We start from the raw sequence: 101846 nt of genomic DNA on the forward strand, positions 1-101846 counted from the left end.
TCAAACTTATCATGCGAGGAAATAACATTTGACCTGTCTTGTTGGTGCTATTCTTTTTGCCTTTGCCTACCTGAACAAAATAGTTGTGATTTCTCCAAATTACAACCGTTTTTTTCTTATTAAGTATGATCCATATCATTAAGCGTGTTTCATTGTCCTCTTTTAAAACCGTTTCAAATACTGTCAAATCTTTTTTGAGTGAAAGTGATGTTTTAGTTTAACCCCAGCTAGCAATCAAAACCTTGTAGGGGAGAGAACTGAAAGGGAAGATTAAAATGCATGGATTGAGATTAAAACAGTTCAATACAATAACATAATACTAATATGCTACTAGTAATAAAAATACATAGAAAATGAAAATAAAACATAAAAATAAGTGATTCTTAAAGCAATTCCTCAGTAACTCCGTCCATCTCAAGTAGCCAGTCCAGGAAAGAGAGCACCCTGGTCCCAAACTGCTGATACTGAGGAAAGAGGAAAAAAAAAGGGCCAAATAGGCAGAAAGTCCCAGAGGCCAACTGCAAAATGGCAGAATTTCAAAAGAGCAAACTAAAGGAACTCCTGAATGGAACTCAACCAAAACAGACCTGAGCTGGAAGAGGTCTCCCTAGCCAGAAATCCACACTGTCATTAAATACACAGCATTATGCTAATGGCATGGAATATTCTCATTGATCAGCCTGGATGTCAGTCAAGGTCTGTTCCATCCATGCCCCCCTTTCCAGCTGCCTCACATCTGCAGATAGAAAGCCCAAAAAGACCTTGGTCTCACAGACAACAGCTAAGGTAACAGTTCTTACATTCTCTTCTTATCAACACAAAAACACTGGAAAGCTACATGACAAAGGATATTAATTCTGGCACAAGGTGCCATCTTGTTCTCAAATGAAATCCGAACAATGACCATGTTAGCTATGAAAAATAAGAGCTTCCAACTGCATGAAGAAAATGAACTCATTTTAAGTCAACCAGCACATTCCACCCCTTTATTGCATATCATTTATGTCATGCTTAGGTATTACTAATACACTCTAATTAATTACTACTACTATATACATATACACACACACATATACATATATACAAACAGATATCATTCCCTTAGTCCATGGGCCTTCCTTCTGAAATATTCATTGAATTCATTTAGTTCATGAGTTTGAGCTTCATTTTATCACAACAGTCTTCCAGCTCGGAAAAGATGGTGTATTTACTGCAGCTCATACCCACAGTTCACGAGTTAAAGATGTCAACTTCGAGGAAATTGCCAGGTGCCACTTGTTGAAGCCAGCTCTGGTTTCATCATCACTGCATTAATCTGAAAGACGCTTACTGAACACAGTTAGTATGGCCGACAGTATTATGTAGCAATTAACATTATGCAGTTCAATATTGAGCATTCTCACCCAGAATGAAATCTCTCCAAGATACACATCAGACTTCTCCATCTTTCATCATCATCCACCAGGTGCTCCCAGGTCCTTGAGCAAAAGCAATCACAGGAATGGGTTTGCCTTTGCCTGAGGCAGGAGTAACCCAGACTGCCTTCCCTAACATAGTTTTCACGTGTACTGCAGGGACTTCATCTCCTTTTACAGTATGTAGAAGTCACTTTGATAGAGAGGGCTCACAGTCTGACTAGTCTGGAATGTACATTCTCCAGAAACGTAGAACACCCAAGAAAGCTTGTGTCTCCTTTTTATTAGTTGGTGGAGACATAACTGCTGTTTTATTGATCTGACATTGGGATCTGACAACATTCATCTTGCCATTCCTAAAAAAATAGATCTGATTTCCTTGATTTCCTATAACAGCTTTTCAAACCGCTCTTCAGATTTTTCAGACAGTCTCTCCACAGCTGAAACACAGGTCTGTAAAGAGGTAGCGAGCTTGTTCTCTAAGTCCCAAAGTTGGTCAGCTACTTCGTTCACCTTCTGCGTACCTGTGCTTGTCCACCTCATTCCTGCCAAGGACGCAGCACATGACAGTGGTGTAGTCTAAATGAACTTCTGCCACATGGGTCATCTACAATTGATTTCACCTGGATCTGTTCAGTCCTGACTGCCTGAGCCAAAATAAACTATCTCCCACGGAGCTAATTCTCTCAGGCAGAGGGTACGTCTCTCCACAGTGTTCCACCTCCCTGGATGACATACAACATCATGCTTGAAGAGATACGTTGCCTTTGTGGCTGTCAGGAGTTACCTCCAGAGGCTACAGAATTCTTCCTCTTTTCAATCACCCTGTCAAGGGCCGCTTCCCTCAACAGAGATCCCAGCTGCTTCACTTCCTTACCCTCTAGTTCCAGACCACTGGCTCCATTATCTGATATATAGCATCGGAGCAGCCATGTTACAGTATTCTTGACTTCATGATGACTGAAATCTCTTGGCATATCTCACAGCTCATTTTGAGAAAAGGAATGAGTGGTTATCTCTTGCTCTGCCCCCCACCATGATGATAACACTCCCTCATCCTCATTTGCTATGTTAGTCTTTCTTGTGACTTTCTTTACAACGGTGACTGGTGCTGACACAGGCCGGTCATCTGCTTGACTTATTGCCAGTCTGGATAGTCACAGTGTGCACTGCAGGGGACTGAGTGGCTGAAATGGCTGTCACCAAAACTGGAGTAGCTGCAGTACCTGCTGTCAGGGTTGGAGTAGCAGCAGTGCCAGACGTGGGGGGCGGAGTGACTGAGGTGGCTGTGTGGGAGCTGCAGTAGCTGCATTGTGTGTCACTGAGGCTCAGGCAGATCCAACATCTGTCACAGGAGCCAGAGTAGCTGCAGTCCTAATTAGCCTTATTTCCTTAAATAATGTTATCGCCAGCAAGAACTGACACACATTCAGCAAACCTGGCAATACCAACAGGGTACAATCAAATCCCCAAGGATATTCTAAGTTCTCAAAAACACCAGTACTCCGTCCTAATGAAAAAGGAAGGGTGTGGTTAGATAGCTCTTCTATAGCCTGGCTCATCCAATGGAAAAAAACAGGTACAATTATCTTTAATTTCCACTGGAGGGCTCTCAAGGTACAACAATAATGAATATAAATTCACTATTGGCTTAAGTACAAGTAAGTATATCAGTGCTAAGCCACACAGTAAAACCATTACTGTAGACCAAATTCCAGCAGTGACAGACTGCACAAAAGTACCGGTAAAATATGCCCAGAACAAATACGGTACTGCAGAACAGTTCAGAGAGCATGATGACACAAGGCTTCACACAGAATTTTTAAACCAATATGATAAATGCATTCTGCTTTACCACTGCTAGATGATGCCCCAAGAACACAGATCTGTGATTCTCTCAACCCTTCAAGCTGGTACCTTGCCAAGAAAATTGAACTTGAGTCGTGCCAGTAAAAACACCAAACCTCAAAATTTTAGTCCCTCTTGCCCCACATTGGGAGCCAATGAAAAAAAAAAAAAAAGTGATACTCAATGCCTCATGAATTGCATCCACACTGAGCAGCCAGTTCAGGAAATAGAGTTCCCTGGTCCCAAACAGCTTATCCAGGGTAGAGAAAAAAGGGAAAAAGGCAGAAAGCAGAGAAAACTGCAAACAATGAGCTGCCTTATCCTTCTTTCTTCAGGAAGTTAATCTGAAAAATAACATTTTATGTTGGCATAAAAACCACAACACCAAAACAAAGCACAGGTTTTTATCATCAAGATTTTTGTACCTTTGGAAAAGGAGCAGTACAGAGGCTAAACTTTGTCCTCCCTGCTGGTACAAACTCAGTTTGTAATTGAAAATAATACTTTTGACAAGTGAGGCTGTTTAGAAGATTTAAGTGGTTTTAAATTAAAAGCACTTTAAAAAATAACCACTAAAAATTAAAAGAAAAAAGTTTTTATTTTCATAGAAAACTAAAGTTCTGGCCACATCTGCTTCTGCTTTTCCTGGGTTTACTCCTCAGCCTATTCTCAGATCCAGCCTTCACACCACACCCCTGGCAACTCCCTCTGAATTTCCAGGACATTCAGTTACTCCTCCTCTAAGAGCAAAGGAATCCAGACTATATTTCAGGGAAGAGAACTCGGAAGCAAAAGGGACTGTTAAGGTAAGCTGGGCTGTCGTTGGTGGTTTTTACAGTTAAAGGCTTTATAGACTGTGATTTCATTTAGATTTTTTAAAAAATTACCAAAACCCCTTATATTGAGAATTGGAATTTGAAATCAGACCTTCTGTAGCATCCCATGCCCGCAGGACCACATTCATCAAAACAAGCAGTGACCTTGGCAGTTTTTACTCAAGTGTTGTTAGGAGCTGTGATGGTTCCCAATGTCTGGTCCAGCTTCCTGTGGTACCTTTTCAAATACTGGTATGGCAGGAAGGTGCACAGCCCGGGCGCGGCGGCGGAGGGGCAGACACCGCCCCGGGCTGTGCCGGCAGCCGCGCCCAACGGACCCCACGGCAGCACCGGCCGCATCCCCGCACTCACCGGCCCCACGCAGTTGAGCACCAGCCGCGTCTGCCTCGCCATGGCGGCCAGCGAGGCCGCGTCGCCCACATCGCACAGCAGCACGCCGACCTCCGCCCCGAGCGCCGCCTTCCCTGCGCACCGGAGACCGCCGTCACCGACAGCGCCTGCCGCGCCGCACCCCTGCCCAGCCCGGGCCGAGCCGCCACCTCCCCGGCGCAGCCCCGGCTGCCAGGGACTCGTCCCGCCTCGGCCCTCTGCCCTTCCCCTCACACCCACCCGGGGGCCGCTCCGAGCGTACGGGGCCCAGACACTGGGACCGCGCGGGCCCTGCCACCTAACCATTCGTCATCGTCCTATTGCCAAACCCTACAAGTTACTTCCTCTCCCGTTTTAGCACAGCCTACTACATGCAAGCAAGTAAGGAAGTTAATGTACCTTAAGACAACAGTTCAGTGGCAGCTGATCTTTATAATAGCCCAGGAAAAAAAAGACAAAACTATGCCTTCAACTCTGAGAAACAACTACTCCTCTTTTATTTCACTATGGGCATCAAGGCTTTAAATGTAGGAACACCACAAAGTAATAGCGCCAATCCCCAACAGGCATGGGAAGTAACTAGTGGTTTCAGCTGCTAAGGCACTTGTTATCCAAGGCCTGCCTGCTTTTAGTAGTTGGGAAATGGGGCAAAGCAAGACAGCTGTGGTTAATTGTGAAGCAGGTGCCATAGTGGTTCCAGTAAGTAGTAACTGAAAAGTTAATGTAAGAGATTAAACAAAATTCTAGAACTAGTACGTAGTAAGTCACAGATTTAACATACTTGTTAATTAAAACAATACCCTTTATGGGTTTGCTCACTATAGCAAATAGTATTTTAACTTTTAACTCAGTTTTTCTTCTGTTTCTCTGTAAACAATACCACAGTGAAACTATTTTATGATTAGGCTTTTACAGCAAAATAAGTTTTATTGGCGTTAGACCCAGGGAAGGTTAGTTTATACAGTCATGTCCTGACTTCAGACTTCAGGCTTGCTAATAACAGAGAACTCCACACCACGTTTGTTGAGGCGATCAATCAGTTTTGTTTTGGAGAAGGCCGCTCCTGGAGAATATACACCGCCTCTGTATTGAAAATCAGAAGATCAAAACATTAGTGGTGACTGGCACCTTTTTTTTGAAGTCAAAGATGTGTTTTCCCACCCAAGAAAGAAAAAGCCACTTCATCCCACAGGAGAGCAAGCTGGTTATATTCATAGTTCCATTTCTGCATCCAGCAAACTCAACAGAAACCATTCCAGTAACTGAAACTACAGACACTGATGAAATAGATGCTGCAAAAGCATTAACAAAAACCTATCACTAGATCCTTTCAAATTGAAAGGCAGAGGAAGGATAAGTAGCTTTAAATCAGCTCATGGTGAAGTATCTCCTTTGCACAGCCATTTGGGTATCACAGAAATCCACAGGGTTATGAGTTCTGTCTTTTCAAAGAGAAAATACACACAGAGTAGCTTTAAGGGAGATGAAGCTGTTCTGCAGGTGAAAGTACTTACTGCTTAGGCAGACAAGCTGTATCCTCCAGAAGAGATACAGCTGCTTGAACCATTGCAATTGGTGTAGCAACATAGCCAGGTTCTGCCAAAAAAAAAAAAAAACCCAAACAAACAATGTACAGGGTGTTGAGATGCAAAATGTAATCTTGCTCTTACCTACAGCATGCTGAAGGATAATCTATTTGGCAATGAAACAGCCTTCCCCATCTAAGAACAGCTTTTTTACCTGGCAATCATCCCCAGTAACTGGTGAAGTCCCTAAGATCTAATCTGGACAAATACTGCTTCAAATACAGGCATATAAACTGACAACAACCACAAGCAATCACCTCTCAGTGACAGAGCGCTCTCTGTTACAGCAAGAGCTTTCCCCATCCCATGCTTAAATTCAGGCTTTTGCTGTGAGACTGGCACATTTGGCTACATCTCTAGTTACTTAAAGAAGCTATGCTTCATTAAGTCCTTCCTGAATATGCATTCTTACTGTCTCCAAACTTCACTTCAGCTGTCATCTCCCCTCAAAGGAATGATCTGAACGCAAGTATGTTATAGCTAGAAATCACAGAATGTCAGGGACTGGAAGGCACCTCGAAAGATCATCTAGTAGAAAGAATGAGAATTACAAGAATGCAAATGAATTAGCTACTTAAAAAAAAAAAAGTCATAATGAATGCTAGTATCCAAGGTAATACTCTATAAAGGCTGTTGACTTTGTCCATGTTGCAAGAACATCTTGAGGATGAAAATAGCCATGGAAGCATAAACCCATTTTAGAGCAGGGAATGTGAGGAAAAAGCAGTAGCTGCTACTAACATACATACCTGGACCCTTGACTTCGGTGCAGATCTTTACATTTGGTTTGCCGTTCTGGGGATCTTGGCCCTCACTGTAACCCTCGCCAAAAAAAGTCATTGTGAAAGAGGTTCCATCCATCTGTAGTGGCCAAGACAAGTGCGGTCACCAAAACAGTAACTCACATCACGCAAGCACAAGTAGTAAATATAAGTATTTATTGTGCCAAATACTATGATCCATATAAACATGAGTGTCATTATTTTGAGTATTGCTTACAAGGTGCAATCTCAAATTTTTAATCACTTCCACTTTCTTGGAACTGGTATTGTTTTAAAGCCCATCTCAGTGCCTCCAGTCCACCGCTTCCACTACTCAGTCTCCCCATGTCATCATCATTTGAGTGCAGTGAGCCAGTCATGCAAATATATCAGACCCAGCAACATGATCCATTTTTTTCTCCTATCTGTTCCACATACTTTGATGATTATTTAAATATTCAAAGCTATCTCAACAGGCACAGAAAATGCGCATTTAGGTATCATTTGAAACTAAGCAGTTGACCCTAGATTACTATTCTACCATCACCATAACAAATGAGTTCAATAATTGCGATGGAAAACAGTCGGTTACCTGTTTCTGGGTTGGTCCGTCCTTTGTGAAGTGTCCAGCAGAGAAAAATTCTGGGTACTACATAATAAGAAGGTAAAAGAAAAAAAAAAAGAAAAGACCAACAATAAACTACAGAGAAAAAAAAAAAATCCCCAAACACTTAATTCTTTTGAGTCTTGAACACTTACTTTTACCAGAAGTTTTCTTCCAAAGCTAAACTTCACAAGAAGAAGAAATAAAATGCCAGCAAACATCAGCTTGATAACAGAGCCAAGACCACCTATGTTCACATAAGCGCCGTACTGCACCTGAAGCAAACACATTTTCAGTTATACAATTTGCATTAAAGTTTTTGCATCAATTCATTTGTAAAAAGTAACCTACCCCCAAATTATGATGCAATTGTTTGATACTATAGAGAGCTGTTTAAATAGAGCCTTAAACAACTCTCCTAGTTCTAAACAACTCTTTGAATAATACTTCATTTTATAATTCATTATGAATAGACAATACAACTACAGAACGGCAAGGGAACGAGCATGGTAAACAAGAGCGGAAAACTTTAAAGAAAGATGTGCTTTGGTATCTGATTTCAGGCTTCTCTCCTCAGATCTTCTTTCCTCCTCTTTGTGTTTTAGTTGAGAAGAAACCAAGGCCTTGCTTTAAAATTCTGCAATAACACTGGCAAGCCTTTCTTATTAGTAGTTTCCAAGTGTATTTTTAGAGTGCTTTCTCAGCTTCATATCTCAACAACAGATGCGTGTCATTCTGCTCAGCTGTAACAGATTGTTAGTGCTGGTCTCCTCTCGGGAAACCATGGAAAAAAAATAAAAACTAAACATTTTTCTACCACCACTACTTCACATTGCCTTTACTCTCCACACCAGAGACCCAAGCATCGAAGAAATTCCAGATACAAATGAGCAGTGTATGAATTCTCTACCAGAATATTTACTACACTACACTGACGTGACTGTAGTTGCACAGACTACAATTATGATGCTTTTAGAAACTCTACTTATACAAAAAAAGAAAGCCTCAGAAACAGAATTAAACATACTTATCATTCCCCAGAATCACAGAACCTACCTCTCAAATATTTCTGTGACTCAAGGCTTCCATTCCCTACAAAACCATACCCAGGAATCAGACAGCATGAGAACCCTACAAGAGACTCCCGGAACAATGATGCGAGCAGCAGTAACCACGCTCATCAGGCAGAGTATCAAGTAGCATGAAACAGGCCCACGCACACAGAAGAACCTGGACCACATCAGAGCTTCCAAAGGGGACAAACAGAACAAGCCTCCTCTATAAAAGCAAAAGCACATCACAGTCCTTACTGTTTATCCAACTACAGAAACCCTGCTACACAGATCTGCACCAAGAACAGTTATTATACAAAGGAAAGATTCACTGATAATGGTAATACAGACAAAGTATACTAATAATAGTAACTTACAGGTGTTTCCTGCAACTCTGTGTGCAAATAACGCTGAGACCGTTTCACCACAGAAGCATCAGATCCCATGAATGGAATGCAGTACTCTTTGAATTCCTGATTGAAAAACACAAGTCCTCTGCAAATGGGAAAAAAAACAAAGTCAGAAAAAAAGGTTCAAATGTTCATGCAAACTGCAAGAAAGTGATCAGAATGGTCCTGCTAAGACTGGCTTTTTCTCAAGCATTTTTATGACGTTCTCTCTTTGCACTGAAAGCTAACCACTCCAAATTTATCACCCTCTCAACTCAAAATTCCACGCCCTCTAGCAAGGATGAGTTTGATAATCAGAAGAATATTCTCCTCACATTTTTTATTCTCTTCTTTTCATCACTTCTGAAAGCCAGCCTCAAAGTTTGCCATGTCACCACAAGTCTCTTAGAACAACTTTGAGAGCCAGTAAATGCAGGGAGACATTCTTTTTTCAATAAAAAATGAACAAATCGGTTAAGCAGAACACATGTACAATTCTACTAGATGAGCATCCATGCGTTCTTATTGTACTAAAGTCCTAAATGGATTTTTTTAGTATTTAATAATATGCTAACAAGCCATATAATAAATACTGGAACAGTTAGGAGATGCCATGTTTCACATCTTAGGCTTCTTATACCTTCTTTTAAGTTTTGCACCAACTACCGGAACAGGCGCATATCCTATCTTTTTTCGAAGCTTCCTCAGGTTGTCTTGATCCGCAAGGCCATAAACAGCTGACTTCCAGGTCCCATCATGTACACAAGTACCCTGTGACATACCATGACATGCAAGTTAATTCAGTAGCCAAAGCTTTCACATGTTATGTTAGTAACAGCCTTAAAATTACTACATGTATTAAATATTATTACAATTATTACATATATGTTACAATTACATTCATTAAAGTATATTGAAATGTGGTGGGTTGACCTTGGCTGGACACCACGTGCCCACCAAGCCTCTCTATCACTCACCTCCCTCCTCAGTATGACAGCGAGGGGGGAAAATAAGATGTAAAAAAACCCACAGGGGTCACGATAAAAGCAGTTTAATAAGATGAAAGTAAAGTCCGCAGGCGGAAGCAAAGGAAAACCACAGATATATTCTCTACTTTGCAAATGCAGGCAATGTCCAGCCACTTCCCAGGAAGCAGGACTTCAGTACATATAGTGGTTGCTCCAGAAGACAGAAGTCATGATAACAAATGCCCTCCACTCCTCCTCCTTCGTCTTAGCTTTTACTGCTGGGCAGCCATCATATGGTATCGAGTATCCCTTTGGTCATTTTGGATCAGCTGTCCTGGCTAACATCACCTCCCAGGATCCTGCCCACCCCCAGCATACTGGGTGAAGAGGGGGGGAACGTTGAAGAGGGGGGGAACGTTGAAGAGGGGGGGAACGTTGAAGAGGGGGGGAACGTTGAAGAGGGGGGGAACGTTGAAGAGGGGGGGAACGTTGAAGAGGGGGGGAACGTTGAAGAGGGGGGGAACGTTGAAGAGGGGGGGAACGTTGAAGAGGGGGGGAACGTTGAAGAGGGGGGGAACGTTGAAGAGACAGCCTTGATGCTGTGCAAGCACTGCTCAGCAATAGCCAAAACATCGGTGCGTTATCAACACCCTTCTAGCCACCAACACAAAGCACAACACTGTGAGGGCTACTATTAGGAAAATTAACTCCATCTCAGCCAGATCAAATACAGTCTGCACCCCTTATGCTACACAATTTGCATCATGCTCAGGTCCCACATAATTTAATACATATATATATATATATATGTGTATACACATACACATATATATATGTGTGTATCTATACACACATATGTATATGTGTGTGTGTGTGTATATATATATATCTTCTAACCATCCCATTGCATTTAATTCTCATTACTGAAATCCCTTCTTACCAACACTTACAACTTACATTACATACTTAAACCACCCTTATACCCACCATACAGATTCATGCATTCTCATTAACTATTATCCCCTGTCCTTTAACAGATATTACTCTCCCATTCCATGGGCTTCCTCCACTTCTCCAGACGTTCCTAAGAACAGCCTATGACTTGGACCCCATCTGTCAAGATAGGTGCTCAGGACTGGTAAAGAAGTATGTTGATTGTCGGCCACCAACACCAGCTTGGTTTGGGTCATCATTGCATTATTGTAATAATGACCTTAGAATTATTACATATATTACACATTATTACAATTATTATGTATATGTATAATGCTTACATGCATTGAAATATACTGAAACAACCCCCACCATAGAAAAAAGACCAACAGCCAAACACTAGGATTATTGCCAACACACTCTGCATCTGTTATAGTTTACTTGAGTAGGACTCCTTCCCACATCTCTCTAAAAGCTGATTTCTTGGAACAGCTTAACACAAAAACCCTTAGGTAGACACCCTATGGAACTGAACCTTACAAAAGGGCATTTGCTTGGGATACTTTTATTAGCTCCTGAAGAATAAAGTTCTTAGACTCATCATCGAAGAACTGCCAGCTTATTCTCTGGTCTGAAATAACATAACAGTTATCCTAATGGGCTACAGTGACGTTATCACAAATACCTCTGAGTTTCCAAGAAGGTGTAACCCAACTCACCTCAGGTCCAGATTTCACCTTCAGGAAACTTTCAACAGCAGTTAACGTACCTTTAAGGAAGGGGAAAACATTACTTGGCATATACAGTCATTAGTTCACAAAACCAGAGTACACTCTGGTATACTCAAATAGTAGCACACTGACATTACTGAAAAGGCAGAGCCACATCTTCATCTCAGAAGTACAACAAGCTAAGATTAAGTTCCACAGCTATTTTACCTAGCAAGGATCAAACTTGTAACATAAAGTACTTCAATAAAGGTCACTAATATTATCTTTACTAATTTTTTGTTTGTCTTATCTAGTTAACAAGATAATGTAAATAATCAAATTTAGAAAAAGGAAAATAATATTAAGAGCCATATTTAGTTTTCCTCCAAGTTTCAAAATAAAGGATGGTGTAGGCTGTGAAACCTGAGATGGACTTAAGGATTTTGGTAGACCTTTTCTAGTCACAAAACAAAACAAAACCAACCAAAAAATCCCCCACAAAACCAAAACCAAGCAAACAAAAAACCCCCAAAAAAATCAAACCCACAAAAAACCTGAAACACACAAGATATCCTAAAACATTTAATTTTAGCATATCTTGTGTTCTGCAGAGAATGGTTAGTTGTGATGAACAGCAAAACAAAACAACTCCTCCAAATTCTTTGTTTTGCTTTGCTCAGTTCCTTCTGAGATTGTAAAACTGTACTTGTATGGGCAAATTTCAACACAGCAAGCAACAGGATAGACAGGAGATGATACCATAAAGTAAAAACAGGAAGAGATAAAAAACATCTTCATTCAAATCTAGTATTGAGCATCAAATTATAACCCCATGAGCAATGAGGCTATAACCCCATTTCCATGCCACTCCTCCCCCTCCAATCAGATCCAGATTATTTTCTTAAACTGAGAGTTGATGACATGCTCCAATGTAAAGCAAGCCCAAAAATAGCCATTTTAATAGTACATAAAAGCAAAACATTTGGCTACTTTTATCAGCCCTTGCAGTTGAAAATCAGACCTCATGAATGAAGCATCCTCATTTGAGATTAGGATCAAGCATGATTTACACAGAATTAAATAATTTCAAATCTTTTCTCCAATAGTTACCTTTCAGTTACTACCTATCACCTCTTAAAGAAAAAGGCATTGTATGGAGCTTGTACAACTTACGAAACCAGATTATCTACTCATTTGCAATCCCTTTCCCGTCGCCTTCCTGTCCCCAGTGTCTCTGCCCCACAAGATTCTCACTCCACAAGAGGCAGTGTGCTGAGGTTTGCCTAAGGACATCCACAACACAGGCTGAGCGGCCTAGAGGTTCTGCTCTCTCAGTGAGTAGCATTACCTTGAATCCCTCCTCTATCTAATGACCAACTTTCTCCAATCTAATGGGAATCTAATTTACTTTTAAATTTTCATCTACCAGATTTGGTTGAAACTGGTCAGCTGGTAAAGGCAGGCAAAAGAGACACTGAAAGAGTTTCCACATAAGTGTTGCTTCTTTAGGAAACCAGACGAAAGCATCATCTACATTTCTTTTTCAGCATGAGGTCATGTTTATATAAGTCACCTTTCAACTTGTCTCTGGTGTAGAGTACTCCCATATCAGCTGGTATAGAGTCAAAGCCACAGCTTCCAATGATGTATACTCCCTTTTCCGCAGCTTTTTTGTTGTATTTCAGGTACATTCCTTCCAGAAACTAAAACAAAGTCAGAACAAATATTTTAAGCAGAACTCCATATTTGGCCATCAGCACTTCACTGTCATACTTTAAACCACTCAGAAGAATCTTTAGATGGATACATATTATTCCTGATTTATGCTATGAAAGCGTCAAACAAGTGCAATGAAATGTGATCTACCAAAATTCCTACACAGAATCACAACTGAGAATTGAAGCAGAACTCAAAAATCCTGGATTTCCAGAAAGAACCTGAGAGGCTCTTGTCTAAAAGTAAGAAAAATATACAACAAATATACATCAATGTACTTTAAAATAATTAATGCATATTGGAAGTGTAGATCAGGAGGCATAATTTGCCTTCATGTTCAAAAACATTAGCAGAAACATACTAAACAAATACTCCTTAAACAGATCCTTGATATAAAGGAGCATTTTTCTGCTGTCACCTACCTGGGGTTCTCCACTGATGTCAATGCAGCTTGCACCATTTTCAACACAAGCTTCTACCACAGGCTCTCCAAAGAATCTATACTATAGAAGGAAAGAACACCACACATAACAAAATAAAACCCACACAACACAACTCACCCAACGTGCTTTATCTAGCATATGTATCTACAATAGAATTAAATGCTTGATGGCTACTCCTTTTACTAAGTGAGGCAAAAATTTAACAGTTCTTGTATTTTTTCAGAGGGTGGGGAGAAGAAACAGCATAACAAATTTCATTGCTGGTAAATGAGTTTCCTGTGCAGATTACTCCACTGTATTTTTCTAAGATGAGATTGCCAAAGCCAATCTAATATAGCTAATCTCAATTTATGATTTCTGCACTCATATTACCAGCATATTCTCTACTTAAATACTCTTTAATTTCAAAGACGTTGTCATGACCCAACTTCCAGCTCTTGTACTTTGATCCCCTCTTGAACGCGCTGGAAATATTGACACTGAGAGGTTCAAAGAGACCAAGACTGAAACCAGCAGGTCTCCTGGCTTCTTTTCCAGCTCTGTCTTCAGAACGCCACTTAAAACACTTTAGCCCAACCCAAAACTCCTCCCCACTTCACAATGTTTGCTATGCTACCTTTGAAAGAAATAAAAAACCCCAACCCTCTACGAATTGCAGCACTCTGCAGACTCTGCTGAGAAATCTTCAGACAATTACGGTATACAACTGTACTTTGGTTTCCATTTCAAAGAGCTGCATTTCACGCGGACGGCTCCGGGAACTCCGGAGCCCCGCACTGGATCATCGGCAGCCGCCGCTGCTTTCCCTGACTCGAGGAGGCGGGCGCCCGGCCGCACGCAGCCCAGGAGCGGCTGCGGAGGGGCAGACACCGCCCCGGGCTGTGCCGGCAGCCGCGCCCAGCGGACCCCACGGCAGCACCGGCCGCATCCCCGCACTCACCGGCCCCACGCAGTTGAGCACCAGCCGCGTCTGCCTCGCCATGGCGGCCAGCGAGGCCGCGTCGCCCACATCGCACAGCAGCACGCCGACCTCCGCCCCGAGCGCCGCCTTCCCTGCGCACCGGAGACCGCCGTCACCGACAGCGCCTGCCGCGCCGCACCCCTGCCCAGCCCGGGCCGAGCCGCCACCTCCCCGGCGCAGCCCCGGCTGCCAGGGGCTCCTCCCGCCTCGGCCCTCTGCCCTTCCCCTCATATCCGCCCGGGGGCCGCTCCGAGCATACGGGGCCCGGACACCGGACACCGCGCGGGCCCCGCCATCCCCGCACGACAGCCCTGCGCCAGACGCCCCCAGCCGCGGCCCGTACCCAGGCTCTCGGCGGCCCGCTGCACCACCGCCTGCAGCTTCTCCCGGCTCCGCCCGGCCACGGCCCAGCGCAGGGCGCCGCGCAGCTCCCCGCTGCTCGCCGTCCGCGCCACCTCCTCTACCACGAACTGTCCGGTGAAGCCCGAGGCCCCGAACACCACCAGCTCGTAGGGCCGCTCGCCCGCCCCATCGCCGCCGGCCGCCATGGCGAGAGGAGCCGCCGCACCCGCGCAGCGCCAGGCAGCGGCCGCACCGCGCGGACACGCCCAGGACACGCCCCTCGCCCCCCCACAGGGGCGGAGCGCGAGGGCCGCTCGCGGGGCGGCCGTTACGGGTTCGGTGTCCTGGCGGTGTCAGGGGCCTGAGCCGCTCCCCGCGCCAACCGGCACCGGCGCCGCCGGGAGAAGTGACTTTGCTCTCGGTCCTGCAGTGAGGAGAGAGGGGGAGGAGCTCTCTGAGGGGAGTTTTAACTTACTGTCAACACATGAAAGTGTACCAGGGTTTGGGCAAGTGGTTTCAGACCCCAGCAGTTGAAGCAACGACCTGTGTAGGGAGAGGTCAACATCACTGACCCACAGCAGACATTGTCTCCTGCTGAGCACGGGTCATTACAGTGAGTTATTGACATAAGCGTTTCAGCACAGGTAATGTACGTGAACTGAGGACTCTTAGTAATCAAAAAGAAAACCTTAATGACCTAGAAGTAAAATGAAACACTCTCTTTCCCCTACAACCACAGCAAGTATTTATGTTTCGCTCAACAACAAAAGCAGAACAAGGGAACATCTGAAGTTCTTGTTGCAGTGGTGAGAAGCACTGACCCTGCAGAGCCCAAATGGTAAGGAGCACTCACAACTGCACAGCGCGCTGAGGTATTGTTGTGTTCTCTGTGCTTTTCATGGCCAGGCTGCCCACCTGGAGTCCAGAGGCTTGCAGCAAGTCACTTGCGAAGCAACCTCATGAATCCTGCGCGCTAACCATTTCTCCCAGGGAACGTCTGCCATATGTAAAACATTCGTGCTAGATGGCTGTGTAACCTGTTTTAAAAACCTCTAGTGACAGACACTTTCACACTGTTCCCCACGCCTTCTCTTCACCTCTTAAACATCAGCATCAACTCCTTGAGTAGCGCAGATGCAGTTGTTTGTAGGCCTACACTATCAGCTGTATCAGTGAAACAACTCAGCCTAACAAAAAACAAAGAGTCAGGGAGTGAAGGACAAAGCCTGGTTTTGTGTTCTTCTTTAACCCAGATCATCTTGTTGATCTGATTTACAGAGCAACCCTGCAAAACCAGTTTCTTGTCTTTGAGGTCACTGAACATCTCACTATTCGAGCTGGTCCCTTACTGCCTACCTGTCCTTCCTACACACTGGGATAATTTCCAGCTGTGCTCATAATACGGTTGAACTTCTCTGAGCTACTTTCCTCTTACACTCAATTTTTCTCTTCTGCCACCAATTCTCAAAGTAAAGTCTGCTTTCTTCAAGGCTTCTGTCTTTGGTCTTCCTTTCTCCCTTCTGCTTTGCACAAGCTTTGCAAAAACATTGCAACAATAAGCAATCAATTTTTTTTTCCCCCAAACTGAAGTTAACAAAAATAATTATTTCTTCCAACTAAGCATTAATATTTAAAATTGTTCAGTGACAGGAGATTGTAAGGAGTCTGGAAATTGCAGAGAGATTCTGACATCGCTTGCAGGGCAGGCTAGGATCCGCAGCCTTCTTTCTTCATCCCTTTCCTACAGAAGCTTCCCTCTCCCATACTATCTCCTTTTCACATCTAATCCTCTGTCACTCCCAGAAAACAAGGCAATTTATAAACCTGTGAATATGACTTAACCATTTATAAAGAGCCGGGACTGCACCAGCTTCCTTGGGCTGTATGTATTTGATAATACTTGCATTGTGGCTTGGCAAGCACAAACTTGTATGCAGTGCTGAGCACCCTGTCTCCTTTCAGTGCCTGAAACTTTACACCATATTGGGCAGACTCATCCTGTTTGTCAATCCACAACTCTCAAGATTTCATCTACTTGTTCAAGGTCAGCTATATTTCTTTAAAACACACCTGCTGGAGCAAGATAATTTATGTAAATGGCAGGTTACACAAGCAAGAAATCAGATGTTCAGAGCTGCAGAGGGACACCTGAAAACCAACTAGAGCAGCATCAAACATGAAGCAAACCTGTTTTGTTTTGTTTTGCTCACGTAGAATATTGTTATGGTAGCTCCAACTCATTTTTTTCTCAGGAGAGACCTGTGGTTGGCAAGTGGAAGTGTTCTGTTTTAGAAATCTCCAGTTTCATTCCAGCTCACTGGGTTAAAAAAGAACAAAAAGCAAAGTCTCCCAGCCAGTTTTCCTTCCTGCCTGTGAAACTAACAAGTAGAGGGGGAAGTTTCAAAATAGCAAATATCAAGGGAATGTCAAGGCTCTGATTTTAAATGGGAGGCTTACAGCGGTCTTGACTGAAGACAAAGGTTAACCTGTTTCCCTAGTTAGTGTTGCCAACACAGGATTGCAAAAATTATTCTGTGGGAAAGCAGTAGGAAGGTTTACAGTTTTTCCTTGTCCAATAGGAAGACAAGAAATGCAAGATCTGCTGCCAAGTGCAGTTCTGCAAAGGAGGTTCCCACTTGAATTAGCTTTAGAATCTCACAAGAAAAGATATTGCCATTTCTTTTAAAATCTTGCTTTTCAGATTTGAAGGTGCTTTTGTTTCTGTATTGTTTTGTTGTTGTTTTTGCTGTTGTTGTTTTTCCCATGTATATCTGCAGACAGATATTTAAAGACTTCAGTGCTTTAAATAAAGCCTCTTTTAGCCAGGCTGACTCAGTTTAAAATAACCTCAGTTCATAGAGGTCTCTGCCATTTTCTTTGGGACAGAGAAGCACATACACACACAAGTCATATCTTTTCAAATGCCTTAAATAAAAAGAAGTACGCCTCCCCTTGCTAGCTTCTCCTGTTCCTCCTGGAGCCTCTCCCAGGGTCCGAGGAGTTTGTGTAAGCATTTATAAGAGCACATGTATGTCCCATCATTTTGTAAAGTACATGTTCTGATAAAAATCCTTCTTATCAATATGTATATATTTCTTGGACACCAATATTTGTGGTAAAGTTTTTATATTCATTCATAACTTTAGGGTAACTTTTGTTTATTCAAGTGGAAATGCGGATGTTGTTCCATGACTACTTTTTAATTAGTGTAATAATATGGTAGCAGAAAGAGTGCAATATGACTTCAATTGCACAATGCTGTATGAAGGCAATTTTCTTAAATACAACTTGGTAATTGTCTTGTACCCTAAAGGATGAAATAAGATTACTGGCTTGCATCATTGCAAAAGTTACTACAGAACACCAGAAAAATAGAGCACAAGAGTAGGCAGAGGTGTTGGGAAATAAGGTTGATTAACAATGCATGGGTAATTCACTACGGGGTATGAAGAACTACGTGGGTTGGTATATAAGGGATTTAAAAAAAAAAAAAAGCCATCTATGTACCTGCTACAGTTGCCCAGTACTGTAAAATCATGAGAAAAAAAATCTTTCTGGAGCAAAGCCCCCAGTTCTTAGTGTTGTGCTGTATCTTATCATTAATTTATGCAGAATATTACTTTATGGTCAAGAGGCAATAGGCTGCAAAAAGCCACCCCATACAGAACTTCAGAATTTGTGATAAACCAGATCATTTAGACAGGGACAAAGAAGAGGAGCCTGAAATTTAAAACTGCAGAGAATCCAACAGAGAGTTGTTTGGCACATGTGGCAGTTCAGGAATGCTTTATTTATTTTAATTTTACTAAAAATTAAAATATAACCTAAACTTTTTGAAAAAAAAAAAAAGTCATAGAATCATTCAGGTTGGAAAAGACCCTTAAGATCATCAAGGCCAACTGGTAAACTGGCACTGCCAAGCCCACCACTAAACTATGTCCCTAAGAAACCTCATCTTTTCAACACCTCCAGGGACTGTGGCTCCACCACTTCCCTGGGCAGCCTGTTGCAATGCCTGACAACCCTCTCCACGAAGAAACGTTTCCTACTATCCGATCTAAACCTCCCCTGGCACACTGGAGGCTGCTTCATCTTGTCCTATCGCTTGCTACTAGGGAGAAGAGAACAACACCCTCCAAGCTACAACCTCCTTTCAGGTAGTTGTAGACAGCAATAAGGTCTCCCTTCCGCCTCCTTTTCTCCAGGCTAAACAGCCCCAGTTCCATCAGCCACTTCTCATCAGACTTGTGCTCCAGGCCCCTCACCAGCTTCGTCAGCACCTCAATATCTTTCTTGTAGTGAGAGGCCCAAAACTGAACACAGTATTCAAGGTAAGGCCTCACCAGTGCCAAGTACAAGGGGATGATCACTTCTCCAGTCCTGCTGGCCACACTGTTCCTAATATAAGCCAGGATGCTGTTGACCTTTTTGGCCACCTGGGCACACTGCTGGCTCATGTTCAGCCAGCTGTCAGTCAGCACCCCCAGATCCTTTTCCACCAGGCAGCTTCCCAGCCACGCTTCCCCAAGCCTGTAGCACTTCCTGGGGTTGTTGTGACCCAAGTGCAGGACCATCTTAATATATATGTATACATACATATATGTGATATGTATATTATATACATATATGTATTCAACCAAATAAAAATAAGAAATTAAGATTTATTTCCGCCTATTTCACTTACTTCTAAATTGGGAGGTTACAAAACAACACATGGCAGCCTATGGCACCTGCAGATCCCACATTTTTATTTTTTAATAAGCTGTATACACAATTCCATTCATACACAACTCTAACCAAGATCTTAAAAGAAGAAATGAAGTCACCATTGATCCGTGGAAGTATGGCAGAGTTCAGAGCCTTTGATTGCCTCTGGAGTTCAGGCTCTTTATTCAATATTTACTGCCACTGTCAGTTCTCACAATGAACTTGTAACACTTACAGGTATGAAAAGACTGATAAATGTACAGTTTCTTCAGTAGAGACCAAGCAAGAAAATGTAGGGGAATAGCATATTTTTCTGATGACACTAAGTATTAACTAGCATTGCATTAGAATGCTCTATAATAAAAGTGGCCGCACAGTAAATTAAGACATAAAGAGTTAAACAGCAGAGTGCTCTTGCTTGGTACTGCAGGGCTCTGCCCTCCCTCACAGCTCAGTAGTCATTTTGAGGACAACAATTAAAGATTTGGAACTTTCTCCCATAGTTTCAGATAAATTATTTAGAGGCAGCTAAGAATTTAAGAGTGAAAGAATTCAGAAAATGCAAACTAATCTGTGCTGAAGAAGTTAAAACCTGGAAGACAGCTATGCTAAAAGAAACAGGAATAAATATTTTGCCAGTGAATGGCAAATGTGGGAGATATTAGCAAAGCAGAAGCATCGAATTGCATAGAAGGAAAGAAAAATGTCTCTATTTGAAAGTCTCATTTTAGACATTGCATTCTGGTTCAGCCAATTCCCTACAATGAGCAGACTGCCAAATTACACACAGTTCCAAGAAAACAATCCAGGAAATAATGAATTATCCAGGTGTAGGAATGGAGACATCTTCCACGAAAAAAAAAAAAAGAAATTAAAGGTATGTATTTTTAAGCTAAAAATAGCTGCAGAGGTGTGATAACACTTTGCAAATATCTGAGGATGTAACTTGTAAGGATGGAGGGTGAAGGACTTGGAATACAAAAGTGGTGCAAACACAGCTGACGGAGTGACCATTGCAACCCATTCCTCACAGCAAGGGTGGTGTCAACAGGAGAATGAGACCAGTGGTTTGATGAGTGCCAATGGACAGGACATGTGAAACTGAGCGTGTAAGTAGGTGGAACAATGCACCAGAATGTTAGTGTGAGGAAGCCATACATTCCAGCAAGAGTAAGCGGATAGCTAGATAGATCGCCTGTTCTTGTCTGTCTGCAGTCTTTAGCATTAGACTGAATTGTAAAAGTATCTAGCCACGTTTCCCTCAATTATGTTGTGAATATGACAACAGTGTCTAATCGTTCTTAAAATATTCCTTGTATCTTATTTACACAAGGTCATTATAAAGGGAGAATATCTATGTGCCATAGTTAGCTAAAACTGTTTGCAGGCAAAACCATACATTTCCGCAATCTTACTCTCTGTACTCTGCTGACTTTAGTTACCTACAGAACTTCTTGGGGGCCAGCCAAGGCCTGACCCAGATGCCTCTGTTCAGTGCATTTGAATGCTCTGTCAGTTTTAATCAAAGTATCCACAAGTACTTTTCTTCTTTCAGCTGAACCACACAGGCATTACTGTTCTCAAAACCCTTAGCTGTCTTTGAACTGATAATATATTCTATCATGTGACCTCCAAAATATTTTCTTTTTCCCAACACTTTCTTGAACAGCTCCTGTGTGAGGCCATCTGTCCACTGCATCTGTTTCCTTTACAGTAAGGGTTAGGGAGGATGGTCCTTCACAAAACTCTGATCTTCATCCCAGAAAGTATGGCAGCTCAGTGCAAAACACAGCCCCCTCACATTCTGCAAGCAGAGCACATAGCTACTCCTTCTAACGCTATAGGAGTTCTAAAACCTTTGCACCATCACAACTTCCCTTGAAACCACCCTCTCTCACTTATGCTACATCCTCATTAACTGTCAGAGACTGAAGGGAAGGGACTTGCTGATAAGGGGAGAAGAAATGGTGCAGTGGTGGAGCTTTTCTCACTCTTGCTCCTGTGAAAGAAACTGGGAGAAGCGAGCACATCGTTTAGTTTTGTGCAGCTGTTCTTGCTCTGTGTGGATGTTTTGTGTCAGAGAATTATTTAGAATTTTGGGAGAGCAGAATGCCAAATATCCTGTGCTCTCAGCCACTATACCCTGCAGAGGTATATCTATGCTGCAATATGGGCGAGCAACAACACTTCAAAGCTACTGCTTCTATGTCTCCCATGTAGCTACTATTCAGTAGGCCCTAACTGAGCTTCTGGCAGGGTAGCTGCAATTGAATTTAGATCTGTCTGTAATATGGACAAAGGCAAGATGTCTTTCATCTTCCTCATAGGAAAGATCCTAACAGATCTCTAGGGTCTGTAATGTTGGAATGCGGCACATTTCCCAAAATCTGCAGCTCACAAATGTATCTCATCAAGGAGGTTTTCAGAGAATTGCCACAAAAATTATCAACTATATCCTTTTGTTCATTCTGTAGAAAGCAAAAGTTTAGCTTTCAGATCACTGTCTTCCCTCAGGACTGCATTTAGAGTTAAGAAGTCAGTACATGTAGCATTTACTGTGAGGATGGAAAGAATACAAACACAGAATATAATGCAGAGACAGCAAATTCACCTTATTTTATAGAGCTGACATGCTCAGCAGCATGCAGAGCCAGTAACTGAACTGAACTGAAACACTAAAGAACCAAGTGGTTCTACAACATGGGATATATCTGCAGTGCAGCACACTTTTCCATCTTTTTTGGCATAACTCGAACATCCCTCTTTGCAAGGCCCATTTAGAGAGCCCTGTATCAGTTTGTATCAGGACAGAACCTCATCTACCAACACAGAGACAATACTTTTCCACTTTTCTGAATTTCTGGAATGGCATCAAGGTATCTAACCTGGGCTGAGAATCAGTTATTTAAGGCTTTACTTTAGTAAATATGTGGCACACAGACTTTTTTACAAGTGTTTTTTGAATGAAAAATCAGCTTATGTGGCAGCAGTAGCAGATTCCAAGTCTGCTGTGCTGACTCTTGTCTGAATAAGACCAAAGACTTTCACGTGAACAGCGACTGTGTGGTGTAGGGAGGGCTGCCTGATGGCAGATAACTACCTGACCACAAGGGAAGCATATTTATGAAGGTCTTTACTCATTAATCATTTCCTGAACATTAGATAAACACTTTCATAACAGCAGTTACAGCCAGTCAACAGTCACTGCTGTATATAGCGCATTCATCTGCTTCTCTCAAAATGCCTCCAGCAGCAACCTAGGTGGCGCCTGAACCTGCCCTCGCAGCTCAGGATGGTGGAGCAAAGAAAAATAAGGGGAAAGAATAAGTTAAAGCACAGGGTATTGGTGAAACCTAATGTTCTTTAGGAAGGCGAGTGGGTTAGGTGGGGGGCACACGGTAGATGGGCAGAGGCAAAAGGTCTGAGTGAGGTGTGTTACTCAGGCAGGGAAATGGAGCACCTAAGGTAAATACACCAGCTTGTAGGCGCATGACATGGAGCAGAAGGATGTCAGCATGGGGATCTGAAGATCTATTGAAAGGAAAAGAATGCACTGAGAGGGCAGAGGCAGGCAGGAGTGGAAACAAACCTCTTCTGACCCATTTTTATGGTGTGGAAAAACGTGTTCTGGTAATATCTACCTATGCTGATGAACAAGTTGAAGTTTGAGACCCTCCTGCCCCAGTTCAGTATTGTTTTGCAAATTATCTGCAACAGAAGGTTCAGTGTACTTTTCATAATGCAGGTTATGTAGTTGCCCACACAGAAACTGTAAGTTTATCAATGCGAGTGATTTACAGAGAAAACACAGCGCAAATAGCAGGGTAAGGTATGGTAGCTGCTTGCTAGACTCAGAAACTGTGTCTGAGCTCCCTCTAGTGGGTTTTCTTGGTTCTTTACACTCAAAGGTCAGTACCAGTTATTATTACCATATACTTATTGATTAGCCAAATTGAAACCCAAAAACTTTAAAAACAAATAAACAGGCAAAAGATCTTTGTACCTGTCCTGTAACAGTTCATATCAGTTCTGATTCACAAAGCCACGTTCCTCTTTTCAGGAGTTTCCAGGAAAGTAAAGAAGAACAAATGAAGTTTTAATGGTGTTAGAGACAAACAGAAACTAGACTTTCACCAAAGCACTTGCAAATAAAAGCAGCAGGCTCTCATAACTTCCTACTACAGGTAACATAAATATTTTCTAAAACACAGAAGGGAGTGTGGTAGAGGGCTTTTGCTGTCATGAATGAAAAACAACTTTCAGAAATAAGGCTAGCATGTAGATCAGTTAACTTGATATCTGCTGGAATAAGCAAATAGGTGAGTCACTAACTTTTAAAAAAATTCAGACTGCTTAATTTTTTTACGTAACATGAACGTTGCCACTGAAAGCCTAAAAAGGAGACTGTACAATTCATTAAATGTCAGGATTTGGGGTCTTCCTTCAATAACATCCCCTTTTCAAACTTTAAAAAAATGTTTAAAATCGTTCAATTTTTTAAGCCATTAAAAAAATGCATTAAAAACAAAACCAAACCAAAACAACCAAACAAAACCCCCACCAAATAAAAAACCCCAAACAAACAAGAAACCAACCAACAAACAAAAACTTGTGGAACACACAGCTTTAGACATGTATGTTCATCCCGGTGGTGATTTGCTGTGAGGCTGTACACAGTTTACTTCGTCCATCTCTGTAGCATACGGGACACCACTGGTCTTGGTTGTAACCACTGATCTAGGCACTACTGCTACAGCAAGCTGTGGACGTCAGCATTACTGTTTCCTGACATTGCTGTTCTCTGGCTTGTTATCAATTCTGCTATGCTCATGCAACTGCATTTTGCTGCATTGTTTAGCCACAGACACAAATTGTCTGCTGTTCAAGTACTCGTCCTTTTTCAAGATTCCTGTGCCACCAAAAAAGTCCCTCTCACTTAGGTATTTGGGACTAACAATCTTTTACAGTCCTATCCCACTCTGGGTACAGCAGAGAAGTGGTTCCCTCACAGTTTCTGTCCTCACACTGCCCTGCCTGGACTTCATTTCAGAAGTTCTCTAATCCAGGTACACATTTAGGAGTGGGCATGACAGCAGCCATGAAGTTAATCAGAGCAGGGTGAGAAGTTGTTATCCTGTCAGTCAAGGATGAGCGAAAGCTGTAGAGGAAGTTAATTTACACAAATGAGGAAGAGAATTAAGAACTGCAGCTTTGCATTTAACATTACCGAGCAGCAATATTTCCCTGCCCACCACATCAGGCTCATCATAGGCTCATCAACAGGAGGTTTGTGCACTTGTTTTTACAAAAGGTCTCAGAAGGAAAGGAAGCACCCAAAGACTGTGGTAGTAGAAACCACTGCACTTTCTCTCCACCTCCCAGGTCAGTTCACCATTTGATCACAAACTAAGCTTTTGAACAGAACTTTTCAAAGCAGTTTCTCTATCTGATGCTACAAATTCAGCAGTAATTGAGGCTTCCAAGGAGTATAATAGCCCACTGACATGTGTGCTCAGTCACCAACTCAATACGCTGCTTACAACATGCAAAAGTTTCTAGGTTTGTTTTTTTTTAGCTGAAATGACCAATGCTGAATGCACTGCGATACACAACAAGAAATATAGTGTGTGGTATCAAAGGTACCATACAAGTAATTTGGAGCACCGTGGTCGGATTCCATATCAGAGGAATCATATAATGCTGAAACCATCTGGCCTGCGGCTATGAAAACACGAGGGGCATAAAACCAAGTTCAGGGCAGCATGCCAGGGCCTTGTTATAAAATGACACATCACTAAAACAAAGTGAGTGCTGATGTAGCACCACCAAAGGCTCTTTAATGGACCTGGAGACAAAGTGCCCTTAACATTTCATTATATACCTAACAGCAATAGCTGTTCCTGCAGAAGAAAGGTTATTTCTAATGATCGTTCTTTTATGTCTTATGATGGTTCCATATTGACGGTAAATATTAAGAGTTCTGTCTGTCCCTCTTGCCTTTTATTTTATACAACACTCTGGAATTTTACTTCTTATGAAAAATGAGCAATCTTCTTTACAGGAATAAATAACAAGATCCAGCAGGTGAAGTTGAAACTGAAACTAGGACATTTTAGATTAAATATAACTCATTAGTACTAAAGCATGTAAATCACCTGAATGCAGGCCATGGGTGCTCATCAGAATTACTGGTTAAAAAACCATGCTAAACCTGCATGTCTGGTTCAGAGCATGTTACAAATAGCCTGAAATGTACTCCCAAGCATTCATGAGATAAATTGATGATCACTGAAATTAGCTGGAGCAAAGAAATCACTAAGCATTGCTTAGATCTGAGGAACAGATTTGTGCTGTTGTCAGCTATTACAGCCACATGATGCGGGCTTATTTTCCTCTAATTAACCCTTCAGTCCTTTCCTGTGTGTGAAAGGTTCTATTTTTGAAGCAACAGTCTGGAAAGTACATGCTGCATAGAGGTCAGCATTTGCTTTGAAATAAAAATCTGGATGCTTGTTTGGTTTTGAGGTGTCTGCTTACCAGCATTCTCAGAGACTACAGATAACTTTCTTTTTGGAGTTCTCAACACTATCTGTTCTCAAAATAGCCCCCCCCACATGCCCCATTTTCTCGCTGTTGAAGGGGCAGTAGAGAAGAGGAAAGGAATGAAAGTGAAAATAATAATTTCTGCCAAAAATAAGACTGAAGGTGTACACACAACTAGACTAAACACAATGAGCAGGCACTATTCTACCTGGCCTCTTGCTTTAGCAAGATTGTCTCTAGCTTTTCCCTCTGTCTACCTCCAGGTCCTGGAATCCATCAAGCTGTACCCAGAGCTTACTCCCTCTGTCACCATCCTCTACTTGTGTCCTCTTCTAATTGCATCCTCTTTGCATTCTCTCTGGTGCATCTGCAAGTGCCATGTTTGCAGACAGAACATGGACCACATGACTTCACACAGTCACTCACATTTTGGTGATGAACAAAGAGGGAGAGGACATCTCCGCAGTTTAATGTGGTAACAAGAATTCATTTTGATTCTGCACAAATGTCTTTCAAAAACTGGAAGCACAAATTTTTGCTTGCAAATGACTAGAAAGTCCTCCTATGTGCATGGCATTTCTCTTCCTTAGATAACACCTGGAGGATCTCCCAAGGACTTTGGGGTTAGGGTTTGATGCCAAACATCTTAATAACTTCTTAATCTTTGCAATATCTGTTTTGCTGGCTGATTGATTTAACACTGTTTTATGAATACAAACAAGGAATATCTATGTACGCTGTAATGGACAATAAATACTGACTCTGAAATATTCAAATACAATGAATAGGTAGTAAAAACAATCAAAGAAATCTAGTGAAGATGAGTCTTTTTACATTTAACTTACAGTTAACTTACAGGAAATGCTAATATAAACACAATTCCCTATTGTTATTAGGGTCTTAAATAGTTAGATTGTTTTAATCTTCATGGCTATTATTGCCTGTCTCCAGCTCATCCCCTGAAACAAAAAACTAGAGCAGGAGGTAGTTAATTATCTGTCAAGCTTCAGTAGTGCATTTTTAAAGTGAAAGAAATTGTGAAGTCTTGAGATGTTCAATGAAAGCTAGTGCTTCTTTCTGAGTGGTGGTGGTGCTGTTCAAGGTGCAGCTCAGATGATGCACTGGTGTGTGCAGAGTCCTCTTGGAGCTGTGAGCAATGTGGGTCTGGGAAACCACTAGTCCTGGGCTGGTCTGCCCAGTGCCCATGGCACCACTATGAAACCAGGCTGGAGAAGTCTCAGCCTTGCTTCCTTTTTCTTCTGACATATCCAGGATCAGATAGACGCTTGGCTTGAGCTGCGTTTCCTTTGCACATCCTAGATATGCACATATGGTGTCCTCGAGTGCAGATCTCCCTGTATACGTTCAGTGATACTGCAGCTCGTAGCCTTTCCCCTGGACAGCTTTTGGAACAATATTTGTTTATCTATAGCCACAAGGGACAGAAGTTTTTATGTTAAAAAATTTGGACTCTAGGAAGAATGTACACCCATTAGTTGACACGACAGAAATAGTGTTGGACCTGAGGTAAAACATGAAGAGCTGGAAATAAAACACACACAGGAGGCCTTCAGTTCTGATTATCACTATCCTAGAAGCAACTAATTGCATAAAATACTTCAAATCTCAACTAAGATATTGTGTGATTGCTTAGCAGCAGATAAGGATTCTAGACTGCAAAAAGGATATCCCTAAACGACCTTTACAAATAAGACCCATGAGGAGTTTCTCATTCAAATCCAAAAGCTGCAATATTTTCAGTTTTATTCCCTCTCATTCCCCTGAGCCCTTTTGCTTTCTCCCAGGCTGAACTAACTTCACTATTAAATACAGCTGCCACTCTCCCACACTCACAAAGTTCCCTACGGCAGCCAAACAGAAAGGCAAAGGACTCTGGTGGGTATGGATGGCACAAAGTTCTCCACAGACTGTTTCTAAACACATGCTTAGAAGGGAAAACAGCAGAAACATTTATAGTGAACATGTTATTACAGACTTCATGGTTAATCACAGAGCAGCTCCAGGAATGTTGCTCTGCAGATCTTGCCACCCTAGAAGCCTCCTGGAGGCACTTTGGGAATTTGTCCAAGATTCCACCAAATTTCTGGCCAAACAGCAATACCTTGGACCTGTATCCAAATATCAAGCATATCTAAAAAAAAAAAAAAAAAAAAGAAAAAAAAAAGAAAGCTGAACTTACCTTAAGTCCACTGGTATCTATAACTAGTAACAATTTAGTTTTTCTCACACCAGAGATTTATGCTGGCTCAGCTATCCAGGAAATGAGTCACACATTGATGGAACTGGGGCAAATTCCCATTATAGGTTGAACCAAAAAAGTCATAGCCATCGCCCTTACAGCTGCAACCTCTTGTCCAAGGTCAGTTGGATCCAGCTCCTCCCCAAAACCTGTTAGGAGTTGGACAAATTGCCAAGAAGCTTTGAGAGAACTGATTGCTCCTCCTAGGATTGCCAAAGTGAGAGCAAACAAGCAAGAATCAGTCACCTAGAGGTGGTGGCAAGACAGGCAGGAAGCTAGCAAGAATCGCTTAGATAACCTGTTTATCTGTCTTCTTCCACTTTTTAAAAAGGACACTCATTCTGCGCAGTGTAGCAGAACCAATTACACAACATATGTTTCAGACCTCTAATTACAGTGGATGCTTCTGCCTCAATGTTGCTGGAGGGAAACATCCATGCAATGAAGCCGTGGTATCTGTAACAACAACAACATCATGTGCCATGCTGATCAAATACTAGTTCTTGGCTAAATTTTCATGTCCCCCTTCCTGGTGGCAATTACAACTTACAATTAAAAAAGAATCATCATTAAGGCTGTGTACAAACAAAATATGTTCATATGAAAGAAGGAATTCAATAAGCAAAATATTGTAACATTTATTAACAATCTATAGCATAACATTTATTAATAATCTATAGCATATATTTTCAAAAAAATTATTATTTTAAGGGCCAAAGGATGAAACTTCTGTGATAATGAATAATCTGATCTTTCATAACTGAAACTAGGTCAACAACAAATTAAATTACCCAGCCAGCATGAAAAAGATTAATTGCAGGAGAATTAAAAACTGCTATTAAAATAGATTTCCAGCCTATCTTGCTAATCCACCTGGAAGGAAAAAAACAGTAATACCAGAATGTCAGTGTCATGAAAAGGAATTACGCAGTGTCATGCTGCTTTCCAGTTTCTGAACCGCAGTGCTATAAGAATCAAGGAGATAAAATTTACACCAGGATAGAAAGATATAGAAACAACAGGGAAATTATAGCAGCTAGTTATGGAATTCTTTCAGTATGTCTTTTATTGAAAAAAAAATTAGATAGCTTGAAATTCATTAAGGTTGGTGAATATTTTGCTCCTCTTTTTCACTTATTTTTTTAATGGCAAGAGTGTCTCACAGCATTTTATCAGTTTAGGTATGTGTCAAATCTACTGTAAATTAAATTCCTCTACAAGGCTGCACTGCAATGGTGGGAGGGAAGTTAAGCACCCTTCTGCCTCAGCCACGTCCTGTCAAAGTGCGGGTCAGAAGTGCAGTGTCGGGGAGCACTACTGCTCTTGTGCTGGTATTTTCTGTAGGTAAGAACAACATACTTTGGGGGTGGAAGAAGGGGAAGCAAGGTCTGTCTGTGTACTCAGTGGCTCTGGTTTATGGAGATGTAGACGTATACTAGAAGTGAAGCATATACAGAAGCCTCATGATATCAGGACCTGTGCACCACCAAGTAGTATGACACCTCATGGGCTTTAAACACTAATTATAATAGTAATAAAATGCATACCTCCAAGCTTAATAACAAATCTGTACAATAATTTCTGTGCAAGAAGGTTGGGAGAATATTAAAGTCTGGCTTTGCTCTAGCTAGAGATAATGTTGCAAGGCTATCAAAAGGCTTCCCCCCATTTTGCTATGATTTTATTTTGGAAGAAAATAGTCAAATACTTTAAGTGTTCTGATTTTTATGGAGCTGCATACTTTAAACTAATGCAGTTCTGTTGCTGCTTCTCTGAAGAGCACTGTTTATTAAGATTATAAAGTCAATGCCTCAATCGCCCAAAATAAGGCTGCTTGTACTTTGTGATTTGGGTTTTTGGTACCTATGTATTACGATGTTGTCTTTAATTACATTAACATACCCTGTTGTCTCCAAGGATTCCTGTTTATGCAAGGAAGCTATTCAGTATTCTTTTTGCCTTCTTTACTCAATGGGTGGATTCAAGTCTTAGTTAGAATGCCTCCTCCGCATCAGGTTCTGCTTATGAAACTATTCACTTGAAGTGACCAGTTAGCACTAATTTAACTACAGTGCTCGGAGGCTTTCTTGTAAATATTGAGGTACTGCCTTAAAAAGACAGAAGTCTTCATCTCCACTGACAAGTTTCCATAATTTGAGAGAAGACTGCTCTACAATGCACATTAAACTAGTGCAAGCTGGGCCAAGTACAGATATCACGCATGGTACATTTGTTGGTTTAAAGATCATTTTGAAATTCAAATGTAGTTACACTGGAAATTTGCAGTGCACCTAAACAAAATTTGTCTTCCTGAGGAGGAATACTCAAAGTAAATAACTTCTCTTAATGATAATATGCAGTCCTGGTGACATTTCAGGCCTAGTCTATCAGTCACATACTTTAAAAAAGCAATGATTCTCACAGTAACAGAAGCAGCAGCAGCAGGAGCCCATGACTTTTTTTTTGTAGAATGAGATATTTGAGGTCAAGAGACAATGAGAAACAAGAAATAGCCTGAAGAAAGGACAATACAGTAACATCCCTTCCTCCTCTCTCCCTCCCCAATTTGAATAAATTGGCAGCAATGAGTATTTCATCACCACAAAAATCCCAGTCATATGACCTATTTTCATCTAATTACATCACCTACCCTCCCCCTACTAAAGGTGTTTTTTACCATTTATTCACACATGCTTTGGAAATGATGACACGTGCTGAAAAGCAGTACTTCTGAGATTTGCTGAGATAAGCACCTCAGCTCATGAAGATCTAACAACAAATTTTAATAAGGGATGATACAATTATTCATCTAATGTCCATATCTGGTTTTCCTGTGTGACATAGGGATAGGCAGCATTAAATGATGGCTTCTCTGCGTTTAGTACTCCCAGCACCAATTGAAAAGAATAGGACATGCATGAGTCTGAAAAATGAGTGCACCGAAATGCAATGATAGCACTGAAAATGGGTGTTGCCTGCTGTGACCACATTATTTTTCTATTTCAGTAGGAGGTTACAATGGCATCATTCTTCTCTGCCACCACCTGGGTACATATTTGGAAGCAAATGGGCAAAAGGACAAAAACCCACAAGGAATGCACTTATAAAAAGGGGGAAAAAACCCCACAGAACCAGCAGGCAATATGTCAAAATGTTTCTGCAGTTAGGAGCATTTTCCACAGCTAGTATCTATGACAGAAGGGTGCTTCTAGAGGTGACTGCACTAGGGAATTTCTAGGTTGTGTTTAGACCAGAGGCTGTACCTTAATTTGGCTCATTTTTTCCTTAATGTCAGTTTCCCCACATTGTTTCTGAGATTTCCAGTGAATAGTTTATGATGGACAATTTCTCAGTGAATCTGAAAATCAAAATCATTAAATAAATCTAAAACACTAAATCCCCACTAATCCTGTCACTACACTGAGTCACACAGTAGCAAAAAGCTTAATTGCTATAAATGCTAATACTATGGGGGACAGACTTTCAGATTCTCTCTCAAAGCTTCTAGTATGAACACTTTAAAAAGCAAGCTGGTCATATTTTCCAGACTGTTCCTGTTCCTGCACCCCCCACCAGGGACCCACTGGTAATGAGAAGACTGGTAAAATCTTCACTCCACTGCAGATACTATAAAGTGGGAAGGACTAACAAGCCTGTATACTGCAAATACCAGATACTGAAATCCATTAAGCAACTTGTTTTACCCCTCATTCCCATAGGGAAATGCTAAGATGCAAAAGCAGTTTATAGTTCTATAGGCAGCCTAAAATAGCTTTAAAATCTCACAGTATAGCCATCATGATGCTAAAAAAAAACCCCACAAAGAATAAAACCAGATGCAATTTCCTCACTTGATGGCACAGCACAAAAACTGGCAGGAATATTAAAGTGTACCTTACTATTTTTCAAAACTTCTTTCCTATAGCCCCTCTGAAATAGCTATCATATTAATAGAAAACTTGTTTCTTCCCTTTTTTTTTTTTTTCAGATGTAGGGTTCATTGCACGCACTTGTGAGAATGCAGGGTAACCATTTCAAAGTGTGACTAGCAAGCTGGTGATATTGCTTGAAATGTTTTACTTTGGAGATTAGCAGGACCACACTCACTGTAAGAAACATTAGCATGTGCATTGCCACATCCCCACAGGAACATCAAAGGAGAATTGTCCCCATTACATAGGCGGGGTACTGAAACACAGGAGAATCAAGTGATATACTTAAGACCTTATAGGAAACTTGTGGGAGACCAAACAATTCAATCAAACCCTCCCAAGTTCCAGTTTTATGTTCTTATCATTTAATTAACTCCCTCTCCCAACAACTTCAAACCATGTCACAGACTTTTTCAGCCACAGCCTTTTTTTTTTTTTTTCCTGGCCATATAAAAAAAATACTGAGCCAATTGGTTAAAAGGGATGTCATTCAGAGGCAGGAATGAAAGTTTGAGGAAAATAAAACAGAAAATAACATAAGGTCAGATCTGAAGAGCAAGTGGTGTGCTATTTAACAGTGTAGTTCAGCCAGAAAATAATAATAATTAAAAATATATATATATTAAAACCTACCCTGTCTCCATTCTAGTGTAACCTGTTAAACCATATTTGAATTCATGATTCTGATGCTATGTGCTCTGTGATGGTAAGTGCCACAGAGTGTAGTCTTTTCTCCTTAAGAAACTATTTGCAGTTTGCCCTTCTTGTTCATATCTGAATGATCCTGAAATCCTGAGGCAGTCTCAGCAGCCCTGCTTCCATTCCAAACTTTCTGCAAGTGTTTTTATGGTTTCCATGATGCCTTTGCTGGGGGATCCTAAAGCCTTTAGTCTTCATACTACATATTTCTACTTGAGGAAGATCAGCAGGTTTTGGGAGTGCTCAGAATAGTAATTAGTTTGAAATACTTGCGAAAGGGCCACAGGACGTACTGAGCAGTCTCTTCTATGCTGGACTGTACGCAGTACAATCTCAGGCCCAGTCCTGAAGGACGCTGCTTGATCTCCTGCCAGCAGAACATTTGACTCGCAGTCACGGATGCTGCCCTCTTACAGAGGGGGTTATGTGGCAAAGAGCATCTCCTCCAGGCTTGCACGGATATGGATTCCAGAGGCACCTATTGCCTCCCTCACCTCTAGCTGCAGGGAGTGTAGGAAAAGACAGGCTGTTTTGGGGTTTCACGACTGAAACTCTAGAGGTCTTTATAGACAACCCATGCTGTTCTGTTTGATCTTGAGAGACCTGCAGCTGCTGGTCATCTCAGTGATCAAAGCAGCAAAGGGAAGAACATCTGCCTCCTGGCTGATCTATACTGGGAAATCGTAGCTGTGACAGGTCCCAGTACCAAGACGAACAAAGTGCCGGACTGAGCTAACAGTGTGGGTGGGCTGTGCAAAGTTTGCTCTGCGTTGCAAAAGTCAGCCAGTTCACTGAGAATATTGTTTCATCATCCTACTGCTTAAGTCGATAGAGATGGTCCTTTTTAGTGGGGCTGTTTTATAATACATGAGTCAGTTATTGCTAACGGCCATCTATTTTGTCTTTGCAGGTAAACCACGGGCTATTACCCAGCAGCGAATTAGCTGAGAAAAGCAACGGCCTATTTATAGAAAAATATAAGAGGCAGTATTAAAATTAAAAAATTAAAATAATAATTAAAAAAATATTTACCATTGCTTAATTTTCCTCTTTGTCTTCAATTAAGGAAAATATTTCAATAATGCAAAAATTAAAGGAAAAGAAAAGTTATTAAAAGTATTTTGAGGGATGCCAAGAACATCTGAAATTATTTTCATCTTTCACACTTGCAGACAGTGATGACAACATCCACTTTGTGGTCAAAAGATTTCTGTGCCTCACAAGAACTTTGTTTCTGCTGGGAGGCAGAATCTAGTGACCACTGCTTCTTTCCACATCGTTTTGTTTCCTCACTCTTGGCACAGCAATAGGTATTGTGTGAAACCCAGCAGAGCTGCGAGATTGTGGCTTGATTATTTTAAACAGGATTCTCAATAGGGTCTGCTCTGCCGAGCATGGTTACTTTCCTAGTGGTTAACAGAGCATAAGTGGTAAGGGTTAGATGGCGAAACACAAAGTGACTAAAGACAGACTGAGTTTCATTTTCTGACGATAGGAGTTGCCATTATACAATGTGTTCCCATATGGTCTGTTGTTACAATTGGCTTTAATACCTGTAAATAGCAACCAGTTACCATTGGTATGATGATACCAAATACTAAAAATATGCTAAAATGGCATTTAGACTTAGTGCTGCATACTAGAAAGGAAATTCATCTCTTGAATCCATTTTACTACCTAAGATCACCACAAAATCTATGACAATCTAAAAATATCTTTAAAGAAAGTCTTCAAAGCTGCGTGAAGTCAAAGATAATGTGAACAACAGAGTACTCATTTATCTTCCTCAATCTGTGTTGTCTCAGTGGCAACTGGGACCAGACAAAAGATCAGAAGATAGGATTTATAAGCTTTGGTCCTGCTTTGCTTCTTACTGCTGTGTGATCTTTCACCTATCACTTAAATTCCTCCCAAGGAGTCCTACAAATAATTCAGCAATATTTTAACCATTAGTCCCTCTCCAACCTGATGCCGTTAAACTATTGTGCATTTTTTTTCCTGTTCCTATAAAATCTGATTGTGGAAAGGAAAAAAACATCACGGATAGATAACATTATCAGAAATATTTTTAATCCTTTACTAATAAAATATTTTTATAATCTTTGACCAAAGGTCTCTGTTACATTACTTCTGAAGCCCTTTTGCCTATAATATACTCAGTCCTTACTTTTAAGACGTTGTTTCCCCTTATTTCATTTACTAACTTGTACATAAAGCCTCAGATCTTTGAATAGTCACTAAGAAACCTCTGTATATATATATTTTTTTCCTTTGTAACTCTTTTCAGATATACTCTTGCTAATTAATGATGGTGGGCCTTTTTGGAGGAACATTGTCAGTTTCTATGATGATAGATAGGGATGTTTTGCCTCGCTGAAATTGACTGTATAGATCCTTAGCGATTCAAACCTTTCACTCCTTTCTTTTCTGCAAGTCCTTTCTATAGTGCAGCTAGTTCAGGAGAAGTAGCGTGGAAGTATTCTTGCCACTCTCATAGCCTCGGAGACCATCTACCAACTTCATTAGAAATTCTGGCAGGAAAGGCCAGAAGTATCAAGCTTTGCAAATATGAGGATTCTCAGCATCCCATATAAGTGGCAAGATTCATGTTATCTCTGGCAAAAAGCGTCAATTCCAGTTCCTGGAGAAGAAGAGAAGGAATTGGCTAATGCTGTCTCTAATAAAAAGATGTCAAAGAAAATTGATGAACGGTTCCTAAATTAAATTAAAAAAAAAAAAAGTACACCTTTTAGGTGTAAGGTTTATGTGGAAGTAACAATATCCTCATGTTGCTCAACTTCTAGTGCATATATGCTTCACCACCACTTCTGCTGCAACCATTACCTTCTCATGCAAGGCTGCCAGTTCAGAGGCACAGGATGAATGCCGAACAGCTGTGGGGCACGTCACAGGAAACACTGCACTGGCGCTGCTTCCATGCATTACAAACAGCAATTGTGGCATCTGGGTATGTTTTGGCAAAACTGTGAAAGCCAGTAAAGTTTTCTCATTGCACTACTCGGCACATAGCACTTGAAAAAAACCTATAGCTCTCACTCTGAAGTTGGTTTTTGGTAACAGCTTTAAAGTTGACCAGTCTATGAAAGCACAATAGTGGGGCTTAAACTCATTTTCAATGCCAAGCAATGAAATGGGACACAGTCATTAACAGTCATTTGCCAGAAGTGTTACAGGAAACTCCTCCAACAGCCTAACAAATGAGGGGTCTGTCTTGGCTAAAAGATGACACTTTGCCAGACAGTTTCTTGGCAAAAAGAAAAAAAGAGAGCTGACTGCTCTATTGTCATATGAAGCTGGATTCAAACTTGTTTTCAAGAAAGAGCAGCTCAACAATTTTAGATTAAGGGAGGACTTTGGTCTGGTATTGGACATGCCTTTGAAATTTTGGGTGTGTTTCAGTGTTTCAGTGCTGTCTCTTTTTTTTTTTTTAATTTTAGCCTGTTAGCCATTAAAAACAAACTAAGGATGAACGCAAGTGCAGAACCAGACCTTTGACTGAAATACAGATATCAGTTCTGTCACATCTTAGCTGTCACAGAGCAATTTGGTAAAATGACATGCATATACTCCCCATCATCATTCTCCTCAGGAGATGACCACAATTTCTGGGCATTAGTGACTGCAGTAAAGCCTAGACTCATTTAATGCCAAAAAATTGCCGTGACATTTTATTCAAAGTAATACAAATCACAAATGATATGTAAAAGAGCCTCAAAGAAGCAATATTGAAAAAAAATCATTGTTTAAAAAAGGAATTTACGGTTAAATACTTTAGGCTGCCTTAGGTAGTTATTTAGATGATTTCATTAAGACACATGGAAGTCACCATGTGATCCTTTAAACACCAGCTGTTGAAGAGCAGTACAAGAATCAGCCTAAGTTTTAAAATCACTGCTACACACTAAGGAATTCGTGAGACTCATCAATAGATTTAATGGAATAGTAGTAGTCATGGCTACTTCGGTTTTACCTGTGGCCTCATTACTGATTTTTAAATATTGGTATTGAATTTGAGAGTGTAAAGTGGAAGAAGAAAGGAAGAAGCACACAAGATTCCTGTTCTAATGGGAGAATGTGGGATCCCTATCAGGAAGGAAGATGCTGTGGACAATAAAGTAAGAAGAAAGATCAGAAGGACACTGCTAGAAAAGAGTGTTTAGCCTGGAGAACATATGGCTTTGGGGGACCTAGTAGCAGCCTTTCAGTAACCAGGAGGAGGTTACCAGGAAGCTCTTCACAGCTGTACACATCAGGAGGCTGAGACAACAAACTTAAGCAGAGGTTCAGACTGAGTACAAAGAAGAACTTTATCACCCCGAGGACAGCCAAGCAGTGGAATATGCCCAGGGAGGCTGTGCAGTCTCAGCCCTTGGAGGGTTTAAAGACCTGATTGGATTAAACCCTGAGTAATTTGGTCTGATCTCAGTTGACCCCACCTTGAGCAGAAGGTTGGACTAGACACTTTTTCTGAGGTCCCTTCCTAACACAATTGCCTTATGATCCTGTGAATCATATAACATATGCTATTTCATACTGCAAATTAAATGGTAAAGGGAGATGGAGGCAGAAGGAATAAAGGGGTCTCACTGGGATGAAGATGTAGATAAAGACTGCAGAAGCTCCTCATATAGGCATGGGGAGAAGACTATCCATAACAAGGTTGTTGAGGAGAACCGAGGAATGAAAACACTGACTGCCAGATTCAGCAAACTCAGTCTGTAGTAGTACTGAATCAGCACAGCTGTCTCTACAAAGCTGAAGACTAAGGCAAAGCCTGTCTTTTGGACAAAAGAGTTAACTGACCAGTTCTGGAAGCCCATCCAGGTTCCTGAAGATTACCAATGCTTCTGGTCAGGAGTCAGATCAAGACTCAGAAGTGGAAGATCAGCTGGTTGTCTTCCTGTCTTTACAGAAGAACCATTTATACCACCAATTTACTTCCACACATAAAGAGCACTTTTAGGCCACATCTCCAGGTTGCCAGATATTATGTTAAGATTTAGTTTGGTGCTTTGAAGTATTATCTCACAAGTTTCAATGAAGTTATATGAAAATCTCTTATTTTTTCTCCTTTTTCATTGTAGTTCTCACTTTCTCTGACTGTGAAGAACAACTTCAAAGCAACACAAAGAAAATAAAACAAAACCAAAATGCATAAAGCTGCCTCATTTTCTCTTGGGATTTCACAACTTTTTTAGCAGTCTAAAATCCTGGTTGGCCTCATTCCATGGCTTTTGAGGAAAGAGCCAAAGGTAGGGGGCGGGGTGGGGGGGATGTTGCTAAATATTGTTGGCATGCTACCATTCAAATCAGGGGCTGCTGGGTTGGGTTGAGTTGGAATTGTCTTTTTTTACTATTTATTTAATTAATTGAACTCAAAGAGCAGACTGTACTGTGATCACTGTCCGGGTCACCCACTCAGTTACTAGGAATTCTGAAACTTAACACCCGTCAATTTTTTTCAGAACGATGCAGTAAGTGAACATTTTAGTACTTTAAACCCACCTGTCTAGAGGAAACCAGGCTCTGGGAGAAAGATGAGTTTTCATTTAGCTATTAAAACAAAGGCAAACCATCCCACCCAGGAGAACTACATTGCACCAAAACCCAAACCAAACCCTATGCGTTTTATCCTCATTTTCCATTCACGTTTGGGTTTGACCATGAAATTCTTATTGGAGGTACTGCTCATTTACTTAATTTCATAGAAAAATCTTCTCGGTCATTTTATACATTTAGAAATCACAGTACCCAAAAAGATTCATATATTTTCTTTGGGACAGTTTTTATTTTTTTTTTGCTACAGTGTTTAAATTACAAGCTTGGGTGATGGTTTCAAACACAATTATTTACCCCTTTTGCTAAAGGAAGCTTAAGTTAAATTTGTTACAAATAGTTATTAGTCCTTTTAGATGGTCTTGGTTTTACATTACAGTACAAAGTAGGCAAACATATTTTCTTAGGAGGGTAAGATCCCTTTAGGTTATCAAGTAGAACAATACCCAGTCACACAAGAATCTGGACTTCCAATCTACTCTGCCTATTTGATAGTTCGAGCTTGCCCATTACTCCCAGAACATCCTATGCAAGAGTTTCCCTTTTCGTTAGACTACTTCCTACTGCTTGTCACCAGGACTATGCATTTTCCAAGTAGGAAAGCAAAGATACCAGAATAATTTTAAAACACGGGCTGTGTCTTGCTGATGAACTTCTGCTGGCATATCAGGGCTGTGGAAGATGCTTCCTTATGACACTGTTTTGAAAACAAACCTGTAGTATAGCGTGGCTGCACCATAGCACTGCCTTTCTTTATGTAGTCTGGGCTATTTGGAGTGAGGGTGTTACTCACGTCATCAGAAAGCTCTTTTTGGCAGCATATGCTGAATCTACATCAAGAGCCTCATTGGTTTTGCTCTATTGTGACAATCTCTTCAAAATAATCATGCTCAATTCAAGTGGAAGGTGGGGATTTCTAGTAGTGTGCTGCAGGTGCTTAAGTGGCCACAACTTCTTTGAAGGTACACTATCAGCCTGAAATCCAGTCATATTTTAAGAAACTACTTTTAACTGCTGTCAAATATTAAACCATTCCCTGAATTTTCCTACCAATTACAAATAGTTTTACACTGGCATAGTGTGTTTCCCCTACTGCCAAGCAGAACAGCTAGAAATGACAGTGGCAGGGAAGGAAACAGAATCAAATACACAAAGGGCTTTAAAATGCACATAGAGTTTAAAAAAAAAAAAAAAAAGCCTTTTCTCTCTGTTTTTTCCTACTTATAACCATCTTAGATGTTGCTCAGTATTATTTTACCTCCAAATGCTCAGACAAGAGGAATAACTGTTCAGATCAACAATTTATTTTAGTCTGGATTTACCTGACTGTAAGATCCTACACCCTTAGGTCACCCAGATGGAAGCAATGTCACCAGCAATCTAAAGAGAACAGAGTACATAGGAAGGCAAACATCAGGCCTACCCGCACGCTCTTTGGAGTTCAACACAAAGCAAATTTTGTTACCTTGGTAGCTGCAAGTTTGATAATGTACTACAGACCATGCAAACTATTTGCACTAACAGAACTGTCACGCGAAGCAAGAATTAGTACCATCGGCTTTTTGTAAAGGGATGCCAATAGAAATTAGATCCAGATTCAATCACTTGGTTGCAGCTGAGGAGCGAACAGCTCAGATCAGGAGCTGGGCAGCCTCTGCATATGTGGCCCTTCCGCTCCCTCAAATCCTGAGAGATGTTGCAGGTGTGGTACCTTGGCATAGGCCAGGAAGGCTGGAAAGATGGTCCAAGTTACAACACAAGTATAAAGTAGTTGAGTTACACAGAATGCCTGGACGCTCAATTTTCGTTGGGTACACACTGGTAAAGTGGTGCTCAAACTCTTCATGATCTTCTTTTCAGGCAGTTCTGCTGACACTAGTGAGTCTTTGCTCTGGGAATATAACACAAAGTGGACAGACCAGGATTTGGACCACTGATTTTAAACTGAACTGCTTATTAAAAATTGTTTTGACTTTAAATAGCTTTACAGTTCTAAAGAAAATAATTAGTTTAAAATAGTTTTAATTAAATCAACCTAAAAGTAAAGGGTCTTTGATCTCCATATCTGATATACTTTTGAATAAATAGTTCTATATATACTTGATCTTTTTGGTGATGAAGTGCACAAAACCTTAAAAAGATTTTTTAAGCTGAAATCAACAGTTGTCTCTTTAGGAACAAACTTAATATCTTGAAACACTCAATGCAAAGTTACAGAAAAACAAAACATGTTCTAACTACACAGTCACAATAAATACATATTTTAACTGAACGCATGCTTTTTAATTACTCTGTGAGTAAATTACCAAAAAAAGAAAATTAAGATTCTCTTAAAAGAAAAACTAAATAAATAAACAAACCCAGACTTCAAATAATAAACTGAACCAGCCAGTAACACTTTAAAATACAAAAGTGTCTTTCCCTTTCTCCTTTAGATTAGCCCAGCATCATAATACTCTGAGGACAATGAACAAAAAGTCTACCAAACTACCATTCTCAAGTTTCATTCTAAAATCAAAAGTTTTCATTAGGTTGGGCATTTAAAATTTGCTAGTTTGATATAAAGCTGCACATGAGGCTCCCTAAGGTATAAATAAACTAAGGCTCTCCAGTGAAAACAAAAAGAGAAACCATACATGCAATTTATTCTAGAAAAAAAGGTGATTTTAACTTTCACTTTAAAAACCCATTAAGTATAACAGTGTGTTAGGAACAATCAAGCTCACTAGGAGGACAATTTGCCTTGCAAATGCCAAAAAGCATGATCATTTAAAGTTACATTTCTGAGCAATATCTTGAAGATTTCATCGTATTTTGCACAATAGTATTCTAAACCTGAACACACTGCATCATACAACGTTAGTAAGCAGGAAATGACGGAGTGGAGTGAAGCGGACTCCTCAAAAATGCTGTTTCCTGAGGTGTAAAGGAATCATTTCACACTAACACCCTCAGCAGGGCTGAGCCATTATTCTCTGTGCAAGCACAGCTGCTGCTTTTTGACCAGTGTGGGCCAAAGGCCTGTGCATCTAATTCTCACCTTCACAGTCACATCAGTGGTTCTCTCACGTACCATACAGGGAGGGCTGAGCACCAAGTGATAGAAATACCCATTAAAAAGTGACTCTTTGTCCTGACTTAAATTTGTTCGTATAGCTGATAGAAAAAGAACAGATTTTACAATACAAGTCTCAGAACTGCAGGGCAAATAGATGCAAATGTGCTTTATCTGCTGGAACAAGTGCCCCGGACTGCTAATAGGGCGTGGGTCTGCAGTGAGCCTCTGCACCTCTCCTGTTGGATCAGTCCCACTTTACGCAAGCATTCGCTCACTGAGAGAGGCTGCGGCCACACAGTTCAGTGATCCTGTGCACTCATCTGGGATGAATCAGACACGAGCCCTAATTGCAATAAATATTCACAGACAAAGGCAAGGATCATTGTTCCCCATGTATGGAGGAGAAACTGAGGCACAAAGTGATTACTGCACGTCAGTGACATAGCCGGACAGAAAGCCCAGTTAGCCCCACACCTGCTACCAGGTGCTTTAAAACTGGCCAAAGCCACATTTAACACAAATAATTCCTTTAACATCTTACTTTTGCTTCTATGTTCAGTGAGACCAATGATTTCTTTTTTAACCTTTCATTTCTCAAATAGCCCCCACAAAACTGTGAGTAAAGTTCCAGGAAATTCAGTGAAATCTGCCAGCAGATTCATCCCACTCATGATATTCACCGTAAGCTACAAGATACAGGGTCAGCCAAATGAGGGCTCTGTGTATGCCGCTGCACTCTTCTCACTCCACCCAAATAACTACATGACTCACCGGGAGAAATAAAATGGAGAAAAATAGTAAGACTTAAAAGAAAAATAATGTTTCCATAAAACACAGACTTATTGCATGATAGCTGGAGGCAACACCTTTGCACAAACAGCTGTAAATTAAAGCTGTCCTGTAACTAAGCTTCCAGAAATTGCTTACACAATGTGTGGCAATGGGAGAGCATGTAGAAAACAATTTTCTTCATTCTTCTTCACTTGCTCAAGTTGTCGAAAAGCTACTCGCCTGCCCTCAAAAGCGTGAAGAGAATAACTTTTTATTCTCCCATACCGCATTGCTACAGCTTAAGATGTGAACATTTTGCCACTTGATTGCTAAACTAGAATTTTCTTGATTTCTAAGTACAAGTGTAAGTACATAATCAAATACGCATTGCCTGCAGGTGGCAAGTGTTTGAGAACTTGAAATCACAATTTTTTTCTGCCCTCTCCAGTGAGCATTGGTGAGCTCTCAGTCTTTTGTCTCTGCTCATTTCAGCTATGAGAAGGCTATCCAGTGTTTAAGTTCTTCCATACGCTGCAATATCTGCGTATAATAGAAATCCATGTTGGCTGCAAAATCAGTACACACAGGGGATTCCATATCACCAAAGGTGCAGTACAATGCAGTTCCTCCAATGCTAAGGAAAACAGTTGCTATGCACAGCAGGACCAGCAAAATACAGGAGCCACCAGCTACTTCATCTGTAAATACAAGAGCAGAAGAGGATGATATACAAAACAATATGAACATACGTGAAAAAATACGAGATAGGTTTTTACCATGAATGGGTCAGGAGGTAAACACACTCACTAATGCTCACCGTGTCAAAGTGACCATAATACATACCAGGAACTGTATGTTTCTCTACCCAGTCTTTTCAGAAAGCTAAATAATTATATAACTTCATTTCTGCAACCTGTGTACCTGTTCTTGCTGATTTCACTTGAACTGAAGCAAAATACATTTAACTATGAGAATGTTGCACAACCAAAGCCTTCCTACATGGAAATGGTTGAAATAAAAGAAAAGCTTTGAAAATAAAACATAATGAAACATTCTTGCTTCATTTGTACTGACACTGGCTGTGCTAACATGAAGTGTTTGTGTTTGCTCTCACATTTTGACTGTAAGACACTGATAGACACAAAACCTTCAGGGTAGGCTAATGTGAACGGCTCTTTTACATCTCAGTTGTCCTGTGGTAACTGTTTGCATCACTGTTTATTCCAGAGTAAGAGCAATCAAGAGGTTGCAGAGGTGCTGCTGCATCCTCACAACTTCACTTGTCCTTGGTAATTTGTACACATGAACAACATCTGCATCTTCTATCAGACTGAAGAGGTTCTAAGAAAATTACTGAACTACTTTCATTCTACATCATGGGGAGGAAACAGTGGAAAAGAAGAAAAAAAGAGGAAACATTCAAGCACTTTTTTTGGGTGTTTGAAATCAGATTTAAAATACTAATAAACAACTTTCATTTTGAATCATTAAATCCCTGGGGAAAAAAAAATCATAGAAGAAACTCTAATTGAAATTTTATTTAAAACAACAAATTGTTTTAAAATAATTTCAACAAAAAGATGGGAAAAGCTCCTTTTTGGGCAGTGAAAGGATTTTCTTCTCAGTGTATGAGACACACTTAATGCACTTTGAAGCACTAAAGAGCTCCATTAATACCATTTAGTGGCTGGCACACACAGCAGATACAGAAAATAGTATCATTAGTAACCAAAAGTATTTTTCTTAACATCTCTTCAGTTTTAGTAATAGAGATTTTAAACTCCAAGAAAAGCATAACTAAATAATGTATTGTATTTCTTAAGAGGCTATTTAGCCCATCAAAAAGGCAGTAAGGTGCTTAGTCAAACTTAATGACAGCTAGCAAATATACATGCGTATTTAGTTATAAAGCAAGGTTAAAATCTGACACTCTCCAATCCTACAGTCTACTAGAAAGGGTTGGAATGTTACCTGTGGACAAAGCACAACAGACTTGTTTCTTTTGCATCCCTCTTTACCTATATGGATTAGATTTAGGGATAAAGCCTACACCTCCCACCTTTATGCTCAAAACGTTAATGAAAGGACGTCCATTAGATGTCACTTGCAAATAATTCAGTCAGAGGAAAAAGTCTGTGGCTTCAGTCTCAGCCAAGTGCTAAAACAGAAGTGTACTTGTTGTATCTTTCTGTAGCCTTGTTACCCAAACCTGGTATAGAACAATCTTTGATCAAGCACCTTCACTTATTACTTCAGTTTTAAAAAGCCAAGACAGTATGACAATGAACACTCACTTTGCTCTTGTGAACAAAAAGGTCAACATAATTTGCAACACAAGAGTGCAACCCAAGAATAAACAGCTTTAAATTACCTTGATCCAATGTGTCTTCTATTTCTTGGAATCGCACTCTTCTCTTTGTTTGCTTTTGCTGGACTTGAGCAATTGTTTTTCCTTCCCTGTCATCTCTCTTCTTTAGTATAGACACCAAACCTTCTGCTGGGGCAATCTATCAGGAAAGACAGTGAGTGGCACAAGGATGTAAAAAATCCAAACGTGAGACCTATTTAACAATGACCTTAAGGAGTTATAAAGCGTTTCCACTCTACTTTTCTTAAACATTGCGCACTTGTGAATCCTCCTTCCTGAACATGTCAATTCCTTAACATGCAGGACAGCTGCATTCTGCTGTCTGCTGACACTACTTGCCCTTAATTGCTATCAAAGTTAAATACACATACATTTACTGTTTGGACCATACTTTGTATTCACTGCAACAGTTCCTTTGGAAGCTCATGTTCTTAAATCACATGGGTTGGGGCAGTGGCGAGGAGGGTTCACATCAAAAACATGATCATCAGAAGGCAATAAGAAGTCAATGACACATTGCTGCTGCCTCTCCAAAGATATAATCCTGCAGAGACTACCAAGGATTTATTGCGAGATTAATTTTCCAGCATTGCAACTGCTTCCCCAGGGCAGACAACAAGCTACAGTGGGGTCACAAAACCAAAAAGAGGTAACACCAGAGAAAAAGAAAGCTTCAATGCTCTGGATAGATTCCAGCTCCACATTGTAATACGCTATCTGGATACAGCGGCAGTTCAAAAGTCCTTCCCTACAGGCTGGTCATGCAAATGGCTTGCACAAACAGTGATGGTCAACAAGTCAATAAACTGCAACTTCTCTTGCCTTTGCTACAGCATTTGGCTTAGCTGCAAGAGTATACACTGAGCCATACTACGATGTTACACCAGCCTGAGCAGTCTGTAATTTCCTAGGTATTAGAGAAATAAAAGTAGAGGAAGCATCAGCAGAAAAATTCTTTCGTAAGCAAGCAGTTCGCGGTGTGCTAGAAATAAACAAAAATCAAAATAGGAAGCATGTTTAGACATGCCTTTTTTTAATCTAGAGATTATCTTGACCTGAAAAAAAGTCTTAGTCATCTCTTCATAAATCTCAGTAGCTCTTTAAAAAATTTATTCTGTAGATCAGCAACAATATTTGTTAAATTGAAAAGTAATCTGTATACATCTGTGCAACAGATAAGAAAACATATCACATTTGCAACTGACTTTGCAACCCATCTATGCAGGAGATGACCCCAAATGCCTATAATTTTCATTAAAACTCTGAGTAGAAAAAACCCCAAACTTTCAGATAACACTGTAGTTGCAGACAACTGATTGCTTAACTCCCTACATAATCTAATCAAGTTAGAAGACCATGCATAAAAACTTGCTTGCGTTGCACCTATAAGAGCTGTTGAAAAACGGAAAACAAACGACTTCATAACTTACATCCCTAAGCTTGCTTCGTGCTACAAGCTTATACAATGCATTGATGCATGCTGTAATTGGAGAGATGGTGCACTGAACACAGCGCAACACAAGCACAATCGAATAGGCATTGCAGCAACTACAGCATTTGGCATTTGCAACATTTTAACTGGTAAGTGTACCAATTCCATTTGCAGGTCTCTATCTGGGCAGTATTTTATAGCCCTCAAGTGGATGAACAATGTTGCTCTGAACAACTCACAGAGTTGGTCACCATGAGTATATCCCTACAGTCTAACCATTTTTCCCAAAATGACAACTGAGAAGATAAACCTGATCTCTGCCACACTCCCCCTTTTGATACTCACGTTCCCTTTTGATTATCTGCTCAAGAACTTAAATGGATTATTTAATGAAACAATGTAATGAAGTACTTAAAAAGCAGGGACAGAGGAGGTGGTGAAAATAAACTAAGTCAACATATAGAGGACCACTATTTGGCACTCATGAATCTGAAATAATAGCCCATAAGTGTCTCAGCAAAACAGACAAGGGCATTGGGGTGAAGCTTCTACCAGTAATACTGGTAATGTTAAATTAGCCTTGCAGAGCTGCCATGAAAATTTATCAGGCCAGCTAGAAAATTAACGCATATGCTCCCTTGTTGTGACAAGGAAGAGGGATTGCGTAGGAGTGCATTAATTTGATTTATTTATTTGGGAGGGCGGAGATGAAACTATGTCCTTCAAAAGAATAGATCATTTTAAGCTTCTGTGTGTGGCACTGCTTTTGTAAAGAGGATCAATGGCTCCTCCCGCCCCCATGCAGCAAGCTTGCTGTCGTGTGGCACGTGTGTTCCCAGGTGGCTCGGAGTGCACTCGGAGGGAATGTCACCCAGGGCTGGCAGGGTGTTTGTACCAGTCTGCCCTAAGATCAGTATGTGGTGGGCCATTCTGCAAGTTGCCATTTCAAACTGAGATGCTTCATTGTGGCTCTTGGTACTTTTAGAATGACGGCATCACAAGCTCTGTCTTCTCCAAGCTTAAAATCAGAGGGTGATCTCTGACAGGATTATGTGGAAATGTGTGTTTCAATGATTACAGTTATGTAAAAGGCTTGCAAAGGAAAGCCTTGCTACAATGAGATTCACTTACTCTTCCTGTCAGCATATATGGCTAGGTTTCAGGATTTACTTCTAAAAGTATAAAGAACTAATTGACACAGCACAGTTTTCTCTACTCTGAATATCTTCTTTTGCTTAAAAAGGGAGAGTAAGGGCTTTTGATTATGAATTAAAAAAAAAAAAAAATCAGTGTGGCTAGGCTTATTCTCTTGTCCCAACAATAGCCATAGACTGTCATTTTAAGATTGTCCCCCCTTTACCTGAGATGTAATTCACACCTAGAATATTTCATCTGCCTTTGAATTTCACAAGTAACATAATTAAGGTTTATGTTCTGTTCTGCAGAGGACCTACAAAGCCATGCCTCGTAACCAGGACACACTTTATTGTTAAAATGAAAATTCAAACTTATGGAATTCTGCATAAAGCAATATTTTCATCTTCTTTTCTACCATATTCTCAGTTGCAGCTCAAAACTATTTAATGCAAACTTCACTACATTTTTCTTACTTTCAGTCATAAAAACGTCATTACTGTAAGTTTGTCATGTAAGAATAGGGTCTGTCTTGCTATAAATAAAATCTTGTTCAATTAAAACAACTGTAAATGTATTTTTCTATCATACCTGTAATTTAGAAAGATTTCAAAGCAATATATAAACTGATTGTATTGGCTCCATCTCCCATTAATTAAACATCCAAGGAGAGGGACTTAGCTGCCTTGCAAGACTTGAAGTTTTCCATCCCAGTCTTTAGAAGGCAGGAGGAATTTTAAAAGGCAGAATACATTATTTAAATTGGAAGTTAATGAGGGAACTGTAGTTAAGAGAGTTGACCATAGTCAAGTCTCTGCTTGACTTGAACCACAGGAGGAAAGACCTAGGCTTGCACCAGGCTGCAAACGGCTTCTTCTTAATTCTAAGTTAGATAATTAACAAAAGATGGTCTCGGGAACAGCTGTGTAACTGAGCTTACTCACTTATCTCTCCTGGCCCTCACAAAGTGTTTTGACCAGAACTTTTATAATGACTGTACAGGAACTGCAAATGGCATATGGATATGTGGTGGCATTTTGACCAACAGTCAAAAAGGAAAGCAGCAATGACTGCTGGTTAATTGAAACTCTGTTAAGTGTTTTAGCTTTTCTCTATTTACCACTATTAACACAAAGTTTTTCTGCTTCTCGAAAAAGTTTTATACTTTTTTTGGATAAAGTTTAATATCCTGGCTGTAAAATAAGAAAAAAAAAAAAAGCTCTAATTAAAATACCTGTCTCTTCTCTTTTTAAAACAGCATTTGCTAATAAAATATTTTAAAACCTTCTTACATTATACATACTTTTGCTAAGAAAATAAGGCCCTGTACTTCAAGCTCTGAGAGAAAACGGATTAAAGTTAACTATTGGAATCATATGTAGCATACAGAAGCAAATAAAACCCCCCAAACTGAAGGGGCTGCAAAGTGGGATTTCAGAAGAAAAGTTCATTGTATGAAGTATTTTGGTCTGAATGCAGAAAACTACTTAAGGAGGAGCTTTGTTTGTATACCTTTCCGTGGGATGTATTCCTTATTAAGTTACTTGGTAAAGGCCTACAGTTTTATTTCTAGCAATCCCAGATTTTTTTAAAGTGGTAATCCAGAACTGTACAACAAATTGACAAAAAGCAAGACTACCTTGGGTTAAGCTATAAGCAGCAGACAAACCCCTTTGCTAATAAAATATATTGGATACATGAATAATATGACTTTGAAAAGAAGCTAACTTGGCAGATTCAGTATTCGTACCACGGCGTCAGATTTGCACCATTTTTCTGCTTATATGCTTGCCCCTTTACATACCAACAAATAGCTCAGATACCCTGTAAGCATTTCATATGGATACATAATATTAGGCCAAGCACTGGCTCCGGCACGTGGGTCACAACAACCACAGGCAGCTCTACAGGCTTGAGGAAGCGTGGCTGGGAAGCTGTCTGGAGGAAAAGGATCTGGGGGTTTTGACTGACAGATGACTGAACATGAGCCAGCTCTGTGCCCAGGTGGCCAAAAGGGCCAACAGCATTCTGGCTTATATCAGAAACAGTGTGGCCAGCAGGACTAGAGAAGTGATCATCCCCTTGTACTTGGCACTGGTGAGGCCTTACCTTGAATACTGTGTTCAGTTTTGGGCCTCTCACTACAAGAAAGATATTGAGGTGCTGACGAAGCTGGTGAGGGGCCTGGAGCACAAGTCTGATGAGAAGTGGCTGATGGAACTGGGGCTGTTTAGCCTGGAGAAAAGGAGGCAGAGGGGAGACCTTATTGCTGTCTACAACTACTTGAAAGGAGGTTGTAGCGTGGAGGGTGTTGTTCTCTTCTCCCAAGTAGCAAGCACTAGGACAAGGGGAAATGGCCTCAAGTTGTGTTGGGGAGGTTTAGATTGGATATTAGGAAAAATTCTTCATGGAAAGGCTTGTCAGGCATTGGAACAGGTTGCCCAGGGAAGTGGTGGAGTCACCATCCCTGGAGGTGTTTAAAAGGCATTTAGACAAGGTTCTTAGGGATGTGGTTTAGTGCTATAATTAGGTTATGGTTAGTCTCGATGATCCTGAGGGTCTCTTCCAACTGAAATTATTACATGATTCTATTCTATAATTCTTGCAAACTCAAAACTACAGGACCCAAGCCATACCAGAGAACAGGGGATCTCAACAAGGACTCTGCCACCCTGGGAGACTCTGTCTCCAGGTCTAGTAGAGATTGACGGAGACTTTGTTTCTGCAATCAAATCAGCTACTAGTCACTATGTACTCAGTACTTTTTTAAAGTCTTGGTGTACAAAAAGTGCCAACCGAAAGCTAGTACCTTTTGTCATGGTAGACAGTCTCATTGTCTCTGCTTTACGAAAAAAACCTCACATGATAATTTTCAAATAAGGAAAAACATGAAGATTTTACTGTTTTCCCTAACTGTCACTCAGATTAGGGCTTATGTTCTAAACTTTGATTTCACGTGGCAAAACAGAACTTTTTTGCTTGATTGCTTGTACATAATTTCATTCTCACAGAAATGACAGCAGAGATCTATGAAGAGGTTATACACTTCTGATATCTGCTGCTGTCAACTGTGCTTGAAAGTTCTTTGTTAGCTGTATGAATCTAGTTTCTATAAAATGACAGTGATTTTCCATCATCTGCATGCTTACAATATGTATTTCCGTTTTGCTATTATTTAAAGCCAGAATCAGGATTTAGTGGATTTTCAGTCATGTAATTAGTAATTGTAAATGGTAGACTAAAAGCAAGTGACATAAAGGATCTAAATTAGACAACTACATGAGATGATTCTTTGATCTCAATATGACGTCAAACAAAACTTCTTAACTGTAAATACATATAAAAGTACTTTTCTCCATTTTCAATAAATTAATATTACACCTCCATTTAAAAATATTAATGAAATTTTGTCCTACCACATGATTTTTGTACCTTGTTTATTTCAAAATAATCTTCTGCCTTCCATTCTAACTTATTTGTGGTGATTTTGTAAATACTTATTTCATGACATGTTTTAGCACAGTAAATTGATTTTTTTTTTTTTTTTGCTGCCATGTTGGTACATTTAATGTAATTAATTTCATTTCATTCATGTGCTACCATTGCATTTTCTAGGTGCTTTTTTCAGAACCACTGTATGAAAACATTGTTCTCTTATCAGATGACCACAGCCCAAACAATGCAAATTCAAAGGCTTCAGGAGGACAAAAAAAGAAGAAATGTTATGGCTGGGTGCAAAGATCAGTCTGCTTGTCAAACCATCAGTCAAATCTTTTTTTAGTACTTTAATACTTATTTTAGTACTAAAACAGTATCAGTGAAAGCAAGTTAACAGTACTGCTTTCTCAGGGGTGCCAAACCCTCTCAGTTCCTGGTGTCTTCCAGGCAAGCTGGAAGTGCTCACCACTTCTGAAAAACAACCCCTAGGGCAACAATATTTGGTAACATTAACTGGAAAAGCAAAATACAAGCGTATAATGAAACAATACAATCTGCTGCGCTGTCCTTAACTCACCCTGCCGCACTGAGAAATTTCAGGTATTGCAAAACAGCCCCAGATGCTGCATATTACAAATTTTAATCAGTACTGAAATTAATCCTTCTTCTCCCTGATTTACCCCCCCTGGCTCACACACAACTCAGGCCTCTTGTTAAGAACAATTCAAAAAGACTCCCACCAGTGTTAGCCAACACTATGCTTTATACGGCCAGAAAAAGTGCTATGGAAAGGCTCAAGGCACTTTTTCCTTGCCAGAGACTCTGAGTACTGGAAGTCTTAGCACTGGGATAGCAAGCCAGAAAAGAAACTAGATTCCCTGTAAAGCATAAGCTTTCTAACAGTATCAATATGCTGTTTCTCATCCCATCCTGTAAAATGCAAATGGCATGAACATAGCAATTTTAAAACAGCTTCTATAGCATTAATTCAGGATTTTTTTACATGAAACTGAACAGTTCTCTCCTGTAGCTTAAAATGCTGAACTTGCAGTGGGCTCAAAAGAAAACTGATCCAGAGGGACGATATTTAATTTACTCTTCTGTTGTACATGTATATGGGCTTAGCACAGTCTGTCAACAAAATGCTCATCTTCAAAATCATCCTTTAAGTGACCACAAGCCAACGGATTTAGTTCAAAAGTTTGATTACATGTATGAACATGTACATGGGCTTCCACATCTGCATGTTGGCAAGAGCTTGTGTACATCTTTGTGCATATGGCCCTCAGTCCTGGTATGTGGTGTGCTTCCTGACATCCCACAGAAAGACAAGGTGTTTTAGGACAGGTCACAATGAATAATCTTGGAAAGGAGATAAGAAGCTCTTTAGGTGGGGAGAAAAAACAAAAAGGTCCATTTCCAGCTCTGGAGAATTTGCCAAATGTAATAACATCAGCATGAATCCCCAGTATTTAGTTCCTTGCTTGGCTGCTCTCCCTCAGCAATCACGGGTTCTTGCTCTCTATGCATTAGCTTCTGATCTATAGAGAAGTACTGTTACTTTATTGCCACGGGATGTTGTACTGTTAAATGCATTAAAAATAGAGATGAACTAAGAAGAAACCTTTTTACAAGAGTTCCCCCTCCAGCATCTGGAACTGTGTCATTTCACAATAATCTCATTTTTTCATTTAAAGAAAAAGCTTTTAAGGTCCCACGATTGCAAATGCACCACAACCAGAAGACAAAGTGAAGATGTCATCATACGCGCTCCAAGAAAGTCCCAAAGCAGTATATCTTCTATATTTTCAGAAGACAAAGTTAGCTTACGAAGCGCTCATCCTTGTTGTGGTCTATGAGCAACGCTGCAGAAAGGTGACTTCAGGCTTAAAAGTTCTTTCTTAGTTTTGGCTGAACACAAAACTGCCTAAACTTCGCAAAATTAGAAGCCATACATTCATATACAGAGTTTATTACATATGTAGTTCTCACCTATACAGAATAGGCACTGAAAAGCAGATTTTATTCTATGAATAGAAACAAACATGTTACATCATAGGCATTATATTGACCTCTGATATGAAACTGTGATTTAAAAGGAACTGTCAGCCCATCTCCTAACAGTCTCTGTCAGAATAAAAAAAAAAAAAACCAAAAAAAAGCTGTTCACATTCATTGACACTCATATGTAAAAACCAATCTAATTTTTAGAAACACAGAGCACTGCTGGTCGAGAAGGAGGTAAACAGGTAAAATATTTTTTTCTGAATTTACTCAGAACAATTAATAAGTATAGATTTCTTTACAGGTTAAAAAATGATATATGAAGGAATATTTATCACAGTTTGAAGCTGTAAATTTCTAAAATATTTTAATTGAGATAAATATGGAAGATTTTATAGGATTCACAGTATTTACCTCAGCAATCTCTATCCTTCTTGCAAGTTCATCAAGAGAAGAAAAGCTGTCATCTAGCGATAAAGCTTCCAGTGAGTTGTAAGATGCTCGTTCAGGTGAAATATCTGGAACAGCATCGAAGTCCTCTTGGCTTCCTAAGTTTGCAAATGACTCTTCAGTGTCTATTATGTTACCATTCAAAAATCTGAGAAATAAATCTTCTTGTTCTTCATTATTTACTTTCTCCTCCTGTCCTGCTGTTCTCTGTATTTCCTTGCATACTTGTAAATGGGCAGTATTCTCATGCTCAGACACTTTATTACACCCAGAGCATACATTTGATGCAGTTCTGTCCTGCGAAGATCTATCGTCATCAGGCTGTTTCTGTTGCTGCTTTAAATTACTGTTTCCAGGCTGGCCACTAGTAATTTCTGAAGGGTCAGCATCATGTTTTGATCTGAGCAGATTTCTATCAGCTTGCACACCTTTATCAGCAGGAACCAAATCAGTAGGCATAGAATCAGCGTCTGTTAAAACCAAAGCATCTACCATTGGCTCAAGAGGGAGTTTCACTCCAGGCTCCCCAGCTGCGCCTTCTATTTTTTCTGCATCCTTAGAGAGTTGTCTTTCTGTCGGCTGCAAACTGTTATCTTTACTGGCATCCCCAGATGACAAACAGCCTGAAGAAGGCCTGCCCACTGTCCCTGTGGACTGGGTGTGTGGCTCCAATGTTGATTCAGCACTGCAGTGCTGCTCCTCCATGTGGTCCTTTCCTGCAGCTACCCAAACGCTTGCTGCCTCTGTGTGTCTCTCAGTTCGTTTTTCACCTGGAGAACTAGTGCTCCGCTGTTTATCTTCTTTCTTTGGTCCAATGCCAGGACAAGTTTCAGTACCTAAGTGCAACAGGAAAAACAGTTCCCGTGTTTTTAAATGATTCAAAGCATCAGCCCAGGGGGGAAAGAGTATACTGTGATTTGATAACACTGTAACCTAATGCTTTAAAATGCACTCGCATAAAGGGCAGGTTATTTTATGCTCCAGAGTCAGAATAAAACTTTCGTTAGTGGTCTGAAAAGCTGACTCATGATTCAGCAAAGTATTTGCACACATTCTTGCAGGTAAAGCACATGCTTTAGTGCCCTCCTATAAAGAGTCACTCCCATACTTCAAACTCTATATGTATGTTACTATCTTTCTGAACAGCCACATTTCTTCTAAGGCGTATTTTATGTGAGTGCATCTCATGGAGGCCTGGAGTACAGACAAATGCACTTAATTACAGAAAACTCTATTTTGATGCCATTGTATCTATCACACAGGGATTGAGATCATACTAGTTTAATAAATTTTAAATTCAATTCTTTTAAGTGGGTAACTAACTACTTCGGTTAATGCTGAATTAAATATCCCATTAGAATATTTTACATAACGGACTGCACAAAAAGATGTTGCTTTTTGGATACATAAGTTAGTTTACATGTTAAAAAATGCAACTGGATACAGATTATTTCTGTGTTCACATTTACAATACAAATGAAGACTGATTTTTCATATCTGAAATTTCAGAAAGAAACAAGGTGAATTCTACATAGCTTGTGAATTCACCTACTATGGCAATGACTTGCTGATGAAGGAGTAGATGGTTAGCCCAAGCTGTCAATAAAATTATTAGACATTAGCCATTACAAGAAGCTCAAAGCCAAAACTCCTCTTTCAGGTTTATGAAGAGAGAAAGGATGTGTTTGCAATTAGAACAGCAAAGCAAGCTACCTATGACAGAAACTTATCTTTTATTCCATACTTTAATAAAAGCCAGGTTAAGACTATTATTACAGTAGGATTATTGTTACAGAAATAGTAATAACCTCAAACAACAAATTAATACCTCTAGAAAACACATTTGTGTTTTTTGTGCATAGCAAAAAGCAGAAGGGTCTTATGAATAGATTAACGAAGAGATCAAACAATGCCCTTATTAACAGTATATGTTCTCACAAGAATGACTGAAGATCTTCATGTAAATCTTCTTCTTCTTCACCTGTCAAAACCTCATTTAAAATCTAAGCAATTTCCTGAAGTTGTTACATGAAACAGGGTCACATTCACTAGCCTTTAAAGAAATGTTTGCATTAATTCATTGTATTGAACAATTTTATTAAATTATAAACCAGCCCCATTTTGAAAGATAACGAAATACAAGGTAGCATAGAAAAGACAGGCTTGGAAATTGAAAAAGAGAATATCCAATCATCTCAAAATGTAGAAAAAAAAATCAGAACAACATTAACAGCAAGAAAGGGTACAGGGAGTCTAACTTCTGTAAAACATTGTAAGAAAAAATCGGTATGAAATAGGGATTTTTTGAAAATTACACACAGAGGAGTAGATAGCTCAAGGGATTTGTAACAGGGTACTGAGCCCTTCACATATAGGTCATGAGTTCAAACACAGCCTGTATTAGTGGTACAAGACTTTGTTACCATCTGTCAATTTTTCTTAATGGATATATCCACATTACAACAGGCATCTTTGTTGGCAGTTTCGACTGCAACAAAGATTAAATGGAATTGGAAATTAAATCAAATTCTTTACCATGAAAGGTGTCCCTGGAGCTTAAGGATCTGTTCCTAAGAAAGTAAAAAATGATTCTGGCATTGTTATCTAACTACAGATTAATGGATTAATTTCTGCTTTAGATTAGTAAGGAAGTGTGATTTTACTTCAAAGATGCTATCATAGTATAATGCAACAATCTACAATGTAATATATATATTTACATATAATCTAACACTACTTCTTACTGATAATCACTAGATAAACTATTATTTTGAGCACATGAAATAAAGGGCAGTCTTCAAACCACTTGAAAATTTCCTTTTCCTGTCTTACTGTGAGTCATACTTCTATAACACTACCAGCAGCTAAATTAGGTATCTCTCCCTGCAGATTGGTAGATAAATTTCTAAGAGAAGAAAAAGTTTACAGATTTACTTCTCATTTTTCATGATGCAGAGAAAAAAAACACACCCAAAAAGCAGAAGACAAACATTCTAAGTTTTCAATGACAAGGTCCATGCATTTAGGCTAATGCTGAACAGACTCTATGGTTATTATAGTATAGGATTCTGCTGGTGTTCAGGCAAAATCAAAAACCATGCCCAAATTGCCATATTGCTTCTAGTCCTGAGCTGGATCGCTCAGCCACACCTCAAATATTTTTTGCACCACACTAAGCAGTGTATACAAATTCAGAGTTATAAATCACCTTTGTCCAATTTCTGTATTAGTTCATACCGATGCCTTCCCTACCCACAACCTTCTAACTGCAACACCAGCGTTCGGCCTGCGATGCTGCTGCGTTGACTCAGTGAGGGGCAGCAGTAGTCAACTGACCACACACTGCCTGAACAGATCAAGAGACCTGGTGCAGGGTGCATCCTCACGAACGTGCTAATCTTGTGAAAATCACCTTTTGCAAATCTTAAGCACTTAAACTTGAGCTAGGCTCGAAATATTTGCATCTTTGTATTGAAAAAGCTGTGCTGGAAAACTCTCAGCAGAACTGCTTGCTATTGGATGACATAGCTTCCCTAATTTACAAGCGTTTCACAAGAACCCAAAGATTTCCATAACATTTTGATGAGTTAAGAGAAAGGCACAAAAATTCCATTTACACCATTAATTACTTCCACGGTAAGTTTAATATGTCTCGGTGTTCTACTACAGTACTTTAACATTGACACAAAATTCTCCTTAATTCACAAGTTTCAAATGTTCAGAAATCCTACTCTCCAGAAAGCTTTTGTTCCCAGCTTGGAATAAATGAAAAAACTCTAAGTGTCTAAATTTTTTCCACGGGAATTTCCAGCTATCCAAAAAGCATTTGTTTCTTTTGATCTGCATTCTGAGTTGTAGAACATGTTTGGTTTGTGTTTTCAATGTTTTGTGTTTAGTTAGGTTACAAGAACAGAGAAATAGCAATAGAGGGATCAAAGTAAAAGAGGATGAAGATGAGGAAGATCCCCACATGTAGAGAACTGTGACTGTTCATTAATTCCTGATTCTCCTGAACATCCTGGCTGATAGTTTAGGTTCGAAAGGGACCTCCTGAGGTCACTCAGGCCAACCCTCATACTGTAAGAAATTCTAGCTGTTTTTAAGGAAAGGTACTAAGTTTAGGCCAATTTTGGCAAACTGGAACATGGCAAAAAAAATACCTTTTTGCTCAAAGAGAGGAGAGAGAAAGCACAGCCTGGTAGTACCAATGCTCTTTCCCCGTCTGTCTTCATTTTAACAATTCATTAATTTGCAAATGTTTCATAAGAACCCAATGATTTTAGCAAATTACTCAGAACAAAACAGCCACTGCCTCAAGGCAGGAGGAGGAAAATGAAGCTGACATAAAAGTGTATACTGAAAAAAATTATCAGAAGCATGTTTTTCTCATCAAGTCCCCCATAAAAGCTTCCTAGTTTTCTGTGTTGTTACAGAAAAATGTGTCTCAAAATCAGTGTATCATATGTAACTTAAAATAGCTACTAATACTATTAGCTATACTAAATTGCCACAACTCAGAATATTTGTGATCAGACAGTTTACCTTATATTTTATACATACAAATTATGTATCTTATCTCTAGTTTTACACAGTTTTGCAGCTTATGTAGGCTGCTATAAATGCATGCACACTTAAAAGACTTTTTGATGGAGGTTAGAGTTTAATTACAATTCTGAATATCAATGACTAATTAAAATAGCATAGTATGTCCATTGTACAGTTTTGAAAAAAAATGAACATTTGCACAAATGGATTAATTTGTGGGAATCTAACAAATCCTGTAGCTTCAAACGAAATACCTTCATATTATTTATAGGATTATGTCATTACAGTATATTTAAAACAAACATAAACACACGTACATACATACCTGATTTTAAAGCAGCAGCTTCTCTTTCCATTACATTTTTTGATTCCATTAACTGAAGCAAACAACTGCTTTCCCACGTATTTTCTGCAGCTACTAGCTGTAAAATATGATAGTATTTCCTGTAATTTTTGGAATTAAATAGGAACACTGTGACCTTTTGAGACAACCAAACATCAAACAGTTTCTATACTTAATTGGAAAAACTGTACCTAATAATATTAAAAATATATTTATTAGCATTTTTTGACAAAGCAGAACTCAATTAAACAGCTGCTTACCTGATTTTTGTATGCCTGTGGCCTGCAGCAATAAAGAAAAAAAAATAAATTAAACAACTTAGTAGCAACATTCTTCATAACAAATGTCAGTGAAATATTATAAGCCTTTGCTCTGCTCTAATATTAGCACAGAACTTTTCCTACATTGAAACGGTGTCAGCATGGTAGTGTACTTTCAAGCACAGATCTGTACCATATGTGAATATCATCAGAAGACAAATTAGCCCAAACATTGCTCCACCTAATTGAGAAAGCAGTCAGAAGAAAGTTAACTGCAACATATCAAGCGGTCTAAATTCCTGCAAAACTTTATACTCAGAAGGAACTCTAACAACATTTAAAACTGTGTAAGGACTCAGTATCTACTAGTATTAAAAATACCAATCACTATAACAGAGATTGAGGAATGGGAAAAAACCCAAACCAAAACAACCATAAAATATATTTCCCTTTCACAGACGGTTTACACTAGGACACATCTTCTGGGTAATGTAAGATAGAGGAGCTCCCACAGATTGTACTGGGATTCACAGGTGAGTCAGCACCACTAACAGTCACTGCAGACTCTGCAAACTGTGTAGAGATTCATGCAGAATGTGTTTTATCAGGTACAATCTGTCTTGCAGCCTTTCATACAGCAATGAAGATAAAATGTGAAACTTTTTGTTTAAAGCTACTGAAAAAAAATAAAAGTAGGAGAGACAAGAGGGAAAAGCACTGATGTTCATACTCTTGAAAAAAACCCAGGCAGATGCACTGACTTTTAATTTTTACCATTTAAACTTCAATAAGGCATACTCCAAACTATCTTTTAAAGAACAAACACGTCTAGAATGTAGCTGTAGACCTTGAGTATCAGAAAAAGTCATATTACTTTCAATTACAAAAGCAAAATGCCCACATTTTCTGGGACCTGCATGTTATTCATTAAAAAGTAAAGTATAATTTTAACTACAAAATAAATTGCGATTAAAGCTTAGGGAAAAAAAAAAAACATATGAAACAATAAAAACAAACAGGTTTTTGCCTAGAGAGTTTGGAACAGTAATGATATTAAACACAGAGAACCAATCCTGGCAAATGAACATGAGCCTTAATTTTTATCAAGTTGCAGGGTTTGTCAAAAGTGGGAATGATGTTACATAACTGAAATTTTGTATTTTAAAGTAAGGCTGCATGGAAGATTTAGAAGCAGAAACCAGAGTTATTCTCAAAAAAGTGACAATCAAGGTCACAATAGGGAGGTGCTGCTTGTTGCAGCATATAAATTGCAATAGACTTGAATCTTAATCCTTCTATGGGCTTGCAAGGTCATGTGCGAGGAAAGGCAGGCTGAGGAACCCTCCAGGCACTCCGAGTGTGATCATGCAGTAGCAGCAGGCTGTGGGTGTAAACATGCAGCTATGGTGCTAGAGCTGCCTCCTCCTTCTGTGGAAACACAGGAGTATGCTCTCCAGGGGTTCCCTCCCAAATGTCTTCAGACTACAAATAAACAATCCCTGCCCAGGTTCTGGCAACATGCATGTTTTCAAACTTCTGTACGGTCACCCAGAAGAAAAAAACGTGGAAGACAAATCATACTCTCTATGAACAACAGAAGCATTTTGGTTTTTATTACAGCCAGACTGACTAAGCCAATACAAATGCATTTGAAAAAGTTCTCTCTCCCCATCTGATTAAGAGCATCTCCCCTGTCACAGGCTGATCTTTTCACAGCCTTTAAATATTATTAGTTTCCTTATTATTGTTGACTGATCATTTTTCAGGGGCAGCCGGTATAATTTTTTCCATCCGTCCCTAAACTCAACATCTAGTAGGTAGGTCTTTCACCCAAGAAATGACAGTTCTCCTTTCTGATGGTTACAATCCCATCTGTGTTACTGCCCAGAATAGCACCCTGGGCACTGTCCAAAAGTTGGTGATACTGTGACATACTGATTCAGGAGGCTGCTGAATCACGGAAAGCAGTTACAAACTAAGATTTCACTACTTTTCAGAATACTGCCTTCCTGGGGAACTACTACTATTTGGGAATAAAATCACATTGCATAGATGTGAGTGCTGGAGTCTGAGATGCTGGGCAATTGAATTTAAAAACAGTGATTAAAACAATAGGTATAGACATAACCACCATCATTTACAGTCTTTCTCTCTTCCTAAATTAACACTACTCAGTTTTCGCTTTGGCTGAAAATGCTCACAAATTAACTCAAAACTCCATTTCTGGCAAACAAATGGTTTGATGAAAACAGGTCAGATCTAGTCCCTATACATTCCTCAAACTGCATTAACACACTGTGAAAGTTGATGGTAACAAAAACATTTCAGTCACATATCAAAAAGAACAACCACTTTATAACCAAATTCACTGAAATCAATGAGGTGCAACTTTTATTTTGAGATTGACCTATACTGGCAAGCAGACAACAGCTGTGTTAATGTATTAGTACTGCAAAAGTCAAAATACATTCTTATACTTACTGTTGATGAGAAGAGCAAACTCTAGTCAGCTTTTCTAATTCTTCACCACTCAGTTCTTTAGCTGAATTTCTCAGTGCTGTAACTGGACCAGGAACTGCTGTTTTCCATTTTCTTTCTAAATAAAATAAAAATCATTTTTACTCAAAGTATTATAAAAATAGTATTTGCTTAACATTAAACATATACATGAAACTAATTAATGGAGAAATCTTGACAACACTTCTGTGTATGCTCCACAATCTTGTTTTAGACTATGCAAAAAAGGCACTGTATATTTTCACAATATACTTTCTTTTCATCACGCCAGATTCACTAAGTCTAAACCAAAAATAAGCTCAGAACAACTGTGGCTCAAAGTCTCAATTAACAGAATAAAGAACGATGAACCATTTGCACCTGTTTCACAAAAAGTGTGGGAAGAAACCTTTTCTTGTAACAAGCTCACAGAAATTCTGATATAAATGCTGCTTTTGCTATGTAACATTTTTAAGCTGTAAAAAGCTATACTGCATTATTTAGAAAAACAAAACAAATTAACTCTTTCTTCTACCATATCAGTTTAACCTGTACTCACCCCACTGCTCTTGTATGGAAGAAAGATTTGCAAGCAGCTGCTCATGATACAGTCGTTCAAGCTGAATGAATTTCATTGCCTTTTCATCTGGATGCAAGGTTAAAGAAAAATGCATACATGTATGGACATGTAATGACTTATTTATATTTGGCACCATATTTGAAAGGCCAATCATCATGTACCTGGAATTTGACATAACTGAATCAAAATGAATAACGGCTAGCATCCAGATTTCTGTGTAAGGAAGAAAACAATAGCAGACATGAAAACAGAAAGTAAGAAGTAAAATAACCTGAGAAAAGTTCCAAAAATGAAAACCCGATTCTCTTCAGCAGTTACCCCTTCCGACATGCCTTAAGTCCAGCAAAAGTTCTAGAAAAGAAATGAGCAAAATACTGTTATGCTGACAACTCTTATCAGAAAACAAAATCTCTGGGAAATGAAAAGCAAAACAATTACACAAATAGCAGTATGTGTATATCAAGAAATACAAATATATGTCAATAACCACAACTAATTGAAAATATGTCTCCTTTCCACTGACCAGCTGGAGATTGTATTTAAAAAATTACCCCAACTCAAACTTGCAATAAATACCCTCCTCCTTTTCAATCATTGTATCCAACACTGATGTACAGCTGAGTTCAACTTTTTTCTTCTTTCTAAAAATTCTGCTTATTTTTCTTCTATGCTAAAATCTCTTCTGCCTCCCTTAGGGTTATCAAGATGTTCACAAAGTTATACTGATATTTATTTATTTTGTAATAGTCATGATAACTCCAGACCCATGAAGCCTGAATTATTAGTTGTTCCGTTTAAAGCCGTGTTTTGCCAGCTATTTGAAATCTGATTGTACGTTACTATGAGGTTATTAGTATAGTGAATGAGGGTTTTAGTAATACAGAAAAAATATATTCCATTATTCATGATCATTAAAATACTGGGGTAATTATTACAAAAACACAACCAGTATTTGTTATTCTTGTTAACATCATGCAACATATACATAGCATGGCTTATGAACAACAATATCAATGGAAAGAATATTCCCTGCCTTCAAGAAATCTGTTCTTAGAAACAGGATTACAGATCAGAGAGATAACCTTAGAGGACCACAGCAACAAGCCCTGAATTATTGTTAATATGAAGTTCTACACTGGATGAATTACAATGTCTGTCATGGATAATTAATACAATGCAACATGATCAAGTTAGTTCTTTATTAACCTCAGGAAACTGACGGTTGCAAGTACAGAAGAGATATCCTTCATAAATATGTATTATACAGTGGTGTTGAATTCCACACATCAGGTGTACACTGCATTAAAAGTATTTCCTTTGGTCAGCTTTAAATACAATGCCCTTCAATTAAAGCAACTTCTATGAAAGAAAAACTGTCTATCATGCTATTGAATGCATTTCCCCCTGCAGAGCCATCATTTACTACAGACATTTTCCATGCCTTTACTTTGTGCTGCATATTTTTGATTTTCAGACAGATACTATTGAATGAGGATGACCAAGCCAGAAGTACTGTCTTCTAAGACAGTGGTGGATATCTTACTTTATGTATTGTTTTTATAATATTATGACAGTTATTTATCTGGTTTTGTACTACAGGCTGAAATAATTTGGCTAAGTTTCAAGGATACCTTTCCAGGTTTCTTATGCTTTGTTATTTAACCATGATAATTGCCTATTTGCCGTATTTTGTTTGTAACAGATTACATAATTTATGATGCATCGTAGTGAATCACTTATACCTTAAGGGCTTACCACTCTTGACCCTTCTTTTTAGTCTGATCCTTTTCCCTTAAAAACAAATGGAGGAATACCTTGTCCACCTTTTCTAAAAACATAATTTCACTTCATGGTTTAATATGATTATTCTCTCCCACAATTAGTGAAACATAGTAGAGTAATTAGCAGCAGCTCAACTATTATAACTTTTTGAACAAACTTATTTATATTATCTAGGAACAAATCAAAATAAACTGAACCATGGAACTAGCTGTTCCCAGAAGTAATTAGCCAGTTTCCTACGACAGTTTCTCAAACCATCTTGATACGATTTTGACTAATTAGCATTTGCAAAACAACATGTTGCTGTTGTTTGAAGATTGCTGATCTCCCTTAGCTCACTGTGTTTGGTATTTTTATTCTAATCTAGACACTCGTAGTACATATTCTAATCAACTGTTGTGATAATTTTCTTCTTACTATAACAGTGCCCTATTTGATATAATAGAAAACACACCCTATCTAGATCGGACGTATTCCTAGTTAATAATACTTAGAACAGAACTTATCCTACAAAACCAGAAGTTCTTTGAAAACATTTTCTTACTTCCTTGTTTGTGCACAGCTACTGATGATTGTATCAGTACAACTTTCAGAAGTGGATTTATTACTTAACTCATATTCCAGCTGTCTGATTAAGAAGGACATGCAAACACATTGCGGACTCACTCATAGGTAAATTACGGCTGTTTACTTCTTTGTAACCCTGTCCCACAACCTGTGAGTCAACAGTAAAGCATTATTCTTTTATATTTCATCATGCCAGATCATCTTAATAACGCGTAAAAATTTCTGCAAGTAAAAGGATACATTCTTCCTCTTGAAAATAGGTCTCGGCTATCTGCAAAAGTAAAAAAAAAATAAAAATAGGATTCTGTAGTTCTCATGAGAGTGGTAAGGATAAAATACAATCTTTTTATAACAGCTTTAGAGATCTGTTTTGCAAGTTCACATTTAGTTTGGGTAAAATACAAATGTTGAGACTGAATATGTGTATTCTTATTCTAGGAAAGATGTTTAAAAATAACATTTCTTTGTTGCATGATATTAAGTCCTCTCACACAAATGGATTTGCCCAAATGTTAGCTGGGTTTTATGCTGTTACAACAAACAATTATTTCAGAAACCTTTCTCGTGATCATATTAGAAAGTTTTAAAATTACCTAGAACAGAAGTACCATGTTTACTGATATGAGTTGAAGAGTTTTAATTCTGTTTTTAGTTTTTAATTTTGTTACTGATCATTGCTTCCTTATGTTTGATCAAATTACAGTCATTGCTGAGTTCTCCTGAGCATTACAGTGCAATGTGATAAAATGGAGAAATGAAGGTTTCCTTACTGATAAGAAAAGAACAATCTTTTGATAAAAGACTAAAAATACCACCTATCATAGTGTCAGACATACCAACAACCTTCCTGTTTATATTAAAAAAAATTTAAAGTACATAGAATTTGAAATATTTACAATATGAATATTTGAAATTCATGAGATAAACATAAAAGCACTCAAATTCTGAATTTTTTTCTGTATTACTCCTAGTCCACTCACAGAAGCCAGGCAGCACCATTGCAGCGGACTTCTGCCACTTCCTTTCCTGAAGTTGCTCTGCTGTGTTAAAAATATTTAAAGATCCTCTACCTCATGTGTCAGTTCACTAAGCCTAACATCTTGATATCTGAAGGTCTTCAACAAGAGAGCAAGTCATGGAGTTAAGCCAGATGGCAGTTCTTTGATTTGCACCATAGTTGTTATGACATGGAACAAATCCGAGGCTCTTCCTCCTTAGGCTGACATTTCCATAATAGAACAATTAAAATTGGATTTTTAACAAGACAGCTCTGCCAAAGACAACCACCAAAAAAAAAAAAAATACAATTCTTCAAGACTTGTTCTTTTAGATGGATGTTAATATAGATACGTCAAAACAAAGAAATACCAGGGAGTCAACACAAGAAACAAGCAAATTTTTCCTGTTGCATTTAGAGCTCCAAGTGCTAATGAGGTTGAATACAGAAAACAAAAATCATTCCAAAGCAGTTACTGAAGACCAGGAAAATCGAACATAAGACAGACTACATATAAAATACTTGAATACCTAAGTCAATCTCTCGTACTTGCTTAACAAAATGTTAAGCTGACATTAAAAGCTGCTTTAACAACTGTTACCTTAACCAATAGGTAGGAGTTGAACAATGGATCTCTATGCCTAAGCATTCAAGATATTTAGCTGCAACATCCGAAAAAACAACTTCACCCCTGGCTGGGTAATTTTATAACACCCATCTTTGACAGATCACTGCAAAAAGAAACAGTATATATATGCTCACCAAGGGTTTATACACTGAGAAGCTGCATATAAACTAAGAACATGGGCATGCAAACATAAGAGAAAATTATGTTCCTGTATACCAAGTTATTGCCATACCAAAGCTACATATTTTAGTTGCAGACTACTGAAACAGATTTACTATCCTCTTCCTAGTGATGCTTTTGCTTTCAACCAGCTATTTCAAAGCCAAAATTACAAGCACAGAAATGGCAGATCTTCTAGAAGAAAAGCTGAGATACCAGTTAGAAAAAATAATTTTTCTGTTTATCAAGTAAAAGTATCAGGTGTTTCCCCCTCTGCCTTGAGAACTGGCATAAAGGATGATTTCTTGGACTAAAAGGGCAAAGACACCATTGTACTAGAGGCCATACAACCAGCTCAGAGAAAGCAAGTACCAAAGACAGTCAGAAAATGAGCATGCTTCTAATGAGAATCAGAATTTCACTTTGACTCAGAGTTGGTCGTAAGGAGTATCACAGAAAAAACAGACCCGATACCTGGAAAGGAAAAAGTGTAACACTGTATAGAAAATCTAACATGGTAACCAACATGTTTTTCTTCTAATTTCTCTCTGTTGACAAATAATCTTTGAGATTTGCAACAACAAAACTTATTTGTGATTGCTAGAAAACTGGGCAGGGCTTCCCTAGAAAGCTGAGGAATCCTGGTGGCTTTGTTTGCGAACAGAATAAAATACAAAAACCATAAACCTCAGAAGTAAAAATACTTTGTTCCACAGAACTCTGGAGCATCAGTGACCTTTGCAAGCATTAACTAATCAATCTTCAGGGTCAGCAAATCCTGGTTGTCTTCCTATTTGCAATGCGTGGTGTGGCAAGGGCCACGCTTGCAACACGTGTCCAATAATGGCAGGCACCCTGATATTTGAACATTCAGGTTGAGACACCTTGTAGCTGATACTTCAATGACTCTGTGGGAGCACACAAACATTCAGTCTCAAAATCTTTGAGGCATATCAATTTAGGTACTCATAATTTGAAAGGCTTAACAAGAGGGCACCTTCTGTAAATGTCTAAAGATGATTGCTCAAAAAAGACAGCGACTTGACAGAGGAGTCTAGATTATATGTTGCATATTCCTGGCTCTTAGCCTTACTACTAACCATTCTGAGCCTAGTACCTCCCAAAGAAAACTGGTAAGTGACTTCTAAGGTTCTTTTTTTATTGCACATTTTGACTGCTATCCACAGTAGTATTCTAAGGATTTCTGGAGTTTCCAAAGCTTTATATCTATGTTTTTTATATATTTAAGTACTTCTTAGATCCTGTAACAAATACTAAACAAGACAGGAAGAAAATTACATCCTATTTTAATTAAAAGTTAACCCTTAGAACAGCCCATAATATTCCACAGCCTTTAAATATTTAATTAAGGCTTCCCACTAACAATGCCGACTGTTAATATTCGAGAACATCTGACATAGCTCTTTATTTTACATTGAGTATTGTCATACAAAATAAAAAGAGAATGTGATAGAAGAGTATTTGCTAGACTTGGCGTAAGAGAAAGTTACTGGCAGGCTGTACTAGCAATCTGAAAAGAAGACTGAAGATGAGAGGTTAATTCACTGGAAATGGAAAAAAAAATCATAAGACTCATTTTAGATGAAAACATGAATACTATATTTAAAATCCTTTATTTTTTCCTCAGATTAAAAAGTGTGTTATGACCTTTTAAGTTCTGTTAGCTTTCTTTCAAAAACTCCATTCAAAATGCTTGATATTTCTTAGGAAAAAAAGAGATGGTGTTTGATTACAGCTTTGAATCTGGAAATGCAGATTCTGCTCTCAGGGCTGTCACAGTTCCTGTATGACCACCAAATTCAGCATAGCTAAAAGTAAAAATAGTTTACATTAATGGTAAGTTTCAAAGAAACTTCAAAGAAAAAACCTACTGTCCAGTTAGTAAAAAAGACTGCTTTTCATATTGCACAGTATTACCTTTGGTCTCGCAGGTGTGGCAACTGTGCTAAAGCTTAATCTAAGAAACCCTGACTCTCAGTATTCATGCTAGAAAGAAGTCTGCAACAGTAAAAAAAAAAATCCAGATTTAAAATGTTATTTAGGCATCAGCTGTCTTGTATCTATACCAGTGTCTTACAAACCATGTTTAAAATATGTCAATAAGTGATTTTCCTAAATCTTCCCGTGAAACTATAATTTAGTCATTTGAGGAATTAGAAAGCCCATCCATAAGAGTTTCCTTTAACTGCAGAATATACTTTCAAGGTAATTAATAATTTAAGATACATTAGAAGACCTTAGAGAAGATATTTGCCATGACCACCTGTTACACATCAAAATACACTGTCCAGATATGAATATTTGCATATATTGAATTAATGCATTTTTTCCTAATGAATAAAGGTCTCGAATAAAAACAAAATTGCAACACCCCATAATCATAGGAAGTACCTGATGGAGACACAGGGGCAGTATCTTTGAATCCATCTGCTCAACCTCTTCACGGAGCAAAGAGAAAAGAGACTGCAATGTTTCTTTTTGTTGAAAGTTTTCATTCGCTTCAACAGCACCTTCGACACGCACAGAATCTGAATCTGTAATGAGAGTATTTTCCTCCTTGATTGCTGTGGTTCCCACTGTAGGAATTCCTTTGAAAAGAACAAGTACTTCGGTTAGGATTCAAAAAATAAATCAAGTTACTTTTTTAGGAAATTTCAATGCAAAACTATGAATAGGAATCTAGTATCTAAATAGCATCCCTGCAAGTAAACAAAATACTGATGTTGTCAAAATTAGCTGTGATAGGTCTGTCATCTTATCAACCTGAAAAAACACAATAACATACATTAGATAATTTTGTACATATCTACCTGGTACTTGAGTTTAACTTGGAGCAAAAAAAACCCCACCTAATCTAAACTGCTCTACAAAGTTATTAATAAAAGACCAGGATGACCTAAAATAAAAAGCTTTGTGCCTGTTGCTACAGTTTCAGCTAAAAAAATAAATACTTTGATCCAAGCAGACAAATTTCTGTGTTAAGACTGAACTGTAATAACAGCAGAGGCAGAAAGCACGGTTGTTTGCAACACAGTTTTACTCAAAAAGGTAAAACAGAAGGTAGGCAAGGAGAGTGTGAATGACGTTCTCAGTTGGTCTCTTCACTCCTGCCAAGGAGGTTGTACAGGGAGAAGTCCTGGGAAGGAAGGATGTACAATTTGACCTGTTCTTCAGATGATAACAAAGTGATTCCTCGCAGTGATTACAGGATCTTAAAGGATAAAAAGAAGCAGATGATGACAGTGGGGGATTCTATTGTGGGGGACAGATGTCCAGGGCAACTGTCCTGCTGAGTGAAAAGGAAGACCCCCCTAGATAGCTGGATAGTTTACTCAAGAGTTTGGCAAATGAGCTAGTAGTAGTGGTCTACATCAGTAACCACGACACAAGGATCTGTGAGCTCAATTTAGCCTCCAGAAGAGAAGTTGAAAAAGTCAGACGTCCACATGGAAGACTGGCAACATGTATGAAGGATAATGTAAAAATATTACAGGAAAAACTTTCTGGGTGCAAATCTCACATTTTATTGTTAGAAATGCATTTTTGAAGTATATTGCTGATCACGAATATGACGGTTATCAGGAAATGTTAAATGAGATTAGGGAAGAAGTATAGAGCAGGCAGTAGCAGTGGGAGAAAACAAATATCCATATACAGACTGGACCAGTTTAATCACAAAGATCAGAGAATAAAAGCAATAAATGATGGTTTCCTATAACACACAGCCTTAAGAGTAATCAGAAAACTACAGTTTATTCCATCAGTTCGTGAACTTTTGTTTTTTATAAAACAACATTGAATTTGACACATTTACATAGGACTGAACTTAAGAAAGAATAACCCGTAATTTTTTAAAAACAATTTAGAGAATTTGGCCACTGAAATGTGCACAATAAACTTTTATAAACCCAAGTTATGATGAGTACTTTATTCTTCCTCAACTATTAATACACCTGACTTCTGCAAATCATGTTATCATTGAAAAGTAAGACATGTAAGGGATCTGTTTCAAGTAACCATCATACTTTGACTCTGTTTCTACAGCTTGGGCACTCAGCACATTTCAGACCCCTCATGTTCTTTGCAAGCGAAACCCTAAAGTGACAATTCAGGTTTAAGATTTAGGGCTTAAGAAAGGCATTGGCTTGTCCACTGAAGGCTCCGCTGTTCTATTTTTGGTTATTTTAAATTCTTTATTAAGTAAACTGTCCAGGTCAGGAGTACTAATAATCTCTGTGGGTGGCTATTTTCACAGGGCTTATTGCCAGACAAAATATGGGTCTAACTTAACATTGCTTTTTCAATATTAATGTGTGTCTCTGCTTTCCCAGTATTTATTTGGGCTTGCTGTGGGCGAAAAGCAAGCAAAGAAATAACTGAATGCAAGATTCAAACCAGGAAGTACTTTCAGGAATGCAGTTATGGCTGTCTTTAAAAATACAGCTTTTTGTTCACCACATGATCGTGAAACCAGAAAAGAGGGTCTACATGTTCTGGCAAACTTTTTTGTTTAGCAAGAAAAAAAAGAAAAAAAAGAAAGAAAAAACAAACAAAAAAAAGAAGCCAGTTCAAATTGCACTTTATGAAGTATTTAATAATCACTTGTCATATCAAAACATGAACATCAAATGAAACATGCTCAATAGTGACTGTCAAGTTGCCTCAAGTTGCGCCAAGGTTTGGATTGGATATTAGGAAAAAAATTCTTCATGGAAAGGATTGTCAAGCATTGGAACAGGCTGCCCAGGGAAGTGGTGGAGTCACCGTTCCTGGAGATGTTTAAAAGACATGTAGATGAGGTTCTTAGGGACATAGCTTAGTGACAGTGTTGGGTTAATGGTTGGAGCCTATTATCTTGAGGGTCTCTTGCTTCATATAGTCGAGCTGTCATTCACTTGGAATAAAATTCTACCCTCAAATTACCCCCTGATTTGGAAGCAATGCCTTACAGACATTCAGGTTAGTACTACCTTGTTCTATTTTAAACACAATACAGCATTTGTGCCTTGGCAGCACTATAACCAAGAGCTTTTCCTGAGGTAGTAACAATAATGCTAGCCCATAACACCTTTATGATAAAATAAGATCCCTACTTATTTATTTTTTCTCCATGTTCATGAAAAGGGCACAGAACACTGCTTTTTTCCTGGAATCAACCAACCTTACTGTTTCAAGTAGTTTTTTGGTTTTTGTTTTTGTTTTTTTTTTTTTTACTAAAGAGTTATATATATATTTCTGATATTTTAGGAAGCAAGGCTTAAGATTTCAATTTGCAAAGCATTCATATTTAAAAAAACATCTTGTTCCATACTAGAATGGAACCAAAGCCTTTATTTAATAAGTGTGAAAAAAACCACAGAACATATGAACTCTCCAGTGGGCAGAGCACTCTCTAGGAACATGGCAGAGAGCCGGGTTCATGCTTCTGCTCTGTCAGACTCACAGAGGTTTCAACTGACATCTTTGATGGCTAGTTGAGTGTGCCAATGTTTCCTAAAGCATGCAGAGAAGCAAATTTTCTCAAAATTTCCCTAAGAGTTCACAGAAGCAGCCCCATGATTGCAAAAAGTTCCAATTTTGATAGACCTTGTGAATAAAAATGACAAATGCATTTTTCAATGTTTCACCTTTTTTGTTTTGTCAGTACTGCACATATAAAAAATTAAGATGGTTGTGCCAACTGCCTGAGAATGAGTCAGAAGTGCAAGCATGAGGCATTTGGTACCAAATAAAGTTATCAAAATAAAATTATGGATATTGTCCTCTGTTTTTTAATTGACATTTAATTTTCACACACAGTACTGTTAGCTTAAGTCACCAGTAACAGAAGTTTCTAGTACAGAAAACATATGGTAATCTTTTTTCTTTTCTAAAACATTCTTTGGTACTCAGTACCGGAAAGCTGGTTCAGGCTGATTAATTCAAGAACTACCAAAAAAAAAAAAAAGACCAGCATTTTAAAGTATATTTCATTTTTAAGTAAAGAGATTTTAACACAGAAGTGTTGGTGGTAAAGATGTAACTCTAACTGAGCAAGCTCAAAATCTTGTTTAGTGCAGCACAGAACACTAAATAAAATAATATAGCTTGACTATTTTTATAATTTGACCAGTTTATATTCATATATTTCATTTGCTGCAACATCAAATCCACCCCAACCACTCAATTTTCTTCTCACACCTTCAAGCTGCTTCAAGAAAGAAGTCGAATAATTTACAGAAAAAACGTACATTGCAGAACTTAACTTGGGGAAAAATTATTAAGTGCAAGTTACCACGCTATACTACGTTAAGGAATTACACAGCGTGATTTTTACAATATTAAGTCACTAGTTATGCCAGCACTGATCTTTCAGAAAAAGATGAAAATATTTTCAGAGAACAGGGATAATTTGAAGTCCACATTTACAAAAATACATTGAAGCAGATGACACTTCATGAATCACTATTTCTACTGCACTAAAGTTAGTACGATTCATTACAAGGAATCCAAGCATGAATAATCACCAAAGCTTAAATTTGTCAATTTAAATTTACATCACTTCTTTGATCACCAGTGTCCTCTTTAAAGAGATATCATCATAGTCTATTCAAAACTACTATTAGTATACAAAAAGAATGTGAGAGAAATTTGGGATCTGGAAGCTCCCAAATGTGTCTATTCACTCATACATCTACTACAGCATCAAGACAGCTAAAAGGAAGTGCTTCTCCAAACGATGCGTAGGTGAAATCTTGGAACTACTTACTCCAGGACATTGAAATGGACTAAAAAACCAACTGTAAGCCAGGTGACAAATTCACTGTAAGCTATTACAATCTATCAGTTCCCACTTGGGGAGGTCCTGAATGGGCAACTGACATCAAATATCTTTTCCAGAACGGCAACATTTAACAGTTTAGCAGGAAAGAGAAGAAGATTCATAAATCTCTTCTTTAGCTGTGAGTCAAAGCAACTCATCCATGATTTCTCATTAGTTAAAAATAAAAATTAAAAAAAAAGTCACCGTAATACACGCCATCCATTAATTTAGTTTGTGATTCCAGCTTGCCTGTGTGATGCTTTGCTGTCACCCACTCAGGGATCTTCCTCTTTGGTTTGATTATTCTCTCCTTTATCTCTGAATTTGTATGAAGACAAGAAAGCTAGTTTGGTTCTTCTATGTAGAGGGATATTGGGGAATTGTTTTACACAGCTGTTGTTAAAAATTAAAAGGAAGATTCTCACTAAAATAAATACACTTGCAACATCAACAAATTGTGACACAGTCACCACGTTGTGTGAAAATGGGAGAACCATCATATGAGAATATCTAAAAAGCTACAAGTAAATTAGCCCATAAACAATGCACGATATAATGTAATTTTATATTTTGATCTTCTTTCTAAACAGTCAAGGTCCTTTATTAATAAGTAGTAAGAGTTTTTTCATAAGAATTAAACAAAACTCTTAAAAGTTTTGGAGGCAGGATGTTCTTTGTTGTGTGTTTTTACATCTCTAGATCCTTTCAATGAAATTTTCTACATTTCAGCTTTCTGCCTTAAAATTGCCACCTACCTTGCACAGCTCATTTTGTGGTACTTCTGCATCAGCTGATTGCATTTATCAACAATACAAACTAACAGAGAGAGAATACAGGCAAAGCTTAACTTTCAGTGTTTGGGTGAATTTCCTTTTTCTTCCTCTCCTCATGCTACAGACACTTCTGTTCACACATCTGTATCACATTTCATCAACTTGTTTTCTGTTATTCCAGTCATACAGATGACTGGTTCTCAATTACTTCTGCCAATCTCTTGTTTCAGTTAAATATTTTCTTCTATTTTTAAACATTAAATCTACAGTTGAAATACATACTTAATTACTTTCTGCATCATTTAATAAGAACTCATTCTCCCTATAATGACAGATTTCAGGATCCTCTTATCTCTACTACAAAATATAATTTTTCTCTTCTAGATTTTGCTTATAAATACAAGATATGGAATGCAAGGCTTCCTTCCCTTCCTTTCTTTATGTATTCTATAGTCCTTCTCAGATTAGGTCATAAAAGTCTTGCCATTTAGCAGGAAAACTGTATTTTAAAACTATTTTAAGTAGCCAAATTCCCCATCTTCTCAGTCTTTCAATGAAAAAACCAACACATGGGGGGAAAAAAAGCAGGCATGATTCAGTTGTTCCAAGTAACTTCCAAAGATACTTATGCAGTGAAACACACTGATTTTAATTAATACATTTGCAGCACTATGACATATAAGCTTAATCATTCACGGCAAAAACCTAATACAATAACTCATTCTATTAATGCAGACAAATCCTACTCATTGAAAAAGGGAAGAAACATCTCAAATAAGAATATGTAATAAAGATTTACATTCTCCTTATCCAATTCATATCCAAACAATCTGAAGGAGAAGTAACATCAAAAATTGGTAGAAACACATTTGTTGAATGGTTCATTACCCAAAATGCATGTCCTAGAACTATCTATTAAGCTTTGAAAAATTTAAGTAAATTTTGACAGCAGCAGGCCAAGGTCAACTTATTTCATACTCATACCAAGATTTCAAATCTTGACACTGGATCAAGACACCAAAATCTTGTACTCGAGCACAACGTTCAAACGAACAAAACCGTATTGCCTGAATTTCTGGCTATTCTGATTTGGACGTCAGCCCAATTTCCATACTGAAACTCTGCACCTCCCTCTACTTGTGCTCCCTTAACACGTCCCATTTGCTACACAGTCAACATGGAAACATGGAAGATGAAAACATCTAGAAACAAATCTGATTCAGGACAATTAACAGTTAATGGAAAGAAAATTTTTAAAAATTGTTAGTGAAATTTAAAAAATAATTAGTATGACAACTGAAATCTATCTTATTAGCTCACAGATTAGAACTACAGTGTTATTATTTGAAGTAAACAGAACAAAAATACGTTTATCTAGAGTACCTTTAGATTTTTTACTGGAGCTTCTTTTGCTTCTTGGACTTCTTTTTCCACCTGGTTGTTTTTCTGTAATAGGCTTTTCCTCCAGCTGGGGGTCCATATGGACATTTACAGATCTCTCAGTCTCACCTTCCTTACAGTTTGGGGTACAGTCTCCACTGTCCATATTCTCATTATTATTGATGCTGTCCTGCTCACCTTTATCTTGCCGCCCCATAGCAATGCTACTACTGGTCAGAACCTTATTCCCATCATTGTCAAGTTGATTTTCATTTTCATCAGCTGAAGAAATCAAACAAGATGTCAAACTTTTCACCCTACAGTCAGCATGAAGACTGTCCTTTGAGTCTATTTGTAGGTCATTTGGTGGAAATTCTCTGTCATCCATCAGAGCGTTACTTGTTGGAACACTTAATCTCCCTCCAACTATTTTTAGACCTAAAACATAAAACCAGAAGAAATATTTATAATATGTATATCATAATGGATGAATAACCTTGTACTTAATGACAGCCAATAAAGAATCGCATTAGGCAAGTGATACAGTTTAAAAGTACGAGGAAATTATTTCGAAAAGTAGTACACTGCCCCATTGTAAGTCTTCAAGCGAAGCATATCGACATTAAAAAAAACCACACAAACAATTATCTATAAATTCATATTTTTATGCAATTATAATCAGTTCCAGTTATCTGACTAATAGCATAGCTGATCTTTACAGCAGTGTTCACAGTGTTACAGCTGAGGTAACAAGAAAAACAAAAAGATAAACAGAAACCACCCCCACCACCCCCCCTTAAGTCCATGGCTAAAACAAAAGCATTCTTGTCACATAAGATCATGGTTTGCCTGAAATAAAAATAAACCAGGGAGGAATAAAAGCAGAACAACTTTTAATTCTGTCACTGATGGTATCACATCAAATAAGCAGATAGGTTAACTCTGTTACAAGAATTAGATGCAAGTACAACCTGTTTATTGACTCAGACTGTCACTTTATTTTCAAAAAAACATTCAACATGTCTTCAGCATACACAGAAGCAGATGGTTTGTTAATAAAAACACCCTAATCCCCCACCTACTCTCAGCGGGGGTCAATTTTCCCTTTTTGTGATCACGCAACTCTAAGCAATGCTGCAATTAGATGCATATTCACAGGAAAAAAAGGGTAACTCTTAGCAGCAGAGCTACATGGTACTTATACAGGACTGTTACTCTATCAGCTCCTACCTTTGGCTTTTAGAAGCATGGCAATACTGCTGGTTTCACTTAGCAGCTATATAGGTGAAATACAGCTCCGTTATGTACATCTCATTAGATTTAGCTCACGTATTTGAAATAGCAAAGCCAAAAATCAGGAAGCACTCTTCTATTTTAGAAGAACTTAGACAAGCTTCCTACAGTAGCTTCCTATTCTTTCCTTTAAATTAAAAGCCATTTGTCTTCACCAGCCTTTCTTCAGTCTTATGTCCTGGTATACAAAACAACCAAAATAACAGAAATACACACTTGCTAAATATGCAAGATAATATTTCATTTTACTTGCTAGAAGAAATCAAATTGCAGAAAATGGAAGAAATGCCCTAGAGAATAAGTAGGTTTTCCTTCACAGACAGAAACACATTTCTGTTAAAGACTACTAAAAGGATTTTCCCCAAATTATTGCTCCACAACCTTTGTGTTTGCTAAAAGGACTGGAAAAAAGAAAACATCACTCTTGTCTTGCAGAAGGACAAGAAGGAGGATTCAGGGAGCTACAGGCTGCTCAGCCTTACCTCAATCCCTGGAAGGTGATACAGCAAGTAATCCTAGAAACCATTTTCAAACACATGAAGGACAAGAAGGTCATCAAGAATAGTCAGAGTTGATTTATGATGGCTAAATAGTGCTTAACCAACTCAATAGGCTTCTACAAAGAGGTGACTGTCTCAGCAGGGGAGGGCAGAACAATGGATGTGGTTTACCCACACTTTGGTAAGGCTTTTGACAGTCTCCAGTAACACTCTCACAGACAAGCATACAAAGTACAGGACAGATGAACAGTGAGGTGGACTGAAAACTGGCTGAACAGGTGGGCCCAGAGTGTTGCGATCAGCCAAATGAAGTCCAGCTGGAGGCCAGTCACTAATGGTGTGTGTCCAGGGGTTGACAGCAAGGCCAGTACCGTTCACTAATGATATGGGTGATTGACAGGGACAACCCTCAGCAAGTTTGCAGGTGATACACCAGATGTTTGTTCTGCCATTTGCAGGGACCTCAACAGGCTGCAGAAATGGACTGACAAAAACTCCACGTGGTTCAACAAAGGGGAATGTAAAGTGCTGCACCTGGGAAGGTACAATCTGATGCACTGACACACATGGGGGTTCACCCAGCTGGAAAGCAGCCCTGTAAAAATGGACTTGGGGGTCTTGGTGGACAACAACTGACCATGAGCCAGCAAAGCGCCCTTGTGGCATCTTGGGCTGCATCAGGAAGAGCAGGTCAAGGGAGGTGATCCTTCCTCTCTACTCAGCACTGGTAAGATACACCTGACTGCTGGATCCACTTCTGGTTTCCCCAGTCCAAGAAAGACATGGACTTACTGGAGCAGGTCCCGTGCATAGCCACAAAGATGAGTCAGGAGGTGAGGCTGAGAGCACTGTGATTGTTCAGCCTGCAGAAGGCTTAGCATAGGGGTGCCTAATCAACATACGTAAATGTGGTAGGAGCAAATAAATGTAACAAACTCTTCTCCATGGTATCCAGTGAAAGCATAAGAGGCTATGGACACAAACCGAATACAAGAAACTCTGTTCAAACATAAAAGAAGATTAACTTGTAAGGGTGATTGAACACTAGAACAGGGTTGCCCGGAATAGGTTGTGGAGCTGCCATCTTTGGAGGTATTCAAAATCCAACTGGTTGTGGTGCTGATCAGTACACTTTAGCTCTCCTTGCTTTGAACAGGGCTGACGGCTGGACTAGACAACCTTCAGAAGTTCCTTCCAACATTAACTATAAGATTCCAGGAGTGTGTATGGTGGGATCATTAATTAGATATAGGCCACAACAGGAGGGAAAACAGGTGTAAATCACACCAAGAACTTCACTCAGACACTACGTTCTTAAGTCAAATGTGTATGCACAGTTGATTTACAGAAACTCTAAAATTTGCTCGAATTTCTTTTTCCATTTGTAGGATTAGGAGGGAATGAAGAGGAATGACACAAGTCTGTGGAGTCTGAAAGGACAGCACAAAAACTATCCTGTGCTCATATGCATTCCAGGTACTGCAATTACTGCTGACTGTCTATGCTAACTGTTAGGGTGCACAGCCAGTAGAGACTTTACAGCATTAACTCTTTGTAACTGTCCACTCCTCTTTCTTCACTACTTTCAATTATTCTGGCCCATGGTGACTGCCCTCTACACCTGTCCCGAAATGGTTTTTTGTTAGCATTTCTGAACAGCTTATTTCTAAAGACTTTAATCTTAAAAACACATCAATTTTATTGAGCTAACAGTTGCCAGGAAGCATATTAATACCACCTTCAGTACTCTAACCCTTCTTAGCAAAAGTTTACTTCTCCTCTGCTCAGGTATTCCTGGTCCCCTGCATCAAATACTGTTCTACTGGTTTTACAGGAGTGGTAAGACCTGAGTAACACCTACTCTTAGACAACACTTCAATTTGCACATGCTTTTTAAAGGTTAGGAATTGGACAGGCATACACCAGGGGAAGTTCCAAGGACTGCATGCCAGTATTGTCAAGAAGAATGTCCTAGGAGTTACAAGGAAGCATGCAGAGGGCAACAAGCCACCACCAGCTGGGCAACACAGAAGCAGAAGTCCCCACCAACTAGGACAACTCCATCTCTGCTTCCAACCTGAAGACCTTGTTAACCTTTTCCAGCCATACCAGTCTAACAAAAAATACTGTCTATCCTATAGCATACAAGCTGCACCAGGGGAAGTTTTGACTGGCCATGAGGAAGCATTTCTTTGCCGAGAGGGAGGCCAAACATTGCAACAGGGTTCCTAGAGGGGTGATCGATGCCCCAAGCCTGTCAGCCTGCCCTTAACAACATGCTTTAACTTTTGGTGAGCCCTGAACTGGTCAGGCAGTCAGACTAGATGATCATTGTAAGGTCACTTCCAATTGAAACATTCTATTCTATTTGAGAAGAATCATGACTTGTACACTAGACACACAAGTCATAATTTCCTTTGGCAACCAAATAAGAGAATTTGCTTTCCTTGAGCACTAAAAGGACAAAGAAGGGAAAACTAGAGGAGATACCTACCTGGAGAATGGATCTATCCATTCATTACAAGGATGCTTCTTAATCACTTAATCAAGCCCTTTTCTTTCAAAGAAAGTCAAACATGAAATCAAAGGTTAAAAGGAGGATGGAACTTAATCAGACTAGCAAGAATCTGAACCAGAAGATACTATTTATAGACACCCATACCATAATTACATTGATTTACTGATGATAGCTGTTCTAAATTATTAAAAAAAAATAAATCCAAATGCCACCTTAAACTTGAAAGGTTCACTTCTTACTCTTCCTAACATATGAAACAATAACTACTGCTGCTCTCCCCAGATCATAGGTTAAATGATGTATCAAGCAAAAGAGGTTGAAGTAAATTGCCCAAAGCTAATGAAGAAGTAGTTTTAACAGTGGTAATTAAAAATTAGGATGTCCTACCACCACTCTCATTTCTATCAGTAGACAACAACTTATCCTTTCAACAGCCATCACAGGGCAACAGAAACATGAGCACATTTGAACAAGGTGTTTCCTATTAGATTGTGCAAAATGAGGAAAAGACACTTTTGACAAGTGACATTTTCTATAGAGGAAGCTAACATTTCGATAGAAAATATTAACTCATTTCCTTTTACCATGTGGCTAAAACGATAGTCTCACTTCAGTTGAGAGGCTGGAGAGCTTCTGCAGCTAGCATAGATCAACATTTCTTGGTTTATTGTTTGAAACTCAATATTTCTCCAAATAAAAGTAGCTCTGAAAGTCTATTCCTTTCTATAACCCTTATGACGCTTTAGAGAAAGAGCTAGATTGAAGAGTTTAGAACAGTCTTCGCAACCATCTTTTAAAAGGATTTTTTTCACCCCCAGATGAAACACTTTTTTTGCTTCCTAGTTTTCGGTGTTGCTGTTATGCCTTTTGACCTTATCAAGGCACCAGGAAGATACCAAAGTGATGCTAAGTCCTGTGAGAATTAACTTCAGCTGTCTAAAAACAGAAGTAGAAATACATATTTATAAACAAAAATCAAATGAAAACCACTAGTGGTTTGAACTATATTTAACAGACCATTAACATGCAGTTACAGTATTTACTGTTTTGTCATTGAAATGAATTCTACACACAAACAACATTCTAAGAAAATGTTTGCTTCTTCCTAAGCATATCTTTCCTCTTGCCAAGTGGCTAAAAGACAAAGTCTGTATTGAAGAAATTAGTTGTATGCCTGTTTGCTTTAGGACAAACAGTATGTACATTACAGAAATATCATGGTACTCACTTCTTTTTTAAGTCAATTTCAATTTTCAAAAGCCTGTGTTCTTCAGCGTTCTCTTTCATTTACTTCATATAATTTCAACAACTTTTTTAGTTGCTCATTTCTGTGTGTGTGCAGAGCCTTTCATCCATCTATCCTTACTAACGAAACGTCACCTTAAATAATAGTTGTTTGTATTATATTCTGAAAAAAAGGGACTGGGGATCTTTCCTGATCTGACACAGCCAAAATTTTGAGAGAGTATTAAAAAAAAAAAAACAAACCAAAACCACAAACAAACACCACCACCACCACCACCTCCCTAGCCCCTCACACTAAACACAGCTCCTTTATCTTGGAAAGCTTGTGGATTTTGTCAGTGCCTACTGAATATATAGCATAGTATTTAATTTGTTAATCTCAGAAGTATCTTACAGAACAGAATAAGATCATAACACCATTCCTGCTGTCAAAAGGCTAAAAAAGTTCTAACACCCAAAAAGTTTACAGCATTTTTTTTTTAATTCCATTTGACTGCCTTCAAACACTTCCTGTGCCAAAGACACTATTGTTCCTCCTTCATTCTCATGCCACTTAATTATTCTATGTTAATTAGGGAGATTTAAGTCTTAATTCTTTGAAAGTCAGTCTCCCCACTATATCACCTATATTGCTCCATTCAAATTGAATGGGCATTTCAGATTGGTTTCCAGTCTTGCTTCTACTCCATCTTTTCATTAACTTTGATGAAAAAACATAACAGCTACATAAAATCTGAAGTCAGAAATAGTCATAAGTATTTTTGAGTATTTAATTCAAAATTAATTGTAGCAATAAGTGCTCCAAAAGGAATAACATGGAATCGACCAACAGACCACATTGTGTCTTTCAGAATAAATGAAGTACATCTATATGAAATAGGGATTAACCAGTCATTCTGTTCTGATGAAAAGCATTCCATGAAAAGATACCAAACAGAAAACTGAGTGTGAGTCCAAGGTATTTTTTCCTCCTGAGATATATTATGGCAAGTGTTACAGGCACAAGAGCATCCATTATGTCCTATCAGACACTAATCAATTACAGCCGTGTATCTTTGTTTTGTGCAAAATAGACAAAAACCAAGACATACACAAGAGAACCTGGATTACAGTGAGGTGAGAGTTCTAGAGACGAGTGGACAGCACTAGAGGTGGTAGTAGTTACTCAGCCTAGAAGAGGTTGCCATATAAACAACCAAATAGGCTCTCTAGAGATGTCATGGAATCCCCATCCTTTTAAAGAAGTTAAGCAAGTCTCAGCTCTAAGGAAAGGTAAAACATAGATAGTATCTAGGATTAAGAATATTTTTTTCATATAATATGAGCAGCTTCACAAGTCCTAGAGAAAAAATATTCACTCTGATTCTGTGAAAAGGAAATAGTATTTTTTAAAACCATTATCTTGACAGAGTTGGTGCTTCTACCACTAGAACAAAAAAGGAAAAACTGTAGAAACACGGAAATTCAAAAAATTACTAAACCTAACGCACATATTTCTTAAAAAGAATAAATGTGTTGATCTTTCTGATAGATGGTGTAAAGATACAGTATCTCATTTTGTATTGAGAAATAATCTACTAGAAATTAATACAAACCAACCTGAAAACTATCACGGCCACACAAAATCAAAACATTTATGGCAAATTCTTATTATTGCACATTAATTTCAATATACAAGGAACCATTTCAATCTCATTTTATGAAGTTACATTTACTACCAAAATGAAGATGCAGGAACAGAGAGGGAACTCTAGATGACAGAGTAGCTGCATGGTACTATCTAAAAATAAAAACTACATACAACACACCATTATGAGTTTGTTAGCTTGCAAGAAAAAGGACAATGCTTCCTCTGCTGTTACAGGAGCTAATAAACAAAAAGCCCATATGATCTTTTGAGAAACCACAAGTCCAATTTCTCTACAACTGTTTGCTGCTTCTGCCGATTTGGAAGCCGAGATACACCTAAAGAAACCTGGAATATTATCACCAGATTGCTTCAGAGTGTCCTTGCCTCACCAGAGTCAAGAAAAAGAACACTAAAAAGTATTCGTTGTTGAAGATGTACTTGATCATCACACAATTTGCTGCAAGAAGGAAAGAGACAGCAGATAAAGAACGTATGCAATTCATTTAGCTATAATCATCTCCCAAAGCCAGATCACTTCCAGCTAGCAGAATTCTGTTCTGCATTGTGCTTTATATGCAACATTTAATGGTTGGTATGCTGCTGCTTCTAAAAAAGGGAAATAAAAATATTTATGTGTATACTTCCATTATCCAACCACACATCTCTGCAGAAAAAAGTTACCATACTGTTGTGCTGTCTTATAGTATGGACTCACTAGCAGTTTATCATTTCACAAGATAGTCTTACATCCAATCCCATTACTGCATAGCCTCACTATGAGAGAATCTCATTATCATCCTCCTGGCTGTTCAGTTTGCCCTAAATTCAGCTTTAAAATAATGTACTAGGGCTAAAAATGTCTTCATAGGTGTTTTCTGCTTCTCTGTCTGATACATGGTTTAGGACGTTTGTTTCTTCAAACATGTTAAGTCTGTTGTCCTCCAAGAAGTATGGAGACACGTGAGTGGTTGGTCTAATTTCACTGAATTAAAAAAAAAAATGTCTGAGCATGAACACTTTGGTGGTTTGGCACTTTCTGACACTGAAGTGACATTTCTCAAGTGACAGTGGTATTTAAGGGCATGATGATCTTTACGTCTATAAGCAGCAGGAATAGTGAGGTTTGAGAGGAAGTTCTGCATGTTATTTTCAACTTCTAAGCTTCCTAGTCATATTGCTTATTCACAGCTTTAATAAACAATGATAAACATATACTGCCAGGCATAATCTACTCTTCCACATTTAACATTACTATAAAAATATGTTTCAGTCAGCAGCCAAATACAAAAGGTTTGTCTGGAAACAAACAGCATCTTTTATTAGAACATATGACAGAGTTCAGACAAAAATTTCATACAAGCAAGCTCTTTTTTCAGCACTCAAAATATACAATGATCAGTCCTGCAAGTGTCTGAAAAGTTTTGGGTTTCAAGCTTCAATAGGCCAAATTTCACTGAATGGTATAATATAAAAGGACCTCACCATCTGATGTGTTCATTTTTGTTCTTGTCTGCAGCACAACACCAGAACATATCTCACGTAGAAGTAGAAAGGCAGTAGAATAGATTGTTGTGTCAGGATGGAGAAACTCCCCTCACTGCAGTGCTTTTATAAACAGTCTAGACAAACTTTGGTCAGGAAAAACCTATGAGTAATTGGTCCTGTCTTAGGATGCATGAATCTCCTTTTAAGTCTTATGAGAAGTAATTTGCCATTTTTGATTTTTATGTTTTCCTTCTAATTGAATAAGTCCCAGATTGTTGTTATACTTTAGAACTGTTCACAAGCTTCATTAAAAACTTCCTACTAGACAAATTTATGCATCTTTTGTAAGATGGGTACTTTTTCTTACAGGGAAAAAGAAAAAAGTCCTGCAAATCAGTAAAGACTATTTTTATGAGAACTAATCAGTTCAGCTCTCTCTTATTCAAATCTTTATTTTACCAGACCCTAAGAAAGCTGATATATCCTACCACCTCAAAAGAGGTAGCTAAAACATGCACAATGATCTAAAATCCCTCATGATCTCAGGTAACAACTTTAAACATGTATGAAAAGGCAGAAATAACAGAACACAGTGCCTTGAAATGGAAATGCAGGAAGAATGAGGCAATTATGTAAAAGTGCCCATCTGAAGAAACAAGTGTTTTCAAGACTTACTGACATTTGAATTTCATAGTGAGATTGAATTCCATGATTGACACCTGAGGGATGAGCAAGTTTTATAGTCTTCATCAATACAAAGAAAATTAGTATGGTCAAAGTATTCAGTTAAGTCCTAAATCGTATCAAAGCTAGAAGCAACCACAAACAGAACGGAAATTTGTCCATAACATTTATGAAACAATTCTTGTCTGCAAGTATCACACCCTTGTGGCCCCTTTGTTTTCAGGCCTGCCGGTCCAACTGGAAGGTTAATCAAGAAAAAAGCTTACTCAGAGCTTCAGTAATTGTCACCATTAGAAAATTCAAATATCCAGCAGCTCTACCAAAACGTTGCATCAGTAGGTTTTATGTTTCAGAAGGGAAGGATGCCCTAGGTTCTACATTATTCAGTGTCAGATACAAATGACTGAGATCAAATCCTTTCTTTACTCTGAACCTCATCCATGAAGTTTGTCAAACTTACATAATCTTTAATTCATTTCTTAACTACAAAATACTGCTTTATTTCACAGGGATGTAAAAAAGACGTATACACTAAGAAAGACTGTGAAATGGATATTTTGGTAAAGGGGACCATACAAGGACTGTAAAGGAGTACAAACCAGACACTTAAATCTGGGTTTTTTTGCTGTTCAGAGAGTGCTTGCATGAGTGAGAACTCAGTCATGTATAAACCAGAAGAGATCTGTGTTAAACAAATCACAATCCCCCCCAAATTAATCACTGGTGTAACTTGGTTAAAGTTAATGAAGCTGCGATCACTTAAACCCAGTGGTGAATTTAGCCTTGAGTGCTGTTTCAACTCTCCCTTTTCCAACAGGATATTATTACGGTAATTCATTTCAGCTCTAACTGTGTAAATAGATGCTGGCTATATTAGCTGTCTCTAATAATTTACACATATTTTTGATTAATAGACCTTTGTGAGGTTTTCTGTAACACACAGTTCTAAGTTTTTCTATTAGAATTTAAATGTATGTTTGCAATACTTGAGACATCTAATTTGTTTCAGATCAGTTTTTCAGAAAACTCTTATTATCAAGGCCACTTTAGGTAGTAGTTTCCATTTAAAAAAAAAAAAAGGCACATTTCCACTAGAAAGTCCCAAATACCATAAACATTAATAAAACCTAGCATCAATACTGTAAGAGGGTAAAAGCTAATTTCACTTTAAATGATACCAACACAGGAAGATATTTACAGCCTATACAGACGTTGAATGCTTACTATTTATCCTTGTACTAATGATGTCATATTTCAATGCTAAAATAGTAGACTTCAATAGTCTTCCATGAGAAAAAGAAAAATCCAGATAAGAAACTACACAGCTACCAAAACAACATTGGATAAAGTGTAATTTTATATGCCAGCTGTTATAAAATCTTTCTGGGATCAAATGTGCAAGCTCTGCACTGTGAATATCACTCTATTTTATAGAGATTAACAAACGAAGATGACAAAACATAACTGAACAACTTAGAGACCTGCAAGCTTCAGGGCAGAAGCACCCTAAATTGTTTATTTTGCCACGAGTCAACAGTAAAACCAACAACAGAATGAACTACACCTGAACTGTGATGTAAGTTGTGCTGACACATTGCTCTAAAGTAATAAGATCACCATGCGCTAACTTTGAGGTTAAAAGTACACAAAATTCCAAGCTTTAACCATTAGGAAAGAAACTCTACAAGGCTCACTACAAATGTCCATATTATTTAAATGACATATTCATCAACTGAACCTAAAAATCTTCCTATCATGCTCATATTGCAAAGATAAAACAAATACCAGAATTATTTTTTTAATCCAAAAGTTATTTTGAATTAACCTCAATTTGCCCTGCACTGTAATATTATTTTTCCAAACAAAATAAAACAAGAAAATTAAATGAATCCCAAGGATACAGAAAAGCAGTGTTAAAGTTCATATTATAAGGCCACAAGACAGTAATTCTGTTTGGACAGATAGTAGTACTGTAACATTATAAATAACTTTATGCTACTAAGCAACTCTTAATAAAAAACCAAGCATGCAACACACCAAAATTTCTCTACAGAAATATTTGACACTAATATTTCTCCTCTACACTTTCCTTATAAGTTAGCAACACATTTTCAAAGACATCACAGTTATACAGCAAGTAGATAATTAAGTAAAAAAAAAAATTAGGGTGACCAGCTCTTGAACAAGATAACATTGCCAAAGCGCTTGAAATACTTATGACAAGATATATACACACATGGGCTGAGTGAACAGGAGAGTCAGGAAAATGTGCCCATCAGAACTCAATGAAGACCAATTCTGAGAGGAGTAAACAGAAGATGCACCTATTTGAATGTTTTTGCTTCTGTCCACAAAGGTTTAATAGTACTTTTTTGCAGGCACATAAAAAATATTTTCAGTAAATTTAGTGCTGATGAAAGATGCCAGATTGATAGCTCTAGGGACTGAGTTTCTCTGTATACACAGAGCAGATATAGCAGAGAGTGAGAAAGTTTGTACCCCTGCCAAAATGCCTTACAATACACAGCTTATGCAACAGTCTTCACACTACAGAAGCCTTTGCCTCTCCACTGAAAATGTCAAAAATATTGCTGCTTAGTGTTCATTATAAAAGAAAAATAAGATGTGGACATTGTTATAGGCATCAGTAGGGACAGAACTCAAGGCACCGGCTCATTTTAAAACATTTATTTTTGTGCTGAATGGCTCTTTTGTCAGTTGTGAACTTTGCTGCGGTGTTTGGAAGGCTGCAAAGTCAGCCCGCACCTGGTGTGAAAATGCCTTCCTATTAAACAACATGTTATTACAACAGAAAAAACGAGGAGTGGTTTAACACTTTTTTTTTTCCAAATAAGATTATATTAACATACACAGCTATACACCTAGTGCTCAGAAACTAGGAGAAAGGAGAACTAACTTGATAGCTTCACTTAACTGGTACCTGAGAACCCACTCCCAGTGATCTGCACAATTGATCTAGCCCACTTTTAATGGACAGTCATTCCCTATTAATCAGGTTTCCAGCGCTAGGCTGGAAGCTACACAGTCACATGGAGCAGGCAGGCTTCCAAGGAACCTTGGATTCTTATTTCTCTTACTACTAACAGCTTGGCCAAACAGCAAAAAAACTCTACCCCCACCCCCATCTGGCCCCCAAAATCCAAGTGTCCATCTATTTTTCATTGTCAACAGCTTACACAAAGAAAAGCAGTGAGTTAAGGCTTATAGAGCATAGTGGCTATAAATACAGAATTGCCGACCTCATTATAAAGACCGATTTTCACTTAGAAGGAATATGTCCAATACAACCCACGGGTTTCAAACTTACTGAATCGCAAACTGGATTGTGACACAGGATTACATGCTACTTCAGTCTTCGGGATGTTTCCTTTGTGCATGCATGGGCTTGGAGTGGGGGACAAGGATGACAAGGGAATAGGACAAAACAATGAGGCCACTCTCTGATTGATTTTTAAAGAACAATTCTTGCTAGAGACTGTTTTCCTAAGTGCATAGCACTTCAAGCACTTTTTAAGAAATCTCTTACCACTCCTCCTACTATTTTCCTTATTCACCATCCAAAGTATTACAAGATTATTAAAGTACGCAGAATAAAATATGTGAAAACGATAACTGCATAACATGTAAGCCTTTCAATATATGCATAATTAAAACCAAAACAAACGACAACAAAACAAACAAAAAAAACCAAACCAACACCCAATCAACATTAAGAGTAAAGCTTAATCTTAATTGAACAATGAGTAAATGGTAAATGATAAAATTGTATATGATTAATAGAATTGAAAGATAAAGAGTTTCTGAAACAATTATATGCTAACAAACTTAATCAGTATTCTGAGCCAAATAGGAGACTCTAATGATAAGCGTCACTACCAGGACAAGAAAAATTATGATCCTGCAAATTTCCATTCACAGACCTCTTGTTTTTTTTTTTTTTTGTGCAAGATGAGAATTCTACTGAATTTGTACTTAAAATGAAGTATGCACATAAGAATTTGAAAAACTGAGATCAAGATGTACATACTACTGTAATTTTCCCCCTCACTTAGAAAAGTTTTTCAATATTTACTATGGCTAAGTGGTTAATACCTGGCAAAATAATAGTAAAAGACCAATGCTTTAATATTAACTTAAAACATAAACTTTAAATGAAGCCAAATAAAAGTAAATGCAAAGGACATTTAGAACCATTGAGCAGAAGAAATATCTCTTTACTATCTTTTAACCCATACAACTAACGGGCTTTTTTGGGTCAAGTATAAGTTGGAATCCAATCAAACTGGTAACCCTTTTGATTCCTTCTCTGATTTATTTCAAAAAATAATAATTAGGAGGAACCAATAATTTCAGAGCACCCAACCACGCACTTAAATTACAATGATATAAGGCTCTGTGGTGTAAGACTGTAAATTCAAATATTTGCATGTCACAATAGCTGGATTAAACTAGAAAACATATGCCACAATCAGCTATTAACTTACAAATAACTGCTCAAATGTCCTTGGGATACACTTTAATGCATTAAACAATTCTATGCATTGTAATTTCTAAACAAAAAATGTACAAAAACTTGCCATTTTCCTAAGGTTTCAACACTTCCTCAAGGATAATGACCAGGTCAGAAAGAGGTAGTCCTTTATGCATGCAAGATTCAGTATGTATCTGGCACTTCTGGAGGAAAAGAAAAACAAACAAACAAATAATAAACTTATCATATGGAGACCTACAGTTCGATGCCGGCAAGTGCTAAGCTAAAGTAAATAAAAATATGAAGAAAAGTGTATAATTTCTAGCGTATAAAGAATGTCGGGGTATTTTGGTTTTACTTGGTAAAGACTCTTCTGAATTGTCTCAATTACTCTGAACAGCCCATTCAAAGATGACCGTAGCACTTCTGAGTGCTTTGACTAGGAACAAAATATTCCAAAACTCTTTAATTATTCTTAAAATATATGGAATACAACATGCTAATATAGTTACCATACCTAATCTTTCTGTGGCCATAGCTATCAATTATCTTTGATAAGGAAAGCTGAATTAGGACATTACTAAACACTTGCTCCAAGAAAACCAAGTTCTGCTCAATGTTCTAAAAGTCCTATGAACTACTGAATTATCAGACTAATTAGTAAGAGAGGAAAAAAGCTATTAAAAACAAAGTCCAGTTTAAAAATGGATTGAGGTCTATCCCATCATCCAGCTGAACAGTCCATTTCCCTTAGGGCACAGGGAAGACTATCACAGCACTCAGTGTAAAAGAGACAAATATTTAAAAATAAATCACAGATATGAAGAACTGAAAGCAGTTACGATATCTCCTAAATTCTGCCCAGCACCTCTTCATGTCACATGTCGATCTGCCAAAGAGAGAATAAGAAAGCCACAATTTTCTGTCCTAGGTTCTGTTTAATAGAGATTTGTCAAACAAAACGAATTTGTTTACTAAGTAGGCGTGTGTCAATTTCTCTATAAACAGAATTTTTACAAAATTGTACAGAAAGTCTACTTTCGAGCCATTAATTTGAAGACCAATCTACTCTGTGATTGCTAGACCACTCTTGCCTTCTGCACGGACTAGGTAGGGAGCAGGGAAACACGTCTTGGGAGGGTTGTCTCTCCCCCAGAACCCATCACAGCACAGCCATTCACCTGCCACCGGCAGGTTTTAGCACCCTATCCCCGATGGATGAACTCCAGTTTCACAGAAATTGAACGCGTCCTGCACTTATTACTCGTTAAGGCAAGCTGTTGAAAAGACAACGTCGCTGCTGCCGAATGATTGGTTTTACCTTTAGGTAAACCGCAAGACAGCATCGGGCAGAACGAAATCGCCGAGGACTGATGTCGCAGATCTGCCGGAGCAGGATCCCGCACCTGCTGAGGACGGCAGGGCGATACAAAGAACCGAGTCCCGGAGTGCCTGTTTAGCTGCAGACGCGGAGATCAAAGAGTCTCATAAAACACCCAGGCAAACCTCAAAACTAAATACGTAGCTCCTGGGATTTCCACCAACAAAACCGAGCAGAGGCGCGCTCCCCCGGCGCCCGGCAGAGCTCTCTCTCTCTCCCTAGCCGAAGCCTCCCCCTCAGCAGCACCGCCACACGCCTTATCCCGTCGGTTCGCTCCCGGGGCAGAGCAGCCGCAGCACCGGCATCTGCCATCGCGGCTGAGGCGGGCAGAGCTCAGCCCGCCCTGCGCGCCCGGTACCGGCCTCCCGCCGCCGCGCGCCGTGCCCCTTTATCCGCCGCCCGCCCGCCCGCGCTCGCCTCGCGGCGGAGCTTCGCCAGCGCCAGGCGGGCGGCGGGAAGGCGCCTCGCCGAGTGGCCCTTGCCCTCCCCTATAGCCCCCGGTGGCGGCCGGGACGAGCAGATAGGCGGCGGCGCGCGGCACCGGGGGAAAACATCTCCCCTTCCCCTTGTTCTCTCGGGGATAAGCCCACGTCAGCTCACCTCAGCTCCGCTAAAGCTCCGGTGGCCGAGACCCGCCACCCGGCATGGCGTGGAGATGTGGGAGACGGTCCTGTCGCGCCGCCGCTGCCGCAGACTCCCGGCGGTGCAGCGCTGGCACCATAGAGAGGACGGCGGGACGATAGACCTCCGACGATAGAGCGGAAGAGCGCTAGAGAGGCCGGGCAGAGGCGGAAGTGACGCTCCCGTTGCCGCGGCGATCGTGCACCCGGTGCTCGCTAGCGTGGGGCCGGTGGCGGCGGCACGGTGATGCTGGCCGGCCGGGCGCCGCCGGGCGCTGCGGACTGCTGCCGCCGCCTCCTGGCGGCGACGCTGCGGCCGCTGCTGTGCGGGCTGCCGCTTTGCTGGGCGACAGCGAGGCGGGCGGCGGGGCAGTGGCCGAGCCCGGGCCTGCGGTTGCCGGAGGCGGCGGATGTGGAGCGGCTGGTGCAGCAGGCGCAGCGCGGCCGTGCGTCGCTCCACCGCTTCATCGCCTGCCCGCAGCTGGCGCGCACCGTGCAGCGCTGCCTGCAGAGCGGAACCGGCCCCCAGCCCGTCCTGCTCGAGTTCGCGCCCGGTAAGCTGCACCGAGACTCCTGCCGTCCTCTGCCCGCTGCCCTCCGGCGGGAATTCTTTTGGGTATTCGCCGTCTCCGGGGCCGCTGAGACACGGCGCTGTTTGGCGTGCCCCAGTGACCTTGCGGGGTCAGTGTGAGCTGCCGCCCTCGCCACCAGCGGTAACGGGCCCCCGGGCCGCGACGAGCTGGTGCTACTGAGGGAAAGGAACGGGGCCTTTGCCTCTACCTGGGTTTCGGGTGGGGGTGGCGGAGGAGGTCCGTGCTGGGGGCTGCCCCGGCTCGCCGGCTGCTGCTTTTTGTCTTCCTGGGACGGGCGTCGGCGACCGGCAGGGCGGTATGGGTGTCGCGGCACCGCGGTGTGCCCGGAGCGGGAAGCGTGGGAGCACGTTTGTACAAAGCTTGGAGGGCAATCAGTGAGTGCTTGGTCTTGTGACTTCAGTCACTGTTGTTAAAACTTTGCTGTGGAGTAAATAGGGATGTGAATTTCTATCCAGGTAACATTTTTGATTTTGTATGTTAACTTTGTTGGTAAAAGCTCTGTTGGTAAAAGACTCCGGGCCACTACATGGCTAGCCCTCTGCTATTACTTTCTGCCTTTTTATTTTACATTTCTGCAGAGGATATTTTACCTGTGTGGATAATGTGGGTAAGGTTTCAAAGAATATTTCACTTGGCTAAAGAAAAAATAGTAGAGATATTTGAAGGATATCTAGTGTACCTCAGTATCAAATGTAATGCTGTGCCTCAATGTAATTCAGAGCAGTCTCAGGTAGGCTGCATTTAAATATTTTTGTAGCTCTTGTATTGAAGTGTGTTTAAACAAACATAAGTTATTTCCATTTGAAAGTGGTATGTCTTAAGTGTTGTGTTGGGAAAAGTCACTAATGGAAATCGCTTAGAAAAAGAACATCTCTACTCTCTCCTCTTTATTTTTTAAATGTATTTTTTATTTTCTCCCTTCAGGTCCTGGAGTCTTGACCCGAACTCTGCTCAATGCAGGTGTTAAAGTGGTAGCTCTAGAAAGTAACTCAGCTTTTCTTCCAAACTTACAGGTACACTTTTGATTTGTCAGCACATTTCTGAAACTTAATTAATCAGAAAATAAGAAATTAACTTATAATTGTGTAGTAACTGTTAGATCAAAAAGGAGTTAGCCAGTGATTGTTACTTGTAAGGTTTGAAATAATGCTTAATAATAATAAGTATTGTTTGGTGTTACATTGCACATTCAGCAACAGACTATTTTATAATCAGTTGATTTGACATTTTGTGTGTGCAGGAATTCAAGTTCATAGTCTTCCTCTGAAGTTTCATGCATAAATTTGAGGCTGATACTAATCAGAGTCATTGTAGTCGTGTATATTTAAGCAAGATGTCTGTATGTAGCTTTCAGAAATCTGTAAAAATAGTCTTGGTTATTCTGATTATCTCATGGTACGATTTAATCTGTTGCCCTGCAATTTGCTGGTAATATTAAGATATCTGTGTTGTCCTCTCCTGTTCACCTTGGCTTTGCATGTATTTAAAGGTGATCAGACACAGAGCTGCAGAAATTGCACTAGAATTGTGTTATAATGCAGTAAAGCAGAGGTTTGGAACCAAAGATTCTCACTTGACAGAAAATGTGTATAAAAGACATTCTCTCTGCATATATGAAGAATTGCAGTTGTAAATCATTAAATGCAGTGCTTTGCTTAGTTAAGTATAGCTTTTTTTGAAAAACATTGCAGAATATCCTACTAATTTAAGAATGTGTTTTAAAACCCCAGTTGCACAGCACAAAAATGTGAAAAAGCCCTGCACAATAAAGGATGTTATTCTTTTTATCAGCTGTAAGAAGCAGCTCTGAGATTTGATTCTTGTTGACTGGGTAACAATTTTAGGTAGTGCTTGAATGTTTCTCTTTTGTTTGAGTCGGGTGTTTTGCAAGACAGGTTACTTCATCCCAATTTCTTCAACTGACATTAATTTTATTCAGTCCCTAGAGAATAGCCTGGATGGACAATTAAAGGTAATTTATGGTGACTTCTTCAGACTGGATCCTTTGGTACCAGGAGCTCTGAAACCACCTGCTATGTGTTCTAACAAACTTTTTGAAACCATTGGTGTAGCAGCAGTTCCTTGGATGGCAGGTATATGTATATAATCACACGTTTCAAATCTTTCTGAAGGGTGTGTAGGCAGTTTGGTGAAATCTTTGGGATTTGCTTGAGGTGTATTTTCTGTTTAATATATATGCTGGAATAATGAATATTATACCCTACATTTGACCTTTGCTTAGGTTCTTGATAGCTTAAAAACCCTGGTGGCAATATGACATCTCAGCTGTTTGCTTGTCTTTATTAAAGGTTTAATCTAATGCAAACTGGGCTTAGCTTTGACTGAAGCTTGAATCGTATTCATTTTTGAACAGCATGAGCTGGGAGACTTTCTTTTCTTCATTGGTTGTAATTCAGCATTAATGTGATCATTAGTATATACTGCAAAACTTTAAAGATACTTTTGCACACTGTTGAAACAGATGTACCTGTGAAAGTTTTTGGAATCTTACCACAAAAAACGGAAAGGAACATGCTTTGGAGGCTTCTTTTTGCCCTGTATGAATGCAATTCCATATACAAATACGGAAGAGTAGAACTCAACCTCTTTATAAGTGAAAAAGAGTACAAGGTATGTCTAAGAGATTTTACAGGTAGTAAAGAAAAAGTAGTGCTTCAAAGAGCTCAAAAACGTATATATTATATAGTTAATGTTTTTGCTAGTCAGTTTCTGTTTCTATAAGAGTTCTGAGTCTTGTTCGTTTCCTACTTGTTTTCTTTATGTGCCAATAGTGCTGTCAAGAAACATTCTGTTGTCACATAACCACAAATGTTACAAAGGTGAAGGCTGGTCCTTCAGAAGGCTATGCAGCAGAGCAGCTGCTTTCCATTATAACTCATGAGGTGCTTAAATTCTGTAACATGCTTTTACAACAAAATTGTTTACTAGTTGCAGGTAATAGTCAATGAAGACTGACTGAAAAACGCCTCATGAAGAGGATTTAGAATTACTAAATACCATACTCGGTGAAACGCATTTACTCTCTTGACCCACTTTTGTAAGCAGTACTGAAAGAAACTGAGGCAAAATATGAGTGATTTACACCAAGGTGCAGAGCAGCTCTCTGTGTTACATGTTCCTAGTTTACGTTGTCCCAAACCTCCAGAACTATATTTGTAGTTCAAGGGTAACTTTTCTTTCTTTGAAACTGTGAGGTTTGTACAGAGCCACAAACCTTTAATTATATGAACTAAGCAAAAACTTCCAGGTGTGCTTCTGCAAAATGACAGGTTGGACACCATTGAAATATTCACTTACATGGTATGTTTTTAATAGCCAGATTCTTAGCAAATAAAGGGCAACCTGTTCATTTAATGCTGTCGTTATGTAATTTGTTTTTGTTTTATTGTGAACCCTGTTAAATAGGAGTTGTGTACCTAAGTAAAAGCAATTGTAACTTCCTTTTTATCTTTTGCTTGATCCATCTTCCTGCTACAATTTACCTATTTTTTTAACCTGTTTGAGAAAAAACACAAGATTTTGATTTTTTTGCCCTGAGCGTTGTCTGATCTGTAATATTGATCAGGATGATGACAGCACAAACTGCTTAATATTCAGTGGGTTCACCTAACGACTTACTCTGCTTCTGTGTCTTATTTGGAATATTATCAGTATAAGCTGATAACTCTACCCATGTTATGTTTTTTATGCAAAATATGATCCCTGTTTCTCTTCTATGTGAAACTTCTCTGCCTTAAAAGGGACCAGAAAGTATAAGCTGAAAATTCCTACACAGTTCAGTTATCCAAATAACTTCTGCAAAGAAATACTTAAACTGCCATAATGTCTTCTAATCACGTGTTCTGAGAAGATGTACTAAACCAGCATAAAATATATATTTGCGGCCTAATGTAACTTTACCTTGGAATTTTAGACTTGACTATGAGTTTCTTACCACTTCTTATATATATAAGGATTTTGCTTAGGTAAGGAAGCAGTCGTAGTTTTTGCAACAAAAATGCTCTTTCTTTGCCATTTTGTTAGGTATTAACAGCAAAGCCTGGGGAGCCGAGGGCTTACCAAGCACTCACTGTACTGTGGCAACTTGGATGTGAAATTCAGCTACTGCATATGGTAAGCTTTTTGTACCAGCTGACATGGTCTAATGATATGGACACATTTTTAGAAAAGGGTTTATAGTGTTTTTATGATCATAAACTAGTTGGAAGCTAATTTGGTGTTTAAATCTGTTGGAGAACTATTGAAAACCTTTGTATGTAGAAACCTGAAATAGTTGTGTTTTGTGTCAAACTATTTTACTTAAGCAGCACTGTTATTAACTATGATGTCAGAATTTTCATTATGAACCAGTATACTCAAAAACATTCTCAGAAGCTGCTAGATGTCAAAGAGATGTTTGTGTAACAGATTAAGTATTTTGCATCTTGCTAGGGGTTGTGCGAGACTAGAAGATTGCTCTTCCAGTCTGTCGTAGTCTGCTCTTTATGTCCTCTGCATCTTGCCATCATGTGTGCTTTCAGCTTCATGAGCTGTGTTCAGTTGTATGTTTTTCAGTCTTGGTGCCTTTATGTGCCAAGCAGGCCTGCTTCTCCTGCTAGTCAATAACTATCTTACCTTGTCAAACACACTATGGTTTAGTTTTAGAAAGTTTATGTTGTCACCCCACCTCCACATGAGCACATGACCATCAACTTTCACTTACTTTGTGCTTTTTAGATTGACCTTTGTGCTCTGTTTTTTGAGGAACCTACCATCATAGTTTAAATGTTTTGCTAATCTAAAATTAAAAGTTTTGCTATCTGTTGTTTTCCAAATACCTTGTACCATGAGGTGTATATTAAGGTAAATATCAAGGAGTTGAAGAATCAGATGATGCTGAAGGAACCTATTACATATGCATACCCTGGTCATACAGTGTTTGCTACACATCTGCTTGTTGCTGCTTCAGAAGACAAGTTGTTGAGCTGATGGGACATTTGTTCAGAATGAGTATGGCCTTTGTGTACTTTTTACTTGTCTTTTTTTTTTTTTAATGTATTTACATGATTTAAAAGTAAATTTTAGAAAGAGGTAAGCTTCTAATTTGACAGGATTGATGGTAAATATATTTCCAAATTCTAGCAAAACACTTTAATTCTGTAATCTATTTGCTCCTTCCCATAGGAACCTTGGTCATCATTTGTAACTAATTTGAAAAATGGGGGATTGTGGATACCAAAAAGTGTGGTAAGATTGACGTGTGCACTTTTCTCCTTTTGGATGTGCAGCTAAACCACTTTAATTAAAGTTAAAATAACTTTATAACAGCATTTGCACATATATTTTTGGCTGTGATTAATGTATCTTTAAAGAAGTGTTCTAATTAAAACTTATAGGCAGCATGTAGATGTGCCATCGGAAGTGGGGTGAAGAATTGCTGTTAGCTTAGAAACTGAAATAAACCGGTTTCTTTATTGTCTATGATCAAAAAATACAGTGAATGAACAGCATAAAGGGATGTGAACAGGTAAGGGTCACATCTACCTGCTCGAACAGGTGTTGCCACAATTAATAGCACAATCAGTATGCTGCTGGTTTTGATTAAAAGGGTTATTCACGTGTCCAGTGTAGATTCTGTGTGCTAGTTAATTGCTGAAAAGTATGAGTCTCAATGCTTAGATTTGAGAAGTGGAAAAATACCCTAAGTTCTTTGCTTTTCTCTTTTAGAGGAGTAATGATGTTCCTTTGTATAGTATAAGAATTTTTATATTTAATACCAATAATATGAAAGCATGTTTACTTGATATTTGGTTTTACCATCCCCAGAAAACTGCTATGATAGTATATTGAGTGTTGTTTGAAATGTGACTGTGAGTGAATACAAGTGGCTGGGCATGTGTTACACACTTCAGTCTGAGACCTATTGGATGATACATCCATTTCTCCAATACAGAATTACATTTCTTTCGGTTAAAGACTCCATCCCCTCCTAGTTTCATACCATCCTCAAGCTGCAGTATTGTCTTAGTGTTATACTCAAATAATTCCGTCTTCATGTACAAAAGGCAGGTAGATCCGATACCATGCGTACTGTAGAAATACTGTAGGCCACATAATTGCTTAAAAACTCCCATCAAGACTGTATTGTCTATTTCAACTAAGAGAGTTTGGTCTTGAAATACAAAAATAAACCCAAGAGATAGTATATCTGTTTTGTTTCCTATTTCCTTTCCAGTTTGGGGGTGAGGGGATATAAAGCATCTTTGCTCTGGAACACCATTTTAAAGCATTAGCTTCCAACAAAGTAATCTTGTTTAGACTTCTAAAACTCTAAGAAATGTTACAGGTGGCACAGATGAAATGCTTACTCTTAACTAAAGACAGACGCTGTCTTAAAAATGACCTTTCAGCGGCTTGTTTTGTTTTTCTTGCAGTTTCTGCCAAATGACCACTTATGTTTGGTACGACTGACTCCTCAGCAAAATCTGTTTACAGGAGGCTTGAAGCCCACAAATGCAACTACCTTTATTTTCGTGGTGAAGCAGTGTCTTGCTAAGCCTAAGTCTAGACTTACTGATAGATTACAGTAAGTAAGAAAGAATTACAGTTTTTATAATTTTTTCTTCAGGGAAATATAGAAAAATACTAAAATATGTTCTCAAAGCAGTATTTATTTGCACACTTGAGGTTTGACAGGAAGGTCAACAAGTATTTAGAATGTAGATGTGCAGTAATTGTACCTCCAATGGCGGTGAGGTCAGGTATCTGCAAGAAATTTTCACTCACTTTACAGACATAATAATAAAGTCATCAAGAGTTTTGCAGGTATAGAAATTAAAAGCTGCAGAAGTTTCAGTTTATAACAGACATCAAAGTAAAGATAATGAAAACAGCTGAAGGTTATTGAAGATAAAGTGCGGCTGTCCTTGGATGGCTTTCTGTTATCTCATTAAAAAATTAGGCTTTAGTCTTATTTACCAATTATGGAACTCTCTTTAATTATTCTTTTTGACATTACACTTGAGCTGTTCACTTTGCTTTATGATAAGTAGATTTCTGTTTCCCATAAATGGGAAGTTTTTGCAGTCTGGAAAGCATAGACTTCCACTCGTTAAGGAAAATAATTAATATATTTCTCATTTGCTGATAGTGGTTTATGGAAGTTAATTTCCAGACAGGAAAAAAGAAGAACCCTAACAAAGAGCCTTAATGAATTTCTTTTTTGAAGCTCAGTGGTGTGCCAAATCTCCATTAGATCCTTCAGTTGGGAAGTGGAACTGACCTTGAAGGCTCCTATTGTGTGTCTTCTGTCTATTTATACACCCTTTTCTTGCCTGGGAAACACTTTATGTATATGTACATTCATAAAAGGTCAAGTTTTCATAGCAGTCATGTAGATGGGGAGATACTGCATGTATCTTTTTAGATAGAGAAGAAAATACCTGTGAGGTGTGAGTCACACTAACTCACGCTATACTAAATCAGCTTGAAGATGACCTTGGCAGGCATTGAAGAATAACCCTTTCCATGCTGTAATGCCTATTACTGACTTATGCAGTTGGGGCAGAGGAGGGAGGAAGGGAGGGCACCCGCACTCTGATGAGGAGGCTTATGTGGTTTGATATTGTCTATGTCTGCTGGCGGGCTTTCTTTGGTGTTTATATGTCTTATTAGCATAGGTTTCTTCCAGTTTGCAGTATGGATTGAAAATAACTTGTGTTACAGGAAGATGGTAACTTCTTCTAGAAGTTGCAAAAGAGTGAGAGAGACCTTCGGATACTGTTTCTTGCTGTTTTAATTTTTCACAGAAAGACATACTCCATTATGACTTTGTTTGTTTCAGTTCATGGAGCTTGGATGATCCTGGGAAATTACTGAGACAGCTAGAAATTCCGAGGAAAGCTCAAGCACGTGACTTGTACCCAGAAGACTATAAGCATCTTTTTGAGGCTTTGCAAAACTCTAATTTGTTTATTGAAACCTGGTTCCACGATGAAGCCTTGGAAAGTATAAGGAACATAAACTTATAAATCTAAAGCTGCTGCCTTTTGGAAGATCACCTTTGCTTCTGGAAGATTACTTTGATAAGAAATGATTTAAGTACAATTAGAGGTACCGTTAGCTAGATGGCTTCCTGTCCAGACAGGAAAACAATTTAGCAAGTAACAAGAGCCCTTCTACACAGAATGAAATTAGCAGATTCACAGTTGTTTGATTACAATCCTATCTAGAATGGACAAACTTTGTGAATTTTCCAGGAGTGTATTAGTGGCCTGCTGCTTTTGGATGCGCCAGTTTAAAGGAACTTTTTGTTACACTGCTGTATATTTAAAACATTTGAAAAAAATATCAGACCAGATATCATTACTTGTGTGGTTTGTATTTTAGTGCTCAGTGACCTTAATGCCCTTTCACAGATTCCCAAAATACACAGGTTTTTCCAACAACTGAATCTGTTATATTGTCTTCTGACATAAAAACCTTGCAGTCTAGAGTCAATATAATTTCAGTAAATCAATAGTAGTGGGTTAATAGGTGACAAGGTAATGACAGCATGATAAAACACCAACTGAGCGTTGTTTGTTTTCTTTCTTAAACAAAGATGGTTATATGTCTGGGGAAAAAAGATGTAACAATTCTTTTGAAAATTTGAAGAGCATTGGGCACCCTGTTCTAGTTCACAACATGCAAACACCTGTATGTGTACAGGCTTTATCATATTTTAGGTCTAAAAGCAAAATCCTCAGAACATTCAATGCTGCATAAACAGTTTGGGAAAAAATCCTAAACATCGTACCTGCAACCTCTGTCAATATGTATTTGTTTAATGTGTATTATATGTACAAAATTACTTACTTCAAAGCCATATGCTAGTAAAGTTATCTTTTTAGCCACAGTACCCCATAATGCAACCTGTTCCTAGTTTCTCTTCCTGTCTTACCATGTAACCATTCTGTTGTTGTCCAACGGTGCTGGCAGGCTGTGTTGTATACTGTGTCCTCTGGGAAGGCCTGTGGCCAAAAATAGGCTTTTTTTTTTTTCTTTTAGCAGAGCTAAAGTAAAGGCTGACATATTTTTAGGTTTTGAAAGACAGCAGTGACTGAAACAATGCAAACACAGGATTTTATTTCTTAAATGTAGTGTGAGGTATAGATGTGACAAGAGTTCATCTCCGTCTTCCTCCAGCAGTTCCTGCTGCAGGAGAAAAATTGACTTCAGGCAGCCCCAGTTCACTCTGCTCACTTGGCTGCAGCTCTTTGCTTAAGCTGCCAATAAGCCTTGGTAATGTGGTGAAACTGCTGGAAAGACTGAGGTTTGATTTGCAGTCTGTCTCAGAGTGTTATTGGTGTTCTGGTGTAGGTCGTGAAGATTTGAGGCGTTCTGTTTATATCTCTTACTGTTTCAGGTAACTGGCATTTTAAATTGATTGTGAGTGGCAAACTTGCGTTAACAGAGGCAGAATCCACATATTTTCAATCTCAGTAGATGACAACTGTCTTATCTACTGGTTTATAAGAAAGCAGTGTCTCCTGGACTTTTTTTTCTTGCCCCCCCACCTTGAATCCAATACCTTGCTCTTGTTGCAGCAAGATGTCTTATATCAGCATACCAGGAGAAATATTCAATGCATTAAATATAAGACTAACACTGTCTAGATAAAGTTCTTTGTGTCGATGATAACATTTCAAACATGAACTGAAAAAAACCCAGCAATTACTGAGCCAGTGCAGAAACTCCTAAGGTAACATCAGGAGTCTGTAAGTGGAAGAAATATTGTGTAACTGGGGACTTGAAATGAGGAGATTTAGTGCTAAGCAAAGCTCTGCCATTAAGTGTAGGCAATATGTTCAGCCCTGATCAAAAACATGAAATGAAGAAAACGGTGTCTGTCACTATAAAAGTGGTTTTGGTATTGATGGTAAGATGGAAAAAAGTGAAAATTACTGGTGTACGTAAATGAATATGGGGGAGTGAAATTGCAGTAGGTCCATGGGTTCCTTGATGCTGTCCACTCAGTACTTCCTACTGGTGTGATTTTACAGCTTCTGCAGGATAATGCTGAATGCAAACTTTCACTTAAATTTCAAATTGTATATAAAGACTTCTTATGCACTTTTGTTATGATTTTTTAACCAATCCTGTACTTCTTGTGTTCCTTTCCTTTGCATATCTGCCTTTGCCATATTCCTTGACATGTTGATGGAAAATTGACCCAACAACTTTTCAGTTATTTTTGATTCATGTAAATGCAAAGACAAAACTTGTAACTAGGAAAACAGTATATAAATTGAGGTTAATGTTTATATTTTAATAACCTTCCAAAATACTATTCCAAGGGAAAACAAAACTGCAAATTTCCTCAAAGTTTAAGATGTTAGACTTGGTCAGAAGAGAAGATCTTCATGCTAACTTTGAGACCGAAAGGTTCACAGGAACTACCTTTCTGTCATGGTGGGACAGCAGTTTCCTGTTTCTGAAAGTGCATTGACTTGCAAGTTACTGTACCAGATACAGTAAATAATAAAAATTTTGAAATTAGCACCAACATTTGAAAACATTGTCCAATTCAGTTGTTTTTTACATAGTTTTGTGTTACAACACTTTTTATATATAAGATATAAAGTAATAGAATTTTTAAATTGCATTAATTAGCTGTGATCTTTTGGGCACTTTTATTTTTTCTTATGTTTTCCTTTCTTTGAATTTGTCATCTTGGATGATGCGAAAGTGACAAAATACATACATTATACTTAACAGAAGGTCCA

General features: G+C 38.8%; 3 protein-coding genes across 6 annotated transcripts; 1 reads left to right on the forward strand and 2 right to left on the reverse strand.

Moving 5' to 3' along the window:
* Positions 1-5361: 5361 nt before the first annotated feature.
* On the reverse strand, positions 5362-15202 carry SCCPDH (saccharopine dehydrogenase (putative)). The gene is made up of 12 exons (XM_065835239.2): positions 14935-15202; positions 14571-14683; positions 13610-13690; positions 13045-13174; positions 11481-11530; positions 9501-9631; positions 8849-8966; positions 7575-7694; positions 7408-7464; positions 6804-6915; positions 5983-6064; positions 5362-5551 (listed from the first exon to the last, which is right to left on the reverse strand). The coding sequence occupies exons 1-12, from the start codon at positions 15137-15139 to the stop codon at positions 5446-5448; spliced, it is 1305 nt and encodes a 434-aa protein (XP_065691311.1). The 5' UTR covers positions 15140-15202; the 3' UTR covers positions 5362-5445.
* Positions 15203-38861: 23659 nt separating this feature from the next.
* CNST (consortin, connexin sorting protein) lies at positions 38862-90589 on the reverse strand. Of its 3 annotated transcripts, none has more exons than XM_071806196.1 (11): positions 90468-90589; positions 74643-75077; positions 68076-68218; positions 64120-64150; positions 61510-61596; positions 60936-61050; positions 58455-58476; positions 58177-58273; positions 53271-54142; positions 44852-44987; positions 38862-43178 (listed from the first exon to the last, which is right to left on the reverse strand). In XM_071806196.1, exons 2-11 carry the CDS (start codon positions 75025-75027, stop codon positions 42973-42975), a joined length of 2094 nt encoding a protein of 697 aa, XP_071662297.1. In that variant the 5' UTR covers positions 75028-75077; positions 90468-90589; the 3' UTR covers positions 38862-42972. The 3 variants fall into 3 exon arrangements, with proteins under 3 accessions (XP_071662297.1, XP_065689571.2, XP_071662296.1); XM_065833499.2 differs by having other exon boundaries at positions 68076-68272; XM_071806195.1 differs by lacking the exon at positions 90468-90589 and adding an exon at positions 88593-88679 and having other exon boundaries at positions 68076-68272.
* Positions 90590-90659: 70 nt separating this feature from the next.
* TFB2M (transcription factor B2, mitochondrial) lies at positions 90660-101636 on the forward strand. 2 transcript variants are annotated; one of them, XM_065833501.2, is made up of 8 exons: positions 90668-91041; positions 92005-92093; positions 93020-93173; positions 93563-93711; positions 95125-95214; positions 96265-96327; positions 97515-97666; positions 98924-101636. In XM_065833501.2, the coding sequence occupies exons 1-8, from the start codon at positions 90735-90737 to the stop codon at positions 99108-99110; spliced, it is 1191 nt and encodes a 396-aa protein (XP_065689573.2). In that variant the 5' UTR covers positions 90668-90734; the 3' UTR covers positions 99111-101636. The 2 variants fall into 2 exon arrangements, with proteins under 2 accessions (XP_071662298.1, XP_065689573.2); XM_071806197.1 differs by lacking the exon at positions 96265-96327 and having other exon boundaries at positions 90660-91041.
* The last annotated feature ends 210 nt before the right edge of the window (positions 101637-101846 follow it).

The sequence above is a fragment of the Patagioenas fasciata genome, chromosome 3 (genome assembly GCF_037038585.1).
Source record: "Patagioenas fasciata isolate bPatFas1 chromosome 3, bPatFas1.hap1, whole genome shotgun sequence".
Classification (NCBI taxonomy): Eukaryota; Metazoa; Chordata; class Aves; order Columbiformes; family Columbidae; genus Patagioenas; species Patagioenas fasciata.

What these genes read in the sequence shown, in the direction of transcription:
- TFB2M (XM_065833501.2), top strand. Translation starts at nt 90,735, where the DNA reads ATGCTGGCCGGCCGGGCGCCGCCGGGCGCTGCGGACTGCTGCCGCCGC. An exon ending in CTTTTCTTCCAAACTTACAG is followed by an intron (nt 92,094 to 93,019) that starts GTACACTTTTGA and finishes AATTTTATTCAG; the next exon opens with TCCCTAGAGAATAGCCTGGA. An exon ending in AGACTTACTGATAGATTACA is followed by an intron (nt 97,667 to 98,923) that starts GTAAGTAAGAAA and finishes TGTTTGTTTCAG; the next exon opens with TTCATGGAGCTTGGATGATC.
- CNST (XM_065833499.2), bottom strand. Translation starts at nt 75,027, where the DNA reads ATGGATGACAGAGAATTTCCACCAAATGACCTACAAATAGACTCAAAG. An exon ending in CTCCAGTAAAAAATCTAAAG is followed by an intron (nt 68,273 to 74,642) that starts GTACTCTAGATA and finishes TTCTTTTCAAAG; the next exon opens with GAATTCCTACAGTGGGAACC. An exon ending in GTTTGCTCTTCTCATCAACA is followed by an intron (nt 58,477 to 60,935) that starts GTAAGTATAAGA and finishes TTATTGCTGCAG; the next exon opens with GCCACAGGCATACAAAAATC.
- SCCPDH (XM_065835239.2), bottom strand. Translation starts at nt 15,139, where the DNA reads ATGGCGGCCGGCGGCGATGGGGCGGGCGAGCGGCCCTACGAGCTGGTG. An exon ending in TGCTCAACTGCGTGGGGCCG is followed by an intron (nt 13,691 to 14,570) that starts GTGAGTGCGGGG and finishes TTCCTTCTATAG; the next exon opens with TATAGATTCTTTGGAGAGCC. An exon ending in ACAGCTTGTCTGCCTAAGCA is followed by an intron (nt 5,552 to 5,982) that starts GTAAGTACTTTC and finishes TTTTCAATACAG; the next exon opens with AGGCGGTGTATATTCTCCAG.